We start from the raw sequence: 138,905 nt of genomic DNA, 5'->3' as shown, positions 1-138,905 counted from the left end.
AGTGTTGCATACAGCAGTGGTTCTCAACGTGGGGTCCGGGAACCACCAGGGGTCCTTGAGGGAGTTCCAGGGGGTCCCCAGCAAATTGATGGTTTGGTAAACTTCAGCATTTAATTTACAAGAAGTTAGAGAATGTAGAAGAATGACTATTTTGATTTCACTGTTATCTCTCTACCTACAATACAGATAGTCATGGAATTCTGGACAAAATCATATCTAACAGTAAAAATATTCTCAGATTTGGGTCCGAGAGACAAAATCTCATCATAAAGGGGACCGTGGCTCTAATGTGGACTAAACTAGGGGTCCTTGATCTGAAAACGGTTGAGAATCACTGGCATACAGCTTCTCAAATGGTGGATATTTAGAGCATGATCATTAAAGGACAGTTCCAGTGTGATTAGTTTTTGCTCATTTCCTGCATTCCCTTAGTGTTTTACATCACTGTAGATCGTTTTCCATTGCTTTCATCACATTATGAGATATTTGCTATTTTTCCTTAGTCTTGGTTGTTTTTCCAAAACAAACAACAAATTGAAACAAATGCGGTCTAAACATTCCGAGGTACTCCCAGTAAAGAAATGGGCGGCAATTTATTTTCCCATTATACATTTTCTCATTTTGGAGAAGAAAACTCGTAATGACCTGCTTGGCGTGCGCATTAATATGATACAGTGAAACAGTGAACAGAACTTCTTTCAAAATGTAAACGCTTATAGCCTGATATTAGCATTCTGAAGCAACTTTGCAAACCACGATTGTTGGCTTCTCATTCACAGTGGTGGATTACCTTTACCGGCCAAATTAGAAGTCTCCGGAGTTCTTTTCTATTGGAATTGAATGGGAGTGAATGAGCCAGAGAGGTTTGGCAAAACTGATTTAAAAACATCTCTAATCATGGCACATTCATGTAAAAACAGTTGGAATTAAACGCACAGTATGTAATTTCTGCCACTAGGGGTCTCTCAATCAAAACGCTAACATAAGACGTAGTTTGATGACGTCGTGAAGTAGCGTGGGATCATGGGAGTTTTTTTTACGGGGACAGCTTCGGCGACAGAACTCGCAGCAAACGGGAATGAATAATCGCGATCCGTCACGAGTGAGTGATAAAAACAACAGAATGAAAAAAACAACAGAGCGGCTAGCTAGCTAGTTGGCCGACTTCCTTCCTCACTCTCTGACGGATCATCTGGTGTTTCCTGTGTTTCCCCGGAAGTTAGGGGGTAAAGGGGATATGACGCCATGACAGGAAGTTAGGGGGTAAAGGGGATATGACGCCATGACAGGAAGTTAGAGGGTAAAGGGGGATATGACGCCATGACAGGAAGTTAGGGGGTAAAGGGGATATGACGCCATGACAGGAAGTTAGGGGGTAAAGGGGATATGAAGCCATGACAGGAAGTTAGGGGGTAAAGGGGATATGACGCCATGACAGGAGACCAAATGAAACGCACCGTTACCTTGAAGAAAATTACGGATTTCTCTGGGTTTGAACATTGTTGGAAACATTTGGGATAATTTAAGTACACAACTCAACAAAATATATAACATAGGTCTAGTCGTTTTTAGATATTTTAATGCAGAAATGTTACATATTATACCTTTAACATTAGGTCATTTGAATTAGCATTAAGGATGGAAAATATACAAAATGAGCAAAACCTCACATCATGCTGGAATTGTCCTTTACAGGTGAATTAAGCGATCTGAACTTTATCGACCCCTATTGGTGACCAATAGGAATTGTAACTACATTGATTGAAGTCTCTGGTACAGCCCCCTTGAGCTACAGTGGCCTGGAATTTACATAAATTATAAAGTAAAAAAAAAAAAGCCAGGAATCTCAGCAGCTGGCCAAGTAATCGTTGAGTCATTGGTACTGATCAACAACCCTATCAAGATATATTATGGTCGTTTTGTGCTATGGGGCAGTAAAAATCGGACTTACTTCCCCTTTAAATATCTTTGGGCTCTATCTTGAGTCATAAGTATTTTGTTTTTCTTATCTTTGGTATTAGTTTAAGAGTGATGCACACAGCTTCTCAAATGGCCGCCTGCAGCCAAGGGTTTATATCTCTAATGCGACCATTAAGGACAGGCTCAGGAATAAGACTTAACCCAAGTGTTTTTTTTACGCATTGGTGTAGAGAGGTGTGGTTGCGAGTTCAGCCTAGGTGGTCCCGGGTGTTCGCGGGGCCGCGGGCTGAGCCGGGGGGGGGGGGGGGGGGGCCGCTGAGAAGGAGCCCCGCGTTCCTGCTGCCTCACTGAACGGCCAACCAAACCAGATGGACTCGTTTATGGCCAATTAGCAGTGCGCTGTGAAAGGAGCTCCACTGACTCACCTAGCGCTGTTATTATTACAGCTTTTATCCGGGCTCGGGAGAAACCTGGCGGCTACTAAGTCGGGCGTTCTTTTGACGGGCGTTTGACCCCCTCGGAAATCGGAGAATTCCCGAGAATTCAGAGGATGATGAATCGCTTCGAGTTGTCTGTGTCGTGTCGCGCGGCTGAATCGTAGCCCAGATTTTTGGAAAGGAGAGAGGAGACGACTACACACGTCTGGCAGGAGACGTGAAAGCTTTGCACTCTCGACAGCTTCCACAAATGAGCAGGGAGAGGAGAGGTAGCGGGGGCTTCGAACTCCTATCACCGCGGAGGCAGAGAGTGTCCTGTTACCGAAAAGAAGGGGGGGGGGGGGGGGGGGGCGGCATCGAGTCCTACGCAGGAATGTTGCTATTGCCTCCCCCTCTTTCATCTCCCCCCTCTCTCTCTCTCTCCGCTAATCGTTCCCTCCATCGCTTACTTGGCCTTTGCTTGACTCCCTCTGTGATGGTCCACTTCACTTAGCTCATAAACAATGCCCCCAGCCCCTTCCACACCTCCATATTTCTGCCTGCCTACACGGAGCGCGCAGCCTCTCGCCCGCCTGCCTACCTCCAAGTCATATCAGACCTTTTACCAGTAATTAGTCGAGGGACTGCAGCGCAGCGAGACATTTCCCTAATTCGTCTCCCCATCTCTGGGAGAAGGAGCAGGGGAAGGTAAAAAAAAAAAAAAAAAGCCGCGTGTTGGTTGAGGGGGCCTGCTGAGATAATGACGGGCTCATCGTACACATCCAAACAAAGCCGAGTCTTTTGTGAAAAAAAGAAAAGAAAACGAGAAAAGCTTTTCGTTGCCTTTGTTGTCCGCGCGACAGAAGTACATGAAAAGAGGGGGAGAAAAGAAAAAGAAGAACATAACCAGCCGCGGCAGTTAGTGCTGCAGACAGCCTATTGTCTGCGGCAGTTGGAGTACATACTGTGACTGAACGCCCGTCCAGATCAATGCAATTACAAGTATGAAAGGTAGCGCGAGGTTGTCGCCGAGGCAAACTACCGGACTTTAGGGGGTGTTCCTATAGCGGAGGAGAGGAGGAGGGTCGGGGGAGGGGGGGGGGGGGGGGGTAGGGGAAACGGCGTTTGGTGCAACGGTATCTCCCGCGGGTATCGGGCCGCCGCCAAAAACGACGGCTCGGTCCTCGTTTCAGAGAAGCCTCTCGATGAGGACTCCTGCCTCTAATTGTCCCTGCAACGCTTATCAACACCGCCAATCCCAACTAGAGCGGAAAGACAAGAGCAATTTTCCCATTACGGAAAACGGAGGAGGAGAAGAAGAGACGAGGGAGCCGGGTGTCTCCAGAGAGCCGTGCAGATGGCTTCATCGGCCGAGTTCAAAAAACACAGACAGGAGGGATGGGGGCGAGGGACCCGCACACACACATACACACACACACACACAGGCAGGCACTTGTGCGTCCACGTGCGCACACACACACACACACACACACGTGCACGTTCAGAGACATGATTCGTGCGCGCTCTCAACATACTGACAACATGCAATCAATTAGCTTTTAACCTCCTTTCTGCAGCCAGTTTTCTTTCAAGGCCACAGTCGCGGCGGCCCCGCGGAGGATTCGTTTCGAGATCATAGCTGCGTTTTTTTTTTTGTTGTTGTTTTTTTTCCCAAGCCTCCTGACCCCCCCACCCCCCACCGCGGCCGCTAGATAAGCTGTCTGTCCCGCGCTTTGATCCGCATTCTATATCCCAGAACCATATCTAAAGAGCAAGTCGTTCGCGTGTTTAGATTTCTCTCTCTCTCTCTCTCTCTCTCTCTCTCTCTCTCTCTCTGTGTGTCCGATTTACATTCAACTTCAAGGAAGAGCCGAATTTCCCGCTTCGGGTCAAAGTCGCGCCCGGAGCGGAGGAATGCAGCGGCCACTGTGCTCGGATGGTTATGACAACAAACGCCCCCCACCCCCACCCCCCCCACCCCCTGATAAAAATCACACAGCCCCCCCCCCGATTCGACCCGAGCCTTTTTTCACCAACCCCGGCCAGTGATGAGATTAATCTGTTTACCTGCTTTTTCTTGAAGGAATGTTTATTTCAGACACATGCGACTTGTGTATACAGTACACCGTTAGGAGCCCAGACACTCGAAGCACAGGTTAAAAATGATACGGTTGAGTGTGTGTGTGTGTGTGTGTGTGTGTGTGTGTGTGTGTGTGTTTGAGGGAGAGACCGCCTATACTAAAACTCTCCCTTTATTATCAATGCAGACATCTTTAAGTGTCTGCCGTCTGGCTCCACGAGGCTTATCAGTTCCTCGTTGGCTTACGCAATTATAGAAAACGCACACAAGAGTGTGTAGCCACGCGTACACACACACACACACACACACACACACACGCAAAGAGCCATTTACCAGCCCACTTAAGTCCAAAATAGATCAACTTAACCTCCTCGAGGCAGCAGAGTGCTTGCACAGACCATTACAGCTAAAGTCTTGCGGAGTCAAACAGACAGAAACGAGCGTATGCGTGTGTGTGTGTGTGTGTGTGTGTTTTGGGTTTTTTTTACGGACGGAAATCCATCATAGGATTCACAGAGACGGCGCTCTGTTTCGGATAGAGCCTCGCTCACTTTTCCTATTTTCGGAGGTCATGACCGGCAGAGTAAGCAAACAGAGCGAGAGAGAGAGAGAGAGAGAGAGAGAGAGAGATGGGGCCCAGAGATAGGCGGAGAGGACTGTTGGTCAGATCTCTTATCTCACGCCACCTCTCCCGACCTCTCCTCGCCGCGAATAGAAAGTTCAGTGCGACACGCTGACTTGACAAACCTCAAACTGCCGCTTGTGTGTGTGTTTGTGTGTGTGTGTGTGTGTGTGTGTGTGTTTTTTTTTTTTCTGGTGCGTTTCTTTCCAGGAGTTCAACGAGCCGGTAAAAAAAAAAGGGGGCCGCCTTGTCTACCAAGCCTTCCCCCCTCCCCCGTCTGTCCGTCTGTTTGCCCTAACCACCGCCAACAGACGCGCACGCACCTTACCGTGCCCCCCCACCACCACCACCCCCCCCCACCCTATTGTCTGCCCGCGCAGGTGTATGGGTGCTGATAAGAGGCACAGGTGCCCCGTGGTTCGCCGAGGTGAGGCCGCTCTGCCCTCGGCCCTGCGCTGGCATTTCCGAGGTGGTGGGGAGGTGGGGGGGGGGGAGGCGGCGGCGCGGAGGGCAAAAAAAAAAAAAAAAAAAAAAAACGCAAAAAAACGGCGCTGCTTATCAAGCCGGGGAACCGAGGAGCAGAGCCACGGGGAGCTGAACCCTCGCGCCCCCCGGCCCCTGCAGTCCCCGGCATCTAGGGGCCCTAACATTGTCTGGCAGCGCTGGGCCCCCCCTGTCAGAGTCAGGGGAAAAAAACCACGGTCTGCCACTACTCTCAGGGCGAGACTGAACCCCCCCCCCCCCCTCCCTCCCCGCATCAGGGCCTGCACACCTCTCACCCCGGTCTGCAATGATATCTCTGTCTGAAATGCCAAACCACTACACCACACCACACCAGCAGCACACACACACACACACACACACACACACAAGCCACACACACACACACACACTGACATTTCAGCTGCACTTCTTCTGATCAGCGTAGTCCGCTGTGCTTGCACTCATGCCTTCAGAGTGGCGTGGATGGCTGAGTGGTTTTCAGTTTGTAAGACGGGCCGCAGCGCTCGGGCCAGAGTTGTCCTCGTATTAAATCAAATGTGTATTTAAAAGAATGGGGTCGCACTTGACAGCGAGGATATTTCTGGAGTAATATTTATTTTATGAAGGGCACTCGAGCTTTTATCAGTGTCTGTGGATAAGAGGTCCACTTCCGTCTGATACAGGGTGTTTGTAGGTGAAACCACTGAGTTAATCAAATTGTATCCATATCGAGTGGGTTCAAATGGGGTATTGTGCCATTGGTCAACTTTGCCATTTAGTGATGAGAACATAGACACCAAAATCATCTATGTGTCCCCAGTAGATTATTGGCTCCAGTGCTCCATGCTAACGGTTTAGCATACACTATGTGAGTGATAGTATAGGCCCCGTGCTAACACTTTAGCTTACACTATATTGAGTGATAGGCCCCATGGTAACACTTAAGCATACGCTATGTTGAGTGATAGTAGGCTGCATGCTACACTTTAGCATACACTATGTAGAGTGATAGTAGGCCGGCCCTATGCTAACACTTTAGCATACACTATATTGAGTGATAGGCCCCATGCTAACACTTTAGCATACACTATGTTGAGTGATAGGCCCCATGCTAACACTTTAGTATACACTATGTTGAGTGATAGTAGGCCGGCCTCATTCTAACACTTTAGCATATATGCTAAAGTGTTAGCATGCAGCCTATTATCACTCAACATAGTATATATACTATGTTGAGTGATAATAGGCTGCATGCTAACACTTTAGCATACACTATGTTGAGTGGTAGTAGGCCGGCCCCATGCTAACACTTTAGCATGGACTATGTTGAGTGATAGTAGGCTGCATGCTAACACTTTAGCATAGACTATGTTGAGTGATAGTAGGCTGCATGCTAACACTTTAGCATACACTATGTTGAGTGATAGTAGGCCCCATGCTAACACTTTAGCATAAACTATGTTGAGTGATAGGTCCCATGCTAACACTTTAGCATACACTATGTTGAGTGATAGTAGGCTGCATGCTAACACTTTAGCATACACTATGTTGAGTGATAGTAGGTTGCATGCTAACACTTTAGCATACACTATGTTGAGTGATAGTAGGCCGGCCCCATGCTAACACTTTAGCATACATTATGTTGAGGGATAGTAGGCTGCAAGCTAACACTTTAGCACTATGTTGAGTGATAGTAGGCTCCATGCTAACACTTTAGCATACACTATGTTGAGTGATAGTAGGCCGGCCCCATGCTAACACTTTAGCATACATTATGTTGAGGGATAGTAGGCTGCAAGCTAACACTTTAGCACTATGTTGAGTGATAGTAGGCTCCATGCTAACACTTTAGCATACACTATGTTGAGTGATAGTAGGCTGCATGCTAACACTTTAGCACTATGTTGAGTGATAATAGGCTCCATGCTTTAGCATACACTATGTAATAGTAAGCTCCATGCTTTAGCATACACTATGTTGAGTGATAGTAGGCTCATTTAAGGACAAATCCATAAATTTTCAACAGACACCAAACATCATTAGGGTAGGCTACATACAACCTGGTGGACTTGTTGATGTAGCCTCCACTTGACTACCAAAAGGCATATGCTATCTAGTGACTGATAACAAGGACAAATGTGGTAACTTTAAGCATTAGGTGATGAGCTGTTCATAAAACAGTCAACACTATTATAATCAAAGAATAATCCGATAATGGTCTTGTCAACTTTTGACTACTGGGAGGTAGAAGTGAGGCAGACAAATAATAATCCTTCAGATGGAGTACATCTTCAAATTGACTACAATACCTTGTTAGAGTTTACAACTCTGAAATGTGATTCAGAGAGCAATTATTTTCTTTTCTCAGGGAAACTTAGAACATATGCTCTTTTTCATCAACACTGCTGTCTTTCTCTTTTGGCCACGAAGCAACTCCGCTGACGCAGTTAGTGGTTTTAATGCTCTGTTTAGGGCATGCCAACATAACTTGTTGAGGGAGGGGAGAGTATTAGTTATTTGCTTGTAAATTTGCAGAAATTCAAACTGGCAATCTTCCAGGCAAAAGACTGTCCATTCTTTCTTCATCTCGTCTATTTTACATTAACTATTGCCTAAACTCACACTGATTTGCTGTTATATCTGGGTCAAGATCCCTTCAACTAACACATTTTGAAATGTCATTTCCTGCTAAGATCAGCGATCATACAAACAGTGAGTCTCAGCTCGCTGACTGGTTTCCAGTTGTTGAAAAGGTGTTAAGTAAAAGCTTACGAAATCCACTGTGAACTAGATAGCTGCTGCTGTATGCCTTCATTCACATGCTCCTTGCCTGAAAACTCACTGCCAGGCATTAAAATTATTGCCTGAACATAACAAGGAGGCAATTTTCCTACAGAAAGCAGACACTGCTGAAATTGTTACAACGTCTTCAGGTTGATGAGGATGTCTGGGATATTTGATCAAGGTCCACTCTGAACCGGATGCACGGCAGAAGGTAATTTTATTTTGAATTACCTATCTTGGAACACGCTATATGCTTTGAACAATGATCCGGATGGGCTTGAAAGAAAGCAGACAGATGATAGAGGTGAATGCATAAGCTTCCGACACAGATCATTTCCCTTTAATCACGCTCTTGATTCCAGTAACATTGGATGTGGATGTTCCAACAGCTGAGAGTCTCTCATACCTGCATCTCATGTACCATTTGTCCAATTGAATGTAGCTTTAGGACGTGGAGCTGGGGCGAGGAGGGTTTGGCCCTCATGCTGGGTCCAAAACCAACGTGGCAGTCCAAACCCCCCACCTGCTCCCCCAGTTCAGAGGCCTCAATTAGGGAACAAGACTGGGATGTTGTGAGTTAACTTTAATAGGCAATAAGGGGATAGTGGCTTTAAAAGCCTGGCCCTCTGGAAGAGTGGGTTGGGGAAACTCACGTGAAATTCTCGACAAAACAACACGGCAGTTAAGAAAAGTTTAGAGATCAATCTTCTAGGCTCTTATCCATTTTTATCTTAGGTATTTAGATCAAGGTATTTAGATCTTAGGTATTTAGATCAAGGTATTTAGATCTTAGGTATTTAGATCAACGTTATTTAGATCTTAGGTATTTAGATCAATGTTATTTAGATCTTAGGTATTTAGATCAAGGTATTTAGATCAGCGTAAATTAGATCTTAGGTATTTAGATCAACGTATTTAGATCTTAGGTATTTAGATCAAGGTATTTAGATCTTACGTATTTAGATCAACGTATTTAGATCTTAGGTATTTAGATCAACCTATTTAGATCTTAGGTATATAGATCAACCTATTTAGATCTTAGGTATTTAGATCAACGTATTTAGATCTTAGGCATTAAGATCAAGGTATTTAGATCTTAGGTATTTAGATCAACATATTTAGGTCTTAGGTATTTAGATCAAGGTATTTAGATCTTAGGTATTTAGATCAAGCCATTGGAAGTCATATCTACCAAAAAGTCACATGGGGAGCATTCAGGACCAATGTTCCCTCTGAGCTTTGGTGACCTACGTCTAATAATTTCTCACATTGATCAAATAATAATACCTTGTCAATCGTTGCTCTTTCACCAGATATTGAGTGGATTCACGCAGGTTTGGACGTTTCTGGGGACTGTGCCAGAGCTTAGGGTTTCCTGAACTGACCTATCCTAGGTCAGCGACTCTGTCCTGCGGTAGAAAGGGTCACAGGATCGATCCCCGCAGCAGCCAATGTGTCCATCAACAGCTTAGGTGTCCTTTAGCGAGATACCGAACCCCTATCTGCTCTTGTTGTCAACAACGAGAAGTCTAGCATGTCGCACTGGTAAAAACGCGTTTTCCTGGCTCCAAGATCCAACTGCTGCTTGCTTGCGTTGACTTCCTCAAAGATAAAAATAGTCTGACATAAGGGGAATGATATATGATCTCAGTCATTCATCTAAATTGGACAAATGAGGCCCACACGTCGGAGCTGTGAAAGACCTCCCCAACAGGGCTGAATGAATGGGCCAGTCTGTGTGAGAGAGGGTGGGAGTGTGTGTGTGTGTGTGTGTGTGCATGCGCATGTGTGTGGGCGTACGTGCACATTAACACGAATATACGCGAAAATATACGCTCCACAGTATGTGCATCTGTGTATTTTCACGTGTGCATGTCTGTGTGCATGCACGCCTCTCTCTCTCTCTCTCTCTCTCTCTCTCTGTGTGTGTGTGTGTGTGTGTGAGAGAGAGAGAGAGGCGTCGTCGGTGCATCTGCTCCTCATTAAAGGGCGCTAATGAACGCACGTGTGTTCCACCTGGTTCGGTGGAGTGGGGGGTTGATGAGGGCCTGGCCTTTCCCAGCTCTCCTCATCGTAAAAACTGTCTCAAGACAAAACGGGGGGGGGGGGGTGAGCTGGATCCCCAGACGCTCATCTGACAACAGTTTGGCGGTTCCTCCTCTAATGATGAAGGTGATGCTCGGCGGCGGCCCCGTCGGGCAAGACGGCCCCGTCGGGCAAGACGGCCCCCGCTCTACCTGGAAAAACAACAAGGCTGCCAGTACAGCGGAGGACCTGAGAGGAGCCTGTGGAATGTGTACATGGAGTTATACTTGTAGTCTGCATTAGGGTTTATATTAACGGATATGGGTTTTTTTGAAGTCTGATACTAATGTTTTTGGACTGAAGCTGATGATAGAATAGAATAGAATCAGACTGATATATCAGTTTGCCTTTTATTAAAAAACAGATGTGGTCTAGTCAGTGTCATCCACCTCTGATATGACGGATATGATGCAGTTTGATTGATTGCATATTTATTGTAGAATTGATCAATACTACATTGGTTCTGTATGGGAAGCCCTTAACCTGAAGTGATTCTAATGCTCCAATTTTACTGGATCATTATTATTCTTATGGGTTTCAATTAGGGCTGGGCGATATGGTTGAAATCAATATCATGATAATCATAAGGATTATTCTCGATATCAATATATATCACGATATGGTTCATGTATGCAAAATCACGTTAAATAATCAAATGAATGTTCATCTCATTGAACCGAATGGTGATGTTAGGTGTGATGTCAAACAAAACTGAAATTTTCAAACAATATTCCTACCATTCCTCATTTTATGAGAGTTTTTAAGTAAAAATTTGTCATCATCAATTTAGACAGCAGTCACGATATTAAAATATCTTCATATCATCACGATATGATTCCACTGAAAGACAATAAACGATAATATTGAATTATCACCCAGCCTTAGTTTCAATGGAGAATTTTAGTGCTTTAAATGCTGTTTCAGAGGTTTTTCCTTTGAACGCTGAATACTTTGTACTTTTTTTTTGTATGGAAATAGTCAAATTGACAGATGACACCCTATTCTTTTCTAGAGATGGTCCCAGCCAAAAGATGATGTACCTAAGCGATGGAGGATTAGATTCCTTTATTAAATCAGGTACTGTAGTCTCACTGAGATGGAAGTCATTCAAGTCCAGTACTGAGACAACACTGCAAGAAGAAGAAAAAAAAACACTGCACAAAAATCTTGTTTTCCTTCAAACAAATGAATAAATTAGTGGGATAATTCCACTTGTTTCCCAACCCATTTGCACACAATCGACTCGTATCAAGAATTTTCTTGAATAATGACATGATCCACTTACCTACCTTATTTCTTAAAATAATTTCAAAACGGGCATCGGAAACAAATTTTCTCACCCCATCAGCAAAGTTTCTCACTCAATCTAAGCAAAACAAGACTTTGAGACTCAATTCTACACGTCAAGTAACTTCTTAAGATGGACATTTCCTGCAGTCTATATAAAGAAAATCATTAAAATCATTTGAGGAGGGTAAAAAAATGATTGTATCATTTTCTCTGGTGTGGGTGTTAAACTGATGGGTGTGCTTTTTTCTTGCAGTGAGCGGGGAACACTTCAGGGAAAAGGCGTGTAAACTGCTGCTTGCCAATCAGTTCCAAATAGCCTCATGCTGTTGCTCTGCAGCTGTCTTCTACCCTCGGCGGTGACAAGGCTTCCCTCGGGTTCCTCCCACAGCCTGTCAGGGTTTGTATTGATACAACACCCCTATGGATTCACCTAACATGAGACACAACTGGGAACATCATAATCACGAGCGCGCTGACTGGAGGTGCGACCTTTCTAGTGCGCTGGGACCAGGAATCTTTCATCTAGAAGTTCTTGAAAACCTAGATACCGATAGTGATATTTTGTGCCGATATTCAGGGTCTAAAGTGGCAATCTGTGAGATCGCTGTTTTATTTTGTCTCCATCTTTGTCACTAAGCGCTCATTGCTGTGGTTTTCTGCACTGATCACCTGTCAATCAAACAGTATGTCCACTACTGTGACGTCTTCTTCCTTGGATTCTCTGTTGATGCAGTTTGAGTTTCTCTCTTCTTTGTCTGTTCAGCCATGGTGGCTATCACTGCTCATGCTAACTACCCAGTTCTTCTTCTGTTTATTCCTAACAAACCGGAAATGTAAAACGCATCACTTCTTGAGGATTTTTCCCAGGAAAGAGCTACCAGACACCGGCTGTTTGGAACAGCAAATGTAAAAGCTTTCATGAGCTGGATATAGGTTGAATCAGTGTTGTGTTGTAGCAATCTGATACTTCTAATTTGACTATTTTCATGCCAAAAACGTCCCAGTATGCAGTGTTTCCCCTCCAATGTTATTCTTGTCAGGGTGGAAAAACCTCTGAAACAGTATTTAGAACAGTGGTTCTCAACGTGGGGTCCAGGGACCACCAGGGGTCCTTGAGGAGGTTCCAGGGGGTCCCCAGCAAATCGATGAATTGTTAAACTTCAGCATTATTTCATTTACAAGAAGTTAACACAGTTACAGAATGTAGAAGAAGGACTGTTTTGATCATAGTTTCACTGTTATCTCTTTGCCTACAATACAGATAGTCATGGAATTCTGGACAAAATCATATCTAACAATAAAAATATTCTCAGATTTGGGTCCGAGAGACAAATGGGGGTCCATGGCCCTGATGTGGACTAACTTAGGGGTCCTTGATATGAAAAAGGTTGAGAATGACTGATTTAGACTATCATGGGACACTAAAACTCTCCATTGAAACCCAGGATAATACTATTACTGCTACTCCTACTGGTATCACTACTACTGCTGCTACTAATAGAACATTAGCTTAAGGTCTTCCCACAGACAACCAGTGTAGTATTGATCAATTACACACTAAATATGTAATCAATCAAACCGCATCATATTCATCATAGCAGAGGTGGATGACACTCACCGGTTGATATCAAGATTCTTAATAAAGAAAACAACATCGAGCTAACCGATATATCGTCCTAACTATAGGTATGAGAGCCAATACACTAGTTAACTCACATTTATCTCTCTCTCTCTTCCTCTCTTTCCCTCTCTCTCTCTCCGTCTCTCTATCTCTGAACACACCGTCCCTCAACCGTGTCCAACAGTGACAGCCGTGGGTAATGACAGTCGAACGCTCGCTCGCTTCCTCATTTACTCGGCGCTGGCAGTGTAACAGTTCAGCTCAGAACTCTTAAGTGCTTGTTAATTTAATATGCAAATAAGTCTCTTGTCAATCTTGAATGCATTTTAATGAAAAACGCTCCTGCTCTTTCCACAGGGGGCTTCTTGCAGGTTGACTGTAGCCGTGTGTGGGTGTGTGTGTGTGTGTGTGTGTAGGGGGGGGTGAAAAGGGGGGCAGAGGCAGGGGCCGAAAGGATAGCGTCGGAACACGCATGACCCCCCCCCCCCCTAAAACATGCCAAGCACACGGATGCCGCCGTCACACTCCCTGCGACCCGTGTTCCCGGCAGATAGCGTTTTTTTTTTAAAACACCGAATCAAGGGTGGGGGTGGGGGAGGGGGGGCAAACACAAAGCGTCGGCCTGCACAAACACGATAGAGTGACACACACACACACACACACACAGAAAGAGTCAAATCCTCTACCCACATCCCTCCATTAATGACAGACCTTAGCTCAACCTTTGCTACACATGGGGGTGTGTGTTGAAAGTAAGGTGAGCGTGTTATTGGGGAGGTGGAAGAGGGGAGGTGGGGGGGGGGGGGGGGTGGATTGCAGGCGGTGTTAAGTCAAGCAGGAACCCTCAATGTTGCTAATTTATTTACAGATTTAATTAGATGGATAGAGCCCTCACAGATATAAGAAAGAGAGGAGAGATGTTGCCAGCGTTACAGCACTTTAATTATGGTAGCAGGCTCCTGATCCCTGCGCTCCGCTGTCTGGGGAGCCAGTTAATTAAAATCCTCATTATTTTACTTTTAATTAGTTCCCCCCTCTTTTGTTTCCTTTCACCATATGGCCGTGTTCGTGGTCAAATTAACGTAATTGAGCTATTAAGCCGATCACTTTAATTATTCAAAGCGTTCCGATTGGCCGGGAGAACTCCCCCCCCCCACCAACCCACCCACCCACCACCCATCCTCTACCCCCCCCCCACCACCCTCCTTCCCTGACATTCCTGCGTGAGGTTCGGAGTTGTAAAAGTCGCTCTCTCTTTGTCATTATTGCCTCTTTCGACTCTCTCCTCTCTCTTCCCCCCCACCCAAACGCTGTGAGACAAGTGAGTTATGGCCGCAACATGCCTGACTTTCCCCTAACATGTTCCCGGCGCCGTCTCGTGTTTCGTTACCCCCCCCCCGTTTCGCCGTGCGGGTTACGCAACGGAGCGCCACGCCAGTTACTCAGAAAAATGATTGAGACGCTTAACGTTAACGGGAACGACAAACGAGGCTCCTTCTCGCCTTCTTCTCGGTCGTCTGGGATGGGAAGAGACCCGTAAATAGCCCATATACCCCGTCTTTTGACACGCTACCATAGCATTTACATTCTTGGATGGTTGGGAGAACGGCGACAACCAGATGGTTTCAAAGCGAACATCCTGCTTTGAGCTGCATGGCCTGAGGGCGAGGCAGGGAGCATGGTACAGTCATACCTGTCCATCATCCTCTGCCCATGTCAGAAGACTGTGTTTTTCTGCAGTGCTGTAGAATGATTTCTACTATAGGGGTATGGGATGACGTATCGAAATTCAATATATCGCGATACTAAAATGTGACGATACGTATCGCGGGGCGGAAAAATTAATCGCGATATTATAGGGCTGGGCGATAATTCAATATTATCGTCTTTCAGTGGAATCATATCGAGATGATATGAAGATATTTTAATATTGTGACACACATTTCTGCTGTCTAAATTGATGATGACAAGCAAATTTTGCTTGAAAACTCTCATAAAATGAGGTATGGTAGGAATATTATTTGAATATTTCTGTTTTGTTTGACATCACACCTAACATTACCATTTGGTCCAATGAGATGAACATTCATTTGATTATTTAACAATACATGAACCATATCGTGGTATATATTGATATCGAGATAAATCCTTATGATTATCGTGATATTGATTTCAACCATATCGCCCAGCCCTACGATATTAGCTGCATTTTACTCTGCTGTAGTAAACGCAAATGAGTAAACACGACTTTCCCATCACAATTTCACAAGCTCTCCATCCAAATTATATTATTGTCACTTTGTAATGGCATTTTGAAATTGTTGTTTACATTCTAGTGAGCTCAGAAAGATTTGTGGCTCAGAAATAAACATAATCAGACTTTGTTGTCATTGAACTTTTAATTACTGTATCGTATCGTGAAGATAAGAATATCATCCCATCTCTACTCTTAAAACCCTCAAAATGGCATATTTCCTGATTCGCCCCATAAAGGATCCTCACTCTAAAACTGTTGGATGCAACTTCAAAATACAAAGTGTCATAAATGTCTCTTTTGCTACTCTATAACAGTGACTTTCAACCCTTTTCATATCAAGGACCCCTAATTTAGTCTACATTAGGGCCACGGACCCCCATTTGATGAGATTTTCTCTCTTAGACCCAAATCTGAAAATATTTTAGATAACATAAATTCATATTATGTTAAATATGAACTTTTGTCCACAATTCCATGACTATCTGAATTGTAGGTAGAGAGATAACAGTGAAACTATGATCAAAATAGTCACTCTTCTACATTCTATAATTGTTCTTATAAATGAAATAATGAAGTTTAACAATTCATCAATTTTCTGGGGACCCCTGGAATGCCCCTCAAGGGACCCCTGGTGGTCCCCGGACCCCACGTTGAGAACCACTGCTCTATGATACAATAGTGAATCGATCTATATCACGTTTCATGAACGCTTTTCTATTACTGGACACGGTGCTAGACACACTGTTTTGATTGACAGGTGATCTCTGGGAAGTGCAGTGCAGAAACACACCAGCAAAGACGGAGACTGAAATTGAAGAAAAACTAGAACGAGAGTCTCACCGATTTAACCGGGAACTTTAAACATAATTGTGAAAGTGGACTGTGTGTTCTCCTTTGGCCAAAGCGGGACGGCCTGCCACTGAGATCTGATCTGTCAGCTCGCTCCAAAAAGCCCCCTCGGCCCTGGCCTCCCCACACACACACACACACACACACAGAGAGAGCGGCCTTAGCCATCCGACAGAGCGGGCCAGGCTCCGGGGCATCAGAAGCGGGAGCGCGGCGGCGGCCATCTTGGATCCGTATCACAGGGAGCGTCTGGTTGCGGGCGGCGGGCGGGCGGGCGGTGGCCCCTCTTCCTCTTCATCGCGCGGCGGTGTAAAAAATATCCCCGGCATCATCTTCGCGTCTTCACACAGCGCGAGGTGGAGGAGCTCAGGCAATTACACTCATCTGCATGTGTTAATATGATTAATTAGCGGGAATAAACACTTTCCTATGACACAGGCTACATGGTGAGCCACACACCTGCAGACGCTCTGATAAAAGACAACGCCTCGTGGCAAAGAGCCTTTTCATGAGACCCGCTAATTGGCATCTGAAAACGTTCCGGCTAATTAGGGAAAGGCAGATGAGGCTTGATTGGTTTGAATGCAAAGTGTAACTTGCGGTGCGGTGGGACTCGGGAATGTGCCGAGGTTTTTCTCTTTCTCCGCCATCACGATACAAAGATAATTGTAATTGTGAACATTTGCATACGTTAATGAATTTGCGTGACGCTTCCTGATCAGACGTGGAATAAATAATTGATGCGGTATCAGCACCTACCATGACAAGTGGGACTTTTTTTTTTTTTTTTTTTTTTTTTTTTTATATCCTTCCCCCCCCCCCCTCTTTTCGAAATAGCTAAGCGCATTAAGGTGCAAGTTTGATGGCTGCCGCGCTCGCAGGCAAGGTGTGAAAGTGGAGCAGATGCTATCTTCTGCCTCCTCCTCCTCCTCCTCTTCCTCTCCACGCAAAGATTAGCTCCCCACCTCCGACGGTATGCTGAGACTTAAAGTTTTTACGTCGCGTTAGACAAGGGGGGGTAGAGCGAATTAGATCGAGAAAAAAAAAAAAAGAAAAATCCAGAAGCCACGCGGAGAACAAAGAGCTGCGATGGGGGAAACAAACCGGGCTGTGCGGGGTGCTTTAATTGCAACATGGTAAATAGTAAATACATCAGATTGTTTCAAATGCCCTGGATGTAGAGGGGAGTGGAGGGGAGGGAGGGCGGGGGGGGGGCACTCCCCTTTAATTAGCCTGCTTTCTAGATTAGGCTTTATTAGAGGCAAGGCAGCCACCCAGCCAGCCAGGCAGCCACGGGATATGCCCCAAGTTCAGCCTCCCAGGAGCTCCAGCAGCACAGATACAGGGCTCATGTTTAATTGCTTCTGTAAATGGTCAGAGCTCAAGCCCCCTAATTCCATTCCTCGGGTAATCAGGCATGTATTCGCCATACAGGGCTAAAGAGAGAGAGAGAGAGAGAGAGAGAGAGAGAGAGAGAGAGAGAGAGAGAGAGAGAGAGAGAGAGAGAGAGAGAGAGAGAGAGGGAGAAGAGAGAGAGAGAGAGATCCACTGCACTAGGTACCATGCAATACCACAGTGCCACTCTAATGCCGCTAAGGGGCTTCAAAATGACCTCAGTTCGCCTTGTGACATGTTACAGGAAAATCTTTTTAATAGGATTTTTTTTTTTTTTTTTTTTTTTACTCCACATGATTTTTTTGTTGTTGTTGTTGTTTTCACACATTGAACAGGCATCAGATGCGATAAAGAAATCAAACTCTACAGAGGGAAAAAAAAACAAAAAAAAACAACAACGAGACCTTCATTGGAAAATGTCAATGCTCCTTTCTACAGGGTGTCTGAAAAGTCATGATAATCATAGGAATTTGTTTTTTTTCTTGTTGCACTTTTCCCTACACACAGGTGTCAAGGTGGTGGAGTGGGGGGGGGACGGAGTTGTAGGTTCGAATCCCACTTTCCCGACAAGTTTCCCTATGATTTTTGGACGATTTTTCGGACACCCTTTGATTTCTTAGCCCCCCCCGGGCCGAAATCACATTCAAAAAAACGCTCAGTCCTCAGCGTACAAGATCCCAGATTAACATTTTACAACAGAGAGATCAAGAGTTCAGCGAAGACACCGACGCTCGGAGGAGAAGTGTGAGGGGGGGATGGAGATGGAGGGAGGGTGGGGGGGGCAAAAAACCGGTAGTCAAGCGTTCATTCAAAGCGTCTCTTCCGGTTTTATCCGTCATCGCTTTTTTCCCTTCCGGCGGTTCCTTTTTAGTCCTAACCGGGCCCCCCCCTCGCCAGTATATGTAGTCCACACATGAGTCTCGGGCATGATGGCACAGACCCACCTTAACATCGATCACAACATGAAAAAAAACGGGACTTTGTATGCGGGATATCTCTGGGACGATGAGGAGAATCCACGACGGCGGCGTCGGGTAGCAGGGGGGGGGTGAGGAAGAAGTGCGGCGAGGAGGAGTGAAGCGAGGGAGGAGAGGAGAGGAGAGGGCCGCTCAGCATACCTACAGCCAAGAGAGAGAACGGGGGGGGGGGGGTAAAAAGGGTAAGAGCGATGCCAAGGAGGACACAATCTGTTCATATGTACGGCCTTCTGTAGAGCTGGCAAAAATAATGCGATAATAAAAATACAACGCTATACAATAAGATGCATCGTGATATTAGGCTAATGTGTGCAAACAGCATAAGAAGCAATTCACTTTGTCATATGTTTAGATTTTTGATCATTTTTCACTATTTCATACTGCATATATTTCATGTTTTTTCATATTTTTTTCATATTTTTTTATTTATCTCATGTTTTTTAGTAAATAATAGTTCATTTTTTTCCATACTTTTCATTCATACATTTGCACATGACACAGTCTAGTGTGGAAACTGTCGGGCGCATTATGATAAATACCTCCCATTTGGCTATATTCTTATTTATACCCACTTTTCTTAGCTGCGTGTTATTGATATTATTATTACTATTTCCTGCCGCAACAACCCCATTTTCCCCACGGGGATCAACAAATTTCGTCTTTGTCAATTTCAGTGAACACCAACATATAGCATGTGATACCACCATTACAGAACAGTAGGGATGGGATGATATATTGACATTCAATATATCGCAATGCAAAAATGTGACAATATGTATCGTGGTTATTAGTAATCACAATTGAGACGACATGACCATCACAATTTCACTCACAGCTCTCCATCCAAATTATATTATTGTCACTTTGTAAAGACATTTTTAAATTGTTGTTTACATTCTAGTAAGCCAATAGAAAGATTTGTAAACATAATTCTGCACAGTCAGACTTTATTTATTACATCGTATCGCGGTTGTATCAAATGCAGAGTTATGTTTATAATATCATATTGTGTATCAGATGGTATCGTGATATAAGCTGATCATCCCATCCCTACAGAACAGCATTGCTGACATGAGGAGAATCTACATCCTGCACCAAATACTAGACTATCATGATTGCAACCCTGTTTATCCCCCCCCCCCCCTCTCCACCGATCCTCCTCTCACCTTCTGGTCTGTCAGCACAGAGTTGCTCTGAAGTGGGGGCAGGTGGCTGTTGAGCAAGGCAGCGCCGGGTCTGTCGTGCTCGCAGAAGATTGTACCGTTGACGTAGTGGAAGCGATCGCCGGGCATCAGTCTGTTTCTACAGGTGGCACAGCTGAAACACTGGGGGTGGGGGGGTGGGGGGGCAGAGGAAAGAGAGGGCATGGGTCACCGGTTAGTCCATCAGCAGCCGTTTAAAGGTACAGAGAAGCCAGTCAGAGCGTCAGCATGCAGTTTGAAATTCAGAAATACAGCAACAAATATAGAAATTTACACGAGAAAACTCTACAGGTGCGAGAGAGCGAGGGGAATTATTGGTCAGTCTGAAATACAGTAAGACCGAGCTAAACTGAGCCTTGATCTGAAGGGTGAACACGAATCAAAACATGAAATATACGTCTAGTTTGTCGTCGAAATGCCTTTTTAAAGACGCATTAACGGGATCAAACGGCTAGAGGGGCTCCATATTTTAAAGGGGAAAAGAAATAGGCAGAAATAATTGGGGATGGCCGCGATTCCTCCTCCTCCTCCTCCTCCTCCTCCTAATATCGAGGGGGACGTGCCCGCCCCCGCCCCTGCCCCTGCCCCTGCCCGAATCTCCCCGCCCACGCCCAGACGTTTCCCGTCAAAACGAGCGGCGGGGGGGAGGCCCTCCGAGGATTTTTACCTTGAGGTGGTAAACGTTCCCCTGTGCCCTCATCACCATCTCGTTGGCCGGGATCGACTGGCCGCAGGCGCTGCACGCCCCGCTGTGCCCGAACAGTCTGGGAAAAAAAAACAGCTTCAGCTACAAAAACACCGGCGGCTTCACTCATCTCCTTCCTCTTCGTCATCCTCCCCTCTCACCTGATGTAGTCGCTCCGGCACAGGATCATGCCCCCTTTGCTGTAGCAGGTGGTGCCGATGTCGCCCAGCTGGGCCTGGCAGCACGAGCACTTGAGGCAGCGCGTGTGCCAGTAGCGCTCCATGGAGAAGAGGAGGAAGCGGTCGGCGATCTTGCCCCCGCAGCCCGCGCACGCCCTGGGCGCCGGCGGCACGCCCGGCGCCTGGCTGTTCACCATGCTGGGCCCTCGGCGGCGGCGGCGGTGGCGCCTGGGGGGTGGGGGGGGTTGGGGGTTTAGAGAGGGGAGAGAGACGTTTAGAGAGGGGCGGAACAGTAGTATAGCGGAGGGTAAACCCAGCTTTTTTTTTTTTTTTTTTTTTTTTTTTAAAGGCTGACGTCAATATTCATGACATAAATTCATAGTAGATATAGGATGTGATGTCACACACTGATGTAAGTGATGTGAGGAAAGGGGCTTTTGAGCGTCAATGAATGCTTTTCTGTACATATCATTGGTTTCTGATTCTATTGGTGGTTCTTTAATAATAATAAATCACCACTACATCATTACACCACAACAGCCCTATCCACTGCCACTGTGCTCTGACAAAAACCCTATATAGGTCTTCAAGCCAGAATGATGGGAACTGGCTGATAACAGATCAGTTCAGGAGCTGTAACAGGTTGATTCGAACAATAAAGGGCAGTAAAGAAAATGGATTTTCACAGGAATTCATTGATATTTCACTACATATCACAAGAAAATCAAATATCACAGTCTTGTTCATGTAAATACTAGCAACAATATATCAGTAGCAACTCCTGTAATGACTAGCAGAGGGAAGAACAGTTTCTTTGGCGTCAACATTGTATCAACAATGTATTTGATGCGCATGTGAAAAAAAAAAAAAAAAAAGGTGAAGTCCCCAAATGGGACTGTTGGAAAAGTGCCAGTTTGGAGTCAAAATATGCTAATGGGAATACACAGAAAAGCAATACCTCAGCATTTACACAGCACTATTCCAGTTATTTTGCCTTTAGTGTTATGCTTTAAGCTAACCCCAGAAAAGGCTATAGAAGGGTAACGTTAGAAGGACGCTTTCACGAGGAATTTACGTACGGAGGAGGAGAAAAAAAAAACCTTACCTTGACGAGCCAGAGGTTTTTCCTGTGGAGAAGTTTGAGAAGCCCGGACAAAATATATATATATATTCAGAAGAAGCACGAGCCGCTTCGAAGTTATATAACCGCGGTTAGACTTGACATGTTCTGGTTTCCATCGCTTTTCCGGAGCATGGCAAAAGCAACACAACAAAGGTGATAGTTGGGGAAAAGTCTCTCCCGACGTCCGCGAGCCGCTGAGAAAGAGCTAAATGTAGCCGTGGGGAGGCGACACGAGGCGGCTTCGGTTCCCGTTCCTCCTCCGTTATATCTGCCTGTCTATCAGCATGCCTTCATCTGTCTCTAATGCTTTTGACAGCAACACTATTCATCAAATTGCGCAAGAGGCTATTTAAATTACCGAGCGGTGATGTAGACTACATGAAGCGCGCGGCGGCCAATGGGAGAGCAGTGGGCGTGGCTGCAGTCAAAATGATTTATGGGTGTATAGTGGCTTATTAATATTCACATTCACACCCATTAAGATCCCCATAGGTTTTTAACAGCATGTATGGACTGTATTGACATGTATGGAAATCAGCTATAAAAAAAAAACATAAATGATGGTACAAGATTTTTATGGTTTACAACCATGTAGACCATAAATCTCTTGCATCCTTTAATGTATATGTAATGTGTACACATGTGGAGGAAAGGTGTGTAAAAAAAACAAAGTCCACTATCATAAATGTTCTAAATGGATTTATTGATCATAAATGCACCATTCAAATTCTTGAAATAAGTTGATTTGCAATGGAAACAAGTGAAATTATGTCTTTTATTTGTTTTAAGAAAAATAAGATTTGAAGACTCAATAGGTGGATATTTTTTATATAATCTATATAAACCGAGATACAAATCTTTTACATTTCCTCCATATATTATATGTGTAAATATATACGTGTATATGCATATATGGAGGAAATGTAGGCTATGTCAACACTACAAAGGGTCTGCTTCACATACAGTATGTTCATGTCTATTTTAATAAGACATTTACTCTCATATTCTGTTCTGAAAATAAGTGAAAAATTCAAATTGTCCCTGATGCAGTTTCACTTGTCTCAGGGATTTTCTAGTGTCAATACCTTGAAACAAGGCAGAATAACACAGATCACAACAACACTAGAGTATTAAGAAAATGTCACTTTCTGAATCTAGTCATTTAGTTCATTTAATTTCAATGATCTCACCCCATGTGCAGATTGTTCACTTGTTTTCAAAAATTGAATTTTAAAACTCAATACGAGATTAACAAATTATAACTTGATGGTCTTTAACTTTATTGTTATGCCACACGATTATGTTGGAAGAAGGTGGTGTGTGTGTGTGTGACTGTGTGTGGGCGTGTCTGTGTGTGTTAGAGAGGGGTGCTTTTTTTTTTGCCCCGGTCTTTGGCACCCATGGGTGCCCGGTGTGCTGTGACTGGACCCCATGGGTGTCCTTTGCCACCCTTTGTGGAAGCCCCAACCTCCCCTCCCCCTTGTCAATGTATTGTCAAGTTGTTTTGTCATATGGGTTATCTCAGTGTTTACAACAGAGAATACAACTTTTTAATGAAACAAACAATGGAACTGGTATCTGTGTGCAAAACAAACCTATTGATCCTGAATGGACACTTTCAATCTTGTGTTTATCAAATGTATTTCTTTGAATACTGCATGATCTTATCACCAAATAACTGCAATTATACTGATAATAGATGCAATTTAATGTCATTTCTAATAAATCACATAATGTGAGGTCAGAGGTCAGGCTCAGCTACAGAACAGCAGTCCTGGAGCTGGTAGGTGATTCAGTTTCTTGCTCATGGGTGGATTAAATGGTCTCAGTCACACCAACCTGTTGCCCTGCTGTACTGCTTACTGAGTGCCAGCAGAGGACAGCATCCTATTATGTTGCACTGAGAGGGCATTGGGTCAGTAGAAATGTAGAGTTTTGTACACCCTGTTGTGTGAGGTTTGGATATGGATGGAAGAATATAGGCTGCATTTATTATACAGGAACAAAGGATCTCACTCTTCTTGGCAAAAAAACAAAAAAACAAAAAAAAAAAACAGGGAAAGCTGCTGTATCTGATTTTTCAGATCTGTTTGTTGTACTTTCCCGTTTTATTGTTTTATAACGTGATTATATGATTGTGTTAGCTTTATTGTTCATCTGGAGGGCTTTTATTTATTGTTGTTTTATTGTTTGTAAAGCACTTTGTTATTTCTGTGTAGAAAAGTGCTATATAAATAAAGTACTATTATTATCAGTAGCAGCAGCATCAGTAACAGTAGTAGTCGTAGTAGTAATAGTAGTTGTAGTAGTAATAGTGTTAGTGGCAATAGTAGTAATAGTAGCAGTAGTAGTAGCAGTAATACTTTTAGTAGTAGGCTAGTAGTAATAGTAGTAGTAATAGTAATAGTAGCAGTAGTAGTAGTAGTAATAGTAGCAGTAGTAGTAGTAATAGTAGTAGTAATAGTAGTAGTAGTAGTAATAGTAGCAGTAGTAGTAATAGTAGTAGTAATAGTAGCAGTAGTATTAATAGTAGTAGTAGTAGTAGTAATAGTTTTAGTGGCAGTAGTAGTAGCAGTAGTACTATTAGTCACAGTAGTAGTAGTAGTACAGTATAATACAATATAATACAACTTTATTAATTCCTGAAGGGATTTTTTTGTGTAGTAGTAGTAGCAGTAGTAGAAGTAGTACTAATTGTAGTAGTAGTAGTAGTAGTCACAGTAGTAGTAGTAGTAGTCGTAGCAATTTCAATTAGTCTTGACGTCACAGTCTTTACTCCATGTTAAATGCAGTTAACCTTCAGTCTAAACAACAGAGTCCTTTGTGGAAATGTTGACTTTTGTTCCACTAAAGATCTCAGCTGTGGTCACAGTTGTGCGCTCTTTAAAGAGGATGACTCATCTTCCACACACTGGTTTTCAGCACAACAGGCTGACAACAACACACACGCAGACAACATCTGCTATTATCCCACGTCGTGTTGAAAAGGAACCACTTCGGCACATCCTCTTTCAGAGTGCGCGGGGCCAGGTTTCCTCTTGCTCCGGTCGGTGTGGCGGTCCATGGCCCGCCCTCCGCCAAATCTCTGAGGCCCCCGTTGATTTCCGACATATTTCCTGTTCCTCTGTCAAGGCCGTGCTGAAAGTCACAGCTCTCCGCGAGGCTGGACGACACCTGTAACTTCCAGTCTGGGTTCCCGGCCAGTGTAAACTCCTCTGCAGCATCGCAGCGCGGTGGGCAGCCAAGACAATCACATTCATATAGTGCCCTCGCTGTGATGTGGAAGGGTCCTTCCACTCGGCGCTCTGCTTTCTCTCTCTTGTGGCTACGCGCTTGAGTTCTGGAGCGTGGGTTTACAGACGAGTGGTCCTACCTGCTTGATAAGTCAAAGATAAGATGGGATTCCTGGAATATCGTGAAGCTTTGAGAGGTGTATTCCAGACAGGGAAAGGGAACTTGATCAATTCTCGATCAGGGAAAATGGGTCACTTTACAGGAATATAGCAGAATGTATTTTACCACTTGATTCACGCATTGGGTGGTTTTCAGCCCAACTGGAGTGGAAACCAGACTGTCCCCCCCCCTTTAGAAAACAAACCAGGAAGGAATCAAATGATTAGGTCATGGTTCGGGTCATGGCTCAGTTATGGAAAGTCATGGAAAAGTTGTGAAATTGTACATCAGGTCCACAGTGGGAATGCTGTCACTAAATCCAGACTATGTCCCTACAGAAGTTTCTGTAGGTGGCGACTACCCAGTTCTTGTTCTATTTATTTACGATTTATTCTGGGTCCAGTTTCATGGATATGCATTGAGCTTTGAGTTTGACCAAGCAGAGAGATCTCCTCTGGAAGGTGCTTTCTTGACCGGACCAGGCATAATTCACGCCCGCGAAATCAAAAGGCCTTTAAATTCTCATACTGCCATGGATCTCACTGAAATGCCAGGACAACTCTTAAACAAATGACCCGTCAAACGTTGTCATGGGACACCAGCTTTAGTGTACAATAACTCTGGCGGAAGGACCGTTTCCCTGAATTTACACCACCAAACAGCCCAGGCGGACAAACATCGTCATCGGGGGGTACGGCCCGAGTCGAATGGGAGCCGGGCGGCGCCTTCAGTGACGACGATGGCAAATGGTACGGAAGTCTCCATGGTGAGGATGGTATGCCATGTGTGCTTTTAGGTTCCTGTCTGTCGGTCGGCCAGGGAAAGAATTCAGCCATGTTGAAAGGAGGATGCAGAAAGGGATACTAATATTTGTCCTGTTGCCGGTTTTATTTACAATGTATACTCCCAATGGGGAAGCACATGGAGCAATGCCAGAATAATGTTCACTAATTTGAGTATTATTCTGGTATTTCTATGTCTGCGTCCCCATTGGAATCATCTATCTATATTGGTTTGGGAATACACTGCAATCATACACTTTTAACACTTTTTTCACGACTACAAAAACTCCTAATACAGTTTAATTTACAACAAAATCTAAATTTGCCCTTCTCCAAGCCCTTATACAGTATCAGTCCAAGTAACCCTTACCATATGTCTCCCAGACTGGGTTCAAAAACAATTTGCAAATAATTCTTAGATTTTATTATGATCACAAATATGCTCTCATGGCAGGTGCAGGCACTCATGAGAGTTTGAAAGTTAAAAGGTCTTTAATTGGAGAGGGCTAAAGCATTAAAAAAAAAAAGTCTTCTTAACTTTCAGACCCACTGAGTGCCTGGACTTCAATTTTTATGCAACAAAAACATATTTGTGGTCATAATATTTAGAGTTTGTTGTAGGTAGAGTTTGTTGGATGGTCAGGATAATTTTAAGTCAGGTAAGTCAGTGATTGTCTTAACTTTCTGGCTCTCAGTGCATTGTCCAATGCAGTAACCCCACCCATCAGGTACTCTAAGCAGTTTAAAACAAACGAAGAATCTCAGAATCTCAGGTCTGGTCCCTCCACACTCCATATGAAGCCCAAGATCTCCTCTCCAGTTGTTAAGTGGAGACTGGGGAGTTGGTTGAGATGACGCTCACACCAGTAGTTGTCACTGGGGCGTCCAGGAGGTCAGACGGGTTCCTCCCTCCTCTCAGCAGGAGGAGGTGGGAGAGAAAGGAGGCAGAGGCCGGGGGGTGAGGAATTTAGAAGTCCGCCGCAATGTTTGTGCTCCAGAGCCGGCCGGAGCGTTGTATAAGGCCACGAGGCAACAAGGACCTGGAGCTCTGGCTGAAACTGGAAAATGTGGATCAAGGAAGCTCAATGAGCAAGGCACTAATGCTGCCAGGGTTAGGTGTTCCACCCTTACAATAAAAAATATGTGAAAAGGAGGTGTGGGTGACAAGGCCAGATTCAAACCCAGGATGTCGGGAGTACACAGCAGGCATTATAGCCAATAGGTAAAGCAAGGCACTAGCACTGCAAGGGTTAGGGGTTTAATTCTCAATGGAGCCGCCCATACCAGAAGCACTCATGGTAGCCTACACTTAGGTAACCTAAGTGTTTTGGATAAAAGGAATCACCATATGTTACAAATACTTTCCTCTTCTCTCTCTTACCTCCGAAGAGTTTGGGGGCCATGTAGATGAAGTGGGAAAGGTTTTCAAGATAGGCATGCCCTTCATCCAAACTTCCAGGGTTTTCAGGTGACATAACGACCATCTGGCGGCCATATTGGAGGTCCACAGCTCTTGGCAACAGTGGCTGTGAACAACTGATTTCTAAATGTACAACTTTGAACTTGACATGATTAATTTCTGTGCCGTTTCTGACGGGAACTGATCATTTCACTATTGATATAACTGATTGATTTTGTGTTTAGATAATGTCTTGTTAGCTAGTGAGCCAAAGTATCTGCTCAGCCACTAGCCAACACATCTAGCTAGCATTAATGGCTAGTAGTCATGTGTTAATATTAACATTCGTTGCTTTGCTAAATTAGCCTGCTTGCTAGCTAGTCAGCTAACAAAGCCAAAAAACTTTTTTTCAGGTTAACTGAGCTGACTATAAGCTACAAGTCTTTTATGCTAAAGACAAGGCAGTTTGTGTCACAGTAACCAATTCCGGCCACTTGTCACTCACGTAATTTCCGGTGTTTACCAGCATTATACGGAGTTCCCAACCGAAAGCTAAATTTCATAAATACCTATACACATTTAAGCATATAAAACACTAAGTTATGAACTTAGTCACAAACAAGAAGTGGGAAGCCTTAAATCCCACTTTGGGCAACAGTTACTTCATGTAGAGAATCGGTATTGGCTGATAAATGGAAAAATAAGAGCTTTGAGTACATAGCTGCACTTCTTACAAGTATCTGTAACATTGTGAAGGTACAGGAAGGGTTAATAAAGGGTTAATATCGAGTATATGAATACACCGACTCGGACAAAAGTAAGTGTCCGGAATTGGATACGAATTTTGAATCTCAAAAATAGGTGCGCTATCATCCATTTGCAGGGACTGGAAGAAAATCAATTACAAGTTAAGGTAAAAGCGATATTAAACTTTAAAAAAGACAGATGGAGGATTGTTAATTTATGAGTAATTTATGAGAAACTTCCGTAAAAACAGTACAGGATGAAATATATTGGTATTTGATTGTGATTTTTTGGTCATATGCTGTCCGGAATTGGATACCCTGATGTTACATTTGGAAACAAATCTTCCTTTTCTACCGACTACTTTTAATTATAATGTTAGCTAATTATAATAAATGAAAGTACACCCACACCACAACTATCTTTTTAATTCTTCTAGGCTGTTATAGTCATCACAGTGATATATTTAGACCTTATTTGCGTACAGCCAACAATGGACCTGCATGATCTCGCCAGCTATGGCTGCTGGAGATTTGCGACACAACTGTAAAGCATAATCCTACGTTACATCTGAATCAGAAGTCAGGTATAAAATAAGACACATTATGAGTTGATGAGATTTTTATTTGATGTAGGGAATTATTGAAGCTTACAGACAAAATAATCTGCTGAAAGACTGTAACATATACGTCTTAAATCTATAGCATAATTCTTCCCTCCAAGTAAAGTATCTACATTGTGAGGGACACATAAAATCACACCCCGAAAAATGAGGCGATCTCCAAAAATTACCACTCCACAACTGAGAGTGAAGTCTATACACTATACTCTTTAATCCATATACTGTAGTAGCGTAATGTACACATTCTCTTGTAAACTCTCTCTTGTAAAAGTTTCTCATTCTTTACCAAACAAACAACACACACACACACACAGATGCACACAATCAATTCCACAATCAAGAAAACCTTGCATCACAAAGGACGGGCACAATCAATACACAATCCATACAATGAATATGTAGTCTAAGTAATCTAGCTTTTCCTCATTCATCCATTAATGCATCAGACCAAATATGCATGTACATATTTCCTGTCATTTCTCATAAATGCTCACTTTCACCAGTCCAACCTTCTGTAATGACAAAATGTCACATCCCTTCACTCCTCCGTGGAAACAGAGGAGCCGAACAAACAGAAACAAATAAATAAAAGACGTTTCAGTAAAAGCTTTCCGCCAACAGTCCAACGCGACAGCGCACCGCAGGGCGTTGTCCTCAGTGCCGCCCTTATACTAGAAAGGTAACAGTCCGCTACTGAATATAGCAACACACCTCTAGTGTGGGCAAACTGATGTCATCGTGGCAGGACGCTTAAAGTGCAAGCGAGTGTATTGCCTGGTCGGGGCGAAGGGGTGGGGCGGGGTTGGGGTTGGCAGAGGTTCACTTTGCCGTAGAGTCTGGTCTGAGGAGGGCGAGGTTCCCACCCTGCCGACAGACAGGGAGGAGGTGGGCGTAGGGGGGGGGAGGGGGGAGGCGCGTGACGGAATCGGCCCTCAGTGCCCGAAGGTGTGGATGTCGTTGTGGAGGCTCACGGTGGGGCTGGAGGGCCCCGCGGCGCCGTAGCGGCAGCCCGTCTGGCAGCCGCAGCGCTGGATCCACATGACGTTGCGGTAGAAGCCCTCCCCGTCCGGGCAGTGGAAGCGCAGGCGGACGGTGCGGGACAGGGAGGGCGCGCAGCAGCGGCCGTCGGTGCAGACGCCGCAGGTGCGGGGCCGGTAGCGCTGCGCCGTCGAGCAGCCGGCGAAGGTGATGCTGACCGGCTCCTGGGGACGGACGGTTCGCTGGCACTTCTTTCCCTTCTGGGCGACAGAAGTAAGAGTCACTGTTAGAATTACATCAGGAAATCAAAGTGCTCCTGAAGGGCCATTGCAATGTGGTGACGTTTTCATTCTAGGCATGGGCCGATATGCGATATTATTGAGTATCGCGATATTTTTTTTTTTAAAGATTTATTTTATTGACAGAGATAGAGAGAGACATGAAGGTATGGGAGAGAGAGAGGGGAGGACATGCAGCAAATGACCGTGGGCTGGATTCGAACCCAGGTCACTGCGGGAAGGACTGAGCCTTAATGTGGTACGCGCTCTACTCGGTGAACCACCGGGGCGCCCGAGTATCGCGATATTTTGTGAATATCGCGATATTTCCCGCGATAACAAATATCGCCCCCCACACCTCCCGGCCATGGCACCATGTGTTGCTTAGATCACAAGTGTACAAGCTTTTAAACTTCTAAACCTATAATCTACTAGTGGTAGGATAGTAAAAAACAAAAATTATTTCACGATAATATCGTATATCACGATATTTTGGCTGGACAGTATCGTGATATACAATTTTGGATATCGCCCAAGCCTATTTCATTTCATAGTTCTACTTAACACATTCTAGTATCATAATTGTTGGTCTCTTTTTTCTTCACTGTATCCTATTGCTAGTTCCCATTATCATGTTAGCTTCATGTACCTTGCCAGCTAGAGGAAGCTGCAGGTCACACGGCCGGATCTGGCACAGCCTGGTTTCTCTGACCAGACGACAGTCCGCGTTGTTATCGGTCACCCGACTCGAGACGCCCATCCCGCATGTGGTGGAGCACTCCGTCCAGTCGGTGGTCTGTGGGAAACAGCCGGACTCGAGCACCATCTCGGACTTGGGGAGGGACACCACCTCTGTGGGAGAGGAAAGAACAAATGCAATGGATTACAAAAATTGAATAGATAGGATAGGACAGCCTGCACCAATGTTGAATACCTGGGTAAATGTGCATATTTTTGCCTTTATTTGACAGTCCACAGTAGAGAGGGATTTGGCGATTGGGGAATTGAGAGGGCGTTGACATACAACAAAGGTCCCAGACCAAATTTGAACTCAGAACATCAGGGTTACATGATAACCAACTCAGCCACTAGGATGATATGAAAACCTGTGTAAATATGGCACCAAAATGAAAATTGAAACGATGTCCGTAGCTGTCCATAGCTAATGCCTGCATCGTTTTGTGAAATTGGAACCCTAAATATCTTTCTGATATCAGTTCAAAACAGTCTCAAAAGCTGCTTTAATATGAACGTGGTCACCTCCTGCATTACTTGCTGGGTTGAATAACAGAATCTAGTATTTACTGTCTGTGGACTGCGCTCCTTACCGCTGAAGGTGACTCCTCCGGCGCCGGCCTGGAGGTGAGGCTGAGGCTGCGGCTGGGCCTGGAGCTGGGTGCTGATGTGGTTGGGGAGGGGCTGGGCGTCCGGCGGGGAGGCGGGGGGCGTCGACTCCTCCGGCTCCTCGCTGATGTGGTTGTCGTCGTCGCACACCCACTCCCCGCAGCAGCGGCCCGGGGGCCTGGCCAGCCGGGGCCGGTAGCAGCGCCAGTCGGGCAGGGGCACCTGGTGGGGGCAGAGGGGCATGCAGCCCACCACCCCGTCCATGCAGCTGCACTGGTGCTGGCAGCTGGGCTGGAAGTCCTCGCCGTGCTGGTAGACCTGTCCGTTGAACTCGCACGGCAAGCCCTGGGCCTCCGCTGCACACACACACACACACACATACAGGAAATAGAACTGTGAAGTGAGATGTATGGACTTTAGTGATGTAGAGAAGGGTAAACCCACCTAAACTCAATTTATTCACCTTTTTGGGCTGACATAAATCTCTATGACTTAAATTGATACTATATTTCCTAATAAGTAGTATCAAACGGATGCAAGATATATGAGAATAACGGCTTTTTTAAGGGAATATTATTATTATATATACTGTATTATCATTATTATTATATTGGTGGTGGTTTACCATATGATTAACACCCTCTTTGTAGGAAATGATAACGCAATAACTTCAAATTGTAATAAAATTCCCCCGACAAAGGCATTCGTGCCAAAATGTTATTCTGCACCGCGCACCAAGTTTTGGGTGTGCATCCACTTTCTGCAATTAATAAAATAATAATATAATAATAAATGCCTCTTGAAATGGCTTAGAAATGTAATAAAACCTATTGATGCAATGAATCCTTGTATAATGTAATAACATCACATTATTACATTCACCAGCGATTATTACTTTATAAGGGGTATAATATATAAGAATAATATAGACTAATAGTGAATGCAACTCCAGTTACTATGGCATCGTCAGTTAAAAATGTTACACCCCACATGATGGTTATGCTTAATGTAAATTATGCAGACATTTATATATAACAAATATACAAAAATATAACAACAGGTTTTGTTATATTTTCAACCCATTTAGAGGGAAAGTTTATTACATTATCATTATCACACCTTTTTATTTCCCACTTCATCACCAGACTGAACAAACTCACAACCCATACTGCAGAAGACGCACAACATCAAAACAATACATGAAATCGGAAGCTATGTGTTTTAGGATAACAGCTGCATCTGAAAGCAGAGCTGATCTCTGGCTGTATGTGGCCCCCTCACCTCGACACAGGCCTCTCTGAGGGTCTCCTCCGGCCCCCAGGTGGCAGTGCAGCCCCTTGATGTGGTCGCAGGGCTCGCTGGCGCTGCAGTCCTCATTGAACTGCCTGGCGCACACTTTACAGCAGCCGCAGCGGTCCGTCACCCAGCTGACGCCCGGCGGGCACAGCGGGGGCGTGGGGGCGCAGGAGCACTCGGCCGGGCACTCGCCCTCTGCCTGGGGAAACGGGGTTAGAGGGGAGGTCAGGATAGAAAAAACTTTTTAAAAAAAACAGAATAATAGCAGACTTTTCCACACTTAGGTCGCAATTCACCCGGCTATCATGATAAAACAAAGCAATTTTTTCCAATTTCATGTACACTTCATTGGCTCAACAAAGAATGCTTGAAGACAAGGGGGCAGTCTTTGGAACTCACCATCGCCGCAGCGCCGGAGAGCACGAACAGGGTGGAAATGATCTGTCGCACACTAACAAGGCAAAACATCCTGGGTGCAACGGATGAACAAAAAGGTATAAAAAAAAAAAAAGAATCGTCCAAGAGATCAGGAACTGGAGAAGTAAGAACCCTCCTGTTGTACCATAGACCGTCCAAGAGTTCCCAAGAGAAGTTCCAGTCCGTCCGCCTCAGGATGAATCGTATCCACAGTCCAGGAGTGCGTGCACCGAGGAGGCACACCGGTCTTTGCGTTGTTTGCTCTCACTACAGCGTCTTGGTGTCAGCGCAGGTCAGCGCAGCTCAGCTCTACTTCATAGAGAGGTTTCCCTCGGCAGGGGCCTGTACTTATAGACGCACATGCCCCCGCCCCCCCCCCCCTGTGATATCATCGGCTCTCCTCTCAAGAGGGTTGGAAAGTGTCCAGAGGGAGGGAGGGAGGTGGGCGGTGGAGGGGGAGTTTTGTTTGGTGTGAAACACTGAGGGGAAACAAATTCGGAATCACAACATAATCGAGGTGTCAAATGTCCAAAAATCCTGAGAGATCCTTGGCAAATTGGTGAATCCGGGGGTAACCTGATGAAAAGTTCATCTTGATTGCGAACCCTGACGAAAGTATATACTTTCCAGGGGGAAGCGTTCGACAGCCGAGGTCGTATCTGACAGATGTTTGCAAGAAAAGAAAAAAAACAACACAAGGACAGGACAGGTGTAATGGAAAACTTGAGTGGGGAATCCCGCTCCAGCATGGTAAGAGGCTTTAACAGGGAGTGGGGAAGGGGGTGGGGGGGGGGGTGTGTGGAAGTGGTGATGTTGAGAAAATCCCTGCGAACAACTCCACCACCATTCCGCGAGCTCTCGCCAACCCCACCGCCCACCGAAAGCCGTCCCTCTCCGATGCAGTCCGGTCCAGTCTGGGACACAGTGCTCAGGACATCCTGTGTTCCCTCCATCGCTTTCCTAACGGGCGGCGTTCCAGGAAATAAAGGCCCGTCCTCAGGTTCCCATGATTGGTAGGAAAACCGCCGCATTCCCCATTGTCATCCCAGGGGCACGTCAAAAGTGTTTTGCTGGAGAGCAGGAAGGTCCTCGCATTAAGTGTTGGCTCGCGCCGGTATGAAACATGGGAAATGTAATTTGGCGCGTTCGATAAGGCTTGCTGAAAGTCTGGCGGTGGTGCAAATACTGAGAAACCCCCTTAGGAACCACCAGAGAAAAAAACATATCTATATATACTGAGAGGAACAACAGATGAGATTGTGAAAGCGATATGAGTTTGAAAAGACTTTAGAAAAGGAACAGTTTACTTTTTTTTTAAACTTTTTTTCAGACACTTGGTTGACAAGCTTGTCCACAGTGACTTGAACAGGTACTATAGTGGTTTAGGGAAGGGTAACACCAATATAATGGCCTGTTTGGATCTGGTCCAGTGTCATCTACCTCTGATATGATGGATATGATGCAGTTTGATTGATTACATCTTAGTGTAAAATGTGTCTACGGGAAGCCCTTAACCTGAACTGATTCTAATTCATCGTTTTGCAGTGATCAGATTTCACTAAATTATCCATGCATATTATTATTACAGGTAGTAGTAGTAGTGGTAGGGATAGTAGTAGTAGTAGTATCCAAGGTTTCAGTGGAGAGTTTTAGTGTCCCATGGTCAGAATGCTGCTTTGGAGGCTTTTCCACCCTGACAAGCATAGAATTCTGGGGGAAACATTCCATCAAGTGTCTTGCTGGGATCAAACCTGTGGCCTTTCAGTCGCAGGGCCAGGGCCAGGTCTCTCTGCACCCCAGCTCCACGCTTCCTAACAGCAGGTGCTGTAGCTCCAGACCAGACCGGTGATGTTACTGTATAGAGAAAGAGAGAGAGAGAGTAAAAAAAAACCCTCAAACCACACGCGGTGCAGAGACTTACGCAAGCAGCCACCCAGACACCCGGCAGAGAGAGGGTAGGGGGGGTGGGGGGAGTGTTGGGGTCGAGGGGGGGGTGAGAGCACCTTGTTGGGCAGCAGCAGCAGCAGCAGCGGGGAGGAGGAGGAGGAGGAGCAGGAGGGCAGCAGTCTGGATTCCTGACATTCCTGGCCCACAAAGGCAGGATGTGTGTGCTGGCCACGCTGCATCGGACACTGATGGAGGAGGAGGGAGGGAGGGAGTCGGGGACGGGGGTGGGGTGGGGTGGTGGTGGTGGCGGTGGGGGGGAGGGGGTTGCCAGTTTGGCAGCCTCCCGCCTGGCCGCGCGCCAGCCATTGTTTGTCGGCCCAGGCAAACATTTCCAAAACACACGGAGGTCAGGAGTCTTCGGGCGATTCATCACGCTGCTGCCCCTCCCCTGTTATTTTATCTGTTCTGGGCCTGAGCTACATATCTAACACCACCGCCATTCACAGTCTGGAGAGTCGATCCTGCAAAGTGAAAAAATATATATTCCTTTAAACAAGCCATTTAATGTTAAAGTGTTATTTTTCTTAAAGCAAGTAAAAGTAAAAAGTCTGCCAATGCTTATTCCAGAAAAGTGTCATTTTCTTGATACGAGTGTAGGCTATCTGTCTTATTCTGCCTTGTTTCAAGATATTTGATTATATATAGATATTTGACATTTGTTTCTAGAAAATCCCTGAAACAAGTGAAACTGCAGTGGAAACAAGTGGAATTATCTCATCCAAATGACAGAATTTTCCATTTGTTTTAAGAAAGAGAAGATTTTAAAACTGAATATGAGACTTTAAATTCTTTGTTAAAGGAATAATTCACCCAAAAATGAAAATTCTGTCATCATCTACTCCTCCTCATGCGAAATGAAACGCAGGTGAAATTTGTTAGTCCATATAACACACAGGGAGGTTGCCAGCACAACTTGGTAGCAGCCTTCTCCAAAACAACTGAAGTCAATGGGGACCTGTTCTTTAGAGTTCCAACACAAAAACAGCCAAACAATCACACTGTGAATAGAAAGACCTATACACCATTATTTGTTGCAAATCAATCAGCTGTAGTTAAGATTTGCACTAAATGATGGTGTAAATATACTGTAGGTCTTTTTGGAACTCTGAAGAACTGGTCCCCACTGACTTCAGTTGTTTTGGAGAAGGCTGCTATGGAGTTGTGCTGCAGCCTCCCTGTGTGTTATATGGACAAACTTCACCTGTGTTTCAACTGGCATGAGGGGGAGTAGATGATGACAGAATTTTTTTCATTTTTGGGTGAACTATTCCTTTAAGATACACATTTTTTTTTTGCACTGCATTTACCCAGGATCTTACCCTGTATCTAATGAGTTGTGGCCTCACTTTCACCAGTATGGATGAAAGGCCGGGCCGAGTTTCTTTTCTACAGCCTTGACTACGCATTATGAATATAGCCTACTGGTGTTGCAGAAATATGCGAGTCCTCAAAGTGTGCGGTTTCCTCCAAACCACATGACACCAAAAGGGGGCAAATACCACTGGACAACTCCGGATCATACTTTCATACGGGTCCAAAGGATAAACAGGAAGTGTGCGCAGCGTGCAGGAAAAGGTGTTCTAACGCCTGAGTCAACCACAGAGAACCAAGGAGACACAACAGGAACTCAGGCAGACCCAAACAGCAGTGAAAGCATTTGACAGCGAGGTTTATGTTGGACTCGAATAAAAGCTAATAATGTGAAGGTCGTCTCGGTCAGATTTACGCTTGATGAGTAGAGCTCATACTAATAAATAGGAGGTAAGCTAAGGAGGCTTTCAGGTGCCATAACGCAGTGGTTCTCAAAGTGGGGTCCGGGGACCACAAGGGGTCCTTGAGGGGGTTCCAGGGGGTCCCCAGCAAATTGATGAATTGTTAAACTTCAGCATTATTTCATTTACAAGAAGTTAACACAATTAGAGAATGCAGAAGAATGACTGTTTTGATCATAGTTTCACTGTTATCTCTCTACCTAGCTACAATACAGACAGTCATGGAATTCTGAACAAAATTGTATCTAACAATAAAAATATTGTCAGAATTGGGTTCAAGAGACAAAATCTCATCAATGGCTCTAATGTGGACTAAATTAGGGGTCCTTGATATGAAAAAGGTTGAGAATCACTGCCATAATGCACCAGATGGCAGTCATATTGGAGGCCCAATATGGCCACCAGCTGAGTATATTTCTAAACATACAGCTTGGCTGTCTTAAGAGAATTCAATTACTTTCTGTGCTGTTTTTGACTGACCATTTCAATAGTGTAGCCTATCTGGTTAGTTTTGTGTTTAGATAATGTTAACATTAACCCTCCTATTGTGTTTCAAGTTAAAATATTTCATAAATATTATCCAGTTTTTTTTATTGGAACAAGGCGTCAAAACAGCTATATAAACACAACAAAACCAATGGTTATCATTTTATTTTATTTTGAAGGTCTCTAACCCCTAACCCCTAACCCTAGCCCCTAAGCCTAACCCTAGAACTGGGGTAACCATACCTGTGACGACCCTCCCACTCTCCTCATCTTGCAGGAGCCTGGTGGGTGGGGTCGTTAAGGCTGATTGAGTGCACCTGGGCCCGGTGTACTCCTTGGGCTTAAGAAGGCCTCGGCCTATCAGTGTCTCTCTCCCTCCTCACCTATGCACACCTTTGTTCTGTTAGTTTGTGTGTTTTCCCTTAGAATTTAGTTAATAAATCATTGTTTTAACTTTTACTTTGCCGTATGGCTCCTTCATTGTTACTTCTTTGAGCCAGGTTGTAACAGGTTAGTTTAGTGTTTAAATAATGTCAGCTTGTTAGCTAGCTAACCATAGTATCTGGTTAGCTAACCATCACTGTCTTGTCAACACAACTGATTTGCACACTAGCGAACGTATGCAGTAGTTTCTAGTTAGCAGTGGCCATACACTGTAAAGGGTAGTGGCTAGTAGTCGCATGTTAACATTAACATCAGTTGCTTTGTTAAATGTGCTTGCTGGCTAGTTAGCTAGCTAACAGTTTGTTCAGGTTAACTGAGCTGAGTCTTCTCAAGGGGAGCGTATCTATGTTGCCAGGGTCCTATGTTGCCAAGGTCCTATGTTCCCAAGGTCCTATGTTCCCAAGGTCCTATGTTCCCAGGGTCCTATGTTCCCCAGTTCAATATTCTTTTAACACATATTAACCCTCCTATTGTGTTCGGGTCAAATTTGACCCGTTTCAAGTTAAAATATTTCATAAATATTATCCAGTTTTTTTTTTATTGGAACAAGGCTTCAAAACAGCTATATAAACACAAACCAATGGTTATCATTTTATTTGATTGTGAAGGTCTCTAACCCTAACCCTAACCCCTAACCCTAACCCTAGTACTGGGGAACATAGGACCCTTTGTCATGTTCCCATTATGTGCCATATAAATCTGGGGAACATAGGACCCTGGGAACATAGGAATGACTCCTTCTCGGGATACAAATCAGTGTCTTTTTCAGGTAGGCCTATCTTGGTATCTAGCCTGGTTGTTATGTATTTAGACATTATTTGCTCACAGATAATTCTCCAATGGACCTCCATGATGGTGACAGACGAGGTTGCTGGGAGATTTGTGACGCAGCTAGAAAGCCTCTAAATCACCGAAAACGCCTAACAGGAAGATCTCAAATCCTTCTGTATATTAGTTATATAATAGCAACCTGCGGAGCAGCAACACACATGCATTTAGGTAAACACATGTCCTGTGTGGAATCAGCTGTGTGATTGTGTGTGAGTGTGTGTATGTGAGTCATGACACCACCTCCATAGGTTACGTCTCCTCTGCATTCCTCATACTGGTGTCCTTACAATCCTCCTGGTACACTTCAGTCATCGCTCATCCCAGCATTAGCCTGAATGTGCTCCAACCCCCCCCCCCACCCCCAACCCCCCTCTCTGTCCACATACTGTCCATACTGTAAAGACTCCTGACGCTCGTACCGACCGGCTAGACCCGATCACCAGCTGAGTATTATATTTCATAGATGAGTGTGAGCAGATTATGTCATGAGCTGCGGTGCGTTTGGACGCCCATGACTGGCAGCGGGCATTTGCGCATCAGTCTTGCTGTGCTTTGCGGTATAAAGGCTTCCTATATATTGTTTCCTTTTTTTAAAATCCATACTTTTATTAGTTTCTTCCCCAAACATGGTTGCTGCAAGCAGATAGCGGCAGGACAATATGGCTGTAAACTACATATATTACAATCATATATTATAGTTATATTACAAAAATTTCTTTCAACAATGTGGGATGTGGTACCCTCTCAGATGTGATGTACCTGACTTTATCTACATAACTACATATCTACCTAAGTTAGTTATACAGTACTGTGCAAAAGTCTTAGGCATATGTCAAAGAAATCCATAAAGCGAAGATGCTTCCAAAACTAATGAAATGAAAAGTTTCTGAATATCAAAAATTTACGATAAACAGCAGTCTACTGACACACTAATGCAGAAAACAACTAAACACTTCTAAGAAATTTATATAAAAAATCTAGGGTGCCTAAGACTTTTGCACCGTACTGTATGTCAAGATAGTTTCTTTCTGTTGAGATTTACTGATCCCTCAAAAGAAATACATAAGCTGGTAGGCTTATTCTGTCTCCATTTCATGAAAATATATTTTACCTTGTTTTTAAAGGCTGCTGAATGTTGCAGAAAGCTTTTTCTAACTGCAGATTTTTGTGACCTGCACATGAGTTATAATATTTCTTTCTCAGGCAAATCCTAAGCATATGAGGATTTCTCCTCGTTATTATAATCTCCTTTTATAAGGAATTGGAAGGGAAATGCATTTTTCTGTGCTCCCTCTATATGAATTTTTGGGCCTAACTACGCTTTTGAGCTGTCGAATTATTTGTCTTTCAGGTATGGCGGGTTGAATTGTGTGCTAAAATGTGAAAATTCAATCAAAAGGCATTTACAAAGTCATGATGAACTTATGATTGTTCTTCATAACAACTATATCACAATATGTACAATGACAATGGGTCTATAACTCAATTAAACCATTTTTCCTGCATGTTTTTGTGCAATTCCTACATGTTTATTCATTTTCCACACTTTTCCATAAAAGCCCTGGTGATGAGTCTGTATTCTGGATTTATTCTGTGTTCTGCTTCCCCACATGGAAACCACTGCAAAATGATTGAACGTTGAAAGAGCTGGTTTCTCTTGGTGAGTTTGAAATGATAATGAAGGATCTTGTGGCAAACCAATAAGGTCTAGGTCTAAGAACTGTCTTTGCTTTATTTAGCTGAGATTTAAATAGGTTTGAACCTGAACGTGAACCTGCTGGTTTGATGTTGGACAAGTGGACTTGGGAATCAAAAGATCATAGGTCAATCATCATTAAGTTGTTCTATTACTGGCCCAAAGTAATGTTCTCCCTTCCTTTAACAGCTTTGGCAGAACCGTTTTTTTGATTCGCAGGAGGCAGTTCCACAAGCATCTTTAATAACTCCTAGGTGGAATAAAATAAAAATGAATGACAAAGTAGTCCTGCATGCGCGGGGGCTGCTGCAGGTGTGGCCGTCCATACAAAAGGGAGTCATTTGACCTGGCGGCTGCCCAAGCGGGAGGCTGCGGCCCGCACATTCCTCCGGCCCCGTCTAATGGGAGCGATGACAACGGGGAATAACTGACCACGGCGCTAGCAATGCTAGCAATAACCTGGCCATTGTGCGTCTGGCATGAGCAGGTGTGCTGCAGGTACTGAGACACACCCCCCTCCAACCAGAGCCTGAGGTATGCAGGGGTGGAATTAACAAATTACATTTACCCTTCTCGCTGTGACTGACCGGCTTTTTCTGTGGACTTGAACTTTTGTTGAAGTCGGTCATTTTAATTTTAAAGGTGCATGAAGTAATCTATGACTTCTACTTTTACTGACCTCTACTGGAGATCAGTGGGAATTACAACAACATCAACCGGTCTCGGTGGCCTGTAATTGTCACAAACAATAAAGTCACATTTTGTACAATAGAGAGGATTAAGCTAGCTGCTTAGAGCAGCGATCCAGCATAAATGTTTAGTGAAGAGGCAATATATCACTATGCTGAATTCTGGAATAATAATACTGCTTTGTCATTTACTTTTTGGACTTGACAAGGCTTTTTAGCCTTCGTAGTTGAAATGGGGAGCGTATCTATGTTCCCAGGGTCCCATGTTTAACCCTAACCCTAACCCTAACTAACCATATTAAGCGAATACAGAGCTGGGGAACATCTTTTTCAGGTTCCCATTACGTGCTATATAGAGCTAGGGAACATAGGACCTTGGGAACATAGGACCCTGGGAGAGCACATATGTAGAACTGGGGAACATAGAACATAGGACCCTTTGTCATGTTCCCATTATGTGCCATATAAATCTGGGGAACATAGGACCCTGGGAACATAGGTATGACTCAGTTGAAATGTGTTGGGATGCCGGTCACATGTAGCACCAACCTCCATCATGGAGCAGTTGAAAATGCCAGCAGTTGTGTGTGTGTTTTGTTTATTTTATTCTGATTGTTTTGTTCTTGTTTTGTTTTGAATGTTTTATTTTTGTTTGATTTGATCGAGTTGTGTATCGTGAACACTGGGGCGGAAAGTTGGAATATTTATTCAGTTGGAATATTTAAGTTTACAGATAAAATATAAAAATAGGGGGTAGGACTTTCTATTCACTTCTTCCTACTCCTTTTCGGACATTAAATATTTATTTATGTTGTTTATTGAGAGTTTGCTGTATATGTATGTTTGCTGTTAATTTTATTGGTTATTTTTGTTTTGTTTTTCTCACTTTTTTACTTTTTTTTTGTTTTTTGTTTTTTTTATTAATGTTTTTGGTCAGACATTTACATTGAGATAACAGTGTTACATTATTACAATTACATGAATGACATATAATATGTCTTCTTTCAGGGTCTAGGAAACCTTAAGTTAACTAACTGTAACATTACGCTCACATTTATCCATGACAGTATCCTAGTAAACATTAGCCAAAAAGCCATCCATCCAGCTACAGTATTGGTTTGTGTTTACCTGGTTGTTGTCTAGCTAGCCTTGTTAGCTAGCTAGTAGCAAACAATGCTCAGTGTATTAGCATTATTGGGCAGACAACGTGCAATATCACATTTGAACACCGTCCTCTCGTCCTTTTCATGTATGTCAAATGTATAACAATGTTTCAGTAATCTTTAGTCTGAGTACATTTTGAATGAGCTTTTTACATTTTGCTTTTAAGCATTTTTTTACACCAGTAATTTTACTTCTACTTAAGTAAAGTTTCAGCAAAGAAACAGTACTTTTTTAAATGTATTTGTCTAGGATCTGGAGTTCTTGTATGGCATGAAAATTGCAACGAGTGATGTAGCATTAATGTATGTTTTTCCCTTAAAAGACCCTATATTCTTATAGTGTAGATCAGTTTGTCAGTACATATGATGTATACCATGAATTTATGTCACAAAAATTGATGTCAGGCCTAAAAAAAAAGTAAGTAAAGTGAGTTTAGGTGGCTTTACCCTTCACTACATCCCTGATTAGAATTGTAGTGAAGCAAGAGCAAAAGTCAAAATATTGGTTCAGTTCATACCACCAACAAAGAAATCCTATATGAAAACACGTTGAGTACAATATCCGAAAAACACCAGGATTTAACTAGAAAACGAGGGAGGCCAGAGCCATCAACACAGATGTTGCCTTTCCCTCCAGTGAATCTGAGGTTTCTTAAGCTGCACGCTGCATATTAAGTACACTCGAATAAACAAACTGGTATTTCAAAGGGACTTTAGTGTGGGAGCTGCCGGCGCGGCCCACTGACAGAGAGTGTCCTGTTAGCGGGCAGGGGGAAAGGTGGCACCGCTACACAGCGCTGCCTGTGATTCAGAGGGGAAAATGTTATCGCAGCGAAGCCGTAAACAGAAAAACGTTCCAGGTCTCCCCTACGGGAACTGGGACACAAACACATAAAGCTCACTGTGCCCCGGGGGCCGCCGCCGCATGGAAAACCACACTATACAGTAGATGGAAATGAAGTCACACTTGATCGAGAAGTGACAGCACAGGAGGCATTGTGCGCCGGAGTAAGAAAGAGCGCTGGATACTCTCAACCTCGACACACTCCGTTGGCGTGTTCGTTTGAGATCATCTGTTTGCTCGGCGGCGAGCGGGGCGCGTTAATACCCGATGACAAATATTCAAGTGTTATAGCGTCTAAAATTAGGCCCGGGTTTGTTTGCGCTGATATTCGACTGGTTTGAGGTCATTTATTCAAAGGGCTCTTTGAAAGCTCGGTGAGGTTTGAGGTGTGAAAAGTCTTGGAGGGTCTCGAAGGGGGTTGAATGTGAACGAGACGGACCGGTACTGGATAGACAATGCTGTTTGAAGCTACGTTCGGTGTCGAAATCTGGACTTTTGTAGTATGAAAGAAGCACTAGATTTATATGAGAAAGAAGCAAGGGAAATCTTTCTGGCTGCAGCGAAGAGAGCAAATGCTCCTAGTAGGGTTTGATTGATATGAGATACGAGATACAAGGCGGACGTTGATATGGATATTTTTGGATTGAAGTGCCATTAGCTTTAAATCTGTTTTCATGCCCAAAAATTGCAAGGATCCAGTTTTTCCCCCAGAATTGTATCCTTGTCAGGGTGGAAAAGCCTCTGAAACAGCATTTAGACCATCATGTGACACCAAAACTCTCCACTGAAACCCAGACTAATGACATTAGTCTTTAAGACAGAGTGACCCACCCCACCTATTTAAGGGGAAACTCTGGGATACATTACTGCCTTTAACTGAGTAATTCATTTACTTAGCATTAAAGATCAAGGCCTTTCAATGAAAATAGTTTTGGTGAGGGAGGAACCTCTGTCGTAAGTCATTTACCCAGCTAACACATAACGTTCCCATAACATTCCCGGAACGTTCCTTCCAGGTTTCTATTTGGTAGCCCTCCCACAACGTTCTAAGAATGTTGTGCAAATGTTTTTGTTCAACGTAACATTCCCAAAACGTTCTAATAACCACATGAAGTAACGTTTTTTTGGGGGTAATTTTTGTAACGTTCCCCTGAGGTTCCCTACTGGTAGCCTTTTAGGTAACCCTCCCACAACGTTCTAAGAATGTTGCACAAATGTTTTTGTTCAAAGTAACATTTCCCAAAACGTTCTAATAACCACATGAAGTAACGTTTTTTGGAGGTAATTTTAATAACGTTTCCCTGAATTTTGCTAGCTGGGCAGTCTCATATTCTGTTTAAAAATCTTATTTTTCTGATAAACAAGCGAAAACTGCCAGTTGGGTGAGATAATTCCACTTGTTTCCAACAGAGTTTCACTTGTCAGTATCGTGAAACAAGTCAGAACAAGACAGTCCCTCCACTGTTATCGAGAAAATGACACTTGAATCAAGAGGTTTTTTTGAAAGGGGTTGATTTGCATTGGAAACAAGTGGAATTGTCAGACTTTTGAACTCGTTTTAAAGGAAAATAAGACTGAATATGAGATTAAATTTATATAAATGAAGACTTTTTTTGCTGTATATTCCAGGACAGAAGGAGTCAAACCAGCTGCACCCTTGACACTGGCCTCTTACATGACTGTCAGACTAGAGTCGAATGGGAAGGGACACTTCATGCTGGAAAGACTGAGTGTAGTGGGTGCATTCAAATATCCCATAAACTGGGATACTCACCCTTTAAGTGCATTTAAACATTTTATGCATACTGTTTCTCTCTAGTTCAAAGAAAAATGTGAATCAAGTTAAGCAGTAAATGGTTATGAAGGGATTGACTAATATCTTGTAAATCTAAATTCTGTCCATGAGGATGCTGCATGTTTATCCCAATTTATTCACTGTATTATTTTCAGTATGTTTGTTGTTTTTTGGAATGATTTATTTTATTATCTTCAGTAATCTCAATTTGCCATATTGGGATTGTTAAAATGTCACCTATTCAACTTTTTCTTCTGAATTGAAACTTTTGTAAAAAATCAGTGGTTTCATTCCAAAATGGTCCATATGCAGGTTGGAAAAAAATAGTCAATAGTCAAAAATAGTCAGTCAACAATCTCAACAGATATTGTATTCTCCAAAAATAAAGCTATTTTGTACGCAATAAACTTTAATAGTGATGACTAATGTGTGCCACTTTCATGCTGACAATTGTTTTGTTGAGAGGAGTTCTCATTTTTTCCCAAATGTTGGCGATTTCATGTTGGAATGCCACTCTTCATTTCCTTTCACACGACCCTCGGTGACTCTACGGTGACACCTACCGCTCTGCAGAAACAAAAAAGCTCCACCGTATTTACATAACAGGAACCGGAGCCTGATCTCGAATTCTTTAGCCCATTTATTTCAAGAAAACATACAGTGTCCTCTTCACTGTCCGTCCTCTTCATAGGTGAGACTTGGATGGTGGATTGAGACTGGACAGGGTTTTTGTCCACTGAGCTTTGGTCTGAACTTCTGCCTAGATGTTGCTGGGATCAAAGAAAAAAGGGACAGAAAAACATCTAGTGCTGTAAGTTGACTGTACATCCAAAGAATTCTACATTAAGGACATCATGTTAGAGCAGTGATTCTCAACCTTTTTCATATCAAGGACCCCTAGTTTAGTCCACATTAGAGCCACGGACCCCCATTTGATGAGATTTTGTCTCTCGGATTTTTGTATCTCGAATATTTTTATTGTTAGATATGATTTTGTCTAGAATTCCATGACTATCTGTATTGTAGGTAGAGAGATAACAGTGAAACTATGATCAAAACAGTCATTGTTCTACATTCTCTAATTGAGTTAACTTCTTGTAAATTAAATAATGATGAAGTTTAACAATTCATCAGTTTGCTGGGGACCCCCTGGAACCCCCTCAAGGACCCCTGGTGGTCCCCGGACCCCACGTTGAGAACCACTGTGTTAGAGAGTGCATGTGACGCAGAAAGCAGACAGATTTCATTGTATTTATGTATAACAAGTGCATAAAAATCTTGACTATATCTTGAAATGAGGTGGATCACAATTCGAGAAAAGCATTAGAATTAGAGTTATCTCACCTCTTTGGCAGATTTCTTCACTTCTTTTAAGTAAAATGAGATTACATGAGATTTTTTTGTGCAGCATGATAATTCAACTCACTCGTTCAGTTCAGTAGTATTTCCTGGGAGCCTTGCTTGGAGTTCGGGGGAGTTAGGACGCCCTCCATGTCCGGCTCCGCATCGCTCTGCTCACCTTCGTCTACGGCCTGAGAAAGCATGAGATCGTGAATAGAGATGTCGATGGCGAAATGATAAATGATAGTCGGCATCGAGGTGTGGACACTGACTTGGGGTACGGGGTTCAGGCGGGGGCGAGGCGCACGGCGGAACTTGAAGGCGTCATTCCTAAAGAAGCGGCCCTTGGATCGAGGGGCCAGGACGCGAATGTAGCTCTGCCACACCCCGCTCACACAACCCAGACAGTGGCATTTAGCAGGACCTGTGCACACAATATCATCGGCATTGGTTCACCGGCATAAGTCCCTCTCTCTCTCTCTCAGGTCAATTACAATCACGTCTCAGGATCGGTCCCCATGGACTTAAGCTGTTTTGGAGAAGGTTGCTAGAAGTTGTGCCTCCCTGTGTGTTATATGGATTAACAAACTTCACCTGTGTTTCAACTGGCATGAGACTGAGTAGAAAATAACAGAGTTTTCATTTTTGGGTGAACTATTCCTTTAAGGAGCTGCTAACCCCCCTAAAACAATTACATTAGTCAGGTTTTCAGTGGAGAGTTATAGTGTCCCATGATGGTTTAAATGCAGTTTCAGAGGCTTTTTCATCACGGCAAAAATACAATTCTGGATATTTGGCATGAAAAATGTCAAAAATTAATTGAATATCAGCTACCAAACCAAAAATATCAGTATCGGCCCTCAAAAACCCATATTAGTCAAATCCTAATCATTAGCATTCTATTCCTTCAGCTGCCCTATAGGCTTGGGCCAGTATTCAATAGTATCGAATATCGGGATATTTTGTGAATATTGCGATATTTCCCGAGATATGGAATACAGCAGTTACCTATGGATGGAGGGCTCTTGGACCGGTGGCGCAGGGTCGGTCTGGGGATGGGGTGGAGGCTGTCAGGGAGATATCCGGCCTCGTCCTCGGAAAACAAAGGCTTTCCCCTCTCCTGATTGGCTGCCTGGACATGCCTCCTCCACAGGTGCGTCTGCCTCTTCCGACTCTCCCAGTCCATCCCGTCAACTCCAGTCTGAGTTCCAAACGTAGATAGATTAAAGATTTATGGAGCCAAAGCTGAATTGTGGGCTGGAATTTTTGGGCGTGAAAATGGTCGAATTTCAAGATATTGAATATTGCTGCAAAATTTTGTCTATTGGCAATTTCTCGGATTTCTCTGGTTAGATATCTGATATAAAATAATAATGATAAAACATATGTACTAACTGTGGTCAGGGAGGAACCTCCATCATATCAGAAGTGGATCACACTGTCTGATATCTGATTTTTAGGCAAGTTTACCGATACATTGGTCTAACCCTAATTCAGTTTGAGCATTTTAGGCCTTATTTTGCATTTTGTGAAGTTGAATACCTCCAGTCTAGACAAAGACGACCCAAAAGGGCCAGCTGACGACTAACCTCGGTGTCCAGTTTGTATTTGTAGGCAGGGCGGTCCTCCGGGGCGTGCCTCCTCCGTATCCTCTCCCGGTCGGGGTGGAAGACCGCAGGCTTGTTCCTGAGGCGGGAGGCCCCGCCGTCTTCGGCCTCGGGGGCAGCACCCGGGGTTTGATCTACAGGAACGAGACGGCGGTCCCGGGCGGCCTCCTCTACCCGCGGGTCACCGTCTGGGCCGGGCCGTTCCGAACCGGGATCCGGCGGGTCCGACCTCGGGGAGCCCTTCCCTTCCTCGCTCGGTCGGGACTTCAAAGGCGTTCGCCGGAGCGGAACCCTCTCCCTCCGCGTCTCCTGCTTCGATCTTTTCTATAGCACACGCAACGTCTTTAGAGCCGATTCAAGCGTATTAATTCATAAACGTTAAGGATTGTGTCCTTGTGAGAGAATTCGTTATTCACCTTTTTATCACTGGATGTGTTCAACTTGGCAGGGGGGAGGCAAATGAGTTCCTGGACAGTAACTTGAGGAGTTTTAGTACTGTGGTCAAAAAGACAAATGGGTACAGCAGACCACTGGAGTCATTTGAGATTGGATGTCTAATAGGATTTTAACACACAAAACAGCAAGGAATGGGACAAATGTTATGTTATGTCAAGTCATGTCATGTTACATCATGTTCTATTCTAGACAAAATGTGGTCTAACCCAGTGATTCTCAACCTTTTTCATATCAAGGACCCCTAAATTAGTCCACATTAGGGCCCAGGACCCCATTTGATGAGATTTTGTCTCTCAGATCCAAATCTGAGAATGTTTTTATTGTTTGATATGATTTTGTCAGAATTCCATGGCTATCTGTATTGTAGGTGGAGACAAAACAGTGAAACTATGATCAAAACAGTCATTCTTCTACATTCTCTAACTGTCTTAACTTCTTGGAACTGAAATAATGCTGAAGTTTAACAATTCATCAATTTGCTGGGGACCCCCTGGAACCCCCTCAAGGCCCCCTGGTGGTCTGCGGACCCCACGTTGTGAACCACTGGTCTAACCCAATGCAGTGCAGCAGTACTAGTGCGCATCACCTGTTTTGAGCGTGGCATGGTGGGATGTAATGGGAACCGGGAACCCAAATCACTGTGGCCTCTGAGGACTGTGATGCACCGGTGCAACTGGGCAATAGGCTGATCTGGGTGGTACTTAGCTGGAATAACAAAGTATCAATGACACTGACTTTACAACAACGTTTTATATTGTATATTCTAAATTTGCCAGGATCCATCATTGAAAGATGTCTTCTCTCCAGGTTCCTACACATTTTCCATTTAAAAATTCCACCTAAATTTCTTGAATGGATTTGCAGATTTTGATTAGTGTTCAATACGATGTGTGCTGATAAAAGGGGAGCAGCTACACAGCACTACACTATAGATTACCATATATAAAGTGAAAATGTGCCGGAATATGTGTATTGGGTGGGTCTGAGTAACTATTTTTCCAAACTTATCCAGATTTTTTGTGCAATTCCCAAACTTTTCAAGACCTGGAAATGATGAAAGTCACTTTTATGAAGGTAAATTAGAGGTAAAAAGACTGATCTGAAGTTGTCCTTTGGAATTTAAGAAAATATGTGCAAACCTGAACCCAAAGAAGACAGTCACAAGATAGCTGAATTGTTTTTGACTACATGTAAGTATATCTGCAAAACAGATGACATTGTTTGACAATGTTTTTGCATGTGTACTTTTGCACTTGAATACTTGTCTGTGTTGTCTACAATAGATAGAGGAGGGGTGAAGGAGATGCACTGTTTCTTTAAACCATTACATGAGCTGATGAATTACAAAGTGACATGCAGAACCAACCTTGACTGTCCTGTTTTCTCTGTTGGTCTCCAGGAGAGTCGAGGTGGCATTTACACTGCAATGAAGGAAATAATTAGTTTGATCAGTTGACGATTGCACCGCACGCAAATGCAACTCCAAGATAGGATCCAAACTCAACATACTGTCTGCCTGCTCCTCTTGGTAAAGCCCCCCGGCTGGTGAGGACACTGCTCGCACCCTTGGATACATCAGCTTCACTTTGAAGAGACTTAAAGAGCAGCTTGACCTCATGGGACGTCCTGCCTTCGGGCCACTCTGATGCACTGACTACACTGAGGGTTGGAAACTCATCCACTGATAACAAAGAAATGTTAATAATATTAATACTACTGTTACTACTAAGCTACTGCTATTTCTACTACTACTACTACTACTACTACTACTACTACTACTACTACTAATAATAAAATAATAAAAACTAAAATAATAGATGATAATCGCTTATTACAAAGAATCAGACAACTTGTTTAAGCTCCATGAGATTGCTTGCTTCTAGTAGTCCATGGCATAGGCATTTTAAAATTTTTATTTCCAATTTTAACATTCAAACGTAGGAGCTTACAAGGAGCACCTGAAGGCAGCATCACCACCAGCCAAATGCTGGTAGATTTTAGCTGTGGCTGCTAAATTTCCCTCTTCTCCCAGTCATCTCGGTAGGTAATCTTTCCCTTTCTTCACATTATATGAAAATGTATCCCACTTATTCTCTATGTGAATTGCTATATGTGAGGAAGAGGACAGTCTGCTTACCTTCAGAGGCTGTTGCTGGGGCCCTGCTGGAGGCTGGGGCCCTCAGCATGCGAGGTTTGCCTCTAAGGATGCGCCGCTCGGCCTCCCAGCAGCAAGGGTGGGGGCACATAGGCCACAGACAGTGAGCTTCATCCAGACCCGCACCTGGCAGGCTGCCCATGCCTCACCTGACAGAGGAAGGGCAAGGTGAAGCTTTTCTTCAGTTCAGGATGCTGCCTTCAAGTGCTGTTGGAAATATGGTAATTACGAGATGAAAGGCACATGAACGACCCAACAAAGTGGTAAATACAACTGGGAAAGTCTGGGGTATAGTCATTGTATGTAAATAGCTATTGGTCCATTTATAGGCCTACTCTTTGTTTAACTTTTAGTTGTCATATATTTTTGTTTTTAATAAATTAATATCAATCAATCATTTCTGAATATGCATTTTCTCTTCATTGTGATGACACGTGCCGCTTGATTTTTGAGATAAACAGCCACCAAAAACTGCTTTTTGTGACAGTCTATACTTGTAAACTTTGTAAATGTCCGCTATGGCTGCTAGGTTTGTCTCTTCTCCCAGTCACCTTTGTAGACAACCGGCCCTTTTGTTATACATATATATAAAAAAGCTTTAAATATATCCAATTTTTTCTCAAAGCATTGCTACACATGCGTCAAATAACGACTGGTCAATGTCTAACCCCGATACGTGCCGCTATCTTGTATGGTTAGAAGCCAACGCCAAATTGTATTCAAAAATATTGCAATGTAATGTTGTTTTGATTACAGACAAAAATACATACTTGATAAAATAAAGCTGAATGCGTTGTCTGAATTGTTAAGTTCCACTGGAAAATTCGGCATACATATGGTCCACTAGGTAAGTCTTAATTCAATAAATTGTCAACCTTTAGAACTGATTCGGCTGTTATTCCGACGATCTCCTCCCATCAAAATACATCACAGTAGCGAAGAGTGTTAGCTGACAAAGCTCATATTAAATTGAAATATATGGTGATTTTTGTATGCCGAAATTCCAAGTGGACCCTGTAGATTTGTGAAATGTTTTCAGTCTTGTTCTACGAGGTCTGTACGTTTGCTGCTGAACAAGTCAGCGATAAACACACATTTCGGAAAGCAGTTCGACATGCCTTCTGTTCAGACGCTATTCCATGGGGCTACTCCATGTCTTGATTCCGCCATTAGCTTTAGTCTCTGGTAAACTAAAACCACTGATATAATACACTTACAACGTACCTTACATGCGACAACGATCAAATGTTTAACTGTAGGCTACAATGCCAACTTTATGCTAAGTTAGGCCTAATTTAAGAAATCTGTTCCAGCTCACAAACACATGGTTAGCACTTGTGTTGCTTAGCAACATAGATACTTTACTAGGGTCTCGATCGCCCCCTGCTGTTTTCTGGTGGGAAGAAGAATAAGAAATTTATTGAAGTCATTTAATTAATATTAATTAGTTGAAAAATAATAAACAAACACTTCACATAGTGCTATAAAAGCATGAATGACTTTCTCCAGATTACTGAAAACATAATACAGTGTCCATTTGTTAAATGCATTTGTTAATGCCCTCCATTCATTTGGTGGAAGAGGGCAATAGAGATAACCTGTTAGAGTAAAAGCAGTCAAGTCCTGGTAAAATGAAAGTGCTTCTTGCTCAGTTCCACTGTTGATTTATTTGATATTACATGAAATAGCTTACCTACATTGACAATTCAGGCATTTAACTGAAGCTCTCATACAGAGTGACTTGGAATGAGTGCAGCAGTAGAATAAGCTTCAATTCTTACATCACCAAAAATGACAAGTAACCAAACATAAGGAGGTCAAAGGTCAGGGCATTGGTGCCTTTATAGTAATCTTGTGACTACAGAATGAACATGTAAACGCTTAGTGCTAAGACAGAAATAAAACTAAGGGAGAGAGAGGTTTCCTGAAACGGAAATCCTCGTTAACAGTGTAGCTCAAATTGAACACACAATATTAGCAACCCATCCAAAACACAACAAAACACAAGAGCAAGGCCGCAGATTCCATGTCATTTATTTCCTGGAATGAATTTCAGGTTAGCAAAATGGTGTAAAAGTTATATTCCTAAAGCAGCAAGCTAATAATTAGCACAAACCATGTAACGCTACAGCCTGAGACCAATATGACCACATGAAAACTGCTGAATCAACAAACATGATTTGCTACAGTATTGTGTAAAAAAACAATTTGGGGATCGAAATTGCGGATATCACCGACACAAATCACAGAATTAACCGTTAAAGAAATGCATTCGTTTTGATTCCGTTGAGGGTTTACAGGCTTGTTATTTCGACCAGAAATCAGAGCTTGTGATTGGAAGTCCGTCCTGCAGGCAGCTGTCAGTCAACATGTCAATGCGGAGGGGAAAAGCCGGGCTCTCCGACTGCTCCGTCGAGTGCAGTTCATCAGCATCAGTAAAAGCAAGGCCCCCCCCCCCCCCCCTTTTTTTTTTTTTTTTTTTTTTTTTTTAGTGTTGATCATTAAGACTCAGACTCTTTATTAGGCTGGTTTCTTCTCAACTGAGCCAGTCCAGATCGTCCTCTTCGTCCTCTTCGCCGAACAGCGGGGCCGGGGGAGGACGGCCCTTCAAGCTCTGGACACAAACAAAGAGAGACGCCAATGTTGTCAACTGAGATCGCAAACAGATCAGTTCCCAAATAGGAATAATCCAAATCCACTAAGAAAAATATGGGGTTGTAATTGGGTTTAGACCAGTGATTCTCAACCTTTTTCATATCAAGGACCCCTAGTTTAGTCCACATTAGAGCCACTGACACCTTTTTGATGAGATTTTGTCTCTCTGACCCAAATCTGAGAATATTTGTATTGTTAGATTTGATTTTGTCCAGAATCCCATGACTATTTGTATTGTAGGTAGAGAGATAACAGTGAAACTATGATCAAAATAGTCATTCTTCTACATTCTCTAACTTCTTGTAAATGAAATGCTGAAGTTTAACAATTCATCAATTTGCTGGGGATCCCCTGGAACTCCCTCAAGGACCCCTGGTGGTCCCCGGACCCCACGTTGAGAACTGCTGGTTTAGACGGATATACCGGTTTTATTAAAAATCTGATATCAGCCAATTAGTGTTACCTACCTCTGATAAGATGGATATGATGCAGTTTCATGACATATTTATTATATAACTGAGTATGCATGAATATGCCACTGTTATTATCATTAATATATTATCCAGTTTCAATAGAGTTTTAGTGTCCCATGCTGTCTAAATGCTGTTTCAGAGACTTTTCCACCCTGTCAATAATAGAATTCTGGGGGAATTTTTTGGGATACAAAGAACCCAAAATGGTCAAAAATTTAAAGATCTTGAATTTTACTGGAATTTTTGTGGCATGAAAATGGTAAAAAAAAAAATCTAAAGATGTTGAATATTGGCCCACAATATATAAAAAAAGCAAACAACAACAATGATTGACACGACACGGAGAGAAAACACAGAGGAGGGGGTGGGGGCGAGGCGGTGGGGGTGTGCTGAAATCTGAGAGTTCGCGCTGAACTCTGCAGATCCTTCCTCACCAGCTCATCCTCCTCTTCCTCCTCGCTGGGCGGCGGGGGGGGTTTGGTCGGGGCCGGGGTCTGGAAAAATGGCTCCTCTCCATTTTCCTCACCAACCCCCCCGGTCGGACTGAGAGAAGAGCCACATCAGAGAGAAAGAAGGAGGGAAGGGAAGGGAGGGAGGGGAGGGACAGGAAGACGGACAGAAACAGCGAGGAAGAAAGGAAAAAAAAAAGAAAAGGAGAGAGGAGGAGAAACAAAAGCAAGCAAGCGAGAAAGAAAAGACAATTCAGACAGGCAGTTAGTTTGCAGGATCCATGCATATTAGAGAGGGGTAAACAAACATATTACAAATGTAGGCAACTTAAATGGAATCAACAAAAAGCCACCAACAAGGAAAAACTGGCATGAAATAATTATGGGATGTATGCTGCTAGAATTCCTTACTTGCCTTTTACACCCCACATCAGAATCGACAGAATCTGGGATCCATACCGAAGTTTTACATGACTATATGTTCCTGTAGAAGCCATCGGTCAATCTGATTTCAACTCAGTTGTTAAGAAATTGTTTTATTCCTGAGTTCCTTGTGAAATACTACACTACCCACAAGCTTTAGCGAGTTCCCAGACGTTGTTGTTACCATAGAAAATTGCGTATACGTAGGTGACAGCCGGACGTTGCTGTTACCGTAGAAAGTTGCGTATACGTAGGTTGACAACCGTAGAAAGTTGCGTATACGTAGGTTGACAGCCAGACCAGAACGACGTGACTGGCATCATGGTTTTACTGACAGAAATTATGTTTTTTTTTTTTTTAGGGATATGCAGAAGAAAATCATTAATCAGTATTCACTATTATATTATTATATTACCTTATACTGTGTAGTATCACTGTTGAAAATTAGAGAAAGGGAACTGATGACATCACTCACAATGCTTTATCATACCTCAATCTTGAACCCTTGCCTTTTTTCGTTCTTCCTATATATATCTTTTTCCTGAATCTATTGTTAAAAGCTCGCCATCTCATTGCTTTGATGGTTCAGTTCAAAGCTTAAAACTCTTTATATTGTGATGTTCTGAAACGTCTATGGAGAAAAATCAATGGGAAATCTACTTCAGAAGCCACAATTCGGCTGTACCGTTTTGATTTGAACGCTTATAAAAGAACCGATCAAACTTTTTTTAAGAATAAAAAATGAAAGTTTTCACCGAGGACACTGGAAGATTTTGATCAAGCCATTCAAAGGTTTTACTGAGAGACAGCCACAGTAGTGATCAACCAATAAAACATCAGTGGGCGGGGCTCCAATTTAGTCCTGGTTCCAAATTGCCTAATCACAGGAATCGAAAAGCAATCGCACTAATGATCCCTGTTATCGCAATTTAAACAGCTGGATGCTTCTCCAATAGCTCCGTGACAACCTTTTTGACCCTTTGAGTGCGTTGTCGATCGAAAACAATGACATAATTTGACGCTACGGTACGTACTCACCCTCATGTCAGTGGATAAAAACGGTTACGTTTGTATGTCCTTAAAACACACAGCAGAGTTGGCTAGCGCAGCTCCGTGGCAGCCTTCTTCAAAACAACAGAAGTTGATGGACACCGAGTTCCAAAAACGGCAAATAAAAAAGCCACAAAATGACTCAGAACAGCTTGTGTAGCATAATCCAAGTGTTCTGAAGCCAAACAATTGCACTGTCGGTCCAAGAGTCCAATATTTACCTCGTTATCTCCTAGATTTACCACACTTGTTCTGCACCGCGCCAACCGTCACTACAGTAGCAAGCAGATGCTGCCTTCAAGTGCTGGAAATGTTGTAATTACGGGTACAGCGCGTGCTTGAACGTCCCAGAAAAAGTGGTAAATACACTTGTTCACTTGTATTTTGTTCTCTCATGTAAGGCATTACGCCAAATGTGCCTTAGCTGTCTGGTGGTATCTGAGATATCGCCTGTGATGGACGGATGAACAAGCAAACAAATGGACAAAGATGGATGAAAAATAAATAAAGAGATCAGGCGGTATTATTTACCATTCATGCCAGGACACTCACCTCGTGACTTTGCCTGTGCTGTCCTGAAGTAAGTTGGGCGGGGGTGGCGGGTTGGTCGGGGGTCCGGAGACTTTATGGGACACCGCGTTCGTTTCTCCGCGAGGGTCTTCTAGGTCCACGCTGGCTTCGTCCGCCTCGGAGTTCGCCGCGGCCTCGCCCTCGGACCCAGTTCCCCGTCCGACCTCAGGAGGCGGACTCTCCTCGGGTCCGTCAGCTGGATCTGGAGACTTAGCGCTGTCTTTTTCCTCTATAGATGTTTCAGGGACAGAACGCGCGTCCTGTTCCTGTGGCGGTTTCGAGTCTGTCGGCGTCGCCTCTTGCGGTTTCGACGCCGGATGCGGATCTGCGGCCTCTACGGATTCTGATTGGCTTTGTGTCACCGACTCCGTTACTACCGGCGCGTCTTTCTCTGCTGCTACTTCCCGATCGACTTCCCGATCCGTCCGGGCCTCTTCGACTTGCCGAGATTCCGGTTCGGCCCTCTGTACTTCCTCTTTTTCTTCTTCTTCTTCGTCTTTTTTCTCGCCGTTCACGTGTACGTTCTGCTGAGGTTCCTCCTCTCTTTGTTTCACGTCGCTTTCTTCCTCCTCCTCGTCCTCTTCCTCCACTTCTTCGTCCTTCTTGCTCTGTTGCGGTGAAGGCCTTTCTGTGCCGTTGAGTAGCTGGAGAGTCACATTCTGGGAAACAGAAATCAAACACATCCATATGACTCTCAAGCAGGGTTAGGGATACATCAGTTTTGCTGATAATGGCCTCCTATATATATATATATATATATATATATATATATATATATATGTATAAAATTGAATATGGTCCAGTTAGTATCGTCCACCCCCAATATGATGAAAGTGATGTAGCTTGTTTGATTTACATATGAATTGTGTAATTAGCCTGACTTGATTCTAATAAAATTTTTTGGCCAGACTATGCATGGATATGTTTATGATTATTGTTAGTTTTCATTTCCCATGGTTTAAATTAGGCTTTTAAGAGTCTTTTAAGTTATTTTTGAAATTAGGCTTTTAAGAGTCTTTTAAATTATTTTTGAAATTTTCTGACATGAAAATGGTCACATTTTAAGATATTGAATATCAGCACAAAATAAGCAGCTTCATTCCAAAAATATCACTTTCAGCCTCCAAAAACCCATATCAATGAAACCCGATTTACAAAATGTAACACATGGAAAACTGATCTTTGGCAGGATTCATACGGAACTTCAATTTTTTCAATTACATTTTTTATTGTTATATTTTCATTAGCTAAGACACTCACAGCTGGGAAGCATGTAACTAGTGCTGAGATAATTTGTTATAAAAATGACTGTCAACAAGGCAATATCACTACAGCTGAACATTCTTTTATACAGAAATAATATCACATTATGTCAAATGACAAGTGGTGTACAACTACATAAATTGTAGGTATATATGTATTGGAATCGAAAATCATTTTTCCCCCATACTTTTGCACCTTTTTTGTCAATTTCCAAAACTTTTCCAGACCTGTAAATGATCAAATGTAGTTTCGGTAACGATTTATTTTCTGGGTCCACAATTTCCTAATAATTTCCTAGAAAGGAACTGTTAATTTCCTGGAAAGAAACCATGAAATGATGCAGTAGTTCTATAGAGAATGTCAGCAGTCTGGTGGAGTCGATAAGATACTGTACATTTCTAAAAGAGTTTCCTGGTAAGAACTGCAAAACCATAAACTCTTTAGAGGAAAAATAACAGGCAGAGGTCAATCTCATAACCCGAATCAGTATTCATCTAATTAAATAATAGAGTTATTTGTTGAATTCCTTCCTCTAACTACTACATAAATGCATGGTTGTCTTGGAAACTCCAAACGAAATTACCAGGTACTTACCAACTACCAGCTACCATTGAACTCTTTCTCAATTTTCCCTATAATTAGTACATCATTTCATGGTTCTTTGCATTAAACTTCCTAAGAATTAACAGCTCCTTTCTAGGAGATTATTAGGAAATTGCAGACCCGGAAAATAAAGCGTTACCGTAGTGTCTATACCTTCCCCAACTTTCCAGACCTAGCAACCCTGCTTTGGCGTTTCTGTCTTACCTTAATGGTGCTGACGATCACTCCCAGCACCGCCTGCCCACTGTAGGACTCGCTGAGGTCAAACTCCCCCCGCAGAGAGTGAAACACTCCGTTCATCACCCGCTTCACCTGCAAGTACAAGACAGCGTGACTTTCATCCTTCAGAAATGATTAGTAATGTTGCATACATAGCCTTAGTGCCATTATGAATATTGTTAGTAAAACACTTTATATCACTGTTTCGAAAATGACATTCATGATAACTCTTTGACATTGATGAACATAAATAGCCCTATAAAGCTGTCATCAAAATGTAAATCATGTTAACAAATTACCGGCATTTGAGTGAATCAAAAGTGCAAAAACAAATTCAAGTATTAAACAATTGAACAACTCCATAACCGCATTACAAAGCGCATAATACACTGTACGGTCGAAAACTTCCGCTAAAATGACATTTAAGATAATCCCTTAATAAAGTATGACAAATTAAATCATACTCCAACTGCTGTGCCCTCGGTCAAATGTGTTTTAATGCAACCGCAAACAGAATCACTTTAACCACAGTTATTTTAGCGGATTATGAAAGCTGGACATAAAAGACTGAAATAACATTCAGGAAAACTGCTTTGTATGCTGTAGGAATTTTGACTTGCTTTCTCTTGGTGGTGAAAAGCTGTGAGGGACTGAAGGTTCGGCTGTCTTTCAGTGACATCTAGTGGCGAAGATACGGGACTAATTATATGGCACGCAGTTCATTCAAATGTGTGTGTGTGTGTGTGTGTGTGTGTGTGTGTGTGTGTGTGTGAGACCCTTTACCTCTCCTGCAGTGTCTGCTGGGCTCTCCTGCTCTGCCAGTAGCTTCTTCTCCAGTTCGGCCACTCGTCCTTCCAGCTTCTCCTTAACGGCGACCGACTGCTGCTCCAGGGCTGTGTACTGATAGAGAGCAAGACAAGGCATGTGAGATAGTGAGTGTGTGTGTGTGTCTGTGTGTGTAAACAACAATTCACACCGTGCCAAAATGTAAAAAGTCAGGGCTGTAACCGGGAATGACGAAAAAGCAGCGAACAATAATCTCTCAGGGGGAATGAATGGTGGTTTTGTGTGTCCTAAATGAAACTGGAAAAAAATGGCATCCCTGACAAATGCATTCCCAGGCAATGACGCGCCCGTTAAATCGAATTAGGGGGAGCGGCGGAGGGAGAGACGGCGAGGCCCCGGACCGGGCCCACGCCAAACCGTCCCCGCTTACTTTCTCCTGAAGGGCCTGCAGCTCCTCGCTCTGCCCCCGCCGCTGCAGCAAGCTCTGCTCCTCTGAGTCCCTCGACTGCTTCAGGGCCGCAAACTGTTGGGAGAGACCAAACTCTATGAGAAAGAGGACTAGAATTTATAACCTCCTTGTCTCCTCTCCTTGTCTCCTCTCCTCTCCTCTCCTTGTCTCCTCTCCTCTCTCCTTTCCGCTCTCCTTGTCTCCTCTCCTCTCCTCTCTCCTCTCGTCTCCTCCTCTCCTCTCTTCTCCTCTCTCCTTGTCTCCTCTCCTCTCCTTGTCTCCTCTCTTTTCCTCTCCTCCTGTCCTTGTCTCCTGTCCTTGTCTCCTCTCCTCTCTCCTCTCCTCTCCTCTCCTCTCCTCGTCTCCTCTCCTCTCCTCTCTCCTCTCCTCTCCTCTCTCCTCTCCTCCTCTCCTCCTCTCCTCTCCTCTCCTGACCTGTCCTCGTCTCCTCCTCTCCTCTCCTCTCCTCCATGGTGGGACACAAACACACAAACCGCTCTCCAATTATAGTAGTGGGATAAGCTTGTGTGTGTGTGTGTGTGGGCCGGGTTGTTGACCTTGTCCTGCAGCTGGACCAGCTTCTGCTCCAGGGCGTCCCTCTGCTCCGTCAGTTCAGCCGCCTCTCGGCCGTGCTGCTCTCTAGCCGAGGCCAGCGCCCGCTCACACTTCCCCTTCCACTCCTCCTCCAGCTCCACCTGCAGCTGGGACAACTGACACACACACACACACAAATCACTGTAAATGGCATGACTAAGCACATGAGTACACATTCAACACATACTAATGAAGGTTAGGGGTAAGTTAGGATATTAAATCCTGCACTAAATGTCATGTTGAAATCAGTTAGTTTGATACTAAAGCTGTGTCTGTGTTTAATTGCACCATGGAGACTTGAGGCGCATGTTAACTAGTGGAGCGTAAAGGGAAAACTGACCAAAACACTGTTGCAGACAGTGACGTTTTCACTGTCTGTGGCCAACAAACTACATGCTAAAACCAATTTACTGTGCCTCAGCTGAATGTAGGCTAAGTCAATATTAGCTAAGGTAAGCTAGTTTAAATTCACCAAATGTCAACAAATAGTACAAAGTATTAGAATTAATTTGTAGTTTGTCTCTTATAGGGCTGAACGATTTTGAAAAAATATCTAATTGCGATTATTTTGACTGATATTGCAATTGCGATATGATTTGCGATATGAGAGGGAATGATCATTTTTACTTTATTATTCTCATTTTCATTGAAAAACGTATTAAAATGATTATGGTGTGATTTTTGCGGGGATCTGTACCAAACAAAGATGTTTTCTTAAGTCTGTAGAATATGATGTGTAGGCCAGGACATCTCTGCAGCACCACAATATTTCATTTAAAATGCTATTTTGACACATTTCACCTTTAACAAATATTGCACCTCCTGCGATTTGAAAATTGCAGTAGGCCATATAGAGATTTCGATAACATTTAGATTAATTGTTCAGCCCTAGTCTCTTATACACACCACAATCCCAGACATAAATCTGTATATATGACTAGATGAAACTAACTACACAATTGTTAGTTTCAACAAATTGATGCACCATGCCAACAGCTATTTTAGAAAACTAAATTCAGACTTATTGAGAATTTATGTTCAATCTAGCCTACTTTTGAACTCAAGTTTAACTGGTACAACAGGCTGCTGGACTGTTCCTTTAAACCATCATTACACCATCAGAATATCATTCATGTTGCTACCTGTTCCGACGCGGCGTTGTCGGTGCTGGTCCTGGCCTTGCGGAGCTGGGCTCGGAGGTGGTCCAGCTCCTGCTGGCTGCTCCTGCGCAGCTCCTCCACCTCCTCGTCCCGACTCTGCCGCTCGGCCTGCCACTTCCTCTTCCTGTCCGACAGCGTCTGGAAAAGCGAAAGGGGGGAAAACGGCTCGTTTGTCTGCGTTTTACAGGACTTTTCCAGACATGTGTTTCGGTCATGAGGGGATACTCACTCGTTCCAGACTCTCTTTATCGGTCTTCAGGTCCTGCAGCTCCTCCTCCATGTTGCTGACCCTCAGCTCCGTCTCTTTGCGTTTCTGCTTCTCGGAGCGGTACTGAGCCTGGGCCCTCTCTGCTGCCTCCTTCAGCTCTGCAGCAGCAAACAGGTACACACACAAGGGTTAGACCAATATCTCCGTTTGATGATATATCGGGCCAATACTGACCTCAATCTTTGATATGATGGATGATTGATCAATATTACACTGGTCGTTTATGGGAAGCCCTTAGCCTGATATTTTGATAGGATTTAACACAATTGCCAGTATGAATGTTTTATTATCATTATCCTGGGTTTCAATGTAGAGTGTTTGTGTTCCTCCCCACTTAATACTGTTTCAAAGGCTTTTCCACCCTAACAAGAATTACAAATGTGCGGGAAAACACTGAACACTTGAATCTTTGTGGATTTCTTTAGCATGAAAATGACCCAATCTAAAAATAAGAAAAATCCCATACTGATCAAACCCTAATACACATTCTTAGATAAACGTGTTCCATGTAAAACGGTGATTATGTCCCCTCTGCATGCTCCTCTATCAGATCTTTTTGCGCAATATAGCTGGAATGTCACATGGCACTGCGGTTCTTCCCATGTTTTCCCCATGTTAACCGGCCATTTAATGTAATCCTATTAGTGACTGCTGCATAACAGTGACCAGACAAAGTGTCTCCTCCTGGGTAGGAAAAAGGTTGCACTGTGTGACTATAATTGCCACTGATTATGAAAGGTAGTGGTGTTTCCATGACATCTACTACAATACCCAACAAATATAGCTTCTTTTTTGGACCATAGGGAATAATATTAATGTGTTGCATTTGATGACGAATAGGTAAAGCTGATACTGACGCAGGTAGATTTGTGCTACTTGCTTCTCTAATCCAAAGAGGTTTGATCACAGCACTTCCCATACACAGTGTAGCCCCTCTATGCACTAGGACTGGATGGCTGGAGCAATACATTCCTATGCAAATTAGCGTGTGATGTCATCTGGCGACTTTTAGCGACTTTTTGAGCGGCCAAGAGCTACGTTGGCAACAGGTTGATATCATTACAAATCACAGTCAGAGTCACGCTACATTATATATGATGTAGATGCTAGATAATGAATGAACTAGCCAGGCTTGACAGGTCAGTCCAAAAATAACTGCACTGACAGCTGGACTGTTTGCCGCACTGTAGCGCAAAATTATGGAGCTTATAGACCTTTTCATGGTTAAGGCTGTTATGCACACAGTCATGTACCTTTGATTGTTTTTTTTTTATTTTGCGTTTTTTTTCTTAAATTTCAAGATGCAATTTCCTTTATTTGCCAGTTATTTAGAAATCTAAATCTAAGCATACAAATGAATGCCGCAAAATACTTTCCAAACTTCCATAGGCAGTGGTGGAAAGTAACTAAGTACATTTACTCAAGTACTGTACTTAAGTAAAATTTTGAGATACTTCCATTTGATGCTACTTTATACTTCCACTCCACTACATTTCAGAGGGAAATATTGTACTTTCTACTCCACTACATTTATTTGACAGCTTTAGTTACTTTTCAGATGGAGATTTGACACAATGGATAATATAACAAGCTTTTAAAATACAACACATTGTTAAAGATGAAACCAGTGGTTTCCAACCTTTTTGGCTTTTGACGTCTTACAAAAAGCAGTGTGTAGTCGGGTCACATTTCAGATGTCTATGAGTTGTTAACAGCTCCACCAAATAGTGATTTTTCCCTCTAAACCTCACATGGTTTCATTTCAATAAATGTTCAAATGATCCAATATTTCAGCAAAAATCAAAGATTAGAGAAAAAGTCCAAAAACTGAAAACAGATTTGTGTATCAGAACTTAGTTTTTTCTTCTTTCCTCTCCCATTAATCATCTCACGACCCCTCAGATTTATCTGGTGACCCTTTGGAGGGGCCCGACCCCTAGGTTGGGAACCACTGGACTAAACTAGCTAACTGTATATAAAGTAGTTCAAACTAGCTCCACCTCCAGCAGCTACAACAGTAACATGCTGCTTACACACTGATGCTTCAGTATTAATAATTTAATGATACTTTAACTACATTTTGCTGCTAATACTTATGTACTTTTACTTAAGTAGGATTTTTCATGCAGGACTTTTACTTGTAATGGAGTATTTTTACATTGCTGTATTGGTACTTTTACTTAAATTTTCTGTCATTTCCCAGACCCGTGCAGCAGGAACCCTGTAAGAGCGGCGGCATCACAAACCTTCCAGCTGCGTCTCCAGGGCTGAGATGTGCTGGCAGTGGCTCTCTCCGTCCTGCAGCACCGAGGCCAGCTTGGCCTGCAGCTCCGCCGCCTTCTGCTGGTGAGACGTGGCTTCCAGCTGCAGCTGAGACAGCCGGGAGGCGGACGAGGCCAGGTCCTCCGTCAGACGCACCTGCCCGGGAGGTACAGAAGGAGAGAGGAAAGAGGGGGGGAAATGGAGGAGAGGTACTGATGGTCGTCTACAGTAAAAAAAAACAAAAAAAAACAGCCCAGATAGAGACTAAATAGAGAGTAAAATATGGTGACAGCCTGGATGAGTGGCTACTGGTGCTACCGGTGCGAGCGGCGTGACCCTGCGGGGAGAAAATGGTGGGTGAGTGGTGACTGATGGAGAAGGAGGAAAGGGGGAAAAAAAGGAAAACAGAAAGGAAAAGTTAGTTAAAATGCCCGTGATGTATGATGTAAGCGGGATGGTGCCGATGGTGTTGGTCAGATCTGGGTCAAATAGTAGCAGTAGGCAAAAACAAACTATTGCCATTTACTGTCTCAGGAATCAGTCCCTAAAGCCAGAACTGAAGTACTATTGCCTTCTACTAGTTCTCTTTTATGTAATTTCGATTGATCACCTGACCTTTTATATGATTTTAATGATTTTGTAATATTGCTGATTGTCTTCATGCTGCTTTCTTAATCTCAATGCGACTGACCTGGCCAAATAAGGGTCAAATAAAACAAATAAAACGCTTTTTTGGAAATACTATTTGACCTGGGTCTGGGTAGCGGTAGAGAGAGAAAACAGGCTCACCTGGCCCGAGCCCAGGTCCCGAGGCAGTGCATGCTGGGAAGAGAGAGCAGTAAATGCTAGGTTTCCTCAGACCGACACAGCAGTGCAAACAACCAGGAAGGGAGGCAGTTGGCAGAGAGAGCGAGAGAGAGGTTATTGTTGGCATAAGGGCTGTAAAAGTTAAGCACACCTCCCCTGAAAGCTGGGAATATAAATTGTAATCGTATAGTGAAAATCTTCAGTTACTAGTCCAAATTCACTACTTATCTCTCATACAAAACAAGGTAACAGTATTCAGTCAGTAACAAGTTATACAAATGTGAAAAAGATGCCATTTGCATTGTGTGTTTATCTTTTTGGCATCTGTGAGCCCCTTACAGGCTCACTGTATACTGTAAATGATGCAGTCAAGCCTCAGTAAATAAATCCAGTTTAAAAAAAAATCTAATATGGCGTACACTGACGGTCCTAGAGGCAAAGGTGTAGAGGATATGTGCATCATTTTTCATTCATTCCAACCTGTAGTGTGGGAGTTTATTACATTTTTTTTATTTTCATCTTGATTTTATGTTCTGTTGTCCAGCTTATGTTGATGTATGGATTTCTTCTGGCTAGATGATTATGAAAAACCTTTGAACTATGCTTTAGAAAGGGCAGTTTCCATATCGCTCGCTTCATTTCTAAAGCATGGGGGAAAAAGGCAAAATACTTTGTTTGGGTGATACCTAGCAGCTTGGGTCACTCACTGTAATTTCGTGTCCGTTCTATTCTGATTGACTGTAGACGGTGCCAGAGACTCCAACTGCATCTATGTTGAATCATGTATTTTTTTGCTGCTTTGGTGTCATTAATTGAAAATAAGCTTAACATCGTCCCAAATGATGGATGTAACCGTTCTCTGAGCGTCGTTTTTGAGATGTTCATCCCCTGTAGTCTTTCAAATGAACGTCGTAGAGAACCGGGAAGCCTTGAATGTCTGGAATCAACTTCTCGATCCATAGTCCCGAACCCCGCAACACCCCCGTCCTCATGATAGGGAACCACCGCTCACCTTGTCTTGCTCGGCCTGTAGTATCCTGGCCTGGTTGTGCTCGCTGGAGGACTTGAGGGAGTCGTTCCTCTGCTCCAGCAGCTGGTTGCTCTGCTCCACATACCTGAAGCAGAAAACACATTAGACCGGCCTCAAACTCATTTGACATTTAAAACTTTACAACTATTATTTGAGTGACTTTACTGGATTTTGAAGAATTTGGTCTGTGTTCAGTATGATATAGGCTGATATTTGCAAGGAAATATCACTGTCAGCCAAACCATATCACGTCATCGCCAATAATTTTTCCCAGACTTTTTTGTGCAACTCCCAAACTTTTCAAAACATTGTAAAAATATTTTTTTTAAAAATACATTTCAAAAATTTTCCAGAACTGCATAAGAGCCCTGATTTAATTGAGAGAAAGACTTGGGAGACTGGGAGAAGTTCTGTTATGGATCCATACAAAATAGGAATACAAGTTATATTATATTGGGTTGTTTTTTTTAAATCCATTAAATGTCATATTTTCACACTGCAGCAGAATTATAAAGAATTTTCCTCATGTTTTCCTGGGATTCACCTCTGGTTCTGGTTGATGAGCTCCCCGATCTTACGGTTTTGCTCCTCGATGCGAGAGCTCTTCTCAAACACTTCCTTCTTTAAACATTCATTTTCCTGAAAAAAAAAAAAAGTTTTGCATGTATAAAATGTCTTGAAATAGTAAGAAAACGAGAAACGATCATAATTTTTGTTAAAGAAAATAGTTGAGGAAAACTGTAGTGTTCTATATTGTACCTGGACGATCCTTTGGATGTTGTGCATGATCATGGAGGTTTCCATCGACATGCTAGACATGCCCATCGAAAGACTTCCCTGCCTTTGGAGATCATCTATCTGTTAAATACAAAAAGAGGTATGAACCAGATGCATCTCCTCTCTCTCTTCAAGCATTATGTCAAAGTTTGAGAATATTACATATACAGTATATATGCCCAGTATACCTTTGAGGCCAACTGATCCACTTTATCTGCTACTTTCCCGACAGATAATCGGATTTCTGTGTTGTGCTGCCGGGCCTCGGTCATCAAGAAAGAAGTCACATCACCAGAGCCTGGGGAAAGCAACAAAATCAGAGAACACCATACTGAAATTCTCATAAAATACAATGATTGAGTCTATGTAACATTTTAATATTCTCATTCAGAATCAAAACAGAAAATTGAACGCAGTATTCCAAAATTCCATTTGTTGCCCCTTAGCTTAGACAAATTAAAAATTTAGATTTTAGACTTGTTTTGACAGTTTTATAAAAATTTGTTTTTCCATTTGAGAAAATGAAAGTTGAAATATTGGTCTTCTCCATGCCAATCAGCATTTGGCTGTTAAAATGAAAAATAACCCTGTTTAATGTCAGAGACCAATATTTCAATTTTCATTTAATCAAATAAAAGAAACAAAAATATAAAAGTGGAAAAAAAAAGTGCTTAAAATCTATTTTGCATTCAGCCATGGGGCAACACATTGAGATTTTAAAGGACAATTCCACTCTTGTATACTCTTATAATGTTATATCAGTGATGTTGAATGCACTCCAGGAGTTATTTGTTATTTTGTTAGTTATTTAATTTACCTTTTTGTTGTATCCAGTTTCCCTCAACCTGCCTTGACTATTTACACTTCAGTTACTGATTTACTATGCTTCCCAGAATGACTTTCGACAACCCACAAAGAACTTGCCTGGACTTGCTGCATCCAGCCGCTGATTTTTTACGTGTAGGTGGAGAGAACAACAGCAATAGCGCTAATAACGATGAGAGAGTGAGACTTTCCAGTTGAGAAAAAGCGAGAGTTGTGAGTCTTTTAACGGTGTTTAAGTGTTTTAGGGTGGATGTTACCTTTAAATTCCCCATTTACACAGACCTGACTGTATACAATGATTCAATTTCATGACCTCAAAAATACCGCAAAGACATTCTGCATAAACATAATACACTGACATTGTCTTACCCATGTATGGGACAGTCTGTGCTGGGTAGACCTGGCCGACAGGCTGCAGCTGAGTGGGAGCCACAGAAGTCTGTGTGTAGGGGTAAGGCTATGAAACAACACAACAGGCTGGTATGAAGAGCCGATACCACATTTGAGACATTTCTCTTGTTTCATTTTTTTGAAAGTAACATAACATCATAGGGGACAATGTGGAGAACTCTCACCTGAAAGGCATGGGTGCTGCCTGGCATCCCAGGCTGTGGGGCAACAGCGGTCAAAGCAGGAATTAAGGCAGAAGGTGGAGCTGTGTGAGGATGAGGAAGCGCTGCAGGAAAAAACAAATAACTTCATCTGGGAACACACTATGCCAGTGATGGTCAAGGACCCCCATTTGACCCAAATCTGAAAATATTTTTATTGTTAGATATAATTTTGCAGAGTTCCATGACTATCTGTATTGCAGGTAGAGAGATAACAGTGAAACTATGATCAAAATAGTCTTTCTTCTACATTCGCTAATGGTGTTCACTTCTTCTAAATGAAATAATGGTGAAGTTTAACAATTTATCAATTTGCTGGGGACCCCCTGGAACCCCCTCAAGGACCCCTGGTGGTCCCCGGACCCCATGTTGAGAACCACTGCACTATGCAAACAAAAAGATTGGACATCACACACTAACGACTGCCTGTTTTTTTTTTTTTTGTCTTGCATCGTACAGGAACACACACTTGGATTTGGCACACTTGACGACCGGTTTGTGGCTAGTCTCGTTGACCGGCTCGCACTACAGGAGCATGTCAAGAATTGTCCAGATCTGAGCCATGTAATTCAAACATTTATTAAATGATACCAACTGGATAAGGAGGCAAGAGATTCAAGTCGGGAACCTTTACACTACATCATCTTTTACATTCGACTGAACTCCGATCTTGAAAATCAGTCGTGATGTCAAATTGTGGCTACAATCAACCTAAAAGTCATGTAGTGTGTCCCTAGCTTTAGCGATGCCCTTCAGTGGGTGTAAGGGAGCTCACCCTGCGCTGACCCTGGAGCAGCGGTGGAGATCTGGACTGGAGACGGAGCAGCGGGCCGATCCTGCGCTCTGGAAACACTGGTGTCCTGGAGGGAAACACACAGCAGGATATCAAACGTCTACAAGCCCATTCAAATTGTATTTTTTTATTGCCTTGAAGCCTGAAATGAAAACCCATTAAACCAGATGATTTTCACGCTCATTTGGATACAGTAACCACCAAAAGCAGGGTAAAAACAAAAGGCTTTTCATCTCTGACTGTATTAAAAACAGCTTGGATGTGCAAGTGTGCTTACTTCAATTAATAGTATTCAAATTCTTTAATCTTCTTTTTATCTTTGAGCTTTTTTTGCAGAAGGCAGCAGACTGTTTACCAAAATATCTTTGTATCTAGAGCCATTCATGTTACTCTCCATACAGTTTTTACCACTTTCTTCTCTAGTTACTCTATCTCTATCTATTCTCTAAAAGTATGACTTGATGGGTTTTCATTTCAGGCCTCGAGGCAAGAAAAACTAAAGCCCTTTTTACAGGATTCTCCCATCTCACCTCAAGCTCTGAGTCGCTGGATTCTGGCTGGCTGGTCACCCCCGTCAGGAAGGGCAACATGGGCTGACCCATCTTGGCCATGCGGGAGATCAGCTTGGCTTTGGTGGCGTCCGGATTCTGGAGTTTTGTAAAAAAAAGGAAAGACCCGCTTCCATCATTACAGCTGCAAAGTATTTCAGTACTTCATTAGAAAGAGAAAAAAATAAGCAGTGAGCACTTGCCGCCAACTGTTCACTGAGGGAGTTTGACTTTGCACGAAGCGGTGGCTCCCTGGAAAAAAAAAAAAAAAAAAAAGGAAAGGGTTCAGAGCCGAATCAGCTGACCTGACAGAAGAATTCAGGATAATGCTGTTAACCGTTTTCCTGGGGGGCTTTAGGCTCTCACCCTGGTCTGCCCGGGCCCGAGGCGGTCGTCTGTGCCGGGAGCTCCGGGGCCAGGTTCTCCACGCTGGGGGCCGGAGAAGGAGCCGGGGACGGGGAAGGGGCGGCGGAGTCTCTGGAGCCGGCGCTGGCCCGGTCGGACCCGCTGTCCTTAGTGAACTTCACCTAAGACCAAAAAAAAAACAGACAGCTGAAAGGAACGGAACTCTGTCAGCAAAAATGTGTTTCATAAAATAACCTTCGGACTGGCTGTTATCTTAGAAGCATTTGTACGTCAGGAGTAAATGTAATCAAGCTAGGCCGATATTCAATAATATTGAATATCGCGATATTCCGCAAATATCGCGATATTTTCCGCAGCATCGAATATCTATATATACACTGCCCGTCAAAAGTTTGGACCACACCTTATTGAATTGAACTCTTAAAGCCATTCTGATCTGAAGGCTTATGCTGAAATTCTTGAAATTAGTTTCTTAGACGAATATAAATAGTGAAGTTGATGCTATGTAGGGCTGGGCGATATGGTTGAAATCAATATCATGATAATCATAAGGATTTTTCTCGATATCAATATATATCACGATATGGTTCACGTATGCAAAATCACGTTAAATAATCAAATTAATGTTCATCTCATTGAACTGAATGGTAATGTTAGGTGTGGTGTCAAACAAAACAGAAATATTCAAATAATATTCCGACCATACCTCATTTTATCAGAGTTTTTAAGTAAAATTTGCATGTCATCATCAATTTAGACAGCAGAAATGTGTGTCACGATATCAAAATATCTTCATATCATCACGATATGATTCCACTGAAAGACGATAAACGATAATATTGAATTATTGTCCAGCCCTAATCCTATGTATGAATTTCTTTCCAAAGCCTTTGCCTTTCCATCAAGGCAAAGGGCGGCTACTTTAGAGAATCTAAAATATAAGATAGTTTTGATTTGTTAACACTTTTTTAGTTGCTGCATAATTCCATTTGTGTTATTTCACAGTGTTGATGTCTTTACTGTTATTCTAAAAAGTGGAAAATAGTAAAAATAAAGAAAAATGTGGTGTGTCCAAACTTTTGATGGGTAGTTCCTGTGTCCTTGGTGTGTATGATAGAAAAAGTGGTAGGTAAAGAAGTAAGAGTTGAATATTTGTTCGATACCCGTCGAAGCTCCGCCTCGAAAACGAGCGTGCTGTCGGCCGGGATGCGGTTGGCGACTCCCTTGGATCCGTAGGCCAGGTTGGGCGGGATCACCATGAGACGGCGGCCCGCCTTCTTCATCCCCAGCATCCCTTCCTCCCAGCCCTGTTCACCGATAGAGGAGAGAGAGAAGGAGAATGAGACATTTCTCTTAGCGGGAGGGGATTGAAGTCGAGCTGCCGTTCTTATTCCGTAAAACAAAGACCCGACTCACTTTAATCACTTTTCCGGCTCCGAGTTTCAGCCGCAGCAGTTTGTCTTTGTTCTGGTTGGAGTCGAACACCTGAAACGAAATTGAAGATTCGAAGAGCGTCGTGCCCGGAAAATTCACCAGGCAAAAAAAAGACAGAAAAATATAAAGCTTGGTAAACGGTGGTTAACCTGTCCGATGGCGTGGTTCTGCAGGAGCCAGCCTGTATACGCCACCTCCAGGGAGTCTCCGTTCTCCACCGCCTGCCCCTCCCCCAGAACCAGGTCTTGAACCACCACAGCATCTAAGGAGGGGGTACTGTTCACTTTCGCCACACATACCTGACGCACATCAAAAGAAAGTAGTCATCAGCTAATAACATCACTTTTAGGAGGCTTTTATCCAAAGCAGGGTTAGACGGATGTGGGTATTTGAAGGCCACTACCAATACCAGTGTTTCTGGATTGAAGCTGCCGGTAGCAGATATTCAATGTCTATTAATTGGACCTTTTTCATGTTCAAAAATTAAAAAAATGACGAGGATTCAGTATTTCCCCCAGGATTTTATACCTCTAACCCAAATTTGTGGTGAAGCCTGATATCAAATGGTGAAAAGCAGGTAAGTACTGAACTGGCCTTCTGCTATTGGCTTGTCTTTGTGCCATGTGATGTCACCTTCTATAGAGTCCAACAGGTGGTGACATCAGCTGGCACCAAAGACCAGCCAATAGCAGATTGCCAGCATGCTACTTTTCACCATTAGAGCTTGGGGTTTAGTTACTCTTTAATGACCTGCTCTAACCTTTGACCTCTTATCTTCTCATTCCGTTTGTCAAACAATCACCACCAACTCTGCTAACAAGTCTCCTCTACTGTCACCTACCTCTTTGCAGAAGTCTGTTGCAACCTTCTCCGAGTCAAACATTAGGGACCAGTTCTGCCGCTGGTCGTCATAAAAAGTGCAGTAGTTGTTCGGCTGTACCTGTGGGAGAGGAAAACGTGGGGAATGTGGTCAGGAACACAGAAAAGAAAAGGCAATGTCCGGCCATTTGTCCTCATTAATATGCTAATTTATGCCGCAAGATGCTCCAAAATCGAATTAGATCATCTACTCTATAGGAGGTGAAAAACCCCAAAAACTTTAAAAATACGGGGTTAAAAAATAAGAAACAAGAAAGAAAAATCACACCTCTGAATATGTAACTCAAAACATATTTACCATTTCAAAATTCCAAGCCTTTATTTCTTGACTTTTCAATATGTGGCTGTATCATATGGCCATATCACTCTGTAGCTGAAGATTATGCTTAATATAACAACAAATATCGGAATATGTGACACAGCAGGGGATTTTTTTTGCCCAGTTCCAAAACCGGCAATAAAGCTGCTTTTCCATACATTTTCAGTCTTTCCAAATGTGTGCAGGAACCCTCTGTGATTCCTCTAGTGCAGAGGTTCTCAACATGGGGTCCGGATACCACTAGGGGTTCTTGAGGGGGTTCAAGCAAACTAATGAATTGTTAAACTTCATCATTATTTCATTTACAAGAAGTAGAGAATGCAGAAGAATGACTCTTTTGATCATAGTTTCACTGTTACCTCTCTACCTACAATACAGATAGTCATGGAATTCTGGACAAAATCTTATCTAACAATAAAAATATTCTCTGATAATCTCAGAAATCTTATCAAATGAGGGTCCGTGGCTCAAATGTGGACTAAATTAGGGGCCCTTGATATGAAAAAGGTTGAGAAGCATTCCTCTAGTGTATCAGAATATCTGTCTCTCCACATTCACCATCCTTTGAGTCTTCGCTCACCGTAAAAGCAAAGCCGACGTGAATCTTGGCGGCCGTCACTTGCTTCTGCTGGCTCATGTACAGCAGCAGCTTGTACTGCGGGAGAGGAGAGGGGCGTTACTCACAGAAAATCAAAAGTTGGCCCAATAATCTCAAATGACTGACCAATTAGCAAAAGCTCCAACCTCTTTTGTTGTGTGGTTGCCCAGCACCGCTGCTCCCAGCTTTCCTTGCTTCACATACTGTCCGCTAATACTGCGCACGAGACATGGATGTCAGACAACTATAGGCTGCTTGTTATTATAATACAAATGTATTATAATGTTTTTAATCTGATAAATGCATCACTTGGTTCAATGCTTTTGAAGTTTCATTTTTGGGGGCTGCTAGACAAAAAAGGCTGAGAATCACTTAAAATAACATTAAAAATATTTTCAAATATTTAAAGCAGGCAACTCACTATCTGAAGGCTTGGGCTGCTGTGGCGAATAACACTGCAGGAGCTCCGGGGGGCGGAGCTGATTTCTGGGCAGGTGGCACTATAAGCAGGCAGAAGCCATATTCAGGTCAGATCCCATATAATGGCACCATCTTAATTCACTGATGGCTTTTGGGTCTGACAGTCTTACCTGGATTGGAGCTCTTCCTGGGCTGTTTGGGTGCTGTATACTGGAACGACTCATTCCCCTGACTGGCTGCTTGGTCCAGCCCAAACAAAGAGGCCAACTTAGCCCTGGAGAGATGACAAGAGGAAAAGACGATGTCTATCTTTGCGATCCACTTATGGTTTTAGTGTGCCATGAAACGTATGATCGGCTGAAATTTGTTCCACTCTTGAGGTCTGGGCTCATAGAATAAAAACCCCCATTCCCACACACGAGGGCAAAGCTTTCATCGTACAAGCCTTTCATCTCGATTTGGGGGATTTCAAGAGTTACTGTAGCTGCCTGCCACACTTCGGCATTTCCTAACACCCTTTTAATCCACCCGCATGTTTAAAAGTCAAGCAGACAATGGGCTACATTATGCCCTTTCGGTTTGCCCGACAGAGTGCTAAAAGATACATTCGTCCATGAATCATATCAATCACAGCCAACGATCTTGTCGTTTGCGTCAGAGGAGCTCAGGGTCAAAACCGCGAAAGGCTAAGTCAACATGTCATGCTTCCTCAACGTGGAAGAGAACCAGGAAAGCGAAACGCCCGCAATTCCAAAACAACTGAATCCCTGAAAAAGCTCCGAAAGCAAGACTCGTACTGACCCCTGGAACTCCCTCCACAGGTAATCGTTGGTATCTCCCAGGATAGACATGGTGAACGCCTTGAGGCCTTCGTCTCCAGTGGCAAAGAACTGGGATGCGGAGGGGCAGCCCGTTTGCATGTGTGACACGGCCACCTTAAAGCCTCCCGAGATACGTTCCGATGCTGCTGCTGTCCGCTGCCACCCCCGATCCCCTGTCCTCCGGTGCGGTCACACCACCGTGGCAGATTCAACAGCATAGCAGAAGGAGAGCTCTGGAGGGTCTGGCTCAAGTTGTTCGGGTCTCCGCTGAGCAGAGATGTGCCCGCGGCAGAAGCCCTCACCTTACTCTTCTAACAAGCAGCATGTGAGAGGAATTAGCCGCCACAACACTCCTCCCTCCCTCCTTCCACCGCTCAGCCCTCCTGCCTCAAACCCTGCACAGGCTTCTCATTCCACCAGCTCATATGAGGAGCATTGTTAGAGAGCACAACCACGGCAGGCAGTCGGAGAATGCGGCAGAGCTGGAACCGAATGCCTCATAATTGGGCGGCGGGGTGGCTGGGTGGTCAGCGAATCCATCCCGTAACAGAGAGGTCACAGCTTTGATCCCTGCGACATCCAATTTGTCTATCAACGGTGTCCTTAGCCCCCGATACGTTCCGTTCTCTCTTGTAAGGAGAGAACGTCAATCCACACCAAACTCCATTCAAAAATTTGGCGATTTAACATACATACCTAGACAACACACAGCAGACATACTTAGAAAATGACTTAAGACCTTTCAGAAAACACCAGAATCCACTCTTCAATTCGGCACACATTCAATGCACAAAGTAGCACTTGTTTCAATAAATTTGCAACTTTTAGAATGAATTCAGCTTCTATTCCATCCCCGTGGTGGGCAATAGTGAGCAGTGTGAGGCAGCTCTAAAGATTTTGATATTATTGAAATAACCCCTGCTTGGTGTATCAGATATGTGCCGAATTTATCAGAAGACCCTAATGATTCATAAATGATCTTGGGTCATCTTCTACTAAGTGTGTGTGTTTTCCAATAAGCAAGCCAACAATAAGTTGCCAGATTTCTGAAGGCGTTCGGCGTAACATTCACTCCATACAAGAGAACGGAGCGTTATCGGGACTTTAATAAGATATCTACTCAATCTTTCTAAGTTGCTCCACATAAGAGCATCGGCTAAATGCCTAAAACATAAATGTGACATGTAATTTAAACGGTGCCCTGAATAGAAGACCCTGAACATGTCATGACCAGGGAGGTCTGAAAGGCTTCCTTCATGAGAACTACTTGGCCATATAAATAGACAAGGGGTGACAACGTCAGTGTAGATATGGACGCATGTGATAACCTGGTGATAACTCATCAGTGGGATGCAGACTGAATCAAACGTGCACTCAGTATGAAAGCATTTACATGCATATAAGGCTTTATAACATAGCTATAACGCGGTATATCGTTCCAGTAACTAGCCGCATATTAGCTTGCAACAAAGCTTGTTTCTTTCTCCGCGGCATTAAAAGACTGTTGCTAAATGCTGGAAACTGTCAAGAGATAAGCTAAATGTTAGCTAGCCCCGATAAGTTCCGTTTTCTCGTGTGGACAAACCCCTTTCAGAAATCTGGCAACTGAATGTGACCTTGCTTATCGGTAAAGTAAATACCACCGGAACATAACTTTAAAACCTCATCGCGAATCTTTAGACGCCTCTCTCCAATTCGGCACACATATGATCTTCAAAGAAGCACTTTATGTATGTAAAATCTCATCTTTTGGAAGTGGTTCGCACTGCTCGCTACCGCCCTCCACTGTGTATTTTGGTGGAAGAGGGTTGAGGGAATAACGGGGGGAACATTTGTAAATGTTAAAATATATTTGGAATGCGTGCTTCTTCTTGGAGTAAGTGTATGCCGAATTAGAGAGAGGCTTACAAGTATTCATAAAAGGTCTCGACTTGTATTCTACCATGTATGACCGTTTACCAATAAGCAAGGCCACATTAAGTTGCCCGATTTTAAATGGAGCTAGACAAGTCGTTCTCTCTATGGTGTCAAGCTAAAGTTAGCTCGCCGGCTAAGAGCATTTAGCTAGGTGAAAAAAACCCCAACTCACCCCCCAGTGGGAGACAAGAAATCCCCATCTTCATCGTCTCCGCCGAACATGTTTTTATTCACTTCTTCGAGTTATTTGCCTTTGCTTTTGATATAAAACATAAGTAGAACTGAGTTATTATTATATGCCTTGTTTGTTGAACTATGATTTCCTCTGCAGGTCTCTTCCTGTTTGTGGTGGAATCAGCTGACTTTCCACCTGATTCCTATTCAGTGTGCGCTAGCTGCCACTAGAGGGCGCCACAGGCTATTTCTTATTCCTATATAAGGGGCTTCCACATTGATTTACGTCAAGGACCCCCAAGCAGATATGCACATTAGACTCCCATTTTATAGGCAGCAAAAGGTGAGATAGGCAATCCCTACCGGCTGCAGAGAACTGTTCTGTAGCTGACCCTGACCTTTGACCTCCCTGTGGAGGAAGGCCAGGGAGAGAGGATTTCCTAATAAAGGATCGATAAAGTCAATCACGTTATCTGAGAAGATGTTTGTAGTAAGCTATGGCTTAGTAAAGAATGAACTGTCTATACTGTAGGTAGGGAAGGTGAAACTTCAAATCAAAAGTCAGTCATTCTTATACATTCTGTCACTGTGTTCCCATCTAGTGAATGAGAACCCTCTGTCAAGCAGCTAGAGTCACATATGGTTCTCCTCCAAGTCATCTGTCATCATGCCGAAAATAGATCTCATTTCAGTCGCATAAACACGACCACATCTCCAATAATTAATGTTAATTCAGCCTAATGCTCGTGTCTTACTTCTGTGCCAAGCTCATTAAAAGAGCCTGGATCACCGGGCGAAGCACAAATAGCATTTTGATCCGTCATAACACTGAAAAACCATTTGATGTGACTTGGACTCAGGGGCGGACTTAGTCACTTGGGGGCCTGAATGCCCCCCTGGATCCCCCCCCCTTCACCCCTTTCAATCCATCCTTTCTACCATTCATAGTTTAATTTGTCTCTTACATACCTGTACTCTACGAACCAATAATCCCCTTAAAATAACCTTACATTTTCATTCATTTACACCGATTCACCCCTTAATTCATGCAAAATCCCCTTAAAATTAATGAAGGGAGTTATTAATGGAAGAGATCCCATCCAAACCTCCTTAAACACCCCCTTAATCTTGAGTCCTTTCTTTCTAATTTAATGTAAAATTCAAGGAGACAGGAACTTTTCCATTAATAACTCATTAATAACCTGTAAACCTCCACAAAAGGCATAAAAAATCCCTTAATTTCTAGTGTCTCTGTGAATCAACCCATGAATAAATCCCTTATAAACCCATGATACTAACCTTACTTTTTTATTTTTAAAGGATAGTTCATGTTTATGAAATAGAGAAATTAAGGACGTGTCAGGGATAAAATGAAGGGGTTTGGTTCTCTCTTTCTTTCTCTCTATTTTGTGTTTTTTCTGCGTCACCTGGGTAGCTTTGCTTTTTTTTTTTTTAATTCTCAGATTAACTGGTACAGTGGGAAGAAACAGCTAACAGCCAAGAGCCAATATTGCACTAGAACAGTGGTTCTCAACGTGGGGTCCGGGGACCACCAGGGGTCCTTCAGGGGGTTCCAGGGGGTCCCCAGAAAATTGATGAATTGTTACTTCAACCATTATTTCATTTAAAAGAAGTCAACACAGTTACAGAATGTAGAAGAATGACTGTTTTGATCATAGTTTTTCTGTTATCTCTTTACAGATAGTCATGGAAGTCTGAACAAAATCATATCTAACAATAAAAATATTCTCAGATTTGGGTCAGAGAGACAAAATCTCATCAAATGGGGGTCCATGGCTCTAAATGTGGACTACATTAGGGTCCTTGATATGAAAAAAGTTGAGAATCACTACACTAGAAGACAAAGAGTGGGGGATTTTTCAAAAAGTAAATGCTAAATTGATGAAAAATAAGTTCATATTAGTCCTGTTCTTGTCTTTTGCGTTGCTCTCTGGCTGCATTTTCTTTCTTTGCCTAATGTTAGACTGCCCCTGCTTGGACTTTGTCACAAAAGCCATTGAGGGCAAGTTGCACCAGTGCACAAAGTGTCCGAATTCAGTATGATTTCAATTCAATTTGAAGTCGATGGTTAACCGGTTAAGACTAAATGATCAGTCGTGGCTTGGACATGTTGTTTGCGATTTGGCAAATGTTATATTCCATTTCTAAAATATATGAGTAACACTTGAAGTGATGCTCATATGGCATTAAGCGCATTATAAGCACAATAAGCTTAATAATCAGTGCATGATGTAATGAAGAGAATGACAACTGTATAGTTATATGACAAATTCATAAATTGAATGTAATTTTCTGATGTTTGCACTATGAAACCAAACCCCTTCATTTTATCCCTGAAATGTCTTTAATCTCTCCATTACATAAACATGAATTATCCATTAAAAATAACAGCTTTAATAAGGTATGGTTAGTATTATGGGTTTATAAGGGATTTATTCATGAGTTGATTCACAGAGACACTAGTAACTAAGGGATTTTTCATGTCTTTTGTGCAGGTTTACAGGTTATTAATGAGTTATTAATGGAAAAGTTTCTGTCTCCCTGAATTTTACATTAAATTAGAAAGTTAGGAGTCAAGATTAAGGGGGTGTTTAAGGATGTTCTGATGGGATTTCCTCCATTAATAACTCCCATAATTCATTTTAAGGGGATTTTGCATGAATTAAGGGGTGACTATTTAAAATTAGTGCACCTTGGTCTACTATTCATGCTGCATGTTACCTCCTTTGCATTCTGAGGAGGGTTTCTTAACTTGGAAAAGCTATTTTGGCTCCGTCATCTGAGCCACGATCTAAAGGTAAAACGTTTATTAAAATGTTTATTAATGTCTCCTCACCACGGCAACACACACACACACACACACACAACACCATTCAATATAATCCATCTGCTTTACTCTCTTTCATTATGTACACGTGATCACTTTACAGCAATATTACTTTTAGAATTTTTTGGCATTTTTTTCACCCTCTTCTTTTTTTTTTTTTTTTTTTTTTTTTTTCGTTACCTATCAAAAATATACAAAAATAAAATTTCTTCCTCTTTTCACAGTCACAGTCGGTTCCGTGTTTTCCCGTTAAGAAGAGGCTTGGGGCTTCCGGTTCCGCTTGGCCCGCCGGGCGGCCGGGAAGCGGATGAAGTCGAAGTGTTTGGATTGGTCCGTGTTGGGGAAGGGGGGCGGGCCCTTGTGCAGCCTCTTGATGAAGTGGACCTCTCGCTGGTTCTCCCTCGTCCTGGAGGCTCGGATGGGCCTCCCCTTCCTGGTGAAAGCCACATACCAGCCCTCATACTTGGCATTCTGGAAGGCGGTGTAATTGTTCTCCAGCACGATCTCCGTGAAGATACAGTCCCTGCTCCGGCCGTTGGGCTATGTGTGTGTGTGTGTGTGGAGAGAGAGAGAGGAAAGAGAAAAAGATGATTTATGTTAGAGAAGGTCCACTAACACAGTCATTCTCAACCTTTTTCATATCAAGGACCCCTAATCTAGTCCACATTAGAGCCACGGACCCCCATTCGACGAGATTTTGTCTCTCGGACCCAAATCTGAGAATATTTTTTATTGTTACAAATGATTTTGTCCGGAATTCCATGACTATCTGTATTGTAGGCAGAGAGATAACAGAGAAACTATGATCAAAACAGTCATTCTTCTACATTCTCTAATTGCGTTCACTTTAAGTTTAACAATTCATCAATTTGCTGAGGACCCCCTGGAACCACCGCAAGGACCCCTGGTGGTCCCCGGACCCCACGTTGAGAACCACTGCACTAACAGACTGGAAAACACATGGATAGAACTGTGCATTATGTCTTTTTTTTTTAGTTTATACACATCAAACCAAATTTAAAAAGCCATGCCATTATAACTAAGACAGTACAAGATACAGGAAAGTAACAGAAAGCATACACCTGCACCTTGGGTCTTTCTCTAAATTCCACTATACATGCAGGATATTTCCTAACAGTACGTTGGAAAATAAATAAGGAAACAAAATAAAAAGAAAGAATATGGATGTGATGTGGTTGTATATGGGAATTCTTCTAACTTTTAAGCTACTTTAGAGGAACTTTAAGGGAAAACTCAGGGTGCCAAGGGGTTAAACGTTGTAAATTCATCTTCGCTATCCATCATCACCTTTCACAAACTTCTAAGAGACGATGAGAAATGGATTCACGGCTTTCTCATGTGACTACATCTTTTCCATTTCCCACGAAGGAAGTGGAGAGCTGACCCATCGCTGCCACTCTTTGGACACACAAGACCGGGGGCATCTATCTGGGCATCTCCTGAGAGAATTCCCGTTTTTTTTTTTTTTTCCAAGCACATCATGTCCAGGGATGAATGACAAGCCACGAGACTACAATGACAATGGAGCTTTGACTGAAGCGTGCGTATGAGCCACAGTATTTTGGCGGATGTGAGATCTCCAAAGGTGAAGCCCAGGCAGAAGGGGCGGCGGTGGAAAGCGGTCGCTCATGACTGGAATCTTGACTTTTGTCGGTAAGTGCGCGTACACGTTTTTTCCAGTGTGAAGTCTCGTGTTTTGTAAGCGACAGTTATCTGGAGCTGACAAAGTGTTGACTGGAGAGGTGTTTGTCCTCTCATAGAGCCGATTTGGCGGGTTACACTGCAAAAAACTGGCCGGTTAAGTTATTTGATCTTGTTTCCAGACTCGCTGCACTGGCAGATGATTTCACCGGTTTCAACAAATTTGGCTATTTTTGTCAGGAGAATGTAACTTGTTTCAGGGTTAGGGTTAGTTTCTTGTTTCCAGATTTTCTTCGTTGTTTTATGATGATTTCTTGAAAGAAGTCATATTGGCATGAATCAAGAAATTTACTGAAACCAGAAAGATTATCTGCCAGTGTAGTGAGAGAATTTGACTAAAAATATCATGAGATAAGCTTGATAGGTCTGGAAACAAGGTAAAATCACTTGACAACTTGTCATTTTTTACAGTGTAAAATGATCCCAAAGTGTTACATTTTGGTCAATTTTTACCCTCTTAAATTATCATGGATGATTTTGCTCTATAGGTTTACTTGTTTAGCCAGGAGTGAATGCAAATCTTACAATAAACTATGGCACTATATATACCATATTATACTATAATCAAGTGATAACCTCAATTTACCTTTTTACTCACAGCACTAACTCAAAACTCTTCTATACGACCCCAAATCATATCTATATATCTACCTTCCAATCATAGAAAAGAAATCAATTTATTATCATACCTTCCCAACGAGTTTCCCCTTCCGGTTCATGCAGAGGTAGCGCCCGCTTTCCGCACCTCTTATCCTCACTCGACTGCCAAAGGTGTCCGTCTCTACAAACAGACGAGCTGCAAAAAAAAAACACAACAGAAGAAGAAGAATCAAAGAGCTGCAAAAAAAAGACAGATACATGCCAAATATAGCTCAAACTGCGGGTCAGCTCTCAAATCTGTTCCAAAGGTTTTTACACAAGACCCAAGACACAAACTGCATTGGGGATATTATTGGATAAAGTCACATTTTGCCTCTTTCCAATGATGCTTAAATGGGAATAACTATATTTTCTGCTTCACAGACAAAATGCACAAACTATCCAAAATATGGCGAGCCTGAAAATGATAAATGAAATATGTACTGTAAGGATGCAAGTAGAGTCCAATTATATATTCTGAGTTCTCTGGTTGATATTCTGTAGTCATTTCCATAACACTGTATACAAATTTTGGTGGAAAAAAAATCATTAACTGAAGTTCATCATTCAATATCTCTAAAATATATACAATCCAGTCGATGTCTTGTCAACCAAGCCCTTTACTTTTTTTTAAAAGTATCATAATTTAGCTTGATTCTGCACTATTAATCATATTATAAGAGAGTGGATCACTTTTTTGCAAGGGTGGATCTCTCGTTTAAACTGAAACTACATACTGGCAACCTCCAACACCAAAGCTATTGCCTTGATTAAACAAATGTTATCATTCGGTATTAAAGAGCTGTAACAGCAGTGGAATACACAAATGTAAATTGAATTTGTCCTGATTGCCCTCTCAGTTAGTCATGGCCTTTGGGCATGACGACAGCCATGTGTATTGGACCACAGAGACAAAAGACTCGGCCTAATCAGCCGCTAATTCGCCAGACGATGGCTTTGGATACAGCGGGGAAGCTGAATTAACATATAGGCCTGAAAACACCTCACAGAGGGTGGGACGGGCAGGTTTGGGAGGTGAAACTCCTGGTTGTGGTCCCTACACAGAGGACAACAGTGACCCAGCAGGGCCCCTACAGCATGGTCCTGACAGGGAATAACAGCCCCTCATTTGACTTGAATTCTTCGGGGGAATTCTTTTAAAATAAAAAAAAAGTAGCAGGGAAAGCAGTTTTCAAAGGGTTCGACCGATATGGGTTTTTGCAAGCTGATGTATTTTAACATATATATGAAGTATTATTTGATTGAAGCTGCCAAGAGCTGCTAATCAATGTCTTTAAATGTGCCAAAAAACATTCCAAGATCCACTGTTTCCCCCAAAATGGTCTTCTTATCAGGGCAGAAAAGCCTCTGAAACAGCATTTAGACCATCATGGGACACTAAAACTCTCCACTGAAACCCATACAGGGTGAGGCAGCTTTCATTGCAAGTTTTACAGACTAACACCCTCTGAAGCTGTTCAGTTAAAAAATGAAAGGACACTCCATCATGTTGGAGGTGAATGACACTGACTATCTGAAATCCTATTTTCAATAAAAACCCAATATCAAACCGATATTTCCGCCTAATCCTAATTTTGTCCCAAGAAAACCCATCTAAGAACTGTTTTTATTGCTGTTAAATATGATTTTGAGGAGAATAATAAAACTATCTAAACTAAACCTCCGATCAAAACCATACATTCTCTCATTATGCTGCTCCTCCAGTCAAACTGAACTAAATAAACAAATTTCTGGGGACCCCTGATGGATCCCTGTGGAACTCCACTCCAGAACTTACAGATTTATAGCAAAGCAAAAATGTCCTTTAAGGTTAAAAGCAGGCCTCAGGTCAGGTCTTACCGTAAGTATTTCCATCTTCAGCTGTGGCGGTGACCCTTTTGCCCTGAATCTGGACGTGTTTCCCGCTGGTGCGGCTGTAGAGCTGGTAAACCCTGACCTGTCTGCGGCTGAGCTGGTCCGTCACTGCTCCCTGCGTCCTCACATACTGGTTAAAATTAGGAGACGGGTGATTCTCCCCCTTTTTTTATGCAAAAGGGAAAAATAAAATCACATATTTTTTCCTTCTAATCTGAGATAAAAATATATATATATATATGTATAAGCCAAATAATAACCACTGAGTATAAGTTTGCGCCTAGAGAATAAATCACTATAATATTGCTAGAATATTCCGATAGTATTCCTGCGGTACTCAATAGTGAATTAATGGTGACCTATCCTACTTTATGGTATTTTTCATCTCCTGCGATATCACTATAATAATATTCCTATGGTGTGTCTCAACACTCAGCTCAAGTTTGCAGTGGCCTTATCCTGCTTTATAATATTTCTGTAATATTCCTATGATACTTATAGAGTGTTTGTGTAGGCTAAGTTTATCATTCTCTATCATTCTCTATTTTTTATTTTTTTTTAACTCCTATGGTATCACTATAATATTCCTATTATTCCTATAGGAACTTAAAAAGCGTGTCTGAGGCACTCAATAGCGAGTTTTGTCACACTACTATTTTTACCTCCCATGATATCACTAGCCTATAATATTCCTATGATATTCTTTTCGGGAATTTTAGTTTTACAGTGATATTTGAATTGTATCATTCTAAAACGTATCACAGGATTACAATAATAGCCGAATCGTACCTTTTGTAATACTTTTCAACCAACATTAAGATTACATGTCGTAATGTAACAGTAAAGGTCTTAATCTAACTAAAAAAAAAAAGAAAGAAAGAATGTAACCAACTTTCTAGTGGGCTTACCTGAGCATGGCACCACAGCACGAAAAAATGAAATGATCTGCAGAAGCAACAATAAATCAAGAATTATTATCATGAAGTGGCATTTCAGAACCATTTTGTAATTATTGTAAAGAAAAAAAAAAAAAAAACTCTTGCAATGACGTCTATCAGCTGTCTTACATGTAAATGCAGCGCTGATTTATTCCATACATTCTCCTTTTTATTGCATCCGATCAAGAAAGGGGCTTCTCGCGGCAGATAAATCCCAGAAGGATGCGGTAAATCCGACGGAGCTCCCAGAGTTTGGCATATGCACACTTGACCTGTCCATCCACACACCAAAAGCCTCTGATAGAAGAAGGCGCCTCTCACTTTTCCCACATTTAATAAAAACCTGATCCAGCCGACTGGGTGCCCGAGCCCTGCTGAAAAGATCCGCGCGGTTTATTATAAGGGGATCCGCCGACTTCCATGATAAACCCTCTTCATGTCATTTGCGTGAAAATGTGAAGAAGAAGAAGAAGAAGAGGGGGGTCCCCGGCTCGGCGCAGGTCTGCTGGTGTGCTGGGTTAATTCCAGGTTTTGAAAAGCCCTCTGTCTCACCGGGATCAGGCTGCTCACTGGTTAAATGTTGAAAGGCAAAAAGTCCCTCCCTGAAATGTTTCTATTGTGGGTGGGCAGAGCAACAGGAGCCCGAAGATGATTTCACATAGGGAGAATTATGCAGAAAGTGCAGCAAAAAATTCATTTAAATTCTTCAAAAATGCATGAGAGCAAAAGGGTTTATTTCCAAATCCACTTCCTAAAGTGAAACTAAATATTTTACTTTGAATTTGTATCTCTCTCTCTCTCTCTCTCTCTCCCTAATGTATTTAGATCATTATTGCAGCATTGTATTTAAAAGTGAGTAGCCTAATGGCACCTTATGGGTGTGGCAATTAGGTGTTAAAGACACCATTGACCCTCCTCCCCTTTTATCTTATAGAGAGGCTAATTGGTCACACTTCCAGCTCCTGTAACGGAGCCCAAAGCAAATCATTTAGACAAAAGGCTCGTTTCATCTTTAGATAATAAGATAATCAACATCCCAAAGATGAACAGGTGATGAGTAGCCCAATACTCTCCATTTTCCTCTTCCCCTTTAAAAACAACTCATTTCCAGACTTAAATTGGATTTGAAAACGCTGCATTGATCATGAGAAGAGAAGAAAAGAGAAGAGAAGACAATAGAGCATAAAAGACTAGAGTAGAATTGCATAGAATAGAAGAGGAATTGGCTGGCAATATGGTCATTTCTCCATATTTTGATAGCTGCTGAGTCCAAATGAAGCCTATAGTTTGTGTCCATACAACAGTGTGTAACGTGAAGCCTCAAGTGCCTCCACATCTTTGCCCCACGCACATTCTCTTGCCCCCCCACCCTACACCCCCCACCCCCCTGTCGAGGGCAATAAAGTTGTAAAATACAGCAGTTAAGCATCTCTGACATGTTGACCTGCTTTTGACTGGGTGACAAGAGCTTGTAGCAACTGACACAGTAGACATAGCGGCAATTGATTCCACTTGTTAATGTCACTTCTTAAAACGCTGTCAATCCGTCCGTCCATCAATCAGTCCTGCTGTGGCATAACCTGACAACAAACAATATTGTTCTAAGTCAGAAGCCAAAACAAAGAATAAGAGTGATGTGTATTGAGGGAGCCAACTCATGATTTTACAGAATGACGCATGGTGTGTGTGTGTGTGTGTGTGTGTGTGTGTGTGTTTATTTGCATAAGCCTGGGAGATGTCCGCATAGCAGGACCAAAATAACCCCGTCTCAGTATATGCTGCAGTGACGGACTCCCCATCACCTGGAAAACCTATTTGCTACCCAAAGAATGTGTGACAAGTCTGCTGATATATGATCCAATGTCGTCTGCCTGTACAATTAAAAATACATTCGAAAAGCATGTCGCGCCAGTAAACACCGGATCAAGTCTTCTCATTCCTCCGAGTGCAGGACCTTTTCCAACTGTAACACATATTTACACAGGTTGGAGTTGTAGTTGGACAAGCGTTTCTCGGAGGTAGAACTAATCTGATTGGTTGAGCTGACCCTCAGTAGGCGGAGCCAAAGAATCTCCGTTTTTGGAGCGCAGTTAGCTAACTGGCCACGGACTCTGGTCAAAAGGTAAATAATAAATATAAATAGCAATGACTTATTTTTTCCATATTCAATCATGACCAAGGCATTCATGATGTTGGAAGGCCAGCAGCTAGCTAACTAGCTTACACAGATAGCTATACACTAGTATGGCTAGTTTGAATTTGGAAGGTCAGCTAGCTAACTAGCTTACACAGATAGCTATACACTAGTATGGCTAGTTTGAATTTGGAAGGTCAGCTAGCTAACTAGCTAACATACTTAGTATGGCTAACGGAATTGTATCCAATTCCGGACACTGTATCCAATTCCGGTAATTTCTGGGGTTTATACAGAGTTCCCAACCGAAAGCTAAGTGACGTAAATTCATACACATTTTAGAAACTAGGTATCAAATTTCATAAATATCTATACACATAAGCATATAAAACACTAAGTTACGAACTTAGTCACGAACAATTAGCGGGAAGCCTTAAATCCCACTTTGGGCGACATGTAGAGAATCGGTATTGGCTGATAAATGGAAAAATAAGAGCCTTGAGTAGGCTACATAGCCTACTTGAGACGTGAGAATGGAGTTGGAGTTGAGAGACGACGTCTCATATGCAGATATCTGTTTATAGAGATTAGCCGAAATGTCGTCTGGACCTAAAAAACCTACAACAAGTATCGATGTTTGTGTATTGTGTGGAGAAACTTTCGACTCTCGCGTTTCAAGTTGCTAATCGGACTGTAAACAATGACTGGCTCACGGAAGAGGAAGTCTTGGCCCGGATGTCCACTGGCTACACCGGAAACCCTGAAATATTGTCCGTTGCCACCAGAGTCTAATCGTTGTCAGACCGATAGACGATGAGTTCAGAGATTGTTGAGGGGGTTCAAGGGGGTCCGTAGTAAATTGATGAATTGTTAAACATCACCATTATTTAATTTACACGAAGTTAACACAGTTAGAGAATGTAGAATGACTGTTTTGATCATAGTTTCTCTGTTATCTCTCTACCTACAATACAGATAGTCTTGGAATTCTGGACAAAATCATATCCAACAATAAAAATATTCTCAGATTTGGGTCTGAGAGACAAAATCTCATCAGATGGGGGTCCGTGGCTCTAATGTGGACTAAATTAGGGGTCCTTGATATGAAAAAGGTTGAGAACCACTGAGATAACCATCGTTTCTGACTCTGCTGAGCTGTGGTTCACTGGGGTTATCCGTCATGAGTTACATCCTGCTAAACGTAGAAACACGGCAGCGGATGACGCTTAGCTCTTATGACTTGACTTCCAATTATAGGAGCTAACTAGGATAATTTTTTATTTGGGGGGGAAGGGGGGGGGGCTAGTGGGTACAGAGTGGCTTTTGCAGTAGCTGTTCTCACCACTGTGGAATTCACAGATCTCTGGCTATGCTGCGTTCAGTGTCAGCAAGACGTTCGGGGAATGGGATATACAAAGAAGAAAAAGAGGAGATATGGCCCCATGAAATGCCAGTCGTTTAGCCCCCCCCCCTCCATCCCCACCTTCCAACACACACAGACACACACTTCAGTTTACAAAGTGACGGTGAGATCTGAGGCGGTGCAACCTGATCTTATTTATTCGCGTCTGTGCGGCGGGCGCTCAGACTGTGATAGAAATAACCGGACGTTCACAGGAAAACACAAACACCTCCAGTCGTTTTTTTTTTTTTTTTTTTGTAAAGAAACATAAACATAAGTCCTCCCTTTGGAAGAACTCTCATGCTGCAGAACTGCATTGTTGGATGTGGGGATGATCATTGGAAGGAAATTGAATGACAGCAATTGAATGAATACATGTAATGGTGATGATACAGATATAAGGAAATGACTTAGTCCCTGGAGGTAAACAGATTATTGTATTGGCTTTGAATTTCTTGCACCTACTGTGTAATAAGAATTGAATAACAGCATAATTAACTTTTTATCAACAAGGGATTTGTGAGTTTTCTCTCAATCCACACCCTCAGGCCTTACAGGCTTCCTACATTTTCCCCACACGTGTTCCATTTCCATGTAATAATGAGATACTTTTTGAGACTTTAACTTGTTGACAGGATCTGAAGAGTTTACCCACTAAATCTATAGTATACATCATAATAAGTAGTATCAAACTGATGTAAAGTATATGAGGATAGAGTCAAAAAAAAGGACAAAAAACATAAACCAATGCCAATATAATAGATTTTGTTTATATTTACTAGAGGTCATATAGTTTACCCACCTTTTTATTCATCACTACATCACTAGTTATGATGCAGGCCAATAGTATGTGTGACATTCCTCACAAGTATGACAATATGAAATTAAATGACAAAGGAGCTACAAATACACATACTGCGTAGTCCTATGTATATTTGGACATAACAGTTTCCCTCCTACTTTTGCAGACTTTCTGACTTTTTGCCAAACCTTTCCGATCACATTCATTTCCCATAGAACCCCAGCCTTCCTCGGGGCTACTGTACCTCCAGCGACAAGTGAAAGGAGAACTGGTGGTCTCCAAACAGCTCTGACCGCATCGTAAAAATCTCCGCCATAAAGAGCAACTGGCCACTCTTTTCTGACCCTGCAAAAATAGAGGCAAGGGTTCAGAAAGTGGGTGGTCCACCCCTTTTATGAATGATCAAAAAAAAAAAAAAAAAAAAGCGGGATTGTTCGAGAGGATTCGCTTGGACGAGCACCCCCTTGCTCCTCATCAGCGGTGGCGGGACTCTTCCCGTCCTCCCCGCCACCCCAAGTCTACAATTAGGTCAGTCATCATCGCTCTCCGTCAGTTGATTCAACAGCCTGGGAATGTTATGCTCAAAACGCAGACTTAACGGTCATTTCAGTCTTATACGGTCAAAATGTACAAACCTGTACTTATGACAAAGGCTGCTGACCCTTAGGTATCGCCCTGCCATTTGCAAGCTGACCATTTGAGCTTGCCAAATTTGACACAGCTGACACAGGCAATAAATTTGAACTAGTTCCCCCACCCCCTTTATCCATAATGAGCACTGGCCCTGCAAAGCCTTTGAACACACACACACACACCGACACACACAAGAACAAATTTAACGTGGTAAACACGGGATACAGTTGTGATAAGAGATAGGAGCGAATCTGCCAAATCTGAATTCTGGAAAGTAAAGTGGGAAAACACGTACTGGCGTCTGCAAATGGAACATCACAGCTAGCACCGATGCGTGTGAATAACTCAAGAAGCTGTATAAGAGCTAATAGGTGACAGACAACATTGTCAGGGTGACTAGACTAGACTGTGCAAATCCCCCGCCCCCCCCAAGAGTCCCTGTAGCGCTGGGACGTCCGACAGGTGAAACCCGAGTTGCCGATCGGCGATTAACACCCGGCCGGCCGCAGACAGGCTCTGACCGCTTCATCCACCCCGGGGCCCAAGAAGCTGGGAAACATGTCAGCCTTTCAAAACTAATAAAGTGAGTCACACAACAGAGACAGAGAGAAAGAAGGGAGGAGGGGAGAGAGGGGAGAGGGGAGGAGGGGGGGTGGTAATGAAAATAGCCGGACGCTGGTCCAGCTACACCGAGAGGCTATAGAGAGGCAGACGGGGGGGGGGGGGGGGGACCACGCAGCATCTGTGTTATTTTTAAGGAGCAAAATGTCACCGGAGCGACGAACATGCTCGACAGCCGGATCGCTTTCGGAGAGACACTGCTCGTTCAGATGCTTTGAGGGGCCAAATGAAGGCGTTTCATAGATCCGACTGGTGTGTGCAGTCTGTCTGTTGCCAGTTCCATATGAACACAGCTACTTGGCTACTCAGGGCCACAAACAATAGGCCTGTACTTTCCCCAAAACACACTGGTTCCTCACTTATATCCAAAATTTCCAATGAATAATATGCTTGGACTCACTCAACAGTCGTTTAAAGTGATACTACCTTGGTTGCTTGTAATGTTATCGTTTAGGATTTAAAGGAATAGTTCACCCAAAAATGAAAATTCAGTCATTATCTACTCACCCCCATGCCAGGTGAAAGTCTGGTGAAGTTTGTTAGTCCATATAACAAACTTATAGTTCCAAAAATAGCCAAAAAATAACCATAAAATGACTCCATACAGCTCGCGCAGCATAATCCAAGTCTTCTGACGCCAAACGAAAATATGAAATTTTATCGATTATTTCATGCAAATCCAGTCTTTCTGCATAGTATTTAGCTTCCGCCATTAGCGAACTATTCCTTTAAAGGCTCCTCCTGTTAGGATTAGATCAGATGAAACTTTAATGGTCCCTGTGGAGACAAAATAGTAATAGGATACAGCAAAGAAAAAGAGAATAGAGGTTTAATTGTGCTTCTCACAAGAAATGCATTATCATCATTTAAGTAATAACTGACTTGGGACTGATTAGGAGAAGGAAAGTTGGGACCATCATCTTGACAGGAGGCAGTGGAAATGTTTCCATACTTAGATTCTTCAAATTCTATCGTACTCTTTATCAATAACTTAACAACTGAACATTTGACCACATCAGTTGCTTCTCTGAACACAATCACAACATACTCAATGGATGTTCTCAATGCAAATCTTCTTTAGGTTTGTAGAACACACAAATCCCCACCTTAAGAATCCAAAATTTTAAACACTTTTGTTACCTTTTGATGCCTTTCTCTGCCATAAAATTGATATTACACACCAAAAATCCATATGATACTGAGGTATTATTTTTGCAGGCTAGGAAACCACCTGACACACAGCATGAAAGGTAAAATATGTGACGTAAAATATTGGAAGACCACATGAAACCCAACTTCTACGATGTCTTTTACGACTTTGCTTACGATCCATTCGCAATTGGCAATTTATTGACTCCATCTCCTCACAGAAGCCCAAAAATCGTCTTGGGAGACTCTGCAGCAAGAGAAGAAAAAAAAAAAGCATGCAAACAATTTGACCTCTGGACACTGGCATTGGGAAAATGGCCATTTATTAGAAATTAGTTATGGATCCAAAAACATGTGACCTCCCGCTCCCAGAGGACACATCAGGCCATTATATTTGACTGGTTTGGGATTTCAAGGACTCATTGATAGCCATTTGCAAGATTTATTCTGTCATCAGTTGACGGCGAGAGCACAGACATATGTCGCTGATGTCACTGGGCCTCGCAGTCAAAACACGCTCAGACCCCGAGGAATTCTTCAGAGGAATCCTTTTAAAATAGAAAAGCACCTCTGTAGCAGAAGCTGGGAAAAAGAACTTCTCTTTACCCAGTGAGGCATAGAAATAGTTAGTCAACAGCGTCAGGATAAAGATAGTCTTCAGCAGAGTGAGGAATCTACAGCTAACATTTATCATCATTGTTGTGAAGGATTATGAACATGCAAAAGATGAAATAGATTTTTTTTTTTTTTTCAAACGTAGCTGAAGCTGGAAAAAAGGTTTTCTTGAACAGTTGAGATTAGGATACGACTGATATGGGTTTTTCAAGGCCGATACTGATATTTTTCCATTGAAGCCGCTGTTGGCCGATATTAAAAATCGTTAAATGTGACCATTTTGAGGCCAGAAAACCAAAAAAACAGAAACAAATATTCAGTGTTTCACAGAAAAAACGTATTCTTGTCATGGTGGAAAAGTTTCTGAAACATTTAGAACATGGGACACTAGTATCCTCCATTGAAATTCAGAATAATAACATATTCATGCATACTTGTGTGGAACCTGATCAAAATGTCCCTTTGGAATCAATTCTTCCCATAGACAACCAGTGTATTATTGAGCAAATCTATAATAAATATGTAATCAATCAAACTGCATCATATCAGAGGTGAAACACACTGACTGGACCAGATCAGGTTTTTAATAAAAGAACAATATTGGCCCAATATATATTGTTCACACCCGAAAACAGATGATAAACCTTTTTCAGCACCACCAATGATAATCTTCAGCAGAGTGAGGAATAAAAGCCAGCAACCTACAGCAAACATTTCCAGTCGTTGTTATGAAGTATGCAAATGACGAAAAAAGAAAATGTATTCCTCTTCGTTTTTATTCGCCTCCCTACTTGTGCGCCTTGTTGATTTCTTCCAAGCAGCCTGGCATGGGGCAAAGTGCTGAATCCTCCACCGCTGGATGCAGATTCACCAGGCTGTCAGTCACTTTCTAGCAAAGCCACACAAGATGCTGGTATCTCGGATGTCCCTGTATGCTATCCTGTTTGATTGAACTCTATTGTATATTTTCTTTCCTTTCATCTTTATGAATGTTGTTTGCTCTCAGGTTTCTCTTGGGGAAGAAACATAAACCTAACTAGAAATTACAGCACTAGAATGTGCTAAGTATGATAAGTAAAAAGTATGAATTACATCATGTATGCAGCGTGTGCAAAATAACAGCAGTAGAGCAAGCTGAGATAACAAATTAATTGGAATATGTACAATATGAAAATGGACCAAAAATGAAATCTATGCAGTATAAAATGAGTATATATCAATATCAAGATGTATGCAATATATACAAATGAGAAAGAATCTGAGAATGCAGTGAAAACAAATATGTGAGTTGACAGCATGATATACATGATGTGCGACACAGCATGTACATGTAAATTCCTAAAATGTGAAACGGTGGAGATGTTTGCGAGGGGAGGTGAATTGCTCTGGTTCCCCCGCCTTGCATTTTTCCATCTGCTTGCCCTCCTCCCCTCCTCCTCCTCCTCCTCCTCCTCCCCCAGCATGGTTGCCTGGGCCGGTCTGGCGAGAGCCGCGGCCCCGGCAGCAGCGAGCTGCTGGGCCCCCGGTCCCAGCTGGTGTGCTGTAGTGGAAGGGGCTTGATGTGGGGCTGCAGCAGCTGTCTGCTCCCTCCACCCCTTCCTGCTCTGATCTCCTGCTCTGCAGTTCACACCTGATCACCAACGACTGCACTTCACACAGGAATTTTCCATTTTCTATTTTCTGTCGCCCCGGGGCCCGCCCCCCCCCCCCCACCACCACCACCACCACCACCGCCGGCCAAGACAAGTGGTGCCCTACAACTTGGTGGCTGGGCGACGCCGACACCCAAACCAGCCGGTGACACAACAACACGCCTGGTATTTCAGTCCGGCTTCCAGGACTCAGTTGTTGCGGAGGGAGTGCAGGCACTCTGATGAAAGGCTTTTCCTCATTGTTTCAGATGAGGTGTCCCGTGAGAATGCTAACTATGATTTCACAGGGAGGAGGCACCAGTAGGAAGCTGCCTGATATTGTTAAAGCTGCTATGTGTAGCATTTAACATCATAAAATCATTACCATATTCATTGGTATAATAACTACCAGCCTCTACACTGCATTTTACATTACTAGTGCAGTGCTTGTTCGCTTTGAGCCCCGTTGCTGCACAGAGCGCTGTTCGCATGTTTATTCACAGTTTATTAATTAATATTGAACATGTCGCGTGTCCAAATTGCACCAAATCCGACACCGCACATCCTTGGGTCCCCGGCAATACACCCGTCAAGTGTGAAGTAGATCGGACGAACGGTTCTCGAGATATGTGAAGGACACACAGACAGAGATTCCTTGCATTATAGTATGATGTGTCGTTGGGTCAGATTTGGCGGGAAACCTGCTGGATTGCTTTACAGCACAGGGGGAATTGCTTTACAGCACAAAACAGGAGCCATTTTTACTTTGCATGTATACAACTTTACTCCAGTTCCACTATTCTAACTGCTTAGTTTCAATAGTTATGTTAGCTTACCTGGTCAGAATGCTTATTAGCTAGTTATCAAGGGCTGTTAGCTTCTCTTACCCTTCTTGCTCTTCAGAACAAACACCACAAAGGGGGAGGTGGGGACACGTTGCAACATCCTCTTTGCAACAGGAAGCAACAGGTTTATGGGAAATGTGGTCTTCATCTTGTCAAACACAAACTACTACACACAACAAATCTGAATCTCTCCGCTTTTAGCGTACAAGCAACGGTCTTTTGTCTGAAGGAATAGTTCACCCAAAACTGAAAATTCTGTCATCATCTCCTCCCCCTCATGCCAGTTGAAACACAGGTGAAGTTTGTCCATATAACACACAGGGAGGCTGCAGCACAACTCCATAGCAGCCTTCTCCAAAACAACTGAAGTCAGTGGGGACCAGTTCTTCAGAGTTCCAAAAAGACCTACAGTATATTTACACCATCATTTAGTGCAAATCTTAACTACAGCTGATTGATTTGCAACAAATCATGGTGTATAGGTCTTTCTATTCACAGTGTGATTGTTTGACTGTTTTTGTTTTGGAACTCTAAAGAACAGGTCCCCATTGACTTCAGTTGTTTTGGAGAAGGCTGCTACCAAGTTGTGCTGGCAGCCTCCCTGTGTGTTATATGGACTAACACATTTCACCTGTGTTTCATTTGGCATGAGGGGGAGTAGATGATGACAGAATTTTCATTTTCGGGTGAACTATTCCTTTAAGTCACAAGGAATCTGCATCTCCATGATGTCTTGCTTCCGTAATTCAACATATTTCTGACTGACACAGGACTTTTGACCAGGACATAACATGGGGAAGGACTGTTCAAAAGTGGGCGAGTTGGACCAGAGCAAACATGTAAAGAGAAAGGCAGTGCTCAGTGTAGTTAGTGAAGCTAGTACCCACTGTGAAATGCTTTGTGCGTAATCTTGTGCTTCACAAATTCCAGATTCTCCTAAATGAATAAATTCCAGCCTCCGGTACACAACCATGGTGTCTTAGGAAAAGGAAAGTGAAAATAATAGAATGCACACCCAAACAAGGTGCTGGCCATTGACAAAGTCATAATGCTAAAGAGTAAAAAAGACACCATCTTTTTTGGAAAAGAATCATAATCTTAGGAAAAGGACACCGCATTTTTACTGCCATACCATATTGCCACTCTGTCACTTTGAAAGTTGTGTAGTTGCAGGTTTTATATGATGGGAAGAGTGGAGGGGGGGGGGTTGTTCAGTTATCTGTGATGGTATTATTGGTTGGAATTTTTATGTACATGATGAAGTAACCACTAAAAACATTGCATTTTCCAGAAAGTAAAAGTAACAGGATTTTAATATAAAAATACAAGACAATAACATTTTGAGACATTTTTTAGCATGCATTGTTCCAGTAAACAGGTGTACGTCATGATGAGATAGCAAGGTAATAAAGTGATTTTTCATTTCATGCGAGTGTCCTGGCTGACCCAGTTCAGCCCCTGCCGCCCTCTTACCTAGCCGTAACCTCCAAGAGGGCTGCCATTGACCCCCGTCAATCTCTCCTCACATCTGGCCTCTGTCGGCCCCTCGTCCCTTTCAAAGGGCCCCTCCGCAGCCAATGAGGGACCCGCGTCTCCGGGGGCTGACCGGCCCCGCTCGCCCCTGGTGTTCGAGGACGAGCGCTTACAGCCTCTCAGAGAGCCATCAGTCACATGTTCCGCCCCACATAATGACATAGACAAACAAGGCCGGGTGTCACTTGGCCTGGGAGGAGGCGAAACTGCCGTCGGACGGTATAGCGGGGCGGGTCAAGTCGAGTCCAATTTATTTATAGTCTCTATTCTGCCTGTCTGCAATCTGCTATGTTAGCTTTTAACAAACAGGTTCATTGCAAAGTGCATTAAAGAGCAAAGTGTGTGTGTGTGTGTGCAGGTGGTGGTTGCAGGGTTATTGGGGTGTTAGCGGTGTTTATCCCCAATAGGATTATCAGTCCTATTAGACAGCTTTACATTTTTAATGTCTTGTCATATTGCTGCATTATTGCCATGTAAAACCAGGCATTTTTGTCATACAAATGAGTGACAGATAGGACAGCCTTATTTATGTTTAAAAAACAAAAAATCAGCGTCACACAATTAGATAACAGGAACTCCGGGCCCCCGGGGGCTAAATTCAGCGGACCTGCAACCTTAGGGATGCTGCAGAGAGTTTAATGGGAGTGTAAGTGGCTTACCTGCAGGGAGGGAGGGACTGGGGAGGGGGGGTGGGGGGGGGGGGGGGGTCAGATGGTCACGGAGGGAGCAGCGTAACAGGACACTTTCAAAGACAGCACTTAAACTCTTAAAAAAAAAAGAAAAAAAAAAAAGAAAAAAAAACACAAGTGCGTCTCCTGTTTCTGCTCACCTGCAAAGCCCCCCCCACCCCCCATCCCCACCCCACCCCCCTCCCTAAGCAAGTCGCTACAGGACTCTCCGCCGCACAGAAGTGGCTTCCAAAGCGCAGAACGACACGGCCGGCGTCGACGGGTTCAGAGTCACTGAACGATCACTGATCACTATTGGCGTTAGCGCTTTCAGAAGGAAAAGAAGGCTGGATCTCACTTCTTCTTCTCGGCTTCAAGTGGCCTCTCTCTATCTTTTAGGCCCGCTCGGGTAGAAGCGTTTGATCTTGTTTGGTTAAGTGGAAAGCAAACACCAGTGGGGGTAAAATACGTTTGTAGCAGTGCTATTATCCCACTCTGTTGGGCTACAAGTGCATAAAGTCATGGGGAGGGGGGGGGGAGGGGGGAATAGCAGTTGGAGCAGGCATTAGCACGCTATTATGTAGCAAATATGATAATTGCTTTTTAATTACCCTGTAATTGAGTTAAGCCGTTTCTCATGATAGAAGTGTCACCTACTGGGGTGACTCATATATCTGGCAAGGGAAAAGACTGTGGAAAGGGAGATCCAGCCTATGTGATGAGACACAGGTAGTGCCAAGAGTAATTTTCAATAAATGATCATTTTAATTGTCATTTTGTGCCGGTAAAACAGGGGATTTTTGATTATAATGCATGATTTTTATTCATAAAAACGTAAACCAGGGACTCTCAGATGTTTGATAAGACTTTGCCCCAGCAAACCTCAAATAGGAAGATTTTAGTTGTTGATTTAGTATTGAATTGTAGAACTGTCTACACTGTATAATAATAATAATAATAATAATAATAATAATAATCTTTATTTATAGAGCACTTTTCAAAATCCATGTTACAAAGTGCTCAAGACAAGACATAAAATCATCAGGTTTTAAAAGAAAACAGATAAAAACAATTTGGTGTATAAAAACCAATACAGTGTAGGAAAAGATAAGAATAGGAAAAGTAAAACATTTTTTGAAGGAAATAAAAGACAGTTCAAAGGATATTTGGTATGTGGGGAGATAATAGTGAGAGTGAAGCCTATGATTACAATACTCATTCTTATACATTCTCTAACTGGGGTCATTTCTAGTGAATTCAATTATAGCAGAATTAAACTATCCCTGTCAGGACCCTCCTCAAGGACCTCCTGCAAGTCCCCGGACCCTGCTTTGGGAACCAGACAATTGAAAGGAAACCATGGGGGGGGGGGGATCAGGCAGGAGGGATCCACAGACGGAGGAGCAGTCAACAGCAGCAGCAGCAGATAAAGCCCCCGAGATCTGACAGCGGATACGGTTACATGTCACTTCTGATAGCTGCCAGCATTCCTGAGGAAAATGTCTGCCTGTACCTCACTTCACCACTCCAGCCCCCTTCTTCTTCTTCTTCTTCTTCTTTTCCCCTCCTTTCCCTCCCTCTCTGTCCCTCTCTCTCTCTCTCTCTCTCTCCCTCTCTCTGTCTCAGGCTTGACAGGCCGAGCAGCAGACATAGGGGTCCACAGCAGGGAAGGGGTGGGGGTGGGGGGTTGATCTCTGCCTGTCCATCACTGCCCCACGCACACACACACACACACACACACACACACACACACTCTCCCAGTATAGCCCAGTCACACTCCAATTAAAACAGAAGCAGCTCAGAGAGGCACCCTCTCCTCTCCTCCCATGGTTTTGGCTGGCTGACAGACAGCAGGTCGGAGATAGGAGGAATCAGAGACCCCACCCCGACAATGTTTGTCTTTACACCGGCTATTCAGAAGAAGAAGAAGAAGAAGATGTACGAGAAGAGCCTCCAATCCATCACAGTAGTTTGGGGTAGTTGGGAGAGTGACTTCTCACAACAGTGGGGATGGGACGATATCTTTATCTCACGATGCGATACGATATGATACGATAAGATACGATATGATATGATGCGATATGATACAATCCAATATGATAACGATACGATACAATCCGATATGGTGCGATGCGATCCGATATTCTGCGATGCGATCCGATATGATGCGATACGATCCAATATGATGCGATATGATGCGATACGATATGATACACGATTCCATACAGCCACGATACAATGTAATAAATAAAAGTTCAATGACAACAAAGTCTGAATTATGTTTATTTCTGAGACACAAATCTTTCTAGCGATGCCATTGGCTTGCTAGAATGTAAACAACAATTTAAAAATGTCATTACAAAGTGACAATAATATAATGTGGATGGAGAGCTTGTGAAACTGTGATGGTCAAGCGTCTCATTTGTTACGTCTCATTACTACAGCAGAATAAAATAGCGCTAATATCGCAATTCATTTTTTATCGGGATATATTGAATTTTTATATATCGTCCCAAACTGGCAGTAATCAACGTGAAAATTCTAATTAAGTCATTTGAATGTATTTCAAAAAGGGTGAGTAATTTTTACATCACACAACTACATCATGCATAGTCTACTGTGAATGTACTGCACATATTGGCACATACTTTGCATAAACTGAGTATTCACATATTTGTTTTCTTCATATTCACATATTCTTTGTCAGTTGTATGTAGTTTGTGTCATTTTTCACTCAATTTCATTTCATTAAATTTCAATTCAATTTTGGTATATTTTCGTATTGTAGCCTATGTATTTTTCATTCATCTTTGTTTTTCATTCATCTTTGTTTTCATCTTTATTTTACACACCCTCATAATGCTTGTAATGCTGTATTCTTTCATACTTAATATGTTCTTGACACGTTTGAATAGTCATTTGTATATATATTATACAAATGACTACTATATTATGCTTAACACCCACCATTTATTATATTCTTATTTATATTCTATTGTTTCCATGCTGTATCTTATTACTATTTGCAGATGCAACACCCCAGTTTCCAAATGGGGATCATTCAAGTTTCAAACTCTTACGTTTTATGAAATCATATCATGCATGAGCTCTATTTGCGGGGCGCTGTGTGTACACAGACATGCTAATCTTGAACAGTGAGTAATGTGGTTGTAATGCAAGAATCATTCCTCCAGCTCCAACACAGTAGTGCTGAGCATGTCACCTTCTGACAGCAAGTCTGTCTGTTGATATTGCATGGGGAAAAGCAGGTTCTAGTCTTAAAATGATTTAAGATACTGATTGGCATTTTTGGGAACAGAATACGGTTCGACCGATATGGGTTTCGAAGGCCGATATTGATATTTTTGCCGATATAAAAAAAAAAATCCTAGAATTCAGTTTTTCCTCCCAAATTTCATTCTTGTCAGGGTGAAAAAGCCTCTGAAACAGCATTTAGACCATCATGGGACACTAAAACTCTCCATTGAAACTCTGGGATACATTGCTGCCTTTAATTGAATACATTTAGAAGCATCATTATTAAACAATAAAATAAAACAAGATTTTCCAGACTGTTTTTCAGGGTTTTTCATGGTCAGAGAGGAACATCTGTCATACCGACAGTCAACAACACTGACTGGTTGATATCTGATATTTAATAAAAGGCCAATACTAGCCTCATATACTGTATATTGGCAAACCGATATATCGGCCTAACCGTAGACCAGAAGAACACAACACATGAAAGAACGCGACAAAAACACAGTGAACGTTCCCGCTCCATTATTACACACATTTGACACACACTCCTTTTAGAAAAGTCATGCACTTCATGTCTTGACAGTTGTAGGAGCCAGAAAAAAATGGTCGAAAAAAGGGAAGGAAAAAATGCAGGACAGCGCTGAAATCCGCACACACACACACACACACACACACACACACACACCCTTTTAAATACATTCCAACAAAGGAGGAAGCCGCCGATGAATGACATCCTGTGAGGTACTGTATCCGCCGGGCCAACCCACCCGCGGCAAATTCTGACCGCCTCAATACACAAGTGCACCTGAACCGTGAAAGGAAGGTGAAAATTAAGTCTACTTTGGGGCATTAAAAAAAAGCCCGTGGCTTATCTCCCGGCTGGAACGATGCCCTCCCCTATCTGACACACAAGGAGGGCAGGGAGCCGGCCTGAATGGGGAAACAACATGGCCCCTTTACAAAGACCTGCTAGAAACAATTAGTCCTGAGTGCCGGGGTTTGATTTGACCGTCTAATTGCCGGTTCAGGGTTGAGAGAGTGTGTGTGAGGTGGCTGGGAAGGCCGGCGGAGGCTGCGAGGGCCCTGGGGGAGAGCCATGGCCAACACAATAGCTGCCTTTATTTCCTCATTCAGCCTCTACAAAGTGGGTGTGCTCAAAGGGATTTAATCCCGCATTCAGACCTGACAAGAAAAGTCATTCATATTGAAAAAGGTGGGTACAACACTGTTTCAGGTGCCTCCCAGCTACCTCCTATTCTTGCCCTCCGCACAAAACAATTACCACAATTATAGTATATTATAGTTCTTTCCCGTCCACGACAGGAATTTTCCCTGCCTGCCGTTTCCAGAACAAGGCGGAGAGGGGGGAACCTGATCCTTGTCAGGATCACCTCCGAATCCTCTCAAAGGGCTTGCTTTTTACTGGGGCCAAATTGACCGGGATACCATTCCTGACTGCAGTATGTGTGAGTGATGAGTGGCTGACACAAATAACAGTAGGCCATGTAAAAGGATGGCACTGTGCTGCAGGATTAGAGGAGCCTCATCCACGGCTCATACTTTCACCTCCGAACACGGCTGGGATTTCACTCTTCCCCCCCGCCTCCCCTCTCCGTTTCAAGAAGTCCGTCTTCACATACCAAATACCCCCCCCCCTACTCTTAAATATCACCTGCTTTCTGCTCCTTTAATCACTTCAATAGGCATTCCTTCATGCAGTTTACAGCGGTCTGTCGTGGCGCAGGTAAAAAAAGGGGAAAGAATTCCTTCCGAACAAAAGTGAAGCAATCCGTGCAAGCTGCGACTGCGGCCGCGTCCCTGGAACTCTGAACGCACGCGGCAAGACAACTTCACTTTAAACACGAGCCTGAAATAGATGGATTAGCAGGCTGAAGTCATGCACTGTGTAAGCCAAACTCTGGAGGTTTGACATATAATACCCGCATGTGCGCCGCCTACTGCGTTTCAGCTTAATTCACAATCCCAGAGCAGGCGCGTTCTAGATCACTCCGCGTATCAAGTTGATTGTAATTGAATTCATGCCACATTAGCCCTTAATCGTCTCCGAGGAGAGTCTCATCCGGCTTTACACTCTCTGTTTACCGGCCCGGGCCATATGCGCCCCGAGGTGTGCCGCATTCACATTCATCAGAGAAAATCTTCACCCTAAACGTCTCCCATCACCTCAGTCGACGGAGAAGGTCACTTCAAAGCAGGGACCGAGTCACAGGGGCAATAGAGGCCTGGGACCGACAAATGCACCAGTTGTAAAACTTAACAAGGTGTGAATGCCCTTTGGGTGCCCCGGGTCTCCAGTATGCAGGAGCAGCCTGTGGAAGTCCTTAGAGCCTGGGCTACACTGCAAAAAATGTCCATTCTAACAAGCCATTCCATCTCGTGTTCAGTCATAATATCTTGCTTTTATGAACTTAGAGCCATGCAATCCTACTATCCTACTATAAAATGAGGAAAACTCTGTCCGTCTGTCTGTCTGTCTGTCTGCATCCATTTTGCTCCTCAATGGGTGGGCTAATCAATCTGAAACTGCACATGGGTATTGAGCATTGGCATAGGCAGAGACTGAAGAAGTGGATTTTTCCATTTTCCCAAATTTACGCTGTTTATGCGCATTTTTGGCAAGTCTGCGCGGAGTTGTGGTGCGCGCATCCCCGGGTATGGACTAGTTTACCTTTATATTGTTCTACAGGATGTATGCTCTGACGAAGGTCTTGCTGAATGAAAGCTTGACTTATGCAGTGCACATTGCATGGATCTAATCGTGTATTCACTGTGCACAATACCGAAAGTGCATTTCCTATAGAGCTGCACAACCAGGGAAGCTGGGCTGATGTGAAGATGATCAATAAGCTTGTCAGCTGGAAAAAGTTGGCCACGGCTGAACTATTTGAGTTGTCAAAAGTCAATCAGATTTCCACGCTTCCTTGCTACTGATGCAATTTTGTTTCATGAACAATAGTTCAGCCTGGCAAGTGCAAAATGGACAAGAAGTTGATTTCAGCCATTCAAAGCTCCCAAGTTCTCTACAACTTTAATTTGAAAGACTATCAAAATAAAGGTCTTTTACAATGCTTGGAGAATTGGTTATATCCATCGTTTGGGGAATTTTATTAAGTTTTCTGTTCATTTTCGATTAATGCTACGTAATTTTTTTTAACATTATATTTATTGATTTCGGCATACAGTCATGAATACATTGACATTTACAAACACTAATAATAATAATAATAATAATATATATTAATAAGAGGTATAGTGCTTTTTTATAGGTGCTGTCGTTTTATTTGTCAGTTTCACTCACTAATTTCAGCCTGATCACTTTCCAGGAATTGCATAAAAGTGTCCCATATTTCCTTGAATTTATTTAATTTCCCTCTGACCACATAGGTTAATTTCTCCAGAGTAATAACGCTACGTAATTAGCGCTTGCTAGCTAGCTATGTTAACTCATCGAAATGATGTAACGTTATGAAAGGCAATACCAAAGCAGCAAAAAACACATGATTTGCCTTTTCAAAACGTTGTAGCTCACAATGTGAACGCACTATAAGCGTACTCAAGACCTTTTCCACTGTGGATTAAAACAAGTAAAAAACTATCTGACCCTCGGCTGAGATGATTTCACCAGATTCCAGGTTGTTTCAGGAATTTTGAAACAAGTGGTGTTTCAGTGAAATTCGCTAAAAGGTTCTATACCCAAGGGTGGATTTTTAGCACTTGTTTTAACAAAAATAGCTGGACACAAGCTGAAATGAGTTGCTGAGGCGGACATTTTTTACAGTGTAGCGGCTCTGGGGGGAGGGCAGGAGCGAGTGTTTGGAGAGGAAACATCAGGTGGCTGGTTGGACCGCTGGGCCTGGACACTTCTGATTTATTTGTGCATTTCAGAATTATGTTGGCGACCTCTTCACCTCGCTGCCATTTGTGTCGCCCCCCCAGCTCTGTTCGGGCAATCAAACCCCCCACACCCAACCAACCACAGTGAATTCCCCCCACACTTCAAGCTGCAGTGTCATCTACAGTTCGGTACAAACTCCATCTCCTTATGTCACACACACACACACTGTGGGACCAAACACCTTACTGTATTTCTACTCACTGGGTCTAAAATAAATACCAAACACCATTCCAACTGAGGGTCAAGCTTTGAATCTATTTAGCTAGATTTTAGTGTTCCAGTCACACTGTGATCCGCATTGGTGACACACACGTGCACGCACACACACACACATACACTGTGAGACTACTATTAATGCTAATCTCTTATGTTCTGTGCTACTTGTTTATACTTTCAACTCAAGTCCAAACAGCAGTGATAAAAAGGCTTTTATACAAGATTACACACATATTGTATCATAATGCACATTATACTTTAATCTTCACTTGAAAACATCTTACTATCATATTGACACTTAAAGGCAAAAGAAATTCCAGCCATCACCTATAGCATTGCTATTATTTGTAACACATGAACACATAAAATCAGAAACAAACAGCATTCTTATGGTACATTATAGTTTTAGTCGTATGAATTGTAGTTTAATTGTACTGTCAACCACAGTTTTTTGGAGTTTTTGGAGCGCAAGTTAGCTAACTGGCCAAGTTGAATGGCAAGGAACTCTGGTCAAAATCTAACTAATGACTTATTTTTTTCCATTCATTCATGACCAAGGTATTCATAAACTTCTGGAGAGTCAGCAGCTAGCTAACTATCTTACCTAGATAACTATACACTAGTATGGCTAGTTTGAACTTGGAAGGACAACAGGCTAACTAGGTAACCTAGATCAGTGGTTCTCAACGTGTGGTCCGGGGACCGCCAGGGGTCCTTGAGGGGGTCCCCAGCAAATTGATGAATTACTTCAGCATTATTTCATTTACAAGAAGTTAACACAATTAGAGAATGTAGAAGAATGACTATTTTGATCATAGTTTCACTGTTATCTCTCTACCCACAATACAGATAGTCATGGAATTCTGGACAAAATCATATCTAACAATAAAAATATTCTCAGATTTGGGTCAGAGAGACAAAATCTCATTAAATGGGGGTCCGTGGCTCTAATGTGAACTAAATCAGGGGTCTTTAATATGAAAAAGGTTGAGAATCACTGACCTAGATAACTTAATATGGTTAGTCAAAAAATGTATTGGCTGCCAGAAGTCGCCAGATGATGTCATACACTAATTTGCATATTAACACATACTACTTTTCCCACTGTTAGCGGAGGGAGGGGGATACGCTGTACAGTGACAGTGCTGTCATCAGACCACTTTGGATTAGAACAAGTAACGCAGCCGTACAGATTTGTTGCCAAAAGCTTCGGGAGTCAACACATTAACGTTGTTCCCCATAGGAGGGAAAAGTCATTAGATTTGTCAGTAGTTGCTTTTGAGAAATGAAGTCGCCTGGGGAGTCTGAAAAGTTGCTAATTCCAGCAAGTTGGTGCAGTGCTCAAGTCTAATGTTGGGAGCGTATCTATGTTCCCAGGGTCCTATGTTGCCTAGATTTATATGGCACATAATGGGAACATGGCAAAGGGTCCTATGTTCCCAGAGTCCTATGTTCCCCAGTTCTACATATGTGCTCTCCCAGGGTCCTATGTTTAACCCTAACCCCAACCCTAAACCCTAACCCTAACCCAAACTAACCATATTAAGCGAATACAGAGCTGGGGAACATCTTTTTCAGGTTCCCATTATGTGCTATATAGAGCTGGGGAACATAGGACCCTGGTAACATAGGACCCTTTGTCATGTTCCCATTATGTGCCATATAAATCTGGGGAACATAGGACCCTGGGAACATAGGACCTTGGGAACATAGGATCCTGGGAACATAAGACCCTGGAAGAGCACATAATGTAGAACTGGGGAACATAGGACCCTGGGAACATAGGACCCTTTGTCATGTTCCCATTATGTTCCATATAAATCTGGGGAACATAGGACCCTGGGAACATAGAAATGACTCCCTAATGTTACTTAGCCAGAAAAGCTGTGGTTCTTTGGCTCCTCCTATTGAAGTTTAACTCAACCAATCAGATTATTTCTGCTTCCAGCGCAGCTTTGCCTTTCGAGAAATGCCTGTAGAGCTAAAACTCCAAACTGCATTGTTATGTGTCTATGTAGAGTCTCTATGTAATTCAGTCTTGAACAGTGACTTTGCTAAACTGCACTTGCAAAGAAAAGTTTGCTTTGAGGATGTGCTTGCTTTAAAAAACCCATGTGTACTTCAGATATTATGCACTATTCACCTCTCAGCCACAGCAATCTAACTTCTCCAATGACCACATTTCATTATTTCATGCATCTTACTCTAGTCCGTTTAACTTCCTCATAGTAGATCAAACCGATGCTCTGTTTCCTTGGCACTGTTTAGTCATCACTACACTTCCCTCTACAGCTGCGACCATATGCTATGCTGCTCAAACACATATATCCAGAGATGCAGTGGAGGGTAAACCCAGCTAAACCCTTTTAGGCTGATCTTTATGAGCAAAATTCATAGTGTAAACCATGAAAAGTAGCCTAGTATGAAACTGAGGTATTTAAGAATAGGGTCTTTCAAGGAGAAGCACATCAATTCATGCTTTTCTGAAAAGATTAGTGTAACTTTTTGTATGTATTGTCCCACCTTTTTATTTACCACTAGATCACTATTTATAGAATCTTAAATGTTGAATGTATCTATGTAGGGGGATAATTATAGTCTATGTCTTACACTGCCTTTTTGCACTGTATGTGAAGTCTTGTTGTTATTATACCACTAGTGTCAAACTCTGTAAACTGTCAATATGTCTCTGCAGCAATGTCACTAAGACAAATTCCAACACATTTATTGCACATGGTGATTAAACGGATTATGGTTTTCTTTGTAAGCATGACTCTTAATTCAAGGTCCTTGGAAAGAAACACATTTGCCAACAAAATATTCAACCAACGTTTTGTTTATCCAGCCTATACCTGTTTGATAAAGGAGGAGTTGTCACATTCTGTGTAGGAAAATATGGACAGCAGTGAATTGATATTGGAATCTGTAGAGAGGACTGGAGAACAGTCAGTAAACCCCAGGCAGTGTGTTATTAAAGCTGCCATTCAGAAGTGAGAGTGTAGCACCCTCTACTGGTTCAAAAGGATTGAATCCACTAGGGTTCAGAAATCTTATCCATAGGTGAATAGGGGGAAACAAAATCTGAATTAAAATGTATATGTTGAATATGGACACCAATAAAACACTGTTTGTATTGGTGTTTTGTTTTTGGTTTTTTACATTGTAATTAACATATTCAAATGAGCTAATAGAAACAAATGCATACATTTCTTTTTCTTAGTGGATGAGGCCACAGTTCATTTTTCTGTATATATATATATTTATAAATCTCAAAATTGACAAATCCAGCCAAGATCTCTATTTCTACCTGTGGTGTCTGTTCAATGACAGATTGCCCCTAAAACCTGCATTAATTATGTCCTGTTGTCTTTGTACCATATATAAGCATGTACTGTGAAATCATGTAAGCTGGCAGTATATCTGTATACCACTGACACCACGACAAATCTGTATATTTATTGTACCTGGTGATTACACCTTTTACAGCTGTAGGAATGTTGTTAAAGCAGTATTCCACCATGAAAACCAGAATATAAACGAATCACCAAGATCAGATGCAGCTGGACGAGTTTGTAGCGTTTGAATGAGCCACGAAAATATCCTTAAAACTGACACTAACACATTGGTGAACACAACAGATCCCACTTTTAAGACAATAAAGCAGTAATTGGTCGGTCGTCATTTTGCATTTTTATTCTTGGTTTATACTAAAAATTTGTATTTAAAAATAAAAGTAGATCGGTCTCACAAGCAGGAACTATCTCCTCCTAAATTATATTCCTCCGCTATGTTCTCTTCTAGCAATAAATATGCTATTTGGTGAAATTATGTACTAAAACGTTGGACCCAGTCAGTTGAAAATCACCGCAGCAGGATCTGTTGTTGAATCTGTTCTGTTAAAATTCTACTTTTTATTCTATTTATTTTTATCTAGTATAGTAGTTGTAGTGTAGTGTAGTATAGTAGTTGTATAGTATATAGTAGTTGTATAGTTTATAGTAGTTGTAGTGTAGTTTTTGTGTATATATATATATTTTGTAATTCCGTGTTCTGACTTTTTACCTACCTCATTGTGTGTGTTTTTCTTCATTTATGTGAATTGCTGCTGCAACACTGTAATTTCCCTTCGGGGATAAATAAAGTACTCTATCTATCTATCTATCTATCTATCTATCTATCTATCTATCTATCTATCTATCTATCTATCTACCTATCGTCACCAACGTATTACATGTCAGTTTACAGTCTAAATCTGAACACTACAAACTCGTCCAGCAGCATCTGATCTTGGTGTTTAGTTTACATTCTGGTTTTCATGGCGGTCAAGAGCCAAATAACCCCCATGTTAAAACGAAGTGGAATATTGCTTTAATATTGCACACTTAACTACATTGCCATGCCACAAGAGAGTGCCTGTCAATAAGATTAAGTTGAAAGTATGATGCTAATGTGGATGGATGTGTGGAGGGCTCAGTGTGTGTGTGTGTGTGTGTGTGTGTGTGTGTGTTTGTCATACCATTAGGGTCCATTTGTGTTTGCCCAGTAGTAAGAGCACATCGACATTTCAGGTCAACTTGACCCCAGACTAACTTGGCACCACACAGCCCATTAAAGACATAAAGCAAGGAAATTAAACTGTACATGGAAATTATGAATAATTAAAGGAAAAAAGAGATTCCCACTTGCGAAAAGTCGATTGATATACAGTAGTTTGGTTGACTTGAAACTATTGTGTAAACTAGTAGAAAACATTTTGAAGATTTCTTTTTGCCATGTTGTCACAGTTGAGACGGACATTGGGAGAAAGAGATGACATGCAACATTTTGTATCGACATAATGTATATTTTCAAATGGACAGAGGTTACATTTGAATCTCTGGGGGCACCGCCACACTCTCATGAGTACATCATTTAATTTTCCTGCTGTTTTACAATAAAAGACAGAGGCAAAATATGTCATTTTGCAAATTCCTGTCTTTTGTTGAATTCTGGAAAATGTCATAGTTGAGCTCCTACAGTAAAATCGGAGCAGTGTGTTGCAGCAGAAGACGCTGTAAAGAATAAAAACCCACACTGCATGCCTTTGAGTTATCATTGATTATCTCTAAACACACTACACTCTGACTGAACATGAGGACATCTGGACACAAAGTGGCTTTCAACCATTTAGTTACCGCATCCGTTATTGCGATATCCTCTTATCGCATACTGCACCTTTTAACACATTTCTCACCAGTGATGAGATAAGTCATTTCAATAGTTAAGCAATAAGTATATAAGGAGATAAGTAATTCCAGTAGTTATCTTTTAAATCACTTCTTAAAACATGATTATGATAGACTTACTTGTTTTTTAATCTTATGTTGTTTCCAATGTTATCTCCTCATACAGTACATTTAATTGTTCTTGGTTTCATGTCCTCCTGTAAACCACTTTGTAAACTCTGCTTGTGGATAAATGCTATTATTCCCATGCCCTCTTTTCAGCTCTCATTTCTTGATAAATGATGATCAAATATTGCATACATTGTCTACTTAGTACTTATTTCTGATGACTTTATATTCAGCAAACAAAAGAGAAGCGGGCTTGTGGCCAGACTGTCGCTCATGTGAATAGCCCAGACTGGCTGAAGGAGTCTGGGTGGGGTAAGTGAACGAGTAACGCTCTCCGTTCCCTAAACAGTGGTATGGAAATGCCCTTGAGCAAGGCACCAAACCCCCAAAAACGCCCCAATGCAGTGTGTGTGTGTGTGTGTGTGTGTGTGTGTGAATGCATCCCTCCCTCCCAATGCAAAAGCTCCTCCAGGCGGTTGCTGCTTGAAGTAAAGACTGTGTACTCTGTCGTCTCGCCATGTTACATAAAGACGAGAAGAAAGAGTGTCCGGTTCATCAATAGAGTGTAATATCCTAAACAGTGTAGAATTAAATTTCATCCCACACCCTTGTGCCTGGCAACTGTTCAGAATAGGGAGGATGGTGATGGATTTAGCTGTTCATGACCAGCAGGAATAGGAATGTCATGATGATGCATGGTGTCAAGTGGGAAGATGTCGATTTGTTTTGTTTTGTTTGTACTTTTCCGTTCACATCGATTGAGCTGATGATCCACAGGCACATTTTTAGGGCAAATTTGGGGCAAAATTTTCTGGCAATGGACAATGAGTATGAGCAACTGGTCAAAAGAGGGCAATGGGCAATAGTAGGCTAACTGACAAATTTGACAGAGGGGTGAAAATGGATGAAATAACTTATTGCTGACATCATTTGCCTCCTCTTTTCTTCGGAAAATGTAATAATTGTATCATTTTATCAAGGTTTTCCACTGGAATTTCAAAACGTGTGTCATAGTGTAACCGGTAGTGTTACTAGTGTGGGTGGTCTTGGCAGACACACCCACTTCCTCAGAGTTCCACACACCCATTTCCTCAGAGTTCCACATACCCACGCACTACCAGAATGCTCTCCCCTTTTGCCCTGGGTTGTTGTGCTCTGATGCCTCATTGAGAGGTTTGTTTTACTGTATAGCCTTTGTTTCCCGGAACTGTTTCACTGCTAATTTTAGTGATTGTTACATTGATGTTTCAGAGGTTCCAGTACTGCTGCATTTGGCCTTCCACCATAGACCCGCCACAATAAGTTGGGAGATCCATGGTTGATAGGAGACACAGCAAATGTGTTTGTGTCCACTGAGGTAACCTCCACATTAGTTCATCCCACTTAGTGTGTGTGGATGTGCTCTCAACAGAGCAACTAACAAGCATTTTGTATTTTATAGGACGTCTGCCACTGCTGCTTTGCCTTGTTGGTTGTTTTTTTTTTTTTATCAATTGTCTTAAATATTCATGCCTGTAAAGCGTGGTGATCACAACGGTTTCAGAGTGATCCCACAGCTCTGATCTCCCAAGTGTTTGTTTTTTTCTAGTGAGTGGTTGCGGCCGTACTCGCTCTGGGGTGGTGTTCAGTATAGCGGCTCCCTCCTTATTGCGTGCTTTCCTGTGTGTTAATTGATCACCACTCTTCTTTTGCAGTGTATGTGTGGTGTTTCCAACACGAGTGGTGTTAGCCAGAGTGTCATTGTACACAATTGTTTTAAGAGAACTAGTATATTAACTTGTGTGCTGCTACTTTTAATTATGGTTGATGGATGAAAATAAATTCTATGTTTTATTGTGAAATGCACGTCTCTGTCTCAATTCTGCAGAATTAACCTGTATGTAGAAACCCTCTTTGGTGGTTACAAGTTCAACCAGCTAGTTCTTTGGGTGAAGTCCCAAGGTGGCGTAGTCTATCTGGTCTATAGCTAAGATCTAGTTCAGCCGGTCACAATCGCTAGCTAGGTAGCTAGCTAAGATGCTAGATTAAATGTTATATAAAAAGAATCACAGCTATTATTCCCTAGCTATGTTTAGCGGCAGTTGGATAATTTTGATAATATTGTGGTCTGAGGACGGGTCACCTGACCAATTTTCTTGTCTCTGGTTGATGTTGAAGCTTTGCCAGCAAAGCTTGCTCTCTAAGAAAGCTTGGCTAGATTTCAAATTGATACACTGTGTGACCACAGAGTATGAAAACAGAGGGAACCTCTGGCTTAAACCTGAAGCCCCACCCTGGGAATTGCACCCAGAGAATTAGTTTTACCAGACAAGGGCCAAGCCTGTTAGGAAGGTGAATTGTCAACAAGCACACAGCAAACCACATGAGTTAAGTGCACAGTACAGAGCAGCAGTAGGCTACACACTCAAGCATGCAGTGAGAGAAGGAGGCTATAAGGCACAATAGGCCCCCAGCTTGAACCCCTGGAGGTAGGGCCCCGTCTACCACAAGGGAGACAAACGAAAAGAACGCAAAATGAGTGATTTTATCTTGTTTCCAGACCTATCAAGCTTACTTCATGATATTTTCAGTCAAATTATCTCACTGCACTGGCAGAAAATCTTGCTGGTTTCAGTCATTTTCACTTGATTCATGCCCATATGACTTCTTTCAAGAAATCATCATAAAGGAGCAGAACTTTTGCACACCTGTAGATCAACAGGTGCGTAGGAGAAGCCCATGGGCTGACTGTAGTAGAACAAAGGACTCCCTTGGGTGACAAGGTCTGTAAATTACTTTACAGACCTTGTCACCCAAGGGTTTGAATGATGAGCTACTTCTTAATGTGATGTTATGAGATGTTTTCTGTGATGTTGCTGACATACCGTCTATTTTAGACTCAGTTATGGCTTTTGTTTTTGCTGTATTTCGTCTTCATTTGTTTCTTCCTATATGTATTTTTTTCTAATCCCGTCTCTTCTCTTTTTCTTGTCTAGGGACAGATTCTAGGAGACAGTTTTTTCAACTCCAACCAGATATTGAAAATATTGTTAATATTTATCTTGGTATGGTAGCTTTTCTTTATTATGAATATGTGCATTTTAAACTACGTATAATGTGCATTTTGTATATTTCTGTCTATTTATATTGTCGGCCTATGGTGCCATGATGTGATTATGTATGATGCTTGATTCAATGAGTGATGTCAGTCTGTAGTGTGACCTGATTGGTCCACGTGGGTCAACCAACCTTTTTAAGATGGTCTCTCCTTTTGTCTTGTAAAATAACCTGATGAAGGTCTGTGTACCGAAACGTTGTTCCCAATAAATCTTTTCTAATTGCAAGTGAAATAGACAGTGTGCAGGAGTCCTTTGTTCTAAGAAATCATCATAAAACAATGAAAAAAATCTGGAAACAAGAAACTTTCTCTAAGACAACTTCACTTTTACCAAGTAAATGACCAAGTTACATTCTCCTGAAAAAAGTCAAACATATATAAAATATGCTTGATAAGTCTGGATACGAGATAAAATAAATTAACGTATAAGTAAGTGTAATTCTTGTTACCTTAACAGATCACAAGGGTCAAAACAAAGAAAGTCTTCATTTTAAGTGGAGAGAGCCACATTCACCTTTGTATTTGTTACATTTTATTTTGATATTCATGTGCTGTATCTTATAACAGGTAACAGATATACGATGCTTTAAACACTACATTTTTACTCAGTCTTTATTGCTTGATTGTGGGTGGGATTTGTCTTAAAAGGGGGCCTCTGCAGAAAATTTTGCCCAGGGCCTCCAGCAGTTTAGATCCAGCCCTGGACCCATGTCTTAAAGTTCACCCAGCTACACATTGTTTTCAGAGTCCTAAAAACAAATTAGCGATAGGAGGCTATTTTCTCTCCTACAAGATCTCAGACACCACTCATCGGATTTGACAAAACCTGTTGTCAGTTCCATAATTACACATTGCACTATGGCCCAAGGGGGAGCTACAATTAGGTCAAACATTTCCCACAAAGTAAATTCAAATGACATGACATTTGGTGCACATATCCAACTCTCCTGGAGGCAAATTTACCTCCAGGATCATTAGCATCTGCCATATTGGCTTTCCCACATCATTTACACAATCCACCAATACGCCAAAAAGAAAAGATGATGAGAAGGGAAGAGATGGGGCGATAGGAAAAGACGGACCTGCACAGTGCATTTGCATGCAGACTGGAACATGGCTCTTTGTCACATCTGAAGGTCTGTAATTTGTTTTCCACAACTGTATTTTGTGAGTCTTTCTCTCCCAAGTGTAACTAGATAATCACAAAACTAGAACTGTTTCAAGGAAGCATTAAGCTGTAGCTGCCTGTCCTACGACATACAAACTGTAACCTTGGGAGCAGTGGTGGAAGATGTACTCTGATCCTTTACTTAAGTAAAAGTACCAATACAGCAATGTCAAAATACTCCATTACAAGTAAAAGTACTGCATGAAAAATCCTACTTAAGTAAAAGTACATAAGTATTAGCAGCAAAATGTAGTTAAAGTATTAAAGTAAAAGTAGTGGTTTGGTCCCTCTGACTGATATTTTATTATATATGACATCATTAGATTATTAATACTGAAGCATCAGTGTGTAAGCAGCATGTTACTGTTGTAGCTGCTGGAGGTGGAGCTAGTTTGAACTACTTTATATACAGTTAGCTAGTTTAGTCCAGTGGTTCCCAACCTAGGGGTCGGGCCCCTCCAAAGGGTCACCGGATAAATCTGAGGGGTTGTGAGATGATTTATGGGAGAGGAAAGAAGAAAAAACAAAGTTCTGATACACAAATCTGTTTTCATTTTTTGGACTTTTTCTCTAATCTTTGATTTTTGCTGAAATATTGGATCATTTGAACATTTATTGAAATGAAACCATGTGAGGTTTAGAGGGAAAAATCACTATTTGGTGGAGCTGTTAACAACTCATAGACATCTGAAATGTGACCCCGACTACACACTGCTTTTTGTAAGACGTCAAAAGCCAAAAAGGTTGGAAACCACTGGTTTCATCTTTAACAATGTGTTGTATTTTAAAAGCTTGTTATATTATCCATTGTGTCAAATCTCCATCTGAAAAGTAACTAAAGCTGTCAAATAAATGTAGTGGAGTAGAAAGTACAATATTTCCCTCTGAAATGTAGTGGAGTGGAAGTATAAAGTAGCATCAAATGGAAATACTCAAGTAAAGTACAAGTATCTCAAAATTGTATTTAAGTACAGTACTTGAGTAAATGTACTTAGTTACTTTCCACCACTGCTTGGGAGACAGTAGCCCAGAGAGAGTGTTATAAGCAGTTCTGTGTGTTCGCCCGCTTTGTTGTTTTGCACTGTGTGATTTAGTGGAAGACAGCTGTAAATGAGCCGATAAGCTGGTCTGGTTTTCTTCGGTCTTCCCTGCACATTTGTCTACTGTCAGTGTTTCTTTAAATAACTTTCCACAAATAGAGTTCAATCCATGTCCCACTGCCAGTTTAAAAGCCAAAAAAGCACAAATTAGTTAAAATTATACATCGTTGTGTAAAGTTATAACTTATAAAACAGCGGCTTTTAAATTATTTATACAACATTATAGAATTATACAACACTACATTTCTGATAAAAAAAATCCATATAATAATATACTGTATATTCATATGGAGACCATTTATGATTATTTTGTTCATTATTTTGGTTCTTTGGCTCCGCCCACTGAGGTTTAACTGAACCAATGAGATGATTTCTGCCTCCAGAGCAGCTCTGCCTCCGAGAAATCCTTGCAGAACTTCAACCTGCTATCATCACAGAGGTACATGACTCAGCTATGAGTTATTACAGTGATACTGGATGATCTCCAATATTTGAGAGATGGGAGAGCCACGTACGCGTACCTATACCATCGTATTATGAATTTATGACTATACTAGTTAATCATTTCATATTATTATTATTACATTATTTGATATGGATTATCCTGCTGCACTTGGGTGTCCCATGGGTGCGGGGGGGGGGGGGGAATGGAACCATTTGTTGACAGACCAAACCCACATCCGCACACACTCCTAATACACTGTAACACACACCTTTCATTACCTTGGCCGCTATCCTTGTACATATATTTGAGAGATGGGAGAGCCACGTACAGGCATTCAGATATAGATACCACCTTTAATATTCAGTGTGTTTATGATTGGGTGCGCTTGGGTGTTCCAAGAGTGTGTGCGTGTGTGTGTGTGTGTGTGTGTGTGGTGGAGGGCTGGGGGCGTGTTAGGCAAGTTTTAATAGGACTTAAGCTCAGACCGAACCTACATCTGCAAACACTGCCCATACACGCCTTTCATTGCTTTTTTTTTTTTCTTGTCTTACTAGCCACGATGCGCCTTTACGCATAGAGCAGCTCCAAACGCGCATCAGTACCAGTGTCGCGGTATCCAGTGCGCAGTATGGCTCTCCAGTGGTGCCAGATCGTCCCTCTGGTTGTGCTCCTGATACTGGCGATAGTCGGGATTCTGCTCGTGGTCCTTCCAGTTGAAGAAATGAGGGAGACTCCTGAAAACATGGTATGTAAAGCAGATGTTCTTTAGAAAGGTGATTGCGCGCTTTACCGTCGGTGTCCGCCGTTGCGCAATGGTTTCATCAGGCTACGGTGCTTGTCTGTGCGCGGCACCGGTGTGTTGTTGCTTTGTAATAATTTAAAGCCACTCATTTTTCCTATGTGCGAATATGCTTTTGTGAGTTTAAAAAAAAAAAAAAACACACACACAGTATGTATTATGAATCTTATAGGAATGTTATGTAATGCAGTTACTAACTTAATATCAGTGACCATCTGTAATTAAAAGTCATGTAAATATAATGTAATTACACTTCTGTTAGAGTACCAGTTCAGCAGCTCCCAAACTTTTTCATCTCCAAGATCTGAGCAGATATTTGTTATTAAATATGGCTTTATGCAGAATTATATTTCTCTTCACTGTCAGGTGGGGAGATGAGGGAAATGCACATACAGCACATTTTTGTAAGGAGTGGAGAGTCAAATTCAATTATTTTTGTATATAGTTTGGTATAAACTGGCCTAGTGTTTTGGATCTTATTATGTAAATGACAATATTTTTAGGGAAACACTGAGTATTTGAATGGATCTCTTAAACTGTGGGTTTGCCCCCTCAACTGTCCTATACTAAAATTACAGATATAACAGCTTGGGCCAAATATTCAGTCTGCCTGGCTCATCGTGACATGACCATATTTCGACTGTTTGTGCTGAAATATGTCTCTAAAAGGTCACAGGTTTGATCTCTGTGTCCTGATCTGAACCACAACCGCCTCCGTCTCTCTAAGTCAGCCTGAATCACAGTGTCAGTGGAATGCTTCGCATGAAAGATGGTCATGCACGCGCCAAAGTGCATGACACCCAACGGTTTGCCCTATGCTTACCTCACAAGTCAAAAGGAAGCAGCGAACAAGAGCAGAACAGGGCGGAGAACAAAGAAAGAAAGACAGAAAGAAAGACAGAAAGAAAGAAAGAAAGAAAGGGGGCAAACAATGTGAGATAAAAGTAGCTGTGTCCCTCCTTCATTTGGGTATTCTCTCTAGTTACATAAGTCATATTCTCCCCCTTTTGGTAATCTCCCAAACACTTTGAAATCATTTTGAATAGCCATATGAATGGATCTTCTTCTATGCTTTGAAGTTGCCATTGCAAAGCTATATTAAGAGAATCCATTCTGATCTGAAAATATTCTTCAAAAGAGCACACAAAGACGTAATCAGCATTGTTGGATGAGGAAGAAAGAAATCTCTTGGTCAAATATACCTGGTGTACGATTCTGAAAAGTCACTAGTTCATTGTTTCAAGAGGGGAAATTTGTTTGCAGTAAAATCTACAAGACAATACATACAAGACAGTTGATGGAACTTTTAACCAAAGTGTCATATGTAGATGTTTAGCCACATCCTGCCAGAAGTGTCACCGCCACAGCAAAGCGTGAAAAAAGTAGAACAAGGCTGCACAAAGTGGACAATATCAAGTGGATAAAAGTGCATCAATATGAATTAGGTTTAGGCTATTATGGGTTTTTGAAGGCCAATACCCACATTTTTGTATTAAAACTGCCGAAAGCCGATATTTTGTCCTGGTATTCAGTATCTAAATTTCCATGGCCATTTTCATGCCAGAAAATATTCAGTGTTTCCCCTAGAACTGTATTCTTGTCAAGCCTCTGAAACAGCATTTAGACCATCATGGGACAATAAAATTCTCCATTGAAACCCAGACTGAGGAAATTATTTTAGTGTTAGCAGCTCTTTAAGGCAGGGTGACCCATCTATCTATTCTATGGTAGGCAAACTCCAAGATACATTACAGCCTTTAAATGAAGAATTAATTTACAAAAAAACATACTGAACAATGAAATGAATGAACAAAATGTCATATCAGGTTTTCCAGGCCAATATCGGCCCCATATATCAGCAAACTGATATACTGGTGTAACCCTAATATGAATAGTTTCTGTTCCGAGCAGAGTTAACTCGCTGAAGCACCTACCCAAGGATCCTTTACTCTTTCTATCTTTGCCTCTATGTCCCTACTCTTGTCTTTCTGCTATTCAGAGCACTCTCTCTGTTTTTCAGTATGGCATCGTTCTGGATGCAGGCTCGTCCCACACCTCCGTGTACATCTACAAATGGCCGGCCGACAAAGAAAACGGCACTGGCATCGTCAGCCAGCATAGCGAGTGCAATGTGAAAGGTAAGACCAAGCTGACATAATGCTGCCTCGCCCATCTTAACTAGGATTTGGCTGCGTTTTTGAAGGCCGATACCGATATTTTTAGTCCGAAGTCACCGATAGCCAGTATTTGCGCCGATATTCAGTAGCTTTAAATTTGACCATTTTCAAGTATTCCAGTGTTTCCCCTAGAATGTTATTCTCATCGGGGTGGAAAAGCCTCTGAAACAGCATTTAGACCATCATGGGACACTAAAACTCTCCACTGGAACCTGGAATTCTTTTAGAGTTAGCAGCGTTCTAAGGCCCGGTGACCCACCACACCTATTCAATGGCAAGGGAACTCCTTAAATGAATAAATATAAAGCTATCTGATGTTTAATGAAAGACCGATATCGGCTTGATGTATCGCCAAACTGATCAGTCTAACCCTAACCTATTGACCTTGACCCAGAGACATCCTGCCATTGTCCTGGTGGAAAGTGCATCCTTACTTTCACTTCCACAATATCATTTCCCAAGTTCTTCAAACAGGTTTTGATATTACAAAATTAATGCCAACGCGACGTCTTGTATAATCTTTTTGCCGCTGATTGGTCTGCTTCCTCTTGCCGTTTCTGTTTGTTTTCTGTTTGACACAGTTTCCTTAGAAACATCGGCCCGATGCCATGACCGTGTGGGTCATTCAACCTTCCAGACAGGGAAGCCCTTTTGTTTTTTGGGGAAGGTCAGGGTAAGTTCTTGTTAAGCGGAACTACTTTCTCTCTCTGTCTTTGTCAAGGTGGAGGAATATCCAGCTACGCGGGCGATCGCGGGGGCGCGGCACGAAGTCTGGAGCCTTGTCTAGAACAGGCTATGAAGGACATCCCCAAATCCAGGCACCATCTAACCCCAGTCTATCTGGGAGCCACTGCAGGCATGAGGCTGTTGGAGTCAGTATAAATTCCCATTAACGCAGGAAATTCAACTATAACCACCAGTGTTTCATCCATTATGCATGGCTTAAAATGGCTCTTATAATGGTTTCATTGATGTTTTAATATGATTTCATTCCCGCTTTTACTCTGTCTACTCTGTAACAGCAAAGTCAATGCCACAGAGTCACAGCAGATACTGAAGGAAGTGGGCAACAAACTGCGCTCGTATCCTTTTAACTTCCGTGAGGCGGTCATCCTGAGCGGCCCGGCGGAGGGGGCGTACGGCTGGGTCACAGTCAACTACTTACTGGAAAACTTTATTAAGGTGTGCACTGGCTGGCTGTGCTTTTTGGGCACACGGGGGGAATCTGTTTTAGAAGTTAAACCTGCATTGGCAACATTTTGATGTGAAAATACAGCCATCTTATAATTGAGACAACGTAGATTCACTCCCAAATAAAATTTTGTCGATAACATTTCGCTGGTGGGAAATGTTTTCCTCACACAGCAAGTCAAGAATCAAAACTTTAATGGAAAATCCACCCTTAAACCTGCAATAAGCGATATCAGACCTTATAACCAATCCTGAAACTAATGTGTGCTATGTGGAGATTTCACTGAGACATAATGATATAAAAACCAATATCCACACAGCAGCCAGCTGTGTTGCTGTTTTCACCTCTTTTCTAAAGCTTGTTGTCAAATTCTGCACCGGAACAAAGCTCCTCTCGGTCCGTTCATTAGCTTTTCATTTTTAAAAAACTAGCTTATTTCCTCTGTCACTGTTTCAAAGCGGTGCTCACCCCCTCCCATTCCTTGAAAAAAATGGCGGAATCGATGAAGCAAGCGAGTCAACTTGTTAAACTAGTAAATTTGCTACCTACCTTTTCACTTGTCATTGTGGGACATGTAACCTTCAAACCTGGCAAAGTGAGACTGGTAACCAGCGACACTTCTCTGTAGCTTAGCTATTAGCATTTATGCACGGCCATTCGCTAAGTTTGTCTTTAGGGGGTTCCATAGTGGAGTAGCTTTGCTGTGCTTTATTTACAAATGTGTTGCGGTTTCTGTCACCGTCTACTGGTCAGAAAATTGCTTATTGCAGCTTTAAACACTTTAAGACTGTTAAAAATCAGCTATTGGTGAGGTACCTTGCATTTTTGGGTCCACCGAACATTACAGATTGATGATATCTAACAGTGTAAGAGCATTGCAAGAGTTATTTTGTGATGAGTTGTAATTAGCATTTTTGGTGAGCCCACTTTCCCTCAACCTGCCTCTACGTCCCACATTTCCCAGAATGCCTGTCAACAACCTGCAGAGAAGGGGCGAGACCTTGTTGGTTTCAGTCAAGGTGGGAGTATGGACATAGAAATAGCTTACGAGTGTGATCATTGGGTTATTGGCCTATGTGTGGGCGGAGAGCGGAGTAGCGATAATGATAACAAGCAAGTGAACATTTTTCCAGTCAAGGAAAGTGGGAGTGGAGAGAGAACAGTACCCAGTTGTTCAAATTACAAAAAAAAAGCCGTCGAACACAACATTTTCAGTTTTCAAACTCCACTGTAGCTGCTCTGGAAATGACGTCACATCGTCTACATTTGGCCAGTTATCCACGGAAATATGACAAATACACCACCAAACAAAAAAATGGGCCCAAAAAGGCAAGGTACATCACCAATAGCTGTTTTTTAACAGTGTTAAAGTGTTTTAGGGTGGAGTTTTCCTTTAAGTTCATCATCCCGTCTCAACTCAAATTCTTATGTCTTGACTCCTTTGCTTTCTTTGGCACCCAGTATGGTTTTGTTGGACATTGGGTGAGCCCTGGCCGAGATGCAGTCGGTGCTATGGATTTGGGTGGCGCCTCCACTCAGATTACCTTTGAGACGTCAGAGACGGTGGAGGACAAGGCCAATGCGATGGAGCTGAGGCTTTACGGACGGAACTACCGCCTATACACCCAGAGCTTCTTGTGTTACGGCCAAGACCAGTTCCTACGGAAACTGCTGGCTCACCTCATCAAGGTAACATTATCAGAGAATAAAAGTCATAGAAGAGAATAAAAGTCATATCAGGTACATATTGCTGTTGCCAGGAAACCTCAGGTAGGGATTCACTGTCTTGCTCAAGGACACTTCAGTAGAATGGATTCTTGCCAACACAGGGTTTTAAACCCAAGTCTTCTGGTTGAAGGGTGGTCTCCCTACTCACTACGCCAGCCTGCTGCCCCAAACTTGCTTTGCTTAAATCGAAGGAATACCTGGTCCTGTATGAGCTGAGAAAATCTTATAACTCTTGGGTTCATGAAGTCCTTCCAAAACACATTTTATTATCTGGAACTGCATGGTTGTCAGTCCAAAAGTAAGGCTACTTTTTATTCATTCATGAAAAGTTGGAGACAGTATTATATATAGAGACAGCACACTCGATCAGTTTTGAATGGGAAAATCCGTAAAGCAAAAGATAGCGGTTCCGACAATGTAAGATGTGTCGTCAGCGAAAGTGGCCAATCAACACTCCTTTGTGTGCATATCATAAAGAAAATTTACCAATCATACTTTCAGGTTTATGCAGCTGCAGAACTTATTTACGACAATTCATGCAAGTTGGGGGCAACATCAATCATCTCTGCCAGCAACCGTTTTGTTAATATATTTGAAATCATTTAATAACATGATATTCTCAGATATATAACTGTCAGATCCCTACTGTGGACTGCATGATGACATGACTGTTGACAAGTGATACAATGACAAATGTATGTATGGGAGCTGTAAACCAGATTTGTCTTGAATGTCATAATCTCACTGCAGCAGTAGAGGGCGCATGTGTAAGTGGTAAAAATATATTTTTCTGTGTCCTTTGAAACAAATTTTAACACTCCATGTTGTTAACAATTCATCAGTGTTCCTAAATATGTAATGCAAATGATGGCTTTTATGCCAGAACTTTAGATACAGACTCATTCAAAGAGATACTCATGGGGACTTTGACACAACAACTGGAAGCAGCAATATGTGATGTTGAGAGAAAATGTGTATCATTGCAAACAGGGAGTGGAATTACCACCAGATTGGTAAATTTTAACTGTTTACCATGTTCTACCAGACACCGACCATTGCCTGCTTTGTTCTTTTTTCCATTCTTAAAATCATATCCGGCTGGTAAATTAGTGAAAGTCGCTGGTGCTTTTTTGGAACCCACCAAGAATATAAGTTTCCTGCCCTGATTGAGAATATGCCTCATAGAAGCATAAGATATCATTAGAACGGGAGCGTGTCTATGTTCCCTCAGCCCTATGTTCCCTTAGATCAGTACCTCCGCCACTCTGTTAAACAGTTCTGGTCAGAGCTCTGGGTAAACATCTACACACAACCAACCTAACCCTAACCCTTTGATGCCGAGGGAACATGGGGCTGAGGGAACATAGGGCCTAATTTGGATGGGGAAAAAAATTCATGAGGGAACATAGGGCTGAGGGACCATAGGGGAGACCCCCCTTAGAACGTCTCACCATCACCATCATGTTTTTTTGGCCTCTTCTCAGACTCAAGGTGTCGGACCCAAGGTGCTACACCCCTGCTATCCATCGGATTTCAGCGATTCCATCAAGCTGGGGACGGATGTGTTTGATTCACCATGCACTGAGAAGTACAGACCAGCACAATTCGACCCCCAGCAGTCTGTAACGGTAGAGGGCATGGGAGACTACCAGAAGTGCCTGGGCAACGTGACAGAGATGTTCTCCTTCGACAAATGCTCTTTCTCCCATTGTTCTTTCAACGGAGTCTTCCAACCCAACGTGACAGGGAGCTTCATGGTGAGGGACAATATTAGAAAGAAGAACGAATCCCCCTGGGTGATTGACCTTGGGTTAACTCGAAGTCTTCTCCTCTCCACAGGCATTCTCAGCCTACTACTTCACTCATGAGTTTCTGCAGCGTGCCTCGGGTATCACCATCACGTCCGTCTCACAAATGAAGGAGGCCATCCGGACTGTCTGCAGCATGACCCTCGCTGAGGTACTCTATAGATATGAACATCCATTTGTTCCCTTAGCCATCACCTTGATTAACGGTAACTAGAGAAACCCTGCTATTATTGCACATTTTACAGTTGCCCTTTGGGATTAAAGGGAAACTTTGCTTATTTTCAACCAGCATTGTATCATTACAATATGGGTAGTATATGCAAATGAACAATGTTTAACTTCCCTCCATGTTGCCTGCACCCAGAGCTCCCCGCCCATTTGCTGGCAAAAGTCTTTGGAGACTTTGGAGATCGGCCTTAGACTACAAACTACGTTTCTGCGTTTTCTGTAGTGGTGCCTTCAAGGACGGTAAAATGGGACTCCCGTCCCATGCTACGCTAGCGATAGGGAGAAGCAGACACTAAAATATCATACTACTAAATACTTTAAAATATCAGTATATTTGGAAAACTAGTTTCATGATACGAGGCTGAATATCGCACTGTTGAATCAGACACAACAGAGTCTGGAAGAGGAAGCGACCACCGGACCGGAGCCACGTTTCAGCCGCAGCTAAGCTAAGCAAAGCTGCTAAATTTCTCTGTGATTCATCCAGAAGAGCTGAATCTAACACAAAAAAACAACTAGCTTTACAATGTAATGTTGGAGCAGAGATGTGGCGCCACTATTACAACTTATGATGCCGTTCAGCACTCGGTAAGTTGATCCACATAACGTAACTGACTCCGGCGCACTGGTTTGTTTTATGATCCTTTGAAAACGGGTGCGATTTATCCAGACTTGATGAGGAAAAACGTTTTGTAAATGAAAATAAGCCTCAGTAAAGAGATATAATGCTGCTTTGTCTCTGCTAACTTTGTCTTTGGTGCTACACTGGCTGTGAACACACTGTCAGAGTCAGTGACGCACGCAATGCATTCTGGTTGTTGTAGGATTCCCCCTTAACAGCAATATGGGGAATCTACAGCCATTTTTTCAGTTTTCTCTGGTCATAGGGCTCCAATTTCAAAAATAATTGCACATTTCTACTACATAGGTGACCTAGTTTTAATAAATCATCATATTCACAGCAGTGAAATAGGCCTTTAAATACGGAACTGAACTGAACTGAACTGAGCAGAGAGCTCTATGGACCTAGCTCCTATAAAACATTGGCTCTCAAACATATTTATAGACACAAATAGACACACATCAGATTTAGTGCCAGAGGGGCCATATGGGAAGATTTTAGTTGTTGACTTAGTATTGAATTGTAAAAGTGTCTACATTGTATGTGGGGAGATAACAGTGGTGAGAGTGAAGCCTTAATCGGGATGGTTTCTTGTGAAATCTGTTATATTCAAATTAAACTAATTCATTTTGATGCCGACACCCTCGAACCCCCTCAAAGACTATAGAAGAAAGCTCCTTATTTTTGATACTTTGACACTTGACACTTGATTTTGATACTTGACTTGATGCATGAAGAGAAGACTTGAGACTTGTAAATGACTTAGACTGAAAGTGATGAGATTTGTTCCAGCAGACGACTGAATTTAAATTCTGTTTTCTGAATTTCTATGGAATGACTGAATTTATTGAAGTCGAAACTGATGATAGAAATCAAACTCATGATGCTCTTACCAAGTTTCTATACGATTGACTCTTGATTTGATCTGACTTGACTTGGTGTTCTACATTTAGACTTGAGACTTGACTTGAGACTTGTGCCTCAAGACTTAAGACTGGCTTGGGACATGAGCAAAGTTCACTTGGTCACACCTCTGCTTATTACAGCATCAAGAGGGAAGAAAGCTTAACAAAAAAGGTGATATATGTTTGTTTTTTTTTAAACTCGCCAACCTCTGTCTATCCACACAGTTGCAGAGAAAGGCACCAGGAAAGGAGAAGTACTTGACGAAATACTGTGCCTCCTCCAACTTCATCCAGGTTCTCTTGATGAAAGGCTACGGTTTTGATCAGCGCTCCTTCCCCCGGATCTCTTTTCAGAAAAAGGTGAGGAAATAGATTTGTCGAATACAGTCAACAGACGGTGTCTTCTTGACATCTATCGACGAAATCGGTGAGTTCGTCCATCCTGCGCTGCGGTTTCAGCCGTTCCTTTTTGTGTTTTGCAGGTAGGAGGCTCGTCAGTCGGCTGGACTTTGGGATACATGCTGACTCTGAGCAACATGCTGCCTTCAGAGAACCTCAGCCTGATGAAGGCTCTGCCTCCCGGGCCCTGGGCTGGCATCCTCTTCATCTTCATCATCCTCCTCCTCATCACGCTGGGATACCTGGTGGCGATGTGCTGTCTAAAGAAGAAGGCCGGGGGGGACACCTTAGATTAAAGACGGGACGCTTATCTGACGATACGATTCGATACGCGATACGGGGTTCATGATTCGATACGACCAGGATACGATGTGATAAATAAAAGTTCAATGACGACAAAGTCTGACTGTGCAGAATTATGTTTATTTCTGAGACACAAATGCAATGGTATCGGCTTGCTAGAATGTAAACAATTTAAAAATGTAATTACAAAGTGCAAATAATAAAACTTCGATGGAGAGCTTGTGAAATTGTCATGGGCAAGCCTTCTGATTTGTGCTTTCTACAGCAGAATAAAATGGGGCTAATATCACAATTCATTTTTCTGCCTCACGATACATATTGTCAGAGTTTAGTATCGCGATATATTGAATTTTGATATATATCGTCCCATCCCTACCTTAGAGTGACGTCAGCACATTTCCCAGTCCAATTCATATTCCTATTAGAACATGCACTTGTCTGTCCTAAAATTTCAGTCACTTTGAAACAAAAAAGGTTTTTGGCCGGAACAATTGAGAATTTTGTTACAGTTGTTTGCTTGTTTTCTCTGCATTAACATGGGAGCATGTGTGTGTGTGTGTGTGTGTGTGTGTGTGAAAACTCTGAAGCACTGAAATGTCTTGTGCAATATTTGTTTGCCAATCCACAAAATGACTGCTGCTGTTACAGAAGCTCATATGTGAATTTGTGCGATGACTAATGAAACCACTGGATACACCATGTGTTTTGTCAGTGTCTCAGATGCATTATGTAATACAACATCCACTTTTGATAACAACAGATATAATTTAATGATCCAATGATAATTCCCATTATTGCTGTTTGTTATGACAGCACCAGCCCACATGGAGACAGACAGGACAATTTCCTGAAAATGAAGAAAAAGAAATTAAAAATAAAAGTAATAAAACCCACAGTGTTTTATTTACAGTGCTTTAATTACCAGCTGTGGTCACAATAAATATGAATGGAGGCATTTCAAATTTTTCTTCACATTACCCCTTTTAAAGGGATGAATAAATCTGTCACATTTTAGTCTTTTATTATGGGTTCAACTGTAACCGAGACTAGTTAGGTGTAGATTAATGTTTATTAGCTTTCAGATTATCATATCAATGATTTGCTTGCCAGCTATGCAAGGACAATAGTGTTTATGCATTCTTACAACTTCCACAGCAAGAGATAATTCATTTAATTTGAAGTTAGCTAACTGTGTCGCATTCCAGTCCCATGGGAAAAACAACTTCTTAAAAGCAGCAATTTGAAGCTATCAAACACAATGCTTTTCTGTAGAATTTAGTTGCTGATACTCCCAGCTTTTTAACACTCAATACACACGCACTTAATGAGTGATGCATTTAAGTTCATGCTTTACAGCAATATAAGCACTCTAATATCAACCACTAGCAAAACAAATCCAGCAAGTACTCCTGTCCTGTCTTGGCATTGTAAGAGTTATGATCACAAAATGTCTTGATGTGGTGAGATTTACAAGAATTTCCTTGTTGGTGACGTCAGAATTCAGCAAGCTGAAGAGAAAGCGAAATGTTGCGTTCATGTCATGTCAGATTTACCGCAAACACGGCCTGCCGACTGGGAAAAGCCGTTCACATCAACCTCTTAATGGAATATATGAGATTTTCTGTGGGCTCTGATATCTCCCACTTGAGTTGCGGAAGTCTGTCAACACAAACAGCAAAATGATCAGTTATATGCACAATAATACTCTACTTACAAAAGTAGGCTAATGTATGGAAGCCCATTTCCGCCAGTGTGATGAAAAAAAAAAAGATCCTGTAAGTCATTATTTTGAGAAAGTTTCTCACTATTTTGAGATACTAAGTCAAAATATTGAGAAAGTTTCTCTTTATTTTGAGATACTAAGTCAATATTTTGAGATACTAAGTCATTATTTTGAGAAAGTTTCTCATTATTTTGAGAAAGTTTCTCATTATTTTGAGATATTAAGTCATTGTTTTGAGATACTAAGTCATTATTTTGAGAAAGTTTCTCATTATTTTGAGATATTAAGTCATTGTTTTGAGCAAGTTTCTCATTATTTTGAGATACTAAGTCATTATTTTGAGAAAGTTTCTCATTATAATGACTTACGGGACCGTTTTTTTCATCACACTGGCGGAAATGGGCTTCCATACTAATGTCTGTTAGTTTGTTTATGGTTGATTTTGAATTCATGAACACAAATGACTTTGGATCTGGCTGTTTCAATTCCATTCTTCGCATATTCTGATAAGACTTGAACGCGACACAAACCCCGAGTTTCCAAGCAGTATTTACCAGCTGGAAGCTGAGGTAAACTGTACCTAGTAAGACAAGGCAAATGTGCAATACAATGTGCTTCAGATAAAACATAAAAATATATACATATTTAAAAAAAATAATAATAATTACAGAATGAAATGGGTAAGTAGTATTAGAATTTGGTAGTAGTAGTATTTACCACCTGAAAGCTGAGCTAAACAGTAGGCCTCTAGTGCCACCTCAAAGCTGAAGTGAACAGTATTTTTAAGTAGGAAGCTCTTATCTCTCGTGTTTCCCATATGCGGAACTCGATTCTCGCTTTTGTTTCTGACGGACTGTTGACAAAGTTGCGCACACCGGAAGTGTGCATTGACAGCGAAAAAAGGCTCGATTTTTGCTGCTGTTTTGCAGCTAACGGTTACCTTTCTGCAATTAATCCTCATGCTGGAATATTATATGCAAGTATAAACATTGCAATTGATGATTAAACTGAAACGAAAATGTTTGCCGGCCTGCCTGAACTGGGAATATCCAACGGCGAGGATCTTAAAGAAACTCTCACTAACTGCACAGAGCCTCTGAAAGCCATTGATCAGTTCCAGGTACGTTATGTTTGTTTGCTCGGTAGCTTACAGTGGCTAATTACGATAAACGTTAGTGTGATTAATTTTGAATATCACTATCGATGTAAGAGTGTCACAACGTTAGCTAGCAGGCTTGCTAGAAAAGACAAAAGATAATTTATTGTGGACACGACGTTTAACTAACTAGCAATAGTCCGTAAAGCATAATATTTATAAGTTAAACCGGCATTTGTCCAATATATCGCGCTCTTTCTTGTATGGAGAGAACGATATGCTAAACTCCATTCAAAATCTGACATTTTAATGCCTCGTTTATCGGCAAACGTACATACCTGACAGAGCGTGACTTATCACCTTTTACGAACCGTTAAGAGCCATCCTTCAATTCGGCATACATTCAATACACCAAGCAGCAATTTATTTCAATAAAATTGAAAGTTTTAGAATAGGTTTGCATGTTATTCGCCCAATATTTCCCACCAAATTGCGCCTTGGAGGGGAATAGATAGCAGCGCGAACCTTTTCTAAAAGTTGAGATTTTATGCAAATATAGTGGTACTTGGTGGACTATTTATATGCCGAAGTCAACGGAAGAGTTTATCGATGTGTAAACGCTGAGTCATTCCATTTGTAGTCAGACAGGTTTGGAGAGTTTTACAGGCTTAGATTTTAATTTGGCCTCATAGTGTTTTCACACAATCCTTGTGCATTCAAATGAATAAAGATGAATTTTGATAACGACATTTTTACATAGTTTAAAGATGCAGGGGTCCAAATGGGCTCCAAAATGGCCACCATCTTGGGAGGCAAAACATTTTGGTGAGTGTATTTAACGCAAAAAATATAATCACCAAGGTATTGATGCAACTATGGATACAGGCTGTATTAAATTTTGAAATATGAAATGTGGTATCTTTCACAATTTAAGCAGGTATGGTAAAAAACAATTGTTCCATCATAACACAAATTGTAATGCATATTTTGATGTAATATACATCCTATTGAATCCTAATGAAGTACTGCATAATGCAAACACAAGGTTAATGAAATTGTTCAGCTATTTGAACGGCCGTTCCACATTCAGATGTCATTTGAAATTTCCTTGAAGTCTGATTTCAGATGGGATGACCCAGGTATGAACCTTGGCAAGGCAACATTCATTTGCCAGATTTTGATATGACATTCTCTCCATACAAGAGACCCAGCCTGAACCAGCACATGACTAGGCAGCGTGTGGGTTAACTGATCCTCTCTCTGTCTTTCACTCACGCCGCAGACAGAAAATGGCATCCTGCTGCCCACTCTCCAGTCCGCTCTGCCCTTCCTGGACCTCCATGGGACCCCTCGGCTGGAGTTCCACCAGTCCGTCTTCGACGAGCTGCGCGACAAGCTGATGGAGCGAGTCGCCACCATCGCAGAGGGCAAGGAGGAGGACAGGTACTTCGTCTGCTCCTTGTGACGTTGAGGAGTTTTTTTCCGAAGGGACCGGTCTGGACGCTAGCATGTTCTGTAGGGATGGGACGATATGCGGATCTCAGGATATGATTCGATACGCGATGCAGGGTTCACGATCCGATGCAACCACGATACGATGTGATAAATAAAAGTTCAGTGGCAACAAAGTCTGACTGCAGAATTGTGTTGTTTTTTCTGAGCCACAAATCTTTCTAGCGATGCCATTGGCTTGCTAGAATTTAAACAACAATTTAAAAATGTCATTACAAAGTGACAATAATATAATTCGGATGGAGAGCTTGTGAAACTGTGATGGTCAAGAGTCTCATTAGTGATTACTACAGCAGAATAAAATGGAGCTAATATCACCATTCATGTTTCTGCCCCACGATACATATTGCCACATATTTGTATTGCGATATATTGAATTTCCATATATCGTCCCATCCCTAATGCTTGGTGTTCTTCACATCCCACTGCAGATACGGGAAGCTTGAAGAGCTGCTGGAGAAGAGCTTTCCGCTGGTCAAGATGCCGTCCATTCAGCCGGTGGTGATGCAGGTGCTGAAGCATCTACCGAAGGCAAGTCTTCTTCAGGCAAATGTCTTTCCTGTTGCAGCCACACGTAGCTAAAAAAACAAACTACACTACTATATTATAGCAGTTTCTGGAAAAATTACATTTAATCAATAATGCTTGGATCGCAGCCTTTGTTTATTGTTTCCGAGGGATGCCGTGACATTTTGAATACGTGTCACCCTGGGAACATGAGCTAGTGCCACTTGGTTACAATGAGGAATGCTAATAATAAAATAAGATACAATTCAACTTTAACGATCCCCGTGTGGAAATTAGGTTGTTGCAGCAGCCGATTGCAGACGAATACAGCAAAGAAGAAGAATATATACATAAGAATAGAGCAAAAGAAGGTCATTTCAACAATTTTAACAGATGAACATGCAAAGTAATGGCGGTATGTGCAAAATAACAGCAATGGAACTTACTGAGACGAATAAAAAAAATGATTGAAAAAATAGTACATTATGAAAATATACCATCAAAAAAATAAATATATATAAAAATTCTTAGAAAAATTTAAAGACAAACAAAAGATATAAGATTGAGATAATATGGAAATGACGTGAATAAACAGCTTACCTACATAATGTGCAAAAGTGAGTCGTGTTCATGTTACTTCATATGCACGCTTAGGGATGTAGGAAACCTGGTGTCCTTTTTCTTATTACACACATTTCTTTTCTTTTTTTTTAATATTACACCCATTTCTAGTTTCAGAAATTTCATTAGCTATGTCAAATCAGAAATGGGGGGAAATAGGTTTTGGCTAGATTTCTTACTTTCAGGTTTCTTACTTTGGTGGCTACATTGGAAAAAAGTTGTTAATAAGTCTTAAATTTGGCTTTCTGTAACCAGCAGATACCCTGAATTATTCCGAATAATCCTTAATTTCTGCCGCCGCCCCCCAGGTGCCAGAGAAGAAGCTGAAGATGGTCATGGCCGACAAGGAGCTGTACAAGGTGTGCGCCGTGGAGGTGAAACGGCAGATCTGGCAGGACAACCAGGCTCTGTTCGGGGACGAGGTGTCGCCCCTCCTCAAGCAGTACATCGTGGAGAAGGAGGCCGCCCTGTTCAGCAGCGACCTCTCCATCCTCCATAACTTCTTCACCCCTTCTCCCAAGATGAGACGCCAAGGCGAGGTGGGTCACAGTCGCCTAGGTATATCGAAATATCGCATATTGCAAATGCGAAAATGTGACAATACGTATCATGGGTTAGAAGTTATATTGGCTATAGTTTATTCTGTTGTAGTAATCACCAAAAAAAACGGCGTTCCTCATCACAATTTCATAAGAATTTCCATTATTTGCACTTTGCAATGACTGTCTGGAAAAGTACTGAAACGAGTTTGATCATTTCAAGGTTTGGAAAGTTTGGAATTTGTACAAAAAGTCTGGAAAAAATGTCATACAGTCCCGTTACATATATGATTCAACATTTTTTATAGTTGTAGCCCCATTGCCATTTTACATATTGTGATATTTGTTTTTTAGTTAAGAGTGATTTTCTGTAGGGTTTCTGAAGGCCAGTACTGATTAAAATTTTTTTTTCTTTATTGAAGCTGCTGATAGCTGACATTTTCAATATCAAATATCCTTAAAGTCGAGACGAAATGAAAAATGCATTTTTAACCCTTTTAGATCACATCCCCGGTCATATTGTGCACCTATTTAACAATATATGCCAAAAAAAATATAAAAAATCTATTTCTTTGTATTCTTATATCAAAATCCAATCATGTTTTCTTCCTGTAAAACAAAATATGCCGTGTGCTTAAGTAAGCATGAACCAACCTATTTCAACCAATAATGTCATGACATCCACCCATCAATCATTCTTCAACCTCTAGCTAGCCACACCGGTCATATAAAACCACACTTCACCGTTTCTGGGTCGTAGCTGACAGATCAATATGGAGAGAGACAGGAAGAGATGTGTGTTTGGATATCAGTGGGCAAAAACTTTGTCGCTGAGGTCTAATTCATTCATCTCTCCCTTGTCCTCCTCCTGATCTAACAACAGGTGAGGGAGGCGTGTGTGGAGCCAACAGTCCATCAAATCAGAGGTGGACCACACTGACTGGACCACATCTGATTTTGAATATAAAGTCAATATTCATATCCACTTTAGATTAAAGTCCAGGAAAAAGAGTGGCGTTTTGAAAGGGGAACTATAGGAGCCCTGTGTCTGATCTCACCGTTGTTAACCTCTCCCGTCGCCTGCAGGTGGTGCTGAAGCTGACCCAGATGATCGGGAAGAACGTGAAGCTGTACGACATGGTGCTGCAGTTCCTGCGGACGCTCTTCCTGCGAACCCGAAACGTCCACTACTGCACGCTGAGAGCCGAGCTGCTCATGTCCCTCCACGACCTGGACATCAGCGAGATCTGCTCCGTAGACCCCTGCCATAAGGTCAGCACACCAACAGGGATGGTGCACTGGTTTAGCAGCACCATCGTACCAGTGGAGGAGTTCATTTCCAAAATCTTATGTGTCCATTTTGGAAAAAAAAAGCGATTAGGTTGGACAAGATGAAACCTTTAATGATCCCCCATGAGGAAATTGGCTCTTTGCAGCAGGAAAATAATAGTAGGCTACAGAAAGAAAAGAAGAAGAAAGAAAAATTGTATATAAATAGTAATATAGCAAATGCGACCCACAATTTTAACAGTAGAATAGAAATTTATGAATGAAAAGTATGGGGAAAAAATGTAATTGCAGCATTAGAGGGTGTGCTAAATAACAGCAGCAAAGCACACCAAGTAAAAAAAAAAAAAGAATGGTGAAACAAAAACATACAATATGAATATACCAGAAACATATAGCATGAAATAAGTAAAAAATGATCAAAGTATCAATATATATATATAAAAAATTAGAAGAATTAGAAGAAAAACAATATTTAAAATTGCAGCTTATATAAAGGATATGCAAAAAAATAATGATCTGAGGTTTATTCCAGGCTGTGAAGGTGTTTTCCGTTTTCAGGAGTTCAGGAGGTACCAGCTGTCATTTCAAAAGTATTAGATTTTAACTTTGTGTTATCAGTTATTGTGAGGTGTCACTTTTGTTCAAATGGTGACTATCTGGTACCTTCTGGGGGAAAAACAATCTTCATGTCATCATCCTGACATGAAGTCATATTGATGTAACAAGGCAACTTACATCAAGCCCTGTACTGTGACAGTTCACCTGGTGCTTGGACGCCTGCATCCGAGAGAAGTTCGTGGACGCCAAGCGAGCCAGAGAGCTGCAGGGTTTCCTGGATGGAGTGAAGAAAGGACAAGAGCAAGTGCTGGGGTAAGAGACGAGAGGAGCCGAGCTGTCGAAATACACGATCGCCGAATAATAAGATAACTAATCTGTGGGGGGTTTGTGTGGTTCCCAGGGACCTGTCCATGATCCTGTGTGACCCGTTTGCTTGCAACACCCTGGTCCTGAGTACCGTCAGGAACCTGCAAGAGCTGCTGAGTCAGGACGCTTTGCCCAGGGTGAGGATGCTGTCGTACAGTAGGCCAAGCTGAACCTGTGGGGGAGTGGGGGAGTGGGGGGGGGGGGGGGGGGGGGGCTGTAGCACAGCTGGAGACCTGGAGCCCCCCGAACAACCCGGGGGCCCTGGCCCACTAGGCAGCCCCCCGAAACCCCTTGATCTTGTCTGACCAACAGACTTGGGAACGTGTGAGGAAGCACAGAGAGGCATAGGCTCATAGGTGTATCATATATTATCTTTGAGTTAATCTGAATATAGTCATTTAAAAAGACAGCCATCAGTCTTGTAACGTCTTAAATAAATGCACTACACTACTCAGAGCCAAATGGATCAGCTCGGTGTATCATTACTAACCATTTCCTCCACTGTTTATCGACGTTGAACAGGACAGTCCAGACCTGATGCTGCTTCTGAGGATGCTGTCGCTGGGACAGGGGGCCTGGGATATGATCGACAGCCAGGTCTTCAAAGAGCCTCGTTTGGTAAGAATTTCACTTGCTTTTCTTTTACCTCAGGGTAAAAGTCCTTAAACTGTCTGGAAAAAGTCTTAAAGCCGCACAAGACAAGATTTTGGTATAGAAAATACACCCACTACCACCTTCAGTTAAGTATCATGTAGAAGTGCAATCACCTCCACATGAGATTTCCTCCAACATTCATTGCGTTCTCTCGGCTTCCCCCGCATCTCTCCGCCCTCAGGATTTGGAGGTGGTGACCCGTTTTCTGCCCGCCATGATGTCGGTGGTGGTGGACGACTACACCTTCACCGTAGAGCAGAAGCTTCCCAGCGAGGAGAAGAGCTCGCTGACCTACCCCACCGCCCTACCGGACCCCTTCACCAGGTAAACACTGGGATGGGGTGGACAGATGAGAGGTCTTAAGGATGGACCTCTGAGAAAATGCACTGATACTGTGCTTACCTAGTGAGTTGTCGATATGTCCCTCATCGCTGTCATCAAGACACATTCCCGTACATGTATTGTATTGAGTCATGCGGGTAAGTAGGATGACCATAATTGCGTGGGGTTGATAGGGTTGTTGATCAATACCAATAATTCAAGGATTCCTCGGCTGAGATTTCTGGCTTTCAGAACTCACTTTCTGGCCGGTACTCTGTTTTGGAACAAAAACTCTGATCTCTGGAATGCCCCATCTGCATCGCGAGGGATACTTTAGTCGAGGAATAGCGTTGAGTATCGTGAATGTTGTTCCTCCACCCCAGGTACCTGCAGGAGAACAGGGTGGCCTGTGAAATGGGCCTCTACTACATCCTCCACATCGCCAAACTGAGGAACAAGAACGCCTTGCAAAGGTTGCTGCCTGCCTTGGGTGAGCATCGCACTTCCTTAAGATTTTGAATTGTTGGATTGCTTGGGGAATAATTGTTGTGGTCCTGGAAAACCCGTCTGCTTGTTCTTTGAGGCTTAAAATGTCAAATCATAGGCTAAGTCATTATTTAATCTCACCTTTTTAAATATAGTTAAACTGATTTAAAGGTCTTTAAAATGGTGCAGTTTCTTGGTGCACTCCCACTGAGCAATTGTACATTGATCAGCCGTTTCAAGTTCAAGTTCATTTATTTATATAGTCCTTTATCACAAGCATGTCTCAAAGGACTTTACAGAGAATGAGCTTAACTAGATCCAACTGATCAACAATCAACTGTAGAACAGAGTGATGTAAGACAAACACAAGGAAGCAAAGCAAAGCACAAGACAGACAATACCAAATTTTAGTAAGACATAGCACCACCAACCTCAGACCCTCAAAGCATGCAGGGAAAAACTTCCAAGAAAACCTTATGAGGGAAAAAAAAATGGAAGATCAAAGGGTAGGGCATGGCATCTGTACCTGTCAAAGTATCTTGTGTGTCTCTGTCACGGAACCCACAGTGGAGACGCACAATGACATGGCCTTCGGCGACATCTTCCTGCACCTACTGACCGGACACCTCACCTTGCTCTCTGATGAATTTGGAACGGAAGAGTTTTGCTCCGTCGTCTTCGACAGCTTCCTCCTCACTTCTTTTTCCAGGTGGGTTGCTTCTCGTTCGGGGAGGGTCGGTGTAGTCTGAAATGCTGATTTTCGTTTTTAATGTAAGATTTTAATGTAAAAATTCACTTGCCTTATCGGCTCAAGATATTTTACAGTGTCCTCTTCATCCTCTGTATGTAGAATTTGAGCTCCTACCCTCTGGACGGAGATTTAGACTACCAAAGGCCAGGTCTAACAGGTTGAATCATTCTTTTATTTCTCAGGCCACCAAACTGGTAAATGCTCATGATGACCCAGCTGAGTTTCCCATTTAACTACTGGGGGCTGATGATGGTTTTAGTGTTGGCTAAACATACTCTAGGTTTCCTGTTGTCACTTGATGTATTCATGTATTTTATCATGTTTTTTGTACCTGAGTCCGTGTGTCTATGTCTCTGCGTGTTCTATGTTTTATCTGCAAGACAAATTTCCCCTCGGGGACAACAAAGTTGAAGTTGAAGCCTAAATCACAAAGTGGGTCTGCAGCAGAGAAGAGAGTTCCATCCCCACCATAGATTTGTCCTATTTGCCCAAATCTGGTGTCAACTCTGGTGTCAGTATGGTCACTGGTGGGAAGTCTTCTTCACACAGAAAGTGAAATCCAAAACTGTCTCCTCAGTGTCTCGTGCTGTGTGCATAATTTCTGTTCAAGCTCATACGTCACTGGCATGTCTCTTGACACTTGTTTTTGTTTTTGCTTGAATATGTTCCAGTAAAGAGAACGTCCACAGACATTCGCTGCGTATGTTACTGCATCTTCACCACAAAGTGCTGCCATCATACATGGAAACCTTGATGAAGACCCTTGAACCTCCAAAACAGGTTGGCTTCCTTTTCTATTGAGTCATTTCTATATTCAGTTTCTGCTTTTGAAATGAACACGGATGGTAAATAGATTGATATCTTTTGAGCTCTTTCAAAAACGGAAATGTAGCGTAATAGCTAAAGAGATAAGGAAATGTACACAGACTTTGAATGTTGCTTTTGATAGATTTGGTCATTACTGATCAGATTATGGGTGTTTGTTGTCATTGTTGGGCGGTTTTTCCTTTGAAAAGTTGAATAGTATCTAACCTGAATAGTATCTAACCTGAGGCTAAGGTAACCGGTATATGTAAAGGCGAAGAAGCAGATAGTGAATGCAGCCAATCTGCAATAAAAAAAACAGTAATGGTGATGTTCAAGCTTCTCCTTGATAGCCACAACCAGCTCACCACTAGCCACTCCCATACAACACTCCCACAGGAAATCGTAAACACTCCAAAATATCCCCAACATCATTGAAAAGCCAATTTCAGCCAGATGGGGGATTTAGGCATGAACATGAAAAGTTGCATATCACAGCTTTAAAATGGGGCAGACTCCACCCAGCCGACACATCACCACCTGACCAGGAGCCCTTAAACAAGTGCGCCCACTGTGACAAAGCACTTTGCCTTCCCTCCCAGGCAAATAGTAAATAGTTATATGTACCAACCGTCATCTCTTGACCACAGTGCAGCGAGCCGGTGAAGGAGCTGTACAGCCAGCTGACGGAGAAGCTGGAGGCCCAGAAGAAGAGCCCCCCGCCTCCAGACGAAGCTCCGACCCTGGACCTGGGGCTCCACCCGGTGACCGTCCCCACCACCACCGCCACCACCTCCACCCCGACCACGCCGCTCTGAGGACAGGAAACGCACCCGGCGGCCGCAACGGACATAGGACCGACGGTCTGAAGCAATGACTCTGATTGTAAATACAGCCGAGTTTGGCACGTGAAACTAAAAAAAAAAAAAAAAAAAAAGACTGAACATTCTACGTTTTTATTTCTTGTACGATTTCTTGTCAAGGGTTAGTTTCTTTAGATGTTCGTGTCTGAGAGGGTCTTCGAGCTCAGTGTAATCCAGCGGCCAATTATTTTTCCTCGAAGGGGAATCATTACTTTTCTAAAACATGCAGTCTTGCATTATTGTCCAAAAATATTTTCATATGTTATTGGGTTATCAGTATCTAGTTATATTTGAATTGTGTCAGTAGTGCAAGAAACCTGTAAATAAATGATTTTTTAGAAATGGAAATTGGGTGTTATTCGGTTTGCAAGGTTATACAGCAATCTCATCTATATGAAGAGTTCTGTTCCAAAATGCAAAGTTCACTGGACTGGTCAGATGATATTTCCATTGCGTTGGAAGCATTGGAAAAACTTGTTGAAGCCATGCAGATGCCATAATTGAGGTTTTATGGAGACTTTGGTTGTTCCTGATCAGATGTTTCACACATGACCCATCTGAAAGCTGAGGTGAACAGTATTTTCTGTAGTATTTACCATCTGAAAGCTGAGGTGAACAGTATTTTCTGTAGTATTTACCATCTGAAAGCTGAGGTGAACAGTATTTTCTGTAGTATTTACCATCTGAAAGCTGAGGTGAACAGTATTTTCTGTAGTATTTACCATCTGAAAGCTGAGGTGAACAGTATTTTCTGTAGTATTTACCATCTGAAAGCTGAGGTGAACAGTATTTTCTGTAGTATTTACCATCTGAAAGCTGAGGTGAACAGTATTTCTGTAGTATTTACCATCTGAAAGCTGAGGTGAACAGTATTTCTGTAGTATTTACCATCTGAAAGCTGAGTGAACAGTATTTTCTGTAGTATTTACCATCTGAAAGCTGAGGTGAACAGTATTTTCTAGCAGGAAACTAAACCAACCATCTTTCCCATGGTACATGAACGCAGCATTAGAGCCACACTCTCCCCACATTAGAGTCTAATCTCTGTGCAGACACAATCCCACTGCAGCACTTATTCTTTGAAAATAATTGATCACACACACAATTAAAACCAAGAACTTTTTAATTCCATAATCCAAACTGCAGCTGGATAGCTTCAGTACAGGAGCAGGGAGCATGGAGACAGTAGCCTGATGCAGACTCCAGCAGGCAGCCAGTTCTGAAGCTTCCATAATGTTGAGTTACTGTTAATGGGTTGGGCATCAACATCAGCCTGGGGAATGGGAATACATTTGAGAATTAGAAATATATTGTATATATACTAGGGTTAAACCGATATTGGCCTTTTATTAGAAATTGGATACTGGCCGGTCAGTGTCATCCAGCTCTGATATGATGAATATGAATTGATTCTAATGAGACATTTTGATCAGATTCCAAGTATGCATGAAAATGTTTTATTACCCTTGGTTTCAATGCAGTTTTATTGTCACATGGTTAAATGTCACTGCATATTTGTAAATTTTCTTTGTTGCCGTGAAATTTAAAAATACTGGGTATCGACCCAAAATATCGGTTATTGGCAGCAACAATCCCAAAATAACTACATCGCTATCTGCCTTCAAAAACCCTTATCGATCAAACCCTAGTACTGTAACATAACTGCATGTCTGGGAGAAGGTATAAGTACGTAAAGGTCAATGGCCCGTGTTCCACAAGGAATAAAAAATACTTGTTCAGAATATAACAGCAAGGTTATGAACCAGGTCTCGACGCCTTCAGTACCTCCTTATCTCCTCATGCTGCCTCCTTGGTGGCTCTTGGATCAACGTTTCATAGAAATGCCTGAACACAGGAGGTGTGGTGGTCCTGGAGTGAAGTTTGGCTTGTGTGTTCCTGGTAGGTTCTTAGATGTCAAACAAGCAAAGTGCTTTGACCAATACTGCTTTGGTAAAAAAAAAAAAAAAAAATGCAGGTAGGTATAAATTAAGTCCGTGTTGAGGAGGTACTGTACATACCTGGTTGTATTCCGATACACTGAGAAATAGTCGGCCAATGTGGGACAAAAGATGT

The 138,905-nt window shown here is 42.4% G+C and overlaps 6 protein-coding genes across 6 annotated transcripts; 2 read left to right on the top strand and 4 right to left on the bottom strand.

Moving 5' to 3' along the window:
• Positions 1 to 17,540: 17,540 nt before the first annotated feature.
• Positions 17,541 to 22,276, bottom strand: LOC139641316 (LIM domain transcription factor LMO4-B). Its single transcript, XM_071515635.1, has 5 exons — positions 21,951 to 22,276; positions 20,828 to 21,073; positions 20,649 to 20,745; positions 19,946 to 20,104; positions 17,541 to 18,920 (listed from the first exon to the last, which is right to left on the bottom strand). The coding sequence occupies exons 2-5, from the start codon at positions 21,040 to 21,042 to the stop codon at positions 18,912 to 18,914; spliced, it is 480 nt and encodes a 159-aa protein (XP_071371736.1). The 5' UTR covers positions 21,043 to 21,073; positions 21,951 to 22,276; the 3' UTR covers positions 17,541 to 18,911.
• Positions 22,277 to 28,907: 6,631 nt separating this feature from the next.
• On the bottom strand, positions 28,908 to 33,488 carry ccn1l2 (cellular communication network factor 1, like 2). Its single transcript, XM_071515634.1, has 5 exons — positions 33,204 to 33,488; positions 32,790 to 33,003; positions 31,493 to 31,864; positions 30,814 to 31,016; positions 28,908 to 30,146 (listed from the first exon to the last, which is right to left on the bottom strand). The coding sequence occupies exons 1-5, from the start codon at positions 33,270 to 33,272 to the stop codon at positions 29,841 to 29,843; spliced, it is 1,164 nt and encodes a 387-aa protein (XP_071371735.1). The 5' UTR covers positions 33,273 to 33,488; the 3' UTR covers positions 28,908 to 29,840.
• Positions 33,489 to 52,465: 18,977 nt separating this feature from the next.
• fkbp15b (FKBP prolyl isomerase family member 15b) lies at positions 52,466 to 76,145 on the bottom strand. Its single transcript, XM_071515630.1, has 30 exons — positions 75,988 to 76,145; positions 73,248 to 73,351; positions 73,079 to 73,157; positions 72,804 to 72,873; positions 72,640 to 72,714; positions 71,703 to 71,801; positions 71,011 to 71,160; positions 70,844 to 70,912; positions 70,591 to 70,734; positions 69,428 to 69,588; positions 69,265 to 69,313; positions 69,044 to 69,160; positions 68,496 to 68,580; positions 67,685 to 67,785; positions 67,479 to 67,566; positions 66,473 to 66,582; positions 66,267 to 66,365; positions 66,052 to 66,146; positions 65,490 to 65,592; positions 64,460 to 64,492; positions 63,655 to 63,826; positions 61,370 to 61,506; positions 61,123 to 61,278; positions 59,944 to 60,096; positions 59,369 to 59,461; positions 58,936 to 59,052; positions 58,138 to 58,245; positions 56,050 to 56,726; positions 54,010 to 54,118; positions 52,466 to 53,061 (listed from the first exon to the last, which is right to left on the bottom strand). The coding sequence occupies exons 1-30, from the start codon at positions 76,035 to 76,037 to the stop codon at positions 52,984 to 52,986; spliced, it is 3,681 nt and encodes a 1,226-aa protein (XP_071371731.1). The 5' UTR covers positions 76,038 to 76,145; the 3' UTR covers positions 52,466 to 52,983.
• Positions 76,146 to 79,086: 2,941 nt separating this feature from the next.
• fgf17 (fibroblast growth factor 17) lies at positions 79,087 to 84,172 on the bottom strand. The gene is made up of 5 exons (XM_071515631.1): positions 84,141 to 84,172; positions 83,982 to 84,018; positions 83,059 to 83,236; positions 81,249 to 81,355; positions 79,087 to 79,377 (listed from the first exon to the last, which is right to left on the bottom strand). The coding sequence occupies exons 1-5, from the start codon at positions 84,170 to 84,172 to the stop codon at positions 79,087 to 79,089; spliced, it is 645 nt and encodes a 214-aa protein (XP_071371732.1).
• Positions 84,173 to 115,146: 30,974 nt separating this feature from the next.
• LOC139641317 (ectonucleoside triphosphate diphosphohydrolase 2-like) lies at positions 115,147 to 125,625 on the top strand. Its single transcript, XM_071515636.1, has 9 exons — positions 115,147 to 115,325; positions 117,400 to 117,517; positions 118,278 to 118,428; positions 118,579 to 118,738; positions 120,210 to 120,437; positions 121,961 to 122,233; positions 122,316 to 122,435; positions 124,265 to 124,399; positions 124,522 to 125,625. Exons 1-9 carry the CDS (start codon positions 115,209 to 115,211, stop codon positions 124,732 to 124,734), a joined length of 1,515 nt encoding a protein of 504 aa, XP_071371737.1. The 5' UTR covers positions 115,147 to 115,208; the 3' UTR covers positions 124,735 to 125,625.
• Positions 125,626 to 127,353: 1,728 nt separating this feature from the next.
• On the top strand, positions 127,354 to 137,147 carry nelfb (negative elongation factor complex member B). The gene is made up of 13 exons (XM_071515638.1): positions 127,354 to 127,584; positions 128,843 to 129,003; positions 129,504 to 129,603; positions 130,509 to 130,739; positions 131,826 to 132,011; positions 132,787 to 132,899; positions 132,988 to 133,090; positions 133,476 to 133,571; positions 133,789 to 133,931; positions 134,312 to 134,418; positions 134,982 to 135,123; positions 135,837 to 135,945; positions 136,620 to 137,147. Exons 1-13 carry the CDS (start codon positions 127,483 to 127,485, stop codon positions 136,785 to 136,787), a joined length of 1,761 nt encoding a protein of 586 aa, XP_071371739.1. The 5' UTR covers positions 127,354 to 127,482; the 3' UTR covers positions 136,788 to 137,147.
• The last annotated feature ends 1,758 nt before the right edge of the window (positions 137,148 to 138,905 follow it).

The sequence above is a fragment of the Centroberyx affinis genome, unplaced genomic scaffold (genome assembly GCF_046629955.1).
Source record: "Centroberyx affinis isolate AG114_WGS23_722 - 3 ecotype Tasmania unplaced genomic scaffold, CSIRO-AGI_Caff_v1 ptg000362l_1, whole genome shotgun sequence".
In the NCBI taxonomy this organism is placed as follows: domain Eukaryota; kingdom Metazoa; phylum Chordata; class Actinopteri; order Beryciformes; family Berycidae; genus Centroberyx; species Centroberyx affinis.
The sequence above is the reverse complement of the archived record's forward strand: the minus strand, read 5'-3'. Positions and strand labels throughout refer to the sequence as shown.

Coding starts and splice junctions, on each gene's coding strand:
- LOC139641316 (XM_071515635.1), bottom strand. CDS start 21,042: ATGGTGAACAGCCAGGCGCCGGGCGTGCCGCCGGCGCCCAGGGCGTGC. Junction 20,746..20,827: donor TGCCGGAGCGACTACATCAG/GTGAGAGGGGAG, acceptor TTTTTTTCCCAG/ACTGTTCGGGCACAGCGGGG. Junction 20,105..20,648: donor GGAACGTTTACCACCTCAAG/GTAAAAATCCTC, acceptor CCCCACCCCCAG/TGTTTCAGCTGTGCCACCTG.
- ccn1l2 (XM_071515634.1), bottom strand. CDS start 33,272: ATGTTTTGCCTTGTTAGTGTGCGACAGATCATTTCCACCCTGTTCGTG. Junction 33,004..33,203: donor TCTCCGGCGCTGCGGCGATG/GTGAGTTCCAAA, acceptor CCGTTTCCCCAG/GCAGAGGGCGAGTGCCCGGC. Junction 31,017..31,492: donor CGGAGGAGTCACCTTCAGCG/GTAAGGAGCGCA, acceptor CCTCTCCCACAG/AGGTGGTGTCCCTCCCCAAG.
- fkbp15b (XM_071515630.1), bottom strand. CDS start 76,037: ATGTTCGGCGGAGACGATGAAGATGGGGATTTCTTGTCTCCCACTGGG. Junction 67,567..67,684: donor GCAGCACCCATGCCTTTCAG/GTGAGAGTTCTC, acceptor GTTGTTTCATAG/CCTTACCCCTACACACAGAC. Junction 66,147..66,266: donor ACATCCAAAGGATCGTCCAG/GTACAATATAGA, acceptor TTTTTTTTTCAG/GAAAATGAATGTTTAAAGAA.
- fgf17 (XM_071515631.1), bottom strand. CDS start 84,172: ATGTATGGAATAAATCAGCGCTGCATTTACAT. Junction 83,237..83,981: donor TGCTGTGGTGCCATGCTCAG/GTAAGCCCACTA, acceptor GCATAAAAAAAG/GGGGAGAATCACCCGTCTCC. Junction 79,378..81,248: donor AGGGGAAACTCGTTGGGAAG/GTATGATAATAA, acceptor ACACACACATAG/CCCAACGGCCGGAGCAGGGA.
- LOC139641317 (XM_071515636.1), top strand. CDS start 115,209: ATGGCTCTCCAGTGGTGCCAGATCGTCCCTCTGGTTGTGCTCCTGATA. Junction 122,436..124,264: donor GCAGCATGACCCTCGCTGAG/GTACTCTATAGA, acceptor CTATCCACACAG/TTGCAGAGAAAGGCACCAGG. Junction 124,400..124,521: donor GGATCTCTTTTCAGAAAAAG/GTGAGGAAATAG, acceptor TGTGTTTTGCAG/GTAGGAGGCTCGTCAGTCGG.
- nelfb (XM_071515638.1), top strand. CDS start 127,483: ATGTTTGCCGGCCTGCCTGAACTGGGAATATCCAACGGCGAGGATCTT. Junction 127,585..128,842: donor AAGCCATTGATCAGTTCCAG/GTACGTTATGTT, acceptor CTCACGCCGCAG/ACAGAAAATGGCATCCTGCT. Junction 130,740..131,825: donor AGATGAGACGCCAAGGCGAG/GTGGGTCACAGT, acceptor CGTCGCCTGCAG/GTGGTGCTGAAGCTGACCCA.